The sequence below is a fragment of the Bos javanicus genome, chromosome 14 (genome assembly GCF_032452875.1).
Source record: "Bos javanicus breed banteng chromosome 14, ARS-OSU_banteng_1.0, whole genome shotgun sequence".
Lineage (NCBI taxonomy): Eukaryota > Metazoa > Chordata > Mammalia > Artiodactyla > Bovidae > Bos > Bos javanicus.
This window is the reverse complement of record NC_083881.1, coordinates 70,642,650-70,786,828: the sequence shown is the minus strand read 5'-3', so window position 1 is coordinate 70,786,828 and position 144,179 is coordinate 70,642,650. Positions and strand designations below refer to the sequence as shown.

At 40.1% G+C, this 144,179-nt stretch overlaps 2 protein-coding genes and 1 pseudogene across 3 annotated transcripts; 1 reads left to right on the top strand and 2 right to left on the bottom strand.

Moving 5' to 3' along the window:
- Positions 1 to 31,989: 31,989 nt before the first annotated feature.
- On the bottom strand, positions 31,990 to 105,809 carry LOC133260726 (bcl-2-like protein 1; annotated as a pseudogene).
- Positions 71,755 to 97,295, top strand: CIBAR1 (CBY1 interacting BAR domain containing 1). The gene is made up of 9 exons (XM_061439385.1): positions 71,755 to 71,961; positions 72,428 to 72,662; positions 75,209 to 75,277; positions 78,427 to 78,528; positions 80,640 to 80,645; positions 82,511 to 82,615; positions 91,474 to 91,587; positions 95,260 to 95,379; positions 97,044 to 97,295. Exons 1-9 carry the CDS (start codon positions 71,936 to 71,938, stop codon positions 97,131 to 97,133), a joined length of 867 nt encoding a protein of 288 aa, XP_061295369.1. The 5' UTR covers positions 71,755 to 71,935; the 3' UTR covers positions 97,134 to 97,295.
- On the bottom strand, positions 95,958 to 109,339 carry RBM12B (RNA binding motif protein 12B). 2 transcript variants are annotated; one of them, XM_061439383.1, is made up of 3 exons: positions 109,251 to 109,339; positions 105,760 to 105,804; positions 95,958 to 105,186 (listed from the first exon to the last, which is right to left on the bottom strand). In XM_061439383.1, exon 3 carries the CDS (start codon positions 105,156 to 105,158, stop codon positions 102,204 to 102,206), a length of 2,955 nt encoding a protein of 984 aa, XP_061295367.1. In that variant the 5' UTR covers positions 105,159 to 105,186; positions 105,760 to 105,804; positions 109,251 to 109,339; the 3' UTR covers positions 95,958 to 102,203. The 2 variants fall into 2 exon arrangements, with proteins under 2 accessions (XP_061295367.1, XP_061295368.1); XM_061439384.1 differs by having other exon boundaries at positions 95,958 to 105,804.
- Between the last annotated feature and the right edge of the window lie 34,840 nt (positions 109,340 to 144,179).

The window sequence follows — 144,179 nt, the reverse complement described above, 5'->3', positions numbered from 1 at the left end:
GATAATATTCTCACTTTCAGAGACCACAGTGCTGTGTGCTATCCAGGAAGCCCATGGAAGCAATAAGTTCAGTTCAGTTCAGTTCAGTCACTCAGTTGTGTCTGACTCTTTGCAACCCCATGAACTGCAGCATGCCAGGCTTCCCTGTCCAGCACCAACTCCCAGAGTTTACTCAAACTCATGTCCATTGAGTCAGTGATGCCATCCAGCCATCTCATCCTCTGTCATCCCCTTCTCCTCTTACCTTCAATCTTTCCCAGGATCAGGGTCTTTTCCAGTGAGTCCATTCTTCATATCAGGTGGCCAAAGTACTGGAGTTTCAGTTTCAGCATCAGTCCTTCCAATGAACATTCAGGACTGATTTCCTTTAGGAAGGACTGGTTGGATCTCCTTGCACTCCAAGGGACTCTCAAGAGTCTTCTCCAACGCCACAGTTCAAAAGGATCAATTCTTCGGTGCTCAGCTTTCTTTATAGTCCAACTCTCACATCCATACATGACCATGGGAAAAACCATAGCCTTGACTAGATGGACCTTTGTTGGCAAACAATATGGGACTGTATTTGTATTCTATCATCATTATAACTGATCATCACAAATTTAGCAGCTTAAAACTGCATATTTATTTTCCAATGAGCTCCATGAGTCAGGAGTCCAGACACAGAAAAGCTCAGTTGGTTCTCTCTAGGTGTCTCACAAGGCTGAGATCAAGATACTGCTTTCCTCTCTGGAAGGGCTAGGGGTGAAGTCAGGTCCCTGAGGTTGTGGGACTAAGATCCCCATTTCCTTGCCAACTCTTTACCAGGGATTGATCTCAGCTTCTAGAGGCTGCTCATCTTCCCAGGCTTGGGGCCATTCACCTTCAAAGCCAGAGATGGTAGGCTGAATCTTTCCCAGACTTCAAATCTCTCTGATTTCCCTTCTGCCTCATCCCTCTGACAAGTCATCTCTCTGACAAGTCAGATCAGTCACTGAGACTCAATTTTTTCAACAGAAAAATAAGGAAAATAGCATCTACCTCAGATGACTGATTTGAGGATTAAATGCAATAATAGATATGAAATTATTTTGAATACTGTGAAGCAATAGATGTGAGGAGAGGTGGGACTTGGGGAGAATTAAAAGGAAAAAGAAGGACAAGGAAGCTTTTCTCTGCACTTAAGATGATCAGTAGGACTCTGATTATAGAAGAGTAAGTGTCCAAAGAACACTAAAAGTAAGGGAGATATTATGTTTAAAATATTTTGTAAGTGCTATAGTGATACATAAAAGTTGGAAGTTTTTATAAAATATCATACACCAAATTAAACACAAATTAACTTTTTACACAAAGTAAACTTTAGGGTTTACTAAGATTTACTCTGTATCCCCAAAGGATCAGAATTTAAAATATAAACGAGGGAAAACCTGAATATGAGCCTGCACGAGACCAGAGAGCCTGGAGATATGCAAATACCATTTGGTGAGAACAAGTGTGTCTTGGGCTCCACAGATAGTGTCACGGGGTCTTAACTTCATGCTTCAAATGTAAAATGGGAATAATAATAATACTAATAGCACCTATCTTAGGGTTGTGAGAATTAAACACACATGTAGGACACTCAGCATGGTACCAGTCAATAAATATTATCTATTATTTTATCATTGGACTCGAAAGAATGAGACTACGATCAGTGAGTCATATAGCCCAAAGTATGGCAACCAATAATCTATTGCTGCCTCACAGCCCTTTTAAGGCAATAAAAAGACTCACACATCCTTCAAAAAATAAAAATATGCAATAAGAATAAAATTCTTTGAAGTTACTGCAGATAATGGGTGTTTTACCCACTGTGTACTCTACCCTGCTGCTGCTGCTGCTAAGTCACTTCAGTCGTGTCCGACTCTGTGCGACCCCATAGACGGCAGCCCACCAGGCTCCCCCGTCCCTGGGATTCTCCAGGCAAGAACACTGGAGTGGGCTGCCATTTCCTTCTCCGTACTCTACCCTGATGCTGTCTTTTTGTAGTTTGCAGGATTTGGAGCAATAATTCAGCTAAAAGCAAAGGGTTGTTTGAATTTGCAGTTCTGGAAGATGCTTCCAGCAGGTGCATCTTCATCCTGAGAAGATTTAGTCAGGGCTCGGTTGCCTAGATGGTTAACACCTGGTGGTTTTTATAGCACGTGCTCAACTAAGAGTAATGGCAAAGGAGAGGGCCGGGCGCAGACAGATGTATTACACTCTGGGCGTGAGTAAGCGCTGCGTTCTCCAGCTGCACTTCACACATGCATGGATTACACACACTGCAGCAACCGTGCCCCAGTCCTGGCAGAATTTCAAGACGCTCTGAGCTTGAATGCCCCCCGAGAGACCTGTTGAGGAACCAAAAGAAAGTAAAAAGAGAGATTTAAAATATCAAATGCCTTACTGCCTGATGTGTTACTGTTTAACGGATGTAATTTAAAATGAAAATCAAAGGACTTTTCCTTTCAATGTGACAGGCCCAGGGGAAACTCTTAAAGTGGAAAATACGAAGCAAATCCAAGTAAAGATTCCATGAGAAATGAAAGAAAGACAACACTGAAGGGAAAGTCAGTGAAAAAACTATAAAAGGATAACTTATAAAGGAGACTTTAGAATGGCCAGATATTTGGAGACTATCTGAAAAAATTTACTTCTTCATTGTTGTTGTTAGGTCGCTAAGTCGTGTCTGACTCTGCGACCCCATGGACTGCAGCATGCCAGGCTTCCCTGTCCTTCCCTATCTCCCGGCATTTGCCCAAACTCATATCCACACAACAGGCATTAACTAGCCACCTACAGTGTATCAAGCACTATGGTAGGAGCCTCAGAGAGCTAACCTACACGGGCAGTCCTTAAACAGAGATGGACACTTCGTGGCTGCTGCTGCTGCTAAGTCGCTTCAGTCGTGTCCGACTCTGTGCGACCCCATAGACGGCAGCCCACCAGGCTCCGCCATCCCTGGGATTCTCCAGGCAAGAACACTGGAGTGGGTTGCCATTTTCTTCTCCAATGCATGAAAGTGAAAAGTGAAACTGAAGTCACTCAGTCGTGTCCGACCCTCAGCGACCCCATGGACTGCAGCCTTCCAGGCTTCCCAGTCCATGGGATTTTCCAGGCAAGAGTACTGGAGTGGGGTGCCATTGCTTTCGTGGCAGAAGGAAGTAAAAACAGAATGACCGTGAAAGGACAGAGAAGGGGCACCTAGCTCTGCAGCATCAGGGAAGCAGGAAGAAGACAAGCACACGGAGGCGATGGGGAACAGAAGAGGGAGGTAGAGTTGCCCCGACCAGAGGGACGACTCTCTGGACCTCAGTTGTCCCAGGCTTCAGAGAAGTGTCTTGGGTTGTGTAATTAGCTCGGGAATCCTGGGAATCCTGTAAGCAGAGGGGCGTCTTTAACTCCTCTCATTCTTCACACTCCACCTTCAAAATGCTGGAATGCCTATCATTCAAAATAGACATCCAGACTCTGACCTCCTCTCGCTCTCCCCACCCACAGCTATCCCTGGGGCTGAGTCAACGTCCCCTCTTGTCTGCCTTGATGCTACAGCCTCCTCACCAGGCTGCTTCTTACACTGCAGCCTCAAGAGAAACAGGAGTGAGTCCATGATCCGGGAGCATGGCCGTCCTCTGTCCAGAATGCTGTGGTGCCTCCCCACTGCCCTCGGGCTCACAGACGCCACACGGCCTCTGCCCCACGTCGCCTCCACTACCCTTATGCCTCCTCACATGCTCCTCTCCAGCACTTCTGGCCTATCTGCCATTCTTCCAACTCTCTTGCCTGGATACCCTCTCTCTTCTCCAGCAGTTCCCTCTGCCAGAAAGGCCCTTGCCCTGGTTTCATTCTGGTGATATTCTTGACTCCCTCAAGGTTTTTCTCAAATTTTGTCACTGAGCAGGAACTTACAGGGCCTTCCTGGGACAGACCCCTCCTCCATATCCTCTGCTTTAGCTCCTCTCTGAAGGACCTAGACAATAGCATCTGATGCATGTTTTCTGAGTTGATTCAAAAACTTTCACCAAATGGAAAATGTTAACCACTTGATGACCATGAGCACATAGCCCCCAGGCTTCGTGGAGCCTCAGTTCAGTTCAGTTGAGCTGCTCAGTCGTGTCCAACTCTTTGGGACCCCATGAACTGCAGTACACCAGGCCTCCCTGCCCATCACCAACTTCCAGAGTTTGCTCAAACTCACGTCCATTGAGTAGGTGGTGCCATCCAACCATCTCATCCTCTGTCGTCCCCTTCTCCTCCGGCCTTCAGTCTTTCCCAACATCAGGGTCTTTTCAAATGAGTCAGCTCTTCGCAGCAGGTGGCCATAGTATTGGAGTTTCAGCTTCAACATCAGTCCCTCCAGTGAATATTCAGGACTGATTTCTTTTAGGATGGACTGGTTGGACCTCCTTGCTGGAAATCCTGGAGCCTGAGGACTGATAATGTCACTTTCGTTGTTACTTCACCTTCAACCAACTGGAGAACTGTGCATGAGCTGGTTGGGATGCCCCTCCCCATCCTGCCTTTAAAAATTCACTACTGAAACCCAGCAAGGAGTTTAGGTGTTTGGGGCACCAGCTGCCTGGGCTCCTTGCAGGTCCTTGCCTTGGACCTGCAATAAACGCTGCAGTTTCCTCCACCACAATGTAGTGTCCGTAAATTGGCTTTACTGTGTGCAGGGGAGAAGATCCAAGTTTGATTTGGTAAGAATTTCACCTTCTCTGTAAGGTCTACTCTAACCAACCAGGAAGCCCTACAGTCTACCCCTACATTCCCGATCCTCATCACCTAATTACTTATCTGTGGTGTGTATTGTTTACTGTCTCCCTAGAATGGAAGCTCTAAGAGGGCAGGGATCTTTTTTTTTTTTTTTCCAATTTGAGGAAAACTGCTTTACAATGCTGTGTTAGTTTCTGCCATACAACTGCATGAATCAGCCATCCAACATACATTCCCTCCCTCATGAGCCTCCCTCCCAAACCCCCATCCTTCCCCTCTAGATCATTGCAGAACACCAAGCTAAGCTCCCTGTGTTATACAGCAGCTTTGCTCTAGGGATCAATTTCACACATGGTTTGTGGTGGTTTAGTTGTTAAGTTGTGTCTGACTCTTGCGACCCCATGGACAGTAGCCTGCCAGGCTCCTCTGTCCGTGGGATTCTCCAGGCAAGAATACTGGACTGGGTTGCCATTTCCTTCTCCAATTTTACACACGGTAGTGTTTATATATCAATGCCACTCTCTCAGTTCATCCCACCTTCCCCTTCCCTCGCTGTGTCCACAAGTCTGCTCTCTATGTCTGTGTCTCTATTTGAGGGCAGGGATCTTTGCCTGCTTTGCTAACTACTTATCTAGGACAGAATAAACACTTGATAAATTATTTGTTGAGTGAGTGAATACACCAATCTGAAAACAGATACAAAAGCTAGTAAATCATAGGATCTGTTGGTAAGGCTCCTGGTTATCTTCTTCATCCAGCTCTCTGTGCTTAATAGAAGATAGGAGGGAAGAAGACAGGGCCCTTACAGAGCCAGTGCACCAGAGAGCATGGCAGAGTGGAAGAGTACAGCTTTGCTTCATTCAGTCGCTCAGTTGCCTCCAACTCTGCGACCCTATGGACTGCAGCATGCCAGGCCTCCCTGTCCATCACCAACTCCTGGAGCTTACTCAAATTCACATTCATTGAGTTGGTGATGCCACCCAACCATCTCATCCTCTATCATCCCCTTCTCCTCCCATCTTCAATCTTTCCCAGCATCAGGGTCTTTTCCAATGAGTCAGTTCTTTGCATCAGGTGGCCAAAGTATTGGAATTTCAGCTTCAGCATCAGTCCTTCCAATGAACATTCAGGACTGATTTCCTTTAGGATGGACTGGTTGGATCTCCTTGCAGTCCAAGGGACTCTCGAGAGTCTTCTCCAACACCACAGTTCAAAAGGATCAATTCTTTGGTGCTCAGCTTTCTTTATAGTCCAACTCTCACATCCATACATGACTACTGGAAAAACCATAGCCTTGACTAGACGGACCTTTGTTGGCAAAGTAATGTCTCAGCTTTGTTGGCAAAGTAATGTCTCAGAGTACAGTTTAGGTTGTCTGAAACAGGATTCTAGTTTTGATTTGGCCACTTCTGTGTGACCTGGGCTTCGATTTTCTTGTTTATAAAAGGAGAGGTTAGATTAGACCAGGAAGAGGCAAATCTCTGCCCTGAGGCCAGATCCAGCCCACTTCCTGTTCTTAGCGTATTGTCTAGGGCTGCTTAGTGTTGCAACTGCAGAGCTGAGCCGTAATGGAGACAGTACAGTCTTCAGAGCCTAAAACGTTTACATTCCCAACCCTTTTCAGAAAAAATCTGCCAACCCCTGGGCTAGACCACCTGAGTATAAGAGCCAGTAAAGCAGACTTTGCTTAGTTCACCACTCTCCCTCCAGTACTTAGACCTGGCCACAAGGCAGGTGTCCAATATATATTTGAAGAACTCAAAGTTTTCAGGCTGTTTCACCAAGGCTTGAGCAGTTTACATAACAATAACAGTAGCTGATAGTATTAATACCACTTGTAAGACATGGCCTGGGGTCCTCTCTCATAGCTCAGTTGGTAAAGAATTCGCCTGCAATGCTGGAGATCCCAGTTCGATTCCTGGGTGGGGAAGATCCACTGGAGAAAAGATAGGCTACCCACTCCAGTATTCTTGGGTTTCCCTGGTGGCTCAGCTGGTAAAGAATCTGCCTGCAATGAGGAAGACCTGGGTTCAATCCCTGAGTTGGAAAGATCCCCTGGAAAAGGCTACCCACTCCAGTATTCTGGCCTGGAGAATTCCATGGACTGTATAGTCCATGGGGTCGCAAAGAGTCAGACACGACTGAGTGACTTTCATTTTCAAGGCATGGCCTAAAAATGTAACTTATATCAACAATCCCATAAGAGAAGTTTTATTCTTATCTTCCCCATTTTATAGATGGAGAAATTGAGACACAAGAAGATTAAATAACTTGTCCTTCTAAGTAAGTGTGACGAGCCAGGACCTGAACTCAAGTCGTCCAATGCCACAGTTCATACTTGAACCGCTGTACACACTGCCTGTCACCTGGCCAAAGGGACAAAGGCAGTTGCTCATTTATCTGTTTTATCTTTTGGTATCTACACCTGCTTTTCTTTAAAGAGGGGGTCTCTAAGTTTTTTAAAGTTTGAAAATCATGGAACTAGATCTAATTAAGTCACTTCAACAGTCTAAAATATAGCTTTAGCAGAGCTACTCTAAAGGAGAAAGTAAAATTGCATCCCTCATCTTCCCTCTTCTCTTTACACATGGAGCCCTAAAGACATCTCTGCAAATTCCACAGCAGGACACCATCTGTCCAACTGCAGAGAATGAAGAAGACTCTCTGCTTCTCAAAGAAAGAATAACTAAGAAAGCAATGGCAACTTTTATGCCCATTGCACTCTCCAAAATATATAGGAAAGAACAGACTCAAAGGGACTTAGAACCTAATTCAAATTTCAATTGATTCACTTGTTGTAGAAGCTTAGAGGATGAGCTTGAAAGGTGCACAACCTATGAAGAATTCCAAATACTGAATCTGCAGCTGGGATAAGCATAGAGTGGCGTGAAATTTCACTCCAAATGTCAAGGCTACTGCTCGTGGTCCTGAGCTGCTCTTATTTTTCAGCATGTGAGCACATGTTTTCCAACACAGAGACATCAATAAGTCAAGCCAAGGATAATCTCTAGGTCATTAATTAAAGCCTGTGTACAGGCATGCACACGATATCATCATACATAGCATACGGAGCCATAAACACTACATGGAACCAGCAGCTATAAATTATGAGCATATAATTCCCTTGAGCTTCATAAACCATAAAAATGAAGCTCAAGTGGTTTGTGTAGTCATTTGAATCCCAGAAGGAAATACAGCACCGTGATTCAAAAGTTGCTTATTGTTTATTTTTATATAATGGATGGATCCTACTTGTCAATTCACGCGTGCCCTCCTCCCACTGGGGCCGTCCATCCTCACACTGACTCTCTGTCAGCCATCCCCTCCCAGCCTGGCTTCCCCCAAGGTCTCCCCTCTTCACAGAAAAGGCCCCCCTCCATGGCAGAAGCAGAAGCAGCAGCCTGGTGGGAGTTTGGGGCTTCTCATCCCACTAGCAGACATTAATAATTCACGAGAGCAGTGTAACTCTGTGAATCATCAATGACTTTTTTTCATGGGATGCAGCATTTGAAACACTGCATTCCATGTATTATGACTTACTTTCAGATTTGGAAAAACAACAGCTATTGAGCACTAACGTCTTCATGAAAGTATTGTTTTAAATGATGTCTTCCCAATCCCCTGTCCTCAAATGCCTCGTCTCCATTCAAAAATGTGATGTCTGTGGGAGAGGGAGAGGGTGGGGAGATTTGGGAGAATGGCATTGAGACATGTGTAGTATCGTGTGTGGGGCGAGTCGCCGGTCCAGGTTCGATGCGCGATGCTGGATGCTTGGGGCTGGTGCACTGGGACGACCCAGAGGGAGGGTGGGGGGGGGGGGGCGGGGAGGGAGGAAGGTTCAGGATGGGGAACTCGAGTGTACCTGTGGCAGATTTGTTTCGATGTTTGGCGAGACTGATGCAATGTTGGGGAGTTTAAAAATAAAATAAAATTAAAAAAAGAAAAGAAAAGAAAATTAAATTAAAAAAAAAAAATGTGATGTCCTTTCCTTAAATCCCGTGCATTCATCCACTCATTAACCTAACAATGAGAAATCAAATATTTAGTGATCACTGATTATATACTTGGAAATGTGTCATACTTAGGATGTTTTCCTCTCTCGAGAATGTGCAATCTGGTTTTAAAGTAAAATAAAAATACACTGCAGAGCATGAGAATTGGAGTCAGGTAAAAGAAAGTGAAAGTGAAAGTCGCTCAGTCGTGTCCGACTCTTTGCAACCCCATGGACCATACAGTCCCTGGAATTCTCTAGGCCAAAATACTGGAATGGGTAGCCTTTCCCTTCTTCAGGAGATCTTCCCAACCCAGGGAACCCAGGAGTCAAGTAAACCAGGGTTATGTTTGAACTCTGCTGCTTCTTAACCGTGTGGTATTAGGTATGACACTTAATTTCTCAGAACAATCATCTTCTCATCTGAATAAGTGAAGATGATAATATGTGCCTTTCTGAGTAGCTGAGAGTTAGTAACATATACCTTTTACTTGCTATATGCCCTTGGGTAAATTACATAACCACTCAGTGTCTCCATTTCCTCAGTCTGCAAAATGGGGATTGTAAGTGTTCTTCTCATGTTATTCTGAAGATTAAATGTGTTATTAGGTGTAAAACATACAGAAGAGTGCTTGATACATCATAAGAGCCCAACTGATGTTAGTGGCTCAGGTTGTTTCTCTACATAAAGTGCCTATATCATACCATTTAGTAGATATTCAAAGTAGTATAAAATAATATCAGTAATAAATAAGAAACTATTTCATATCAAATTATGTTACATAGTCTAAAATAATTTTTTTAAAGAAACACTCCCAAAGGACGGAACACAGGGACTCAAACCTGTACATCTATGTTAATAGCAGCATTATTCACAATAGTCAAAAGATAGAAGGAACCCAGGTGTCCATCTACAGGTGCATAGATAAACAAAGGTGGTACATACATATAATGGAGTATTACTCAGCCTGAAAAAGAAAGGAAATTCTGACACATGGTACAACATGGATGAAAGCTGAAGACTTTATGCTATGTGAAAGAAGCCATTTACAGAGGGGCAAAATATTGTATATACCTCACTTACATGAGGTATCGAGAGAAGTAATATTTACAGAAACAGAAAGTAATTAAGTGGCTTCCAGAAGCTGAAGGGATGCGGTATAGAGTCTCTGGGGAAGGTGAAAAAGTTCTGGAGATGGATGGTGGTGATAGACACAACGCAAATGTACTTAATGTCACACTGTACATTGAAAAGTAGTTAAAATGGTAAATTTCATAGCCTGTAATTTTACCACACAAAAAAGTTTAGAAACAGACGGCATGTAAAGAGGGTTAAAGAAGTCTACGATGTCTCCTTAGAACAGGTGGCACAATAATTGCATCTTAGAAGACAGGAAGATCTGGGGAAATGGCGTGTTCCGAGTGAGGGGAGCACCCGAGTTAGGGCCTGGGTGGGGGGCCTGGGTGGGGAAAGGACCAAAAGGGCATGAGACGGCCCATTCAGAGTCCAGGCTGTCTGCTGGGGAGAGCAGGACCACCGTGATGAGGCCTGGCTGCAGCCCCTGTCTCCGCCCTACCCCTCCAGGCTCACCACCCTCAGGCCGTCCAGAGCTAACTTCAGAATTCATGCCACCTCGCAAATTGGTGCCCTTTCATCTCTCTTCGCAGTTCCTCTTCCTTGGAAATCCCTTTTGTGTGATGAATTCCATTCCCTCAAGACCAGGTTCCAAGATCACCTCCTTGGCAAAGCCTTCCCTGACTCCGGAACTTCCCCCACACTTTCTCTCCTTGACGAGAACCACTGTTCCTCAACAGTAAGGCTTTTATCTTTTCCTTATGCCCAGGTCCTAGCACTTGCCTAGTGCATTGTTGGTGTTCAATAAATGCATGTGGAGCAGGTGAATCCTGGAGAAATTCAGGCAGTAGAGCTGAGACTGGATGCACTGGGTGGAGATGATGGTCTGAGTGGGGGTAAAGGAAAGATAAGTCCTCAAACAGGCACAGAGAACAGACCGGAAGGGCTAAGAGACAGAGTTCAAGGAAGCAGAGAGGAGGACCATGTCGAAGTCCAGGCAGGAACGTGGGAGCCCTGGATTAAGTAATTACAATGAGGAGGGAGAGAACTATTTAGGGAAAAAATTACCCTCCCCCTAGCAACTGATTGAATATGAAAAGTCAAGAGCATTGATAAAGTTTTTTAATGGGCTAAAATTTTTACTGTGGATGGCTGCAGTTAAATGGTTTCATTGATTGAGACCTCTAGAGAATGGCGGAATGAAGACTCTTCATGGGCAGAGTTCCGGTTTCCACAAGACGTCCCACCGAGATGAGAGTCATTCACACATCACTATCCAGGCTACCACCTCTTCACCCTATCCCAGGCCCCTTTCTTTGCTATACCATCTAGAGGGCTGTGTCTTCACAAAACAGAAAGGCTCATCTTCAAAGCTACTTCATTACCAGAACTTAAAAAATAAAAAAGCTGTTACATACAACATTCAGTAGAGGACGAGTAGACCAGGTTCCTCTTTTCCGAACCTGTTCTAAACACCAGAGGAATTTCTTTGAAGGCCCCTGAGTGACTCTAAACAAGGGAGACACATCCTCTACTTACTCTTTCCGACTTTAGTGGCTTCTGGGCCAATGCTGCTTTGGTCTCCTGCCTGACAAGAGGACTGATCAGAAAGCTGCCAAAGCTTAGAGGTCTTACATGCTCTAATAGAAATACTCCAAAGTGCTTTCCATTAACAGTGTCCTCTTAAGGGACACTGATTATTTGCCAGTATATATACTGCAGCTTCGCATGGAGGAATTTGGGCTATAGGTAGTGGGAAGCTCCTAGTCTAAAGATACATGGATGTCGAGGGCAGTTACATCAGGAAATCACGACAGGTGGATGGATGGATGCTGTTATCTCTGCCTCCAGGAGATGACAGTCTCACTATTACCATCCCCCAACACAGAGGGGGAAACCAGGTCCCCTGAAAACAGGTTTTCCTATCAAGTGTAGACTGATGCATGCAGACAGCACCATTGCAGTGCTAGGAGCACCCTCAGAACACCAAAAAGCTACACATGACCAAAAGGCTATGGAAAGATAAGCAGAATTGTGTAATAATTAAGACTGTTTGCCGATGCTGGACTTTCTTGGGGGAAAATTATTTCTCAGACAATCAACAAATAATTTTAGATGGGTGGACTACCCACTGACTGATAATGGAGATTTTCACAAAATTCAAGTCATAAAACTCCAGGAAATGAAATAAAAAAGCAAGGTAAATCACCATCAGTTTATTTATGTTATTCGTACCATGCTAATTGTAAAACTCGATCTTAAAGATGATCATCCCAGCAGGGTTTCCAAGGTTCCGTCTCAGCACTCCCCACTGTTTCCAAATGCATGCACACTCCTGCAAGCCCTCCCCACACACACAGCAGCTCACTGGTCCCCTAAGAAGATGACAAAGAGTTGGTCTTCCCTCCAAGCCCTGCATCACGAGCACCACTAAACAGAGGCTCTGGGGACTTTGAGCCTAGGAGAGCACTCATTTATTAGCTCTCTTCCAGAAAAAAAAAAAAAAAGAATCATAGAATGAATTCTGGAAAGACTGATTTCTAAATGCCATTCCTAGGACCTGTGACCCTTTCTTACCAGTCCAATGAAAAATGAGGAAAATAGGGCCCATAGGATAAGTTTTCCAAAAGACAAATTTGTTAAAGAAAAGGGTTTTTTTCTCATATGCTTCCTGTATTTTACAGATATGAATGTCATTTTATTTATAAAATGAAGGTAACACATCATATTAGATTTTTTAACATCCTTACAAAATATAATGGTCAATCTCCAAACATTGTCTTTGAAATATTCCTGGCTGATGAGATTAAATAGATTGGGAACTGCCCTCTGATCCAGCTTCCTTTCTTTGCTTTAATCTTTCGGGCCATGGGTGACCCCTCAGCCCATGGAGTACTGGCATCATCAATCCACATGAGGAGCCTCTCCTCATCCCTGTTTATATTCCTCCTCCACTCCTCCAGCTAAGCCCACTTCAAAATAGTTAGCAAAAAAGATAAGCAACAGTCAATGTGCATTAAAAGAGTATTTACACGCAAGCATTATCATGTATTTCATAAGTATCTATACACTTCCAAGAACCTACAGCAGTTCTCTCATCTTATGAATGAAGTCATTGAGGACCAGAAAAGCATAGTTACTTCCCCACGGTCACAAGAATGTATAAGCCATCTTGTACTCTCTATTTTTCAATAAGGTTTTTGGCCATTTCCCTAATATAAAATACTCATGTGCACACTTTTAAAACCTGGCTCATTAAATATCAAAATCAAAATCAAAATCAAAACTCCCCATGAATCTAGCTATTTCTCTAAGGTTATGTTGATCACTTGAAAGATCATGTGGACTTGATTCACCTAGGATATCACAAATTGAAGAACAACTTAATAGGCAAATTTTTAATGTGATGTACATTACATTTAGGGATCCCCTTAGGGGTCCTCAGAGGAGTTTTTGTTAAAAATAATAATAATCCACAGAACATTTTAAGCAAACAATGTTGAAAATTATCCAGGATGCCTCTTAGCTCACACCATTTTTCCAAGGCTTGGTTTCTATCTTCTCTGGCATTTCCTTCCCAGATCCCAAGAGAAAGTATTTTTCTCAAGTCCCACCACCACTTGCATTTTGCTTTCTGTTCTCAAGGTTGGCTTTAGAAAATGTCTCCTTTAGATACCTCAGTGACACTGACGGTGTCTGTCAGTTTCCCCCATTGGATTTGTCCACAGCCGAAGCCACAGGTTAGAGCACAACTCTTTGTTCACACTCTGATTCGTGAAGTAACCAATTCCAGTATATGCACCCAAAATGTTTATAATTTGTTACTTCCAAATACAAGTCATAGGATAATTTCACCTGTTTAAAAATATTGTAGAGTAGTGTCCTAGAGTTACCTGTCCTTAATCCATAAGAAACAAAGCCTTCACTGACTTCACCCTGTCCCATATGTCCTGTGACATGGCTTAATCAAAGACTTATTTTATAATGACTAGCAGGAAAAGCATCCCACTCTTGACTTGGAGATTTCAAACTTAAACTGAAATCCCTTTGAAAGCCGGTAACCAATTCTATGACCTAACAGAGCTCAGCTATATATCACTGCGAGTCTGTAAAGCCAAGGGCAACCTTGAACATCTGCACTATCTCAAAAGCTTTAGTACTCCTTGGTTGAGAAGTGTCACAAGAATTAGGTTCTCCAATCACCAGCCTGAGACTGACACTGTGCAGTTTATTTCAGCAGAAGGGAAGCTATTTCATAGGAAGAATGGCTTTCACTGCTGTATGAAGGCAGACTTCCTTGTTTAACCATTGGCATCCAGCACTAATTATAGTCATCTGACTTCTTTCTACAAACCACTCTCTGTTCCCAGCAGGACTATCCATCTATTAAAATGCTTGTTGGTTAGATTCCTTCTTCTTTGACTTTTCTTAGACCTCACTCTGAAGGAGGGAGGCTTGAATTTCTTACACATATTGCTTCCACTGTGTTTGTACACAATAAATCTTCAGATGCAGTACTTGATGTTTTAAAAGACAAAACAGTGTCAAAATGAACAGATTTCTCATGGAATTTGATCCATTGACAATAGCCACATAATCACTAATCTGATCTTTACACCAATTATAAAAGAATGTCTTTGTTTGTGTCCATCTGCTTTGATTATTTGTTCTATTTGGAAGGAAGGAAGGCCTGGTGCTCACCTGGCCTTGACGGCAGGATGTGTATCCCCTACCTGTGTACCTTGGCTTACATCCCCTCTGGGTAGGAGTCCCAAGTCATGCACACACATGGATCATCTTTTTTCCAATCCAATTTCCCACCATTCTGAACAACCTTAAACTAGGATACTCACTGGACAACAAACAGGGGTACCTGGCAATCCAGCGTTATGGCTCCTGACCTGACCTCTGCGTCCACAGCTTTTCTCACATTTACTGACCACATGCGTCAAAACCTACCTTACCAACCACAGACAAAGCTGCAGCGTGAGCAGGAGCTGCCTCTGTCTTCCAGGCTGCTGCCAGCTTCAAGAAGGTGTGAGTAGAAGGATGGAACGGAATCGAGTTAAATCGAATCGCTCTTCATCCTTCCAGGGGATATAAGCCTCTTTGATTAAGTAGAAACAAAATGTATGAAAACAGGACCTCATATAATCTTATCTCGTTGTTGTTTTTTTTCCCCTTGTCATTCATGTCATAAGCAGCATGGCTACCTAAAATGACATGTGACTTGAGAGTAGGTAAAATGGCACACAATTCTCCCCAAGAAAAGATAAACGATGGTGAAAAAAGACAGGCGTGGATACAGAGGAATGTAATTTTCATCCTTTAAAAAGAAAGAGGGAGAGCGAGTGAGAAACAAAGAAACGTTGCCAGCGTCCTCGGTGACCGGCACAGATCAAATTATACAGGATGGGGTAATATGATTGCCCATTCTCAAATCAGCCCGCAGATGCGCCGCTGCTACTGCGTGAGCTGCGAGTGACGGCACAGCCCTGCTGGAAGTCCTACTAAAAGGGAATTACAATAATCAAGCCAGAGCTCCGTCAGGGCGTGTGTTACTGCAGCAAAATTAAGTACAGAAGCACAACCTGCCTGAGGCCTCAAAATCACAAAACCATTGTCTTAACCTTCCAAACACTGTTCATTGAAAGAAGGGGTATCATTAAAAAAAAAAAAATTAAGATTGAGCACAGCAGTCTTAGGTTGATTTTTTTTTTTTTGTATGCATTTAAATCATTGAGTCCATTCATCTTTGCTGTTTCTTCCTCCTGATGGCCTCATCCCTTGTTTATGCTACCCGCTCAATCTTGACTTTCAATCATGAGATTTCAATCATAAGATTGAAAGTCAAGGGTTTAGAAATTATTTCCTCCACAGAACATTTTAAATAAAACATGTGTGGTAAACAGTTTTTATACACCTCAATAAATACACTTCCATCATCAAAAGCCATCTTGGAGCTTTTGAATAAAACGAACTAGAAAAGAACTAAAACTTCAACCACTAGGGAATCTGGTCGGTTCAGTCAAATCATTTTTATGTTCATGAAAACGTCAGTCAAATTCATCTTCACACTGTATGGATTAGTGATTTTCAAGCTGTGTTCTCAGAGCCGCAGAACTCCAGAGGACGAGCAGAGATCTCTCACCCTCAGCCCGGCCCACTCTACCTACCTATCTTCCCCATCCCACCCATCACCTCTGTCACCACGGGTACAGCACTGTCCTTTCACCCAGACCAGTGCACAAGCCCCTTACAGATGCCCTTGCTTCTTCCCCTGCCCACTTCCATCTGTTTTTCACATGGAAGCCCCAGAATTCCTTTTAAAACATAGACTAGCTCATATTTCTTCCCTGTCTAAGCCCTTTCAAGGACTTCACATTTTATTTCAAAGAAAAATGAAGCTCCTTGCCTTGAAAAACTCTGCCAAACCCATTCTCCTGTTTGTGCCCCTCTCTCTGACTCACAAAAGCTGCAGCTGGAAAGAAAATACCTGCCCTTCTGTGCCTTGAAAACACCAGCTCCTTCTTACCACAAGGAGTGCAAACCTCAGGGCTTTTGCACATGCAACTCACTGACTTTGCAGAGCTGGCCCTTTATCATCTTAAATTTGAGCCTCCATGCCCCCTCCTCAAAAACCTGTCCCTGACCACCCTACCAAGTAGTTTTTTCCCCCAGCATTGTTCGCTGTCACTGTATCCTGTTCATCTCTTTCACAGCAGCCATCACAAAGTGCTTTATTCCACTTACTGATTTTACTGACTGTACCCCAACTAGACTGAGCTCCATGAGCAGTGATGCTAATGCCTGTTCACAGGCTCCTTGTGGACCATGAACCTGCCTTATTTCACCATTAGGTTTCAGCAAAATGATAACACAATTAATGGTTGTAGCTAAATGACGGAAGGAAGAAATCTATGGCTGATTCATACGGATATTTGGTAGAAACAAACACAATACTATAAGGCAATTACCCCTCAATTTAAAAAAAGATAAGCAAATGAAGAAAGGAAGAAATGAGAGATTAAATAAGCTCATCAGTCCATTTGTAACAAGGCATAAAAGGAGAACATGTACAATAAGTAGGCTTCACCACTGGACTCAGGACATTACAGCCTGAAATTTAAATTGAAGGGAATTCTGCATAATCTGAAGTTTCTTTACATGCCCTTTCCTCCTACATTTTAGGGGAAGAGGACAATGAAAGGGATTAGAACCAAGTCTTGGATCTGGTTCTCCCCACCCCAGCCAGCCTTGCTTCCTGTTTGATGGGGACAAAACAAGACAAGCACCTGATTAAGCCCTTCCCCCACCAGCTTTTGGGGTCCTGGTTTGGGCACAGCCTTTCCTTACTGGCCCATGGTCCTCCTTGCGTGTCACTCAGGCAGCAAGGTCCATGCTTCCTAGCCAATTCTGTGAGGTCTCTTGGCGCACATACAACATCTGGCAGAACCCTGAAATCACAGGTCTGGATACTGCAAAGTTATCTCCATATATTACCCTCCCACTCTGCAGGGAAAAAAGTTATTTTTTATTGAAATCACTTTTTCAGTTATGCCAGGTCAGAGGAAGTTCATCATCCCTGTTGTTCAATTTTCCTCTGAGTCAATTTTTTTTTTATTTTGTCTCGTTGTAAAATTAAATATTTTTAAATGTACTATTTTACATAGATATATGGCTAAAAGCAAAGCCATGTGATTGAGACTAATTTACAAGAATGACTATGTATACATGCATATATATATATATGAATAAATTAAGTCATTTTAAATTCTGATCCACCATACAATGTCAGTGGTTTCTACACAACCATTTATCACACAGTTTATCAATACAGCTTACCATTTTTTTCCATTTCAAAGGGACTGTTAATTCAAATCTGTCTTCATACTGGGAAGAAGATCAGCTACTAGAAAGTTTTAACTCAATACCACAAAGAGAGAAGAAATTTATTGTCATAATTTTAAAAGAAAGTGACATAATAACATTCACAAATGACATTCGTTTTATTTTGATGTTCATTTTAAAATGGAATGTCCACACTCAGATTTTGCAGACAAAATTGCTGAGCATTCTGTCACCTCTACATGCTAACGAAGTTATAAAGCAATGTTCACACTATTTGGAAGAAATCCATGTTTTTCCATTTCTGTTTCAATAATTTGGTCAAATGTTAAGAAAATGGGACCTCAAAAGAATCATAAACTGTGAAAAAAGAATGATGATTGCAGGTCTTTTAAATACTGAAGTTAAAAATCAAGCCAAATGGATTTTCTTGAAAAATAATTTGTGGCAGATATAATTTAAGTTCCCAAAAGAAAGAAATAATTTATCTGAGGATAATGATATTTACATAGAAAACTATCTGATGACCAACCCCAGCGCTGATATATTTTATTTCTTAACCCTTTCTCTTTATTTCTTTACCACTTAATAGTTTTCTCTTTTTCCTTTAATTTCTTTCTCCTCTTGTTCATTGCTTTGTGAAAAATAAGGAGGAAGAAGGGAACAAGAAGAAAAGGAAAGAAAGACTTAGGAGCGAGGGAAGGATTCCTCTATCCATAGCTTTTCCTGGGTCATGTGATAAGGCGTAAGCACCAAAGCATTTCCTGTCAAGAACAGTCACTTGAAAAATGGGGACCTGGGCACACTGTGTCTTTGGCAGACCTCCCCACCTTTCCACATCCTCCTTCCGGATGTCAGAGGCTTGCCTTCTCCCCGTAGAGACACCCACTCTCCCATTCTAACTTTGCTTTGACTATTATTACAGTGCTTACCCTCCCAAAGCAGTGTCTGATGGTTGCCTCCTCTCTACTGCCTTATTTTCATAATTTACTGACCTTGTGTCTCATTTTTCCAGAAATTGCCTTTCTGGAAGGCACTGCGACTCAGTAGAAAAGTAGACTCTGGAGTTAACACCTCTGAGTTTGAATCCTAGCTGTGCAACTTATAGCTGTGTGACTTTGGGCAACTTACTTACCCTCTTTGAGACCCAGTTTCCCTGGATGTAAAAGTGGGGATAATAATTTCTTATGCATCTTTTGTTAGGATGCTTTAGTATAATAAACTTACTGTGAAGGGATATTTTATAGAGGCTGGCATTCAGTAAGTGAGTGAATTGAAGTCGCTCAGTTGTGTCCGACTCTTTGTGACCCCATGGACTGTAGCCTACCAGGCTCCTCCATCCATGGGATGATTCAGGCAAGAATACTGGAGTGGGTTGCCATTTCCTTCTCCAGGAGATCTTCCCAACCCAGAGACTGAGCCCAGGTCTCCCACACTGTAGGCAGACACTTTACCATCTGAGCCACCAGAGAAGTCCCCTGCATACAGTAAGCACTTGGTAAATAAAGGTGGTAGCTATAATAATACTTAGCATTTTTAATCTAACTTTCACTTTGGAAAATTACCAACAAATAAATGTAAACATATGAAGAGTTAATACAGAATAATGTTTTAGAAACTTTACTTTGCATTTTTCATCCTAAGGTCAGACTTGAGTCATTCACAAAAACACTATGGAAAAAAAATGTTTATACTCATAAAGTTCTAGAAAAACTTGGTTGTAAATCAGAGCAACAATATTGAGATGAACAAGTGTTTAGAAAAAGGCACAAAAAAAGAGCAGAAGTGTTCCAATATCCAAGAAATGTAGCCATGTATTCAGCAAAATTCACTTCAGGTCAGCCAACTTTCATAAAGAATCTGCCAAACACCGGGAATAGAGAGAGAATTAAAACACCCTCTCTGTCCTCGAGGAATCTGCACACCAGTGAAGGACACATACCTAACTGCTTCAGAAAATGAAAGAATGAGCGACATGCTTCAGGGAGCAAAGGGGAGGGACCCTTCCCCTAATCTGTGGTCAAGGAAAGGCTTTCCAGAAAAGTCGACACCTGAACTGTCTTTAAAAATGAATCGAAGTGACTTGTGTGAAAAAGGATAGGAGGGCAACCACTGCAGGCAGAGCAAACTGCTGAAGGGAGGCAGGAAGCGTTAGAGCACGTGTGGAGAAGCATCCAGCAAGGTGTTGGAACATCCGAGGGGTGGGAGACAGTGAGGAAGCAGGGCCCGCGGAGCAGTCCGCCCTTGGCTCTCCCTGGGACAGAGGCACGTCGCAGGGGCCCGCCCGACTGGGTTTGGTCTTGAGGGATCATGCTGGCTTCGGGGTGAAGACACAGGCTTGAGGATGGGGTGACAGGGAAAGAGCCCGCAAGGGGAGCAGAAATACAAGCCGGGTATGGACAACGAAATTCCAAGAGTGAGTCCCAGTTCTTCACCTGAGAGATGTTACAAGTGGGTTCCCGGAATATTTAGAAAGCAAAACCGACAAGGTACACGTAAAGCCTTGAAGAAATAATAAAGGTAAAAGCAAATATCAAAATGTCAGACTGTGTGTGTGTGTGTGGGTGCATGCTGAGTCGCTTCTGTCGTGTCTGACTCTTTGTGACCCTATGCACTATAGACATCGAGGCTCCTCTGTCCGTGGTGATTCTCCAGGCAAGAGTACTGCAGTGGGTTGCCATGCCCTCCTCCAGGGGATCTTTCTGGCCCAGGGATTGGACCCATGCCTCTTGTGTCTCCTGTACTGGCGAGTGGGTTCTTTACCACTAGCACCACCTGGGAACACTCAGACTTTGCCTACCATTTTCTAAATACTGGAAATGGCCACAAGGACACAAGGTACCCATAGTAATTGTAGCTCCTGATATGTGATCTACAAATCAATGCAGTTATTACTCTCTACACCAGGAACATCTGTTGAATAAAATATTTTAAATTTCTATTGTCAAGTTTTAACAAGCACATGGGGCTTTGGAACTAGACACATAGCTAGATTCCAAAGTGGTGCTCCATTGAAATTCTTTTTGCATTAGGTCTTATTCCTTTCCCACCCATTTTTAGATTAATTAATGTAAATATAAGACTATCCACACACTCAAATTATTTGACAAACTTGAATAAAATAACAAATGTTCTTGATCAAATAATCGCTTTTAACAGTGTTGGAAAAACTAAATTGACTCATCAATTCAATCAAGATGAATGAATTAGTTGTTCCGTTGACACAGTTTCTTTCAAAATAAAAAATGATCTGCCATTGCACAAAAGCCAAATGTTCTTTTGCATTGGAGTTCGATGCACCAAAAAACAAACAAAAATTTCAAATGAGTGCCTAATCAAGGATCTTTAATCATAAGTGAGTGCCAGGAAAATGTATTTTTTTAATCCATTAAAAATTAGTTGATAACTTTTCCTCAATAATAACCACACTGTTGAATAGAGATGTCCTAATGCATTCAGTATTTTAAAACACTGGTGGGTTAAATGCCAAGCAATAGTGGAGTGGCTGAAAATGGTACATCGTTTCTTTTGGAGGTGATGAAAATATTCTAAAGTTAGATGGTGGTGGAAGTTACATAACTCTGTAGGTATACGAAAATTTATGGATTTGTACCGAAGAATTGATGCTTTTGGACTGTGGTGTTGGAGAAGACTCTTGAGAGTCCCTTGGACTGCAAGGAGATCCAACCAGTCCATTCTGAAGGAGATCAGCCCTGGGATTTCTTTGGAAGGAATGATGCTAAAGCTGAAACTCCAGTACTTTGGCCACCTCATGCGAAGAGTTGACTCATTGGAAAAGACTCTGATGCTGGGAGGGATTGGGGGCAGGAGGAGAAGGGGACGACAGAGGATGAGATGGCTGGATGGCACCACTGACTCGATGGACGTGAGTCTGAGTGAACTCCGGGAGTTGGTGATGGACAGGGAGGCCTGGCGTGCTGCGATTCATGGGGTCGAAAAGAGTCAGACACGACTGAGTGACTGATCTGATCTGATCTGATCTGATACTTAAAACAGGTGCACTTTATAGTATGCAAATTATATATAAATAAAACTGTTTTATTTTAAAGCCAAAAGAGGAAGCAGCATTTGAAATTACACACCAGTCCTCTCTGAAGAAATGAGAGATTGCCAAATGAATAACAACCGTAGTTTCAGGGGCAAAGATCACTTGGAGGAGCAGTCATCAGAATCCTGAGGGAGAGAACAAATGCAATTGTCAACAACAACAACAAAGAACATATGGTGGATAATTTGACAAAAATTATAATATTCTCAGCCTCAGGAATCTGAAATATTCTTGGGACATTGCAGTGGTCACATGAGGCTGTAGTAAGAACACAAGGAAAGTCATGGGCTATCCATTAGAAATGCCAGCAAAAAAAACTTGCAGGAGGGAGGGGGCCACAGGGGTGCTCTTTGGGGTAGCAGTGCAGCTTTCCTGGGATTTGTTCCACACTTTGAATAAAGAATATGCTGAATTTGAGTAGCAAAACAAAGCTGGATCAAAGAAGGCACGAAGAAGAGCAAGAGGCGAAATGATGAAGGAAAGGATTGCAGAGGCAGCAACAAGTGCTGCCATTGTGGGGTTGGTAACAAGGATCACGCCAGTAAGGCGGCATCTGTTATAATCTACCAGCAAAGCCTGTCTTTGCTCTCACCAGCATGCGTGTGCATGCTATGTTGCTTCAGTCGTGTCTGACTCTTTGTGACCCTATGGACTGTAACCCGCCAGGCTCCTCTGTCCATGGGATTCTCCAGGCAAGAATACTGGAGTGGGTTGCCATGCCCTCCTCCAGGGGATCTTCCAGTCCCAAGGATCAAACCCACATCCCACATGGCTCCTGCATTGGCAGGTGGGTTCTTTACCACTAGCACCCCCTGGGAAGCAGAGTCTAAACTCTTAAGTTCTGGGGAAGATGAGAGAGAAATGTAAAAATCAATGTTGCAAATAGGCTAATTTGAATTTTGACCCATCAAATCCAGATGTGATGAGGAGAGAATGAAAATATTTCAATAATTGAGAAGAGGAAATGTTTCAGAGAAAGAACCCAGCGACCACAAGAATTTAGAAGAGAAACAAGAAAGAGGGAGAAGATTTCAATGGCCCGTGGTTTCTGACCCTGAAGAAAGAGACAAAAACAAGGGGTTAAAAATACTACCATTTGGAAGAGAGAAAGGTTGGTTGGAATATTGAACTTGAGCACAGACCACATGAGTGAAGTTATTTTATCAAATCAGGACAGGTTAGGAGACATGAGGAGAGGAAGGAGCAAGAAGCAGTGGGCCCTGCCTTTACCGTTCATTTTTTCATTCGTACCTATAAAAAGACTGGGATTGGGTCCCAGAAAACTGTCTGAGTCCTCAAAACTTCAGCTTTTAAAGATATCCGGCTTTCTCAAGTATGTGTAGTTATGAAACAAAGTATGAATTAACAAGAATTCCAATGTCTTGAACATATAATTCAACAGCAATATATTATTGCTAGTTAAAGCAGTTTTCAAGGCATGAACCATATTAGTTCTACAAGAACATTTGCTTCGTGTGTTTTTCTTCTAGAAAATTAATAATTTTGGCAACGTGTTTTGTGATGTCCTTTCTAACATGTGTTGTAGAAGGATATTGTTGCAACTGCTGCTTCGTGTATTCTGGCTCGCAAAGATGATTTCACACTTACTAAGTTTGAAATTTAAATTGTGGGTTTGGCCGTGGCTATTGCCAGACAGCAGTATCACAGAGTTACAATAAAGTTAAGAAATTTTTGTTGTCATTTTAGATTTTTAACTTTATTCGGAAAAAAAAATAAACTACATAATTTCAGAATTACAGACGTGAGGTATCGACTAATATTTTGCTTTAGGCAAACTGTTTTTGCTGGTTCAGAGAGATCTACAGGGCATGTGCTGTTGAAACAGCTTTCCCAAACTAAGCAATAAATCTAGAATTGACAGCTACACAAAGCCACCATCAAGTCGGGAAGGACTGCGTCCACAGTGTAGGCATTCAGGTAATGGGATAGTTAAGAGGGGAACTGTGAAATGACAGAACTCCACTGTTGCAAAAGATATCAGAGATCATTTTTAAATTATAATCTGCTAAAAAATCCTATTTGAGAATACATAAAAGATCTTTAATTATTTTTAATGCTAATCGGGGGGCTCATCAAAAATGTAATTCAACTCCTAAAATATTTAGGTTGTGTGTGCATGTATGCTCAGCTATGTTCAATTCATTGCAACTCCATGGACTGTAGCTCGCCAGGCTCCTCTGTCCATGGAATTTTCTAGGCAAGAATACTGCAGAGGGTTGCCATTTCCTACTCCAGGGGATCTTCCCACCCCAGGGATTGAACCCAAGTCTCTTGTGTCTCCTGCATTGGCAGGTGGATTCTTTAACACTGGCACCACTTGGAAGCCCTAAAAATATTTAGGTTACCTTCTTAAACAAAAGCACCAAGAACTGATTAATTTTTTAATTAAAAAGACATTTTGAAAAAAATCTATATGAATCAAGATTTTGCAGAAAAACTGAATTTTAGAGATCTTTTCGTTGGAAATTAAAATTATTTTATTTTATACATTTACAGTTTTGGTCTTATGTGGCATCTGGTCAAATACCAAGAAGAAAAGAAAGAAAGAATTTAAATTTTTAAATATCCATTCAATGAAATAAATAGAATTGTATGCTGGTAACATTAATCACCAGAGTTACAAAAATTATAAAGTTATTAATTAATAGATAAATTTTATTCAGATTCTCCAAACTTTGTTTTCCATGGAAATTCTTAAGGCATCTCTCATGAAGTCATTTTTGCAATTTTTCCAAATGATAGGCATATCCTCCTGAAGACCGTAAGTATATTTTAGATGTCTGTCATGATGATGTGTGTATCCGCTCTATACTGTTCCCTTTAGCTTATTGGCACAGCATTGAGAGAAAAATGACAATCTGTCTCCAGAAAACTGATTCTGAACTGCATCTTTTAAGACTAAATGTCTTTGGCTTAAAGAAAAAGACATATACAAAAGGCATAAAAATCAAATGGGTGATACAATTTGAAAAGTTTTTTGTTTTTTTTTTTTTTCATTAGAAATAGAACTTCAAACATTTAGCTGGAAGATATTGTCAACTACACAAGATTTTTTTTTATGTTTTTTCCAAAAGGCAACATCTCAACACCTCATGGAAGATGGCATGCTTTCATGAGATCTCTAAGATACGAAGCTGGTTTTCCCCATCCTCCAGCATCACAATGAGAAAATAACTCTTCTATAGAAATATCCAAAATGAGGAAGCACTGTTTGCGAATTTTACATAAATGTATAAAATTACTGCCTAGAAGATATGATTACAAACAAGTGAAAATAAAATATTTCTTACTCTAAGGTAGTTAAACACATAACTTGATATAGAAGACCTGGGAACACCGATGACAACGGGCTGAGACCGCCACAGTGGTGAACCAGTGCCATCTAGTGCCTGAAAATGGAAATAGCAACAGAAGCTATTTTATACGCGATTTGCAGAAGGCTGCGGGAAAAAGTGATGAGGCTGTCACAGGTGCAGCTGATTCTGGAAACCAGGATGTGAGGGTGAGTATTCTGCAGAGACTGAGGAGGGAGAAGAAAAACAAAGAGAGGGGTTGTTTTGGCATAGGTGGTGACCCTGTAAAAATTCATGGCCAGGATGAGGTGAGGAAAAATGCAAGATCCTGGGTGTTACCAGCAAACAGAACTTTTACCCTGAGCACTCAGCCCTTTTCAGGGAAGCTCTCTCTCCTGTGCCTTTTACTGTATATATCTTCCTTTCTTCTTTCTTACCCTTTTCCCTAATCGCACCTTCTACAAATCTTTTCAGTCAGTTCAGTTGAGTCGCTCAGTCGTGTCCGACTCTTTGCGATCCCATGGACAAATCTTTTAGGACTGGAAATCTGTTGATGATACAAGATTTTTTAAATTGCCTCATAAATTAAGGAATTTCTGGCTTTAAGACAATACAACAAACTTTTAAAACTACGCTTGTCCTTTATGGACCATCTAGTCTGTATTTAAGGAATGCAAGAAACTGAGGCTAGGAAAATTTAGGTGTCCTTGGAGTCACCCAGGTGGTGAGTGACAGAACTCAGACTGAATACAAGCTTTCCTCATAGACCGGGCCCAATGGGAAGGAATTTTCCTGCCAGGTGGGCACACTATAAAATGTCCCTCAAAAGTTTTCCCACCTCTAGCCTATTTTTATTTGTTTTGCATATGTTTGGAATTTCAGAGGCTTAATAAAATTATGTATTTTCCGCATTTTCTTTGAGATACCTTGAAGAAAATCAGAATTTAATATAAATGCATAGCTACAAGAAAAAATAAAATGGGCAGTTATCTCTAAGTTCATGTATCCAATCTGTTTCAGTAAAGAATGAACTGATTTAAATATAAATTCTGTGTTTCTATGGTCTTTTTTAACATGGTACAACAAATGAAACACAACTTTTTTTTATCTTTAATTCCTTCTATTTGTATGCAACTTTTTGCCATAATGTCATCCACTGTAGAATGAAACTTCCTAGAGGGTCAGGAAGTAGTCTTTAAATTTTTGTAAAGGAAATAGCTTAGGGTGACCTAGATGTTTACCTTTATGGTAAAGTTTTTAAATATTAAGTTTGATTAATCAATATTTTAAAGATTTATATCTCCTACAATTCTCATTTTCAACAGTTAAATATGCAATGCCTCTGTAAGTCAACTGTCATATAAACCAGGAAATCACATCCTTTAATACATATTACTATATCTGCAAGTAAAAAGCTTCAAAAACACCTTTTTCTTTTTTAACGAGATATTTTACGTATTCACATCCCACCCCCAAGAACATCTTGGAGAGGGACTCTCAAATGTTAAAATTAGTAACCATCAGTTACTTCTCACCAACGAAAAATTCATTGTAATCTTTTTATAAAGAAAATAAAGCCAGAATATTGTCCAAAATCATTGAAGGAAAGAAGCCAATGATGTTGAATTTGAACTGAGCCCTGTGCTCCTGGCAAACAGAGAAGGTTACAGGAGTTCTCCCATTCTTTGTGTTCTGGAAAACAGCTTCCTGTGAAGAACTAGCCTTCCCAAATGACTCAACATAGATGAGACTCGTAGATGCTCCTGTGTTTACCTATGGCAAGGTCAGCCTTGGCTTCATAAATGATCAGCCCAATCCCCTGTCCCCACTGACCAAGCAGAACAAAATGTCTGGTAACTGAACACTGGTTAAACCCCTCTCCTTTTCTCAGGTCCCTGGCCTTGTGCCTTCTCTCAGCCTGAGACAGCGTACAGCCTCTATTTGTGGGTCCTTCCTGGATGGTGTCAAGACAAACCATTCTCTCATCTGCTGTCCTATATGCCATCCTTTAAATCCACTTCCCCCCAGCAGGCTCTTTCTAGCTTTGACTACATCTCTCATAAAAGCCCTTTTGCCTAATTCTTAAGACACTGCAGATGGTTGGACGGCATCGCTGGCTCAATGGATATGCATTTGAACAAGCTCAGGGAGACAGGGAAGGACAGGGAAGCCTGGTGTGCTGCAGTTCATGCGGTCACCAAGAGTCGTACACAACTTAGCAACTGAACAATGACTCCTCTTATAAGAGCCCTTTTGCCTAACTCAAAGACACTTCAAGTCCCATGGTCACTATTCTCTCTACAGCAATAGCCCCCTTACAACACTGTAACAGCCCCTTCCCCCTTTTGCAATTAAAGTCTCTCCTTATTAAGTCCATTTTTTGTTTGATAAAATCAAGAATTCTAATTAAAGCTGAGGGACATTGACTACTAAATAAAGCAAACCAGGATGATAAAGTCTTTCGGCTCTAGAAGCAAAATCATACAATGTTCATGAGGGTAAACATATTTCTCATATTTTTTTCTTTGCTCAGATAAAGTTTCATAACTTTTCAAGGGCAGTGCTTTCTGGAAAATATCTGCATTCACAAGAATAGTGAAATCTTTTCACAAATTATACTAAAAGTCCCAATATTTTCCAAGTTCATTCTGGAATATCAAGGTGTCCCAATTTGCCCAGATCCAAGCTTACATTTAATAAGTGGAAAAAAAAATTACTTACTCAGTATTAGCTCACTAAATCTTGCAATTCAGTATTGTATAGTGGGATGAAAAATCTAAATAGCTTTATTCAAAATTCCTGTCAAATTGCTCAGTACTCATTTTGTTTACCAGAGTAAAAATCTAATTTTTCAATGACAAAACCATACACTGTGAGGCCCAGTGCCACCGCAAATCTTCAGGACATTTCTATGGTCAGAACTGACCAATACCATATGCCATATTATGTAAACAAACATGTACCAATAGGCTCAATTGTACAAACCACAGGAGGAAACAAAAATGATGAGGTGAACAGATGTCTTAGAAGCATAATGACGTCTCTGACAATCCAGAGACAAAGATCTATGTTTCCCTTTGGTCTGTAAAAATCAGTTGGAAATCTTTATAGATTCCCACTCTTTATTTTTTAATTTCATGTATATACACACACATATATGAAACAGTGAAATGACTAGTTGGCATTTCACAAACTTAGCAGATCCAGGTAACTGAATTAATTTAGCTAGTGCCCTTCTACACATGTTGGGGAAAAAAATCATTCATTTCCCTTGACATCAGTTCTAGGCTCAGATCCAAGGCCTGAGTACTCTGATTCATTTCTACTGCATTTATTTAATGCTGCTATTTATTCATTCCTTTATGAGTTACTACTAATTAAACACCTACTGTGTGCTAGCACTGAGGATACAATTCTGAACAAAATAGACCAAAGTCTCTGTCCTCCTGGAACATGTAATTTAGACAGAAAACAAACCACATTAATGAGTAAAATATAATCTCTAGAAGACTAGGTGTATTTTGTACTCAGTAGAAAAACAAAGCAGGAAAGGGAGCTACAGAATGCCATGGGGCAGGGAGGAGGATTTCAGGCACTGACCGGTATATTTAAGTTGAGTCTCAAGGAAGTGAAAGTGAAAGTGAAGTCGCTAAGTCGTGTCCGACTCTTTGTGACCCCATGGACTGTAGCCTACCAGACTCCTCTGTCCATGGGATTTTCCAGGCAATAATACTGGAGTGGATTGCCATTTCCTTCTCCAGGGGATCTCCCCAACCCAGGGATCGAACCTGGGTCTCCCACATTGTAGAGTCAAGTGACTATCTGGGGGAAGAATGCTCCTCGAAAAGGGGTGGCAAGTGCAAAGGCCTGGAAGCAGGAACACTGACACATGTACTGCAGTGCTGAGCACTACAGACCTTGTGAAGATGCGGAAATCATGTAAGGAAGCAGGTGATACAGATGTACTAAAGCTAATAGCAAATCAACTGTTTAAAAACTGGAAAGTGAAAAGTGAAAGTGAAAGGTGCTCAGTCGTGTCCGACTCTTTGCAACCCCATGGTCTATACAGTCCACGGAATTCTCCAGGCCAGAATACCAGACTGGGCAGCCATTCCATTCTCCAGGGCATCTTCCCAACCCAGGAATCAAACCCAGGTCTCCCACTTTGCAGGCGGATTCTTTACCAGCTGAGCCACCAGAGAAGAGCTGGAAGAGAGATGCAAACATGATCCACAGCAGTTTAGATTCCATAAAAACAATATAGTCGGGAAGAAAGCTCAGCAGGCAGGGGGAGGAGGGGCTGGAGTTGGTGGACAAGGTGTCCCTAAATGAGTTCAAATCTGAGAGGAGTTCTGTTAAAAAAATGTGGGCCAGTGACGCAGCACGCATGATGCCAACTAGAGTTAGGACCATAGCAAGGGGAAATATAAATATTATGTAGATATGTAAGTGATATATCATGAATATCATGATCATCATATATCATGAATATGATATAAATTTATAAAAGTTACACAATGTTTATATTATATGCAAACTACGTTTGGACACAACACTAAAAACATAATGTTTCCCTGTGCATAGAACTTCCCGCGATTCCTCAGATGTATATATCAAAAGGGCCTCTTCTTATGTTTGTTGTTTGAGACAAAGAAGTAGAAAATTCTTTGTCAAATGCAAAGCCTTATTAATGGAGGTGGGATACAGCATTAATTTAGAACCCAGAGGAGTTCAGATGATTATTTTCTCTCACCTCTGCAAAGGACAACCATTCAGCAGTGCTATCATGAAATGTACACATTTCCTCGCCCTGCCTCCAGCTGCAGGCCTCAGCCACTCCGTCCTCCTTCCGGGGGTCTAAGCCCTGCCTGCTGGCCACAGGCCCTCTCTGGGAACATCTTCCTCCGGACATGCCCATGCCCACTCCTCTCTCTTCTAGGCTCAGTCTATGCCAGGGTCAGAAGGAGTCAAGCAAGAGCAAGACATGTCCCTGTACACACTGCTGCATTTAAAATGGATAAGCAACAAGGTCCTACCAAGGAGCACAGGGAACTCTGCTCGATGCTACGTGGTAGCCTGACTGGGAGGGGAGTTTAGGGAACATGTACATGGATACATGTATATGTATAGGATACATGTACATGTGTGGCTGAGTTGCTCTGCTGTGAAATCATCACAACGTTGTCAATCAGTTATACGCCAATGTACAATACAAAGTTTAAAAAAAATCTTTAAAAAGGCAAGTCGCTGGCTTCCATGTGGGGAGATTAGAGCAGGCACCAGGAGGAAGGGTTTACAAAACAAGACCAGGAGGCTGAGCCCTGGGGGAAAGGCTGAATCCTGCTCCCTATCCTAAAGGAAACTAGCCAAGGAAATCAGTCATCCAAAAGCACTAGTAATTTCTGGTAGTATAATGTGTTTTCCCTCAAGCACACCTACTATTTTTAAGAGGCTGCTTTGAATAAAAGGAATGGACCTCGGGTGATGGCTTGCTGAGCAGAGGCTCTTGGAGAGAGGTCTTTGGAGCCCTTCCCAGCAGTAAGCCTGGGGGGTTAGGCCTCAGGCGGGCAAGCCAGTCCAAGGAGGAGCTGAAGCAAGACCCAGCAGTCTAGGGAGCAAAATTCACCTGAGTCCTGCCCCGACCCCTGCTGGGCACGGGCCACCTGCCTCTGCCGTCTCTTCTCACCCCACAGTCATTCCAAAGGGAACGCTTGCATTCCTCATTTTGGATTGGTATCTGCCTGATGGTAAATAAATTAAATATGAATTCCCCTCAGTTTTAGAACTCATGTCCATCAGAATGTTAAGAATCCTGCATCCCAATTCCAGTTCCTTCTATGGATTTGGAGAAACAACATTTAAGTATCAGTTTTCCCATTAGATTATCAAAGATTATTGAGTTGTTATTTATTAGTAAATGTCCCATTCTGCTATTCTCTGTATTATCCCTTTAAAAAGATCTAAAAGCACCCTCAAATCTTCATTTACAGCATCTAACAATTGTACCTTTTTACAACACGGAAAACCTAAGTTAATATTTCAGTTGATGCTCATGTTTCCCTATCACTTTCCTCCTTTTTGAATCTTTAAAAAATATCTTGTATACATAAATTGAAATTCCATTTCTAATTTTATTTCACTCTCTTATGAAAATAGCAATTACAATATTTGTAATGAATAGACATATTCTGGCATTTAAAATATAAAATCAAAGTGGAAAAATATTAGAGATACTGATATTTAGATCAAGATTCAGATCAAGATGATGATAGTCTTTGTATAAATTTATGACCTCAAAGTAATATTTTTAAATATTCCTTTAACATGAAAGTAACTTTTTCTAAAAGCATAAAGAAAAGCCCAGGCAAGACTTTCATTTTCTTATTTTGGGGCTTATTAACTACAGTTAAGCAGTTTAAAAATCTATCTGCATTTTTTCACTTGCCCTACACATGGTTCAAAAGCAATCATTTGCTGCCCCCTGGCTGTAAAGAGATTCCTTATCTTTGAATAAAATTATTTTCTTTAAAAGAAAAAATTATTGTATGTTGAAAAGGAGAGGATATATAAAATCTGGAATGTCTCTGGAAGTCCAGGAGTTAAGACCCCACTCTTCCAATGCACAGGGTGTGGGTTCAATCCCTGGTTGGAGAAATAAGATCCCATACATGACTGAAGTGACTTAGCAGCAGCAGCAGCATACTGCACAGCACAGCCAAAAGATTTAAAAAAGAAATAAAATTTATGACCTCCCAAATATATCAAGGTACTAATTAATACTGATAAAGAACCTACATTTTTAGATCAGACTGCCTACCATGTACTAGCTGTGTGATCTTAGTCAAACCTCTCTCTGAACTGTCCTAATCCATGTTAAAGAAGCTAATGAGAATAACAATGCCTACCTGATACGACTGCTAACTGCAATTAGAGATATCCTGGCATGCACACAATGAAGACCCAGAGCAGCCAAAAATAAAAGCAAATAATTTATTTAAAAACAGTAAATAAATAAATTGACATTGCCAAATTGCCCTCCAATCTTGCACTCCACCAACAGCATCAGCCAAAACATCTGATTGACATAGAGGCAAAGTTGGGACCCGGCTTTGTTATTTTACAGTTCTACAGATGTGTGCTCAGTTATCTCAAGATCATGTATTAAGTCCATTTAGCTTTACCCACTAATTTGAAATATTATCTCCTACAAAGGTTTCTGTCTCTAACAATAGCAAAGAAAAATGTTCACTATCAACATATAAAATAAAGAATTTAAAATCTGAGTGTCAAATTTTCATCAAAGCTACCTTGTTTTCCTCCCCTCAAATCTAGGAGTAAGCAATTTTATCTTGATGCTGTGATGTATCAATCTATAAAAGGAACATGGAGAACAATTTAGATAAACACATTACTCGTGGTCTAATTCTGAGAGCATCACAACTAGCTGCTGCTCCCATAAGCACGAGAAACAAACGGTCCTGTGAGTGTTTTTATCAAAGTCCTGCCATACTGCGTTGTCCCTTCCTAAAATTCTGCAGTTCTATGAAAGAACTATATAAAGATCTGTACTCACAATCCTGAGAGTACGTCACAGTCAGGTCTAGTGGGAGAAGAAACCCTTAACTGGGACATTTGTCCTTTGGCATCTGTCATTAAGCAATGCGAAGCATAAAGTGGATTACCAAAGGTCATGTTTTAGATCTGCATTGTCCAACACGCACTCCATACCGTTGGTATTGGACTGTACAGAAATCACTAGCCACACGTGGCTCTCAAGCACCTGAAATGTAGACAGTCCAAAACAAGATTGGGGTGGAAAATATACACTGCTTTTCTAAGAAACTATAAAGAAAGAATGTAAGATATCTCAATAATTTTTATATTATTTACACATCAAAATGTTAAACTTTGTGTATATTCATTAAATAAAATATATTATGAAAATTTACTTTATTCTCTCTTTTACTTCTTTAATGTAGCTACTGCAAGACTCATAATTACAAACATGTCTCATTTTGTATTGCTATTAGACCATCGTATCAGTTCACAGCAATAGAACTTGTAACTTTAGGACATGACCTGAAGGATTAGCTGTGACTCTTGGAGACCACACATAAAAGCTGCAATCATAGGGATTCATAAAAGTTCAGTATGAACAGTAGATTACGCAATACACTGGGAAGAAAGAATTATTCATTCTGCAAATATGGATTAAGCACCAATTATTGCCAGGAACATGCCTGGCATTAGATCTGGACTATACAGAGCCTTGATAACTGTACAACTTTAACCTTGTCAAAGCATTAAATTTCTCTGAGCACCATGGCTTCATGTGTATAATTGACCTTGCCTCAAGAGAAGAGATCGGAATGAATGCACTCTTGAAATTCTTTTCTGCATCAAGATCTGTGATTCTGTACATATTTCAAGTTTGTAATCAAAGTCTCTAACTGGCTATAAAACTATACTAGAAAAACTTATATCGTAAATTTATAAACCACATTTTTTACACATTATTTACTATGAACATTTTCTCTCAGCATGTAAATAAATTTATTCAGTGTGTAAAACATTCAATTCTATAATGGATAGTGAACTACAAAGAGAAATAAAATCATATTTTGCACCATATGCTGACAGTTTTATTTTGAGGTACATAGATTTTTTCCATTAACTTATTCAACATTTATATAATGAGTTTAAGGAAAGGTGCTATCGAGGAAACAAACATTCATTGGGATAGTTCCTGTTCTTAAGTAACTCATCTCTGTGAAGCTTCCCTGGCCAGAGTTATTCCTAAAGGTAGATTTAATTACTCCATTGTTCATGTCTCTATTACATTCAACACATTTTTTCTGTTTATATTTCTGCTTCCTGCCTAGACTGTAATCTCCTTGGCAAAGGGATTATCTTATTCATCTTTGAATCCAGTACTTAACAAACAAGGGATGCATGTTGAACACTTGACATGTGGCTATTATCATAACCAATAAGGAAGAGATGGACAAGCCATGCCCTAGACGTGATACCCTGAGAAGAGCACAGCATCAGCTATGCAGTATTTTTGCCAAGAATGCATAACCTCAGTCTGTTATTAGGAAACATCTGACAAGCACAAAGTGGTGAACATTCTACTAAGAAAGTGGGGCACAGGGGCTTACATTCTTACAAAATATTAATGTCATGAAAGACAAAGAAAGGTTGTGGAAATGTTCTATATCAAAGAAAGCTAAAGAAACATGACAATTAAATGCCATACCTTATCCTGGACTGGATCTTTTACTGAAGTGGAAAGACTCCTATCAGGGATATTATTAGGTCAATGGACAAAACTGGAATATGAATGATAGATTAAGGTATTGTATTAATGCTAATTTATGAATTTGATAACTTCATTATAGTTATGTAAAAAAGTATTCCTATTTTTAGGATATACATGGAGATACCTTAAAGTATTATAATATATGTAACATTTAAATAGGTCAGCAAAAAAATTATGTCCACACACATACATGAACATACACGCACCACACATGTAAATACCCATGTAAACATACATGGAGAGAGCAAATAATAAAGCAAAATGAACCTGGTAAAGAGTGTGTGCATACATTCCTTGTACTGTTTTTGTGTTTGCAGTTTTGAAATTACTTCCAAATGAAATGTTTTTAAAAGTACAAATGTATATATATATGATGCTCAGCTTCACTGCTGTTCACAGAAATGCAAATTAAACCAATGAGAAAACACTATTCACTATTAGCAAAAATTTAAAGGATGGATAGTATTCAGTAAAGGCAAAGGTGCAGAGAAAGTAATATTGTTTTCACATAATGTTCAAAGGAACAAAAATTGACAAATCCTTTTAGAGGATAATTTAGCACTTTAATCTATTAACCCTTTAACCTTTTAAACCCAGAAGTTCACTTCTAGGAATTTTCCTTTAAAATTACATACAGTATGCATATTGACAAGGAAATATAAGGTGGTCACTTCAGTATTGTTTGTGATAGCAAAAAATGGTAGAAAACCTAAAGAAGAAGAAGTGGCAAGAATACACAGATAGTGAAAGTGAAAGTGAAGTCAGTCAGTCGTGTCAGACTCTTTGTGACCCCGTGGGCTGTAGCCTACCAGGCTCCTCTGTCCATGGGATTTACCAGGCAATAGTACTGGGATGGATTGCCATTTCCTTTTCCAGGGAAGAATACACAGAAGAACTGTACAAAAAAGATCTTCATGACCCAGATAATCACGATGGTGTGATCACTCACCTAGAGCCAGAAATCCTGGAATGTGAAGTCAAGTGAGCCTTAGGAAGCATCATTACAAACAAAGCTAGTGGAGGTGATGGAATTCCAGTTGAGCTATTTCAAATCCTAAAAGATGATGCTGTGAAAACGTTGCACTCAATATGCCAGTAAATGTGGAAAACTCAGCAGTGGCCACAGGACTGGAAAAGGTCAGTGTTCATTCCAGTCCCAAAGAAATGCCCAAAGCAATGCCAAAGAATGCTCAAACTACCACACAATTGCACTCATATCACAGGCTAGTAAAGTAATGCTCAAAATTCTCCAAGCCAGGCTTTAATAATACATGAACCTTGAACTATCAGATATTCAAGCTGGTTTTAGAAAAGGCAGAGGAACCCGAGACCAAATTGCCAACACCCGCTGGACCATCAAAAAAGCAAGAGTTCCAAAAAAACATCTACTTCTGCTTTATTGACTATGCCAAAGCCTTTGACTGTGTGGATCACAATAAACTGTGGAAAATGCTGAAAGAGATGAGAATACCAGACCATCTGACCTGCCTCTTGAGAAATCCGTAGGCAGGTCAAGAAGTAACAGTTAGAACCGGACATGGAACAACAGACTGGTTCCATATAGGAAAAGGAGTATGTCAAGGCTGTATATTGTCACCCTGCCTATTTAACTGATATGCAGAGTACATCATGAGAAATGCTGGGCTGGATAAGCACAAGCTGGAATCAAGATTGCCAGAAGTATCAATAACCTCAGATATGCAGATGACACCACCCTTATGGCAGAAAGTGAAGAACTAAAGAGCCTCTTGATGTAAGTGAAAGAGGAGACTGAAAAAGTTGGCTTAAAGCTCAACATTCAGAAAACTAAGATCAAGGCATATGGTCCCATCACTTTATGGAAAACAGATGGGGAAACAGTGGAAACAGTGGCAGACTTTATTTTTGGGGGCTCCAAAATCACTGCAGATGGTGACTGCAGCCATGAAATTAAAAGACCCTTACTCCTTGGAAGAAAAGTTATGACCAACCTCGACAGCATATTAAAAAGCAGAAGCATTACTTTGCCAACAAAAGTCTGTCTAGTCAAGGCTATGGTTTTTCCAGTGGTCATTTTCCAGGCAAGAGTACTGGAGTGGGGTGCCATCGCCTTCTCCGATGGATGTGACAGTTGAACTACAAAAAAGCTGAGCACCGAAGAATTGATGCTTTTGAACTATGGTGTTGGAGAAGATTCTTGAGAGTCCCTTGGACTGCAAGGAGATCCTACCAGTCCATCCTAAAGGAAATAAGTCCTGAATATTCACTGGAAGGACTGATGTTGAAGCTGGAACTCCAATACTTTGGCCACTGTTATGGTATTCTTGACATACCGGGACCTGGGGACAGGAGTCAATGAAAAGAAAGCAAAGAAAAGAAGTATGCGGGGGACCCAAGTCTCTAGTGGAAAAGGGTACTTTATTCATGGCAGTGTGCGCTTATATATTGTTATACAAGGAAGCTTTAGGCAGAAAAATCAAGTTGAGTAAAAAACACTGAAACCAGATGCATAACAACAGTAACTAGGGGAATAACAATAGTCACAGGGACAGAAGACAATCCATGTAGTGCGAATAGGAACATGACTAAGTAGTTTTACAGAAAAGTAAAATGTTACTAAAAGGAATCCATGTATGCATTCTGCCTCATGACCTCAGTCCTGAGAACTGCGGGCAGCTCTGCTTGTTCCAGTTTTCCAGGAACTGATAAGGAACAGAGGGCCCTTAAGAAACAGAAAACAACATATAGGATTCCTTAAAATTAAACGTTCCCTGAAAATCCCCCCTTTTTTATTATTTTTGTCAAAAAGGCCCTGACCAATTGAGTTTGTTTAGTTTGAACAATTTTTGTTGAAAGGCATCGGTATACAACAAATATAATTACCAGGACAATTACCAATGTTACAGCACCAGACCCAATACTATGAGTAATACTTTGGAACCATCCTCGAGGGTCTAGCCCAGATAATTAATTGGTCAGCTAGCTGTTCAGCTAAAGTTTCCAAATTATTCGAAGAGGGCAGACTTTTAGAGAAGGTTTCAAAGATTTCTATCGTGTGTGTCTTGCAAATGAAATTTGATTTGTTCCCAGTTGTAGGCACTATAGTTGAATTGAACAGGGGTAATACAAAATTGAGCAGAATTCCAATCACATTTTAGTATTATTTGCTTCTGCAAATCTATTAATTGATCTCCGACCCCTTTGATGGCTGTTTTTAGTTCCTATAGTTCATCTTCAACTTCCTCATCTAGCTGAGCCTGAGTGGCCCACATAGTATGAGCATCTTTGGTCTAATTTTGAATAAAATTATGTGTTTGAACTGAGGTTTGTAAAGCAATGTCTGCGATAGCAGCAGTGGTGCAAATGGCTATTAATCCCAAAATGCCAAGAATTAACCATCCAATGAATCGTTTAGATCACTGGAGTCATTTAGTGAGTAGCCAGGAGGCAAGTCCTGCCATGGGACCCTCTTTCCAGGGATTCATTTTTCAAAGAAACAGAGGAATTAAGACAAGTACATAATTTGTAATCTATATAAGTCACAAAACGTAGAGTCTTATTAAATTGTAAGTTCTCTATAGCTATAACAAAAGGAAGAGGAACGTAAGCTTGTATAAAATATGAATGACTATAACGAAAGGAATAGTTACTATGAGCTGAAGAGCAAGCCCAGCAGAACCATACCAGCCACAGTCATCCCCGTCAGGGACCAGCGGTTGAAGCACTCTTGGCCCTTGCGGCTCTGGGTTGCTGTATTGTTTCCATAGAGTTCCACAAAAGTGTCCCAGCTGTTATCCTGGATCCAAGGCTCTAGGTGGTCATTTAGGTAAGTGGCCATCCAAGTTGTGATCTGACTCACCAATACCTGCATCTCCTTGTCTATGCTTTCCATGCATAGTGTCGCACCGAAGGGAAAAGAAGGCCACAATGCCACCCCAGTTCACCCCATCCCAGAAGAGCTCATACACTACCTGTTCAAAGCTCTGATATGCTGTCCCTGGGGTGATATGGAGCTGGGACATCAGGTCGCTGAATGTCTGATGGTACCTCAGTTCAAACTCATTGCCTGCCTCCCTCAGGGCTTGCTTTACTGTTGCCATGGGGATCACTTCCCAGCGTCCAAGCTTCTGCTGTGGCCAGGAGCTCCATTCACCGCAGGGCTATCCTCCAGGTGCCAGGATGGGTTGCCATTGATGGCATTGCTGTATCCTTTCTGGAAAAGCTTGTAAGAGAGAAAGTCAACCACTAGTTCGCAGTTGCTCTGAGACATGTTTATAATAAGGATGGGTTCCACCAGTCTTTTGTCTAAAATACCTGTAGTGAAAAAGGGGGTTAGGTATATAGGTCCAATAAGTATGATTAATTAATTCAGCTTGAGTGGGGAAAGCAGAAGCAAGCAAAGCAAGCATAGCAACAAAAATATTTTCCAGATTCAGAGGTATTCTCTGTTGAGAAACCAGATTTTTAGCTTGATTAGTAAGGGTTTTTGTTTGTCCCTAGGTAGGAGAAGGCAATGGCAACCCACTCCAGTACTCTTGCCTGGAAAATCCCATGGGCAGAAGAGCCTGGTAGGCTGCAGTCCATGGGGTCACTAAGAGTCGAACACGACTGAGAGACTTCACTTTCACTTTTCACTTTCATGCATCGGAGAAGGAAATGGCAACCCACTCCAGTGTCCTTGCCTGGAGAATCCCAGGAACTGGGGAGCCTGGTGGGCTTCGGTCTATGGGGTCGCACAGAGTCGGACACGACTGAAGCGACTTAGCAGCAGCAGCAGCAAGGAGATCATAAGGTCGATGACATTAAGGGCGTTGTTTCTTGGAGATTTTTAGAGTCACCATGGCTTGTGTTGGAATTTTTTCTTCCCGGGAATTTTGTCATTTCTTTTTTATTTTGAATGCCGGAGGATCTTCTGAGGCGGATCTTCCAAAGAGGGAGCCAACTGATTTTCATTGGATCTATCTGGATAAATATAAGCATATCCTTTTCCCTGTAAGATTAATTTCCCAGATTTCCATTGTTTAGTTAGCCCATCTTGATACCAAATGAGCAGAGGAAGAGAAGTATCTTTCAATTCCTAGAAATGTTTCTGTGCTTATGTCAAGATAACTCCTTGTGGTAAGTTTAAAAATTTTAAAACAAATAAAGCTGTATTAACAATAGTTATAGGATTAAAGAATATCTTACGTTGGAATCTAGTAAAGTCTGCTCTGGATAGGGAAGATAGAATTGTTCTTGTGTATTCCTCCTTTTTTAATTTTTTTATTTGTAGTTTCAGTGTGTGAAATGGGGGAAGTGTGGTCCCTAATAATAGACTGTAATTCAAGAAAAAGTTGTTGAATAATAGACTGATAAGACTTTATGGTAGAAGTTTCTATATTTTTTAATACAAAAACTGAATATGAGTAGTCAGAAATTATATTAATAGGGTAAGGATGTAGGTGAATAACCTGAATAAGAGCATATAATTCATTTTGTTGAGCAGAATGAAATTTAGTATAAAAGACTTTATATTCTTTGAGAGACCAAAATGAGACTTTAGCATTTTTATCCTATCTATATAGAAAACATCAGCTTGAGGTATAGGTTGTGATATAACAATGCGAGAGATAATAAATTTAGTATTTTTGAAGAAATTTCAAAGTTTATTAGAAGGATAATGAAATGAAATCTCTCCAAAATAGTCTAAGAAGGCCTTTTGAAAATTGGTAGAAGTTTCTAATGCATTTTCAAATTGAGCTTTATTAATAGGTAATATAATTTCGTGAGGATCAGAGCCAATTAAAGTCTTAGTTCTATTTCTGATAAGAGAGCTATGATACATATACACAATGGAGTATTACTCAGCCATTAAAAAGAATACATTTGAATCAGTTCTAATGAGGTGGATGAAACTGGATTATAGAGAGTGAAGTAAGCCAGAAAGAAAAACACCAATACAGTATACTGATACATATATATGGAATTTAGAAAGATGGTAACAATAACCCTGTATGCAAGACAGCAAAAGAGACACAGATGTATAAAACAGTCTTTTGGACTCTGTGGAAGAGGGAGAGGGTGGGATGATTTGGGAGAATGGCATTGAAACATGTATAATATCATATATGAAATGAATCACTAGTCCAGGTTAGATGCAGGATACAGGATGCTTGGGGCTGGTGCACTGGGATGACCCAGAGGGATAGTATGTGGAGGGAGGTGGGAGCAGGATTCAGGATGGGGAATACGTGTACACCCATGGTGGATTCATGTTGATGTATGGCAAAACCAACACAATATTGTAAAGTAATTAGTCTCCAATTAAAATAAATAAATTTATATTTAAAAAAAAATAAAGTCTTCGTTCTATTTCTCCCATTGATAGTTATTAGAGCAATCAAATCAAGATGGGGTGTAAGTGACTTTGTCTCTCCTAAATGGGTATAGATCCATTCAATTGGGTGTTCTTGTTGGGCAAGAAGTCCTGTGGGGGAATGGAGACAAGGAAGTACAAACAACTCTAGAGGTAATTCAAGTCTAATACAAGTAAAAACTGTTTTTGTAATTTATTTTGTACTAAACAGAGTTCCTCCTGTGCCTATTGTGAAAGTGAACGAGGGCTATTTAAATCAGGATCTCCTTTCAAAGTATTAAATAGTCAGTTGATAATTTGTAATGCCTAAAGAGAGTCTAATCCAGTTTACAACACCTAAAAGTTTTTGAAAATCATTCAAGGTTGATAATTTATCAACACGAATTTGTGTTAGTTAGGGAGTAATATGCTGTCTATTAACAATAGATCCTAAGTAATGGTAAGGTAATGGCACCCCACTCCAGTACTCTTGCCTGCAAAGTCCATGGACAGAGGAGCCTGGTGGGCTGCAGTCCATGGGGTCGATAAGAGTTGAACACGACTGAGCGACTTCACTTTCACTTTCACTTTTCTCTTTCATGCATTGGAGAAGGAAATGGCAGCCCACTCCAGTATTCTTGCCTGGAGAATCCCAGGGACAGCGGAGCCTGGTGGGCTGTCGTCTATGGGGTCGCACAGAGTCGGACACAACTGAAGCGACTTAGCATTAGCATTAGCATTAGCAATGGTAAGGTGTAGAGGTTTGAATTTTTTCAGGGGCAATAATTAATCCAGAGTCTTTTAAACATCGTTGAGCTATGTCAAACATATGTTGAGTTTCTAAAACAGATGGAGCTGAAAACAATATATCATCCATATAATGAATAACAAGAAAGTCAGGAAATTGTTTTCTCACAGGTTCAAGGGCTTTGGCTACATAATATTGACACATGGTGGGAGAATTCATCATTCCTTGAGGTAATACAGTCCATTGATATCGTTTATCAGGTCCAATATGATTAGGAAAAGGAAAAGAAAAGGAAAATCTTTTTCAGTCTAGAGGGTGTAAAGGTATAGTAAAAAAGCAATCCTGTAAATCTATAATAATATGCCAGTTTTGAGGGATAGTGGTAGGAACTGGAATTCCTGGTTACAATGTACACATAGGTTTCATAGATGCATTAACTTTTTGAAGGTCTGTTCAGTTCACTGCAGTTCAGTTCAGTTGCTCAGTCGTGTCCGACTCTTTTCGACCCCATGAATCGCAGCGTGCCAGGCCTCCCTGTCCATCACCATCTCCCGGAGTTCACTCAAACTCATGTCTATCGAGTCGGTGATGCCATCCAGCCATCTCATCCTCTGTCGTCCCCTTTTCCTCCTGCCCCCAATCCCTCCCAGCATCAGAGTCTTTTCCAATGAGTCAACTCTTCACATGAGGTGGCCAAAGTACTGGAGTTTCAGCTTTAGCATCATTCCTTCCAAAGAACACCCAGGGCTGATCTCCTTTAGAATGGACTGGTTGGATCTCCTTGCAGTCCAAGGGACTCTCAAGAGTCTTCTCCAACACCACAGTTCAAAAGCATCAATTCTTCGGAGGTCTATTAAGAGATGCCATTTGTCAGATTTTTTTTTATTACAAAAATGGGAGAATTCCAAGGGGAATAAGATTCCTCAATATGTTTTCATTTCAATTGTGTATCGACAAGTTCCTTAGTAGCCTCTAGTTTGTCTTTTGTAAGGGGCCATTTCTCTGTCCAAATAGGCTCGTCACTTTTCCAAATTATTTTAATAATTGCACCATTTGTTAAGTGAGCAGTGGCCCCTAGGAAAAATGTGGAATACATATTTGGGCTTGCCATTGCATAAGTAAATCTCTTCCTATTAAACTAAGGGGTGCATCTGTCACATAAGATCATAATGTTGCATGCTGGCCTTCTGGTCCCTCACATGGATATATTTGGACACTTTGATAAACCTCTTGTACTTTGGTTTGAGAAACTCCTGCAATTTGGCAAGAAATTCTCTGTATAGGCCAAGATTTGGGCCATAAATGTTTGTGGATAATAGTAATGTCGGATCCAGTATAAAGAAGACCAGAAAATTTTTTGCCATTAATTTTGATATTTCTATTTGGTCGTGCATATTCAGATACTACTGATGTCCATAAGGATTGTTTTTTATCTGTATTGTCAAATCCACCTGTCTGTATGTTATCAGAGGAGTTAATAGAAATGTAAGGTAAAAGAAGTAATTGAGCAATTTTGTTCCCCTTTTTGAATTGCCATAGTATCTGAGATGACATCATAATTTGAATGTTTTCCCTTATAATCTGAATCAATTACTCCAGGGTGAACAGTAATTCCTTTAGAAGTCAAACTAGATCAGTAAAAGTAAAAGACTGAAGGTTTGTGGAGGTAGAGGTCCAAAAAGTCCGGTAGGTATTCTAGAAGGGACTACTTGAGGAAAAAGGAGAAAATCATTTAAGGCTGGTATATCGACGGCAGCACTGCCAGATGTTGAGGGTTTGAGGGAAAAGATGGAATTTGCCCCTGGTTTTTGTTGATGGGGACCTGGGGAGTCCTCAGCTTGGAGTTTCCCAAAATAGGCTTCCCTTCAATATCATATTTAGATTGACATTCTCTGGCCCAATGTATCCCCTTATGGCAACGAGGGCAAATTCCTGGAGGTTTTTTAATAGTTTTAATTTTTTCTGTGTGTGTTTTTAGGACAATCTCTTTTTCAAATGGGTCTTATCCCCACATGCAAAACACCCTTCATTTCCTTTTTTAAAGGCAGCAACCATTGTTTCAGCTAACATTTGCATTTTTTGAAGCTCTGATCCTAAATTGCTACAAACCTTCAAATAATCAATAATAGTCTCAGTCTCATGAATTGGAGTGACAGCTCTTTATCATTTTTGGTTTTCATTTTTATAAGCAAGCAGTTTTTCTAGCTGCATTTTGGCCTCTTCTCCTATAACATTACAGGAAATAGCAACTTCCAATCTAGCTAAAAAATCAGCATAGGCTTCATTAGGTCCTTGAAATATTTTTGTGTACTTGTCTTCAGGTTTTATTGACTTCTTACTTTCCAGGGGGAAATACGATGTTGGGGTTTATCCACATCCATAGATTCGGCTCAAAATATGGACCATCTTTGTCAGAGTTGGGTGGCTCAATTATTAGGAGTTTATATTTGGCAAGGTTTTGTTCAGCTAAGGGCAGGTTTGACGTGGTGAAGGCTAGAAAGAGCTCGTTTTCCATGTCCCAGTCTAGTAACCCATAAAGCTTTTGTTGTAAAGGAGAATGAGTAGAAAGTTTTTTCTTACAAATGTGTGTGTTAAAGGCTTATCATTGTCATTTTAAAAAGTATTGTCAGCTTTAGTGTCAAAAAAGACCTCAGAAAAGTCATTGTCAGAGTCATTTTGTCCTTGAGTTAAGAGGACTTTCAGCTTGGCATCCATTGCAAGAGGAGGAGGAGCACTTGGAGCAGCTGGAGCAGAGCTGGTGGGATAATTTTGAAATATTTTACATTGTTTTAATTGGGCCTTTTGTAAAGGTTTATCATCTAATTCATATTCATGTAACAAGTGTTCTGCCTGTTGTCGAATATCAGGGGGCTAGAATTTCCTTGAAAAGGCAAAATCACGGCTTTCATGAGGGCCCATAAGGGCCAGAAATCTATTGGAATACTTTTTCCCCTTTTTGTGGCTCATTTAACATTCTCTCTAACCTGGTTCCAAATCTTTAAATCAAAATTGCTTTCATCAGGGAACCAGGGATTATGTTCAACTACTGTTTGGAGACAAGCCTCTATTTGCTGATGTGAAACCAAAAGTCCTTGAACTTTAAATAAATATGGAAGCAAAGCAGAAAAGTGGTGGGGCTTTCCAGCTGTTTGTCCCATAACCCCGCACTTACCAACCTCAGTAGGTCCACAGTCACTCCGTCCGCTTGCCAAGGGCATACTCCAGGTCCCTGTTCGGGTGCCACTTATAATGGTCTTCTTGATAGACCAGGACCTGGGGACAGGAGTCGATGAAAAGAAGGCAAAGAAAAAAAGGATGCGGAGGACCCAAGTCTCTAGTGGGACAAGGGTACTTTATTCATGGCAGTGTGTGCTTATATATTGTTATACAAGGAAGCTCTAGGCGAAAAATCAAGTTGAGTAAAAAACACCGAAACCAGATACATAACAACAGTGACTAAGGGAATAACAACAGTCATTAGGCCATAACAACAGTAACTAGGGGAATAACAATCATCGCAGGGCCAGAAGACAATCTATGTATTACAAATAGGAACATGACTAAGTAGTTTTACAGAAAAGTAAAAGGTTACTGAAAGGAATCCATGTATGCATTCTGCCTCATGACCTCAGTCCTGAGAATTGCAGGCACCTCTGCTGGTTCCTGTTTTCCAGGAACTGATAAGGTACAGAGGGCCCTTAAGAAACAGAAAACAACATATAGGATTCCTTAAAATTAAACATTCCCTGACAGGCCACCTGATGCAAAGAGCTGACTCATTTGAAAAGACCCTGATGCTGGGAAAGGTTTAAGGTGGGAGGAGAAGAGGATGACAGAGGATGAGATAGTTGGATGGCATCACCGACTCAATGGACATGAGTTTGAGTAAACTCTGGGAGTTGGTGATGAACAGGGAGGCCTGGCATGCTGCAATTCATGGGGTCACAAAGAGCTGGACACGACTGAGCAACTGAACTGAACTGAACTGAACCTAAATATCCAACAATAGGTTAATAGTTAATGCATAATGAAACATTCATACCATGGAGTACTATAAAACCACTAGATAGGATGAGCTAGGTGTATATTCTGTTATAAAAAAACTTTTTCAAGTACATTGTCAATATTTTTTAAACAATTTACAAAATAACCTATATAGTACAATCCCATTAAAATGGACTTATCGTATTTTTATAGTAATAGAAATAAATATATATTTCTTTCTTATTGGCTGGAGTTTTATATAAAATAATTACCATAAACACACACATTCACACACACACACACACACATATATATATATACCATCTAACACTCTATGGCACCCCACTCCAGTACTTTTGCCTGGAAAATCCCATGGATGGAGGAGCCTGGTAGGCTGCAGTCCATGGGGTTGCTAAGAGTCGGACATGACTGAGCGACTTCGCTTTCACTTTTCACTTTCATGCGTTGGAGAAGGAAATGAAAACACACTCCAGTGTTCTTGCCTGGAGAATCCCAGGGACTGGGGAGCCTGGTGGCTGCCGTCTATGGGGTCACACAGAGTCGGACACGACTGAAGCGACTTAGCATAGCATAGCATTTTCCCAAAGAAAGAGATCAAGCTAGCAGATCAGGATAATGCTGGACTCACCTTCCCTCATGAACACATCAAAACCACTACTATATATAGAATTACTCTTGCTGAAATTGACCTGAAAACTAGCAGAACAACTCTTCTACAACCAAGGTTATAAAGAAAGACCCACATGTAGTCTGGTAGGAAGGGAGGAGAAGCAATCTGGTCAGAACCTGCACCCCTAGCAGGGGACAGAGAGGAGAGGATATTCCAGACTCAGGGATCCTCCCTGGGGGAATAAGGGGTTTGAGCTACATGTTAGCAGAGAAGGCAATGGCACCCCACTCCAGTACTCTTGCCTGGAAAATCCCATGGATGGAGGAGCCTGGTAGGCTGCAGACCATGGGGTCCCTAAGAGTTGGACATGACTGAGCGACTTCACTTTGACTTTTCACTTTCGTGCATTGGTGAAGGAAATGGCAACCCACTCCAGTATTCTTGTCTGGAGAATCCCAGGTATGGGGGAGCCTGGTGGGCTGCCGTCTATGGAGTCGCACAGAGTCAGACACGACTGAAGCGACTTAGCAGCAGCAGCAGTTGACATGTTAGACATGCCAACCCTGGGGTCTGACGCCATGAAGGTGAAGCCCCTTAGCTGGTCTAAAAACCACTGGAGCTTATCAGAGGGCTGTAAGAAACTGAAACTCCACTCTTAAAGAGCATGCCTACAGACTTGCTTACTCGCAATCACAGTGCTGAGGCAGCAGATTGAAAATTGCCTGGGGCTCTCCCCATGCAAGGCCGCCCCAGAGCACTCCCCCTACCCGCACTGGGCTCCTGCTGCAGCCCCTCTTGTCCAACACTGCTCCCTACTAAGAGGGAGACGGCCATAGCCAACAAAAGTGCGCAAACTTGGAGGAAATGGAGCCAACTTGCACACTGGCCCTGCCTCTAATCAGCATGGAGACAGCCATTGCAGCACGTACCTTCTGATCACATGCTACTGAAAGGGAATGAGGCTAACTCCAGAGCAGAGACCACCATCACCATAGCACACATCCCTGTGTACACTTGGGGTAGGATAAGTCTAGCTCAGTGTTGACACCAACCCCTCCAGCTCACACAGAGAAACTAACCAGGGCTCTCACACCAAAAAGAAAAGTGAAATCAACACAGAAGTGCACCCCAAGTTCTCAGGCTCAGACCACATCCCAAATCAAAGACTACTATCACATCTGAGAGAAATCCAGCTCCTTCAAAACTCCTACTGCAGCCCTGTGGGCCCTGCCCCAAGCCCTGATATGGCAGTGACAGCCATATCAGGTTGAAGTGCCTGCACCTGGCTCTAACCACTCCATCTCCAGTCCTACTTCCCACCAGAGTGGTGGCTGCCAGCACATCCTGGGGAAGACATGACTCCTGCTTACTCCAGTTCCAGTTCTCTGACCAAAGCTACTGGACACAGATGGACTGCATAGGCATGTTCCCATACAAGGACATGCCTTCAAGATCAAGGAAGGTAACTAAGTCACCTAATTTCATAGAGATAAAGTTAACAAAATAAGAAGACAGAGGAATGCGTTTAAAATGAAAGAAAATGACAAAAAAAAAACCTGAAAAAAATCCTGATGAAACAGAAATAATTTACTACAACAACAACAAAAAAAGAGCTCAAAGTAATAATAAGCTGAAATGGAGAAAATAACAGATGAACACAGAGAGAATTTGAACAAAGAACTAGAAGAAAAAAAATTGTTAAGAACCAGTCAGAACTAAAGAATGCAATAACTGAAATGAAAAATACAGCTAAAGGGAATTAACAGCAGATTAGGTGATAGAGAAGAACACATAAACAATCTGAAAGACAAAATAAAGAAATCACCCAATCAGAGCACAAGAAGAAAAACACATTTTCAAAAATGAAGATAGTTTAAGGGACCTCTGAGAAAATATCAACCATACTAACAGTCACACCATAGGAACCCCAGAAAAAGAGAAGAGAGAGAGAAATGGTTTAAAAAGGTATTGGATGAAATTATGGCTTAAAACTTCCTGAACCTGAAGGAGGAAACAGATATCCAGGTCCAGTAAGCACAGAGTCCCAAACAAGATGAACAAAAAGAGAATCATACCAAGACATATCATAATTGAAACGGCAAAACTAAAAATTAAAAAAAGAAGTACAAAGGCAGCAAAAGGAAAAAGAAAAGAGTTATATACAAGGGAACCCCAAAGGCTATCAGCTAACTTTTTCAGGAGAATCTTTGCAGGACAGAAGGGGGTGGCATTATATAAGTGCTTAAAAGCAGAAGTAAACCTGAAACCTAGGATACTCTATCCAGCAAGGTCATCATTCAGAATTAAAGAGGAGATAAAGAACTTCTCAAAGAAGCAAAAACTAAGAAAGTCCATCAATAGTACACAAGTCTTAAAAGAAGTGTTAAGGGTTGTTCTTTTAAGAGGAAAGAAAAGGCTACAACAAGGTATAAGAAATTATAGAAAAGGGAAAATCCTGCTGATAAAGACTGTGGATCAACCATTTAAATTAGCTAGTACAAAGGTTCAAAGACAAAAGCTGTCAAATCAACTATAACAGCAATAAACAGTTAAGGGATAGACATGAAGATGTAAAATATGACATCAGAAACATAAAACATTGTGTGGGAACTGAAATGTAGAGCTTTTAGAATGTGTTTGAACTTAAATGACCACCAGTATTAAATAGAAATAGTTATAGATCAACATGTAAACACAAATCATAAAACCTACAATAGATATACAAAACTAGAAAGAAAGGAATACAAATGTAACATAAAGAAAAGCACTAAATCACAAAACAAGGGACTAAAAGAAGAAAAAAGAAAGGAGAAAAACTATTAACAATCAGAACACACATAGCAAAATGGCAATAAGTGCATCAGATCAGATCAGATCAGTCGCTCAGTCGTGTCCGACTCTTTGTGACCCCATGAATCGCAGCACGCCAGGCCCCCTGTCCATCACCAACTCCCGGAGTTCACTCAGACTCACGTCCATTGAGTCAGTGATGCCATCCAGCCATCTCATCCTCTGTCCTCCCCTTCTCCTCTTGCCCCCAATCCCTCCCAGCATCAGAGTCTTTTCCAATGAGTCAACTCTTCGCATGAGGTGGCCAAAGTACTGGAGTTTCAGCTTTAGCATCATTCCTTCCAAAGAAATCCCAGGGCTGATCTCCTTCAGAATGGACTGGTTGGATCTCCTTGCCGTCCAGGGGACTCTCAAGAGTCTTCTCCAACACCACAGTTCAAAAGCATCAATTCTTTGGCACTCAGCCTTCTTCATAGTCCAACTCTCACATCCATACATGACCACTGGAAAAACCATAGCCTTCACTAGACGAACCAACAAATTGGCAAAGTAATGTCTCTGCTTTTGAATATGCTATCTAGGTTGGTCATAACTTTCCTTCCAAGGAGTAAGCATCTTTTAATTTCATGGCTGCAGTCACCATCTGTAGTGATTTTGGAGCCCAAAAAAATAAAGTCTGACACTGTTTCCACTGTTTCCCCATCTATTTTCCATGAAGTGATGGGACTGGATGCCATGATCTTCGTTTTCTCAATGTTGAGCTTTAAGCCAACTTTTTCACTCTCCTCTTTCACTTACATCAAGAGGCTTTTGAGTTCCTCTTCACTTTCTGCCATAAGGGTTGTGTCATCTGCATATCTGAGGTTATTGATATTTCTCCTGGCAATCTTGACTCCAGCTTGTGCTTCCTCCAGTTCAGCGTTTCTCATGATGTACTCTGCATGTAAGTTAAATAAGCAGGGTGACAATATACAGCCTTGACGAACTCCTTTTCCTATTTGGAACCAGTCTGTGCATACCTATCAATAATCACTTTAAGTGTCAGTGGACTAAATGCCTAATGAAAGGAAATGGGGTGGCTGACTGGATGAAAATCTAGGATTCATCTATACATCACATACAAGATACACACAGATCAAAAGTGAGGGAATGGAAAAAAATATTCCACCCAAATGGAAACAAAGAGAAAGCTGAATGGCAATACTCATATCAAACAAAACAGATTTTAAAACAAAGTCTATAATAAAAGACAAAGGGCATTATATAATGATAAATAGAACAATACAAGAAGAGGACATAATGTTTATAAACATATGCACAAATATTAATAGACATGAAGGGAGAAATTAACAATAACACAATAATAATAGGGGACTTTAACACCTTACTTATATCAATGGACACATTATCTGAAAGAAAATCAATTAAAAAAAAAAAAAAAACCACTGCCCTTAAAAGACATATTATACCAGTTAGACTTAGTAGATATCTACAGGACTGCTAGGGTCCTTTAATGGACCAGAACCTGGTCTTCCGGAGTCAACAATAAGAAAGTGAAAGAGAGAAAGAGGCTGATATTCCCTGGTTTACGCAGAGAACCAATAAAGCCCTTGACATAGGGCTTGCATTGTTCATGAAGGCACAGGGCACCTTCTTGAGGGGGTCTTAGAAGCCCGGGCAGGAGAGTGAGCACAACGGGTTTCTAAGCTCGAGAGAATTAGCCGGAGGGGGCGGGGGAGAGAGAGAAACAAAAAAGACACAGGGACCTAAGCTCTGATGGAGCAAAGGTATTTTATTAGCAGAAATGCAGGCTTATATATCTTTAGTAAGATGATTACTCAGCTGTTACACAGGATGAAATTTTATCAATAGTCACAATATGGATAGTCTAATACATACAAGGTCGCTGACACTGAAAAGAGTCACTGAAGGGAGTTACTGAAAGGAATCCAAGCAGATACCATTTCTCATGATCTCAGTCCTAAGAGCTGCATGCAGCACTACTCATTCTAAGAACTGATAAGGAACAGAGAATTTATGAGAAACAGCACATAGGAATCCTCCTGTTAAACATTCCCTAACACAGGACATTCCATCTAATATGAGCAGAATACATATTTTTTTCAAATGCACATGGAATGTTTCAAAACAAGTCTCAACAAATTTAAGAGGGAAATTATTTAAGGCATCTTTTTGACCACAATGGTGTGAAGTTAGAAATAAATTACAGGAAGAAAAATGGGAATAAATAACATACTAACAAAAAACTGATGAAGTCAATAAAAGTCAATAAAAAACCAATAGGTCAATGATGAAATCAAAAATAAATCAATAAATACCTTGAGACCAATTAGAATAAAGCCATAACCTTCAAAAAAATCTATGGGAGGCAGCAAAATGAATTCTAAGAGAGTTTATACCAATACAGGCTATCTCATGGAACAAGAAATATTTCAAATAAACCATTTAACCTATCACTTAAAGGAATTAGAAAAAGAAGAACAAGAAAATACCAAAGTCAGCAGAAGGAAGGAAATAATAAAGATCAAAGAGAAAATAAAATAGAGACAAGAAAATGATATAGAACAGATCAATGAAACCAAGAACTGGTTTTTTGAAAAGATAAAAAAAATTGATAAGCCATTACCCAAACTCATTTAAAAAGGAGGGAGGAGAAGGAACAAAATGAACAAAATAAGAAATGAAAAAGGAGGGGTTACAAATGTATCAAGGAAACACAAATAATCATAAGAGAACTGTAAACAAACTGGACAAAATATGTCAACAAACTGGACACTCTAGAAGAAATGGATAAATTCCTAGAAACATGCAATCTTCTGAGACTGAATCAGGAAGAAATAGCTAATCTGAAAAGATCAATTACTAGTATTGGAATTGAGTCAGTGATCAAAAACTCCCAACAATTAAAAGTCCAAGACCATTCAGGGGAATTCTACCAAACATAAAAGGAATAGTTATTATATACATCTCTCAAACTATTCCAGAAAAATGAATAGGCGAGAAAATTCCTAAATTTCTTCTGATACTAAAATCAGATACTATAAAAAAAGAAAGAAAATTACAGGCCAATATCCCTGATGAATGCAAATATAAACACTCTCAACAAAATAAAAGCAAATCAAAATCAACAACATATAAATAGGTCCATACACCATGATCAAGTTTGATTTCTTCCACGGATATAAGAATGATTCAATATCTGCAAATAAATTGCTGTGATACTTCACATTAACAAAAGGAGGGATAAGAAAATGCATGATCATCTCAATAGATACAGAAAAGGCATTTGACAAAACTCAACACCCATTCATGATAAAAATGCTCAAGAAAATAAGGTGTAAAGGGAACATACCTCAACACAATAAAGGCTATATATGACTAGACCACAGCTAACACCGTATTCAAGGGAGAAAAGCAGAAAGAATTTCCTTGAAGTTCAGGAAATAAGACAAGGATGGCCACTCTCACCACTTTTACTCAACATAGTACTGAAACTCCTAGTCACGGTAATAATCAAGAAAAATAAACAAAATGCATCCGAACTGGAAGGGAAGAAGCAAAACTGTCACTATTTGCAAATGACACGATATTGCATATAGGAAACTCTAAAGTATCCACCAAGAAACTATTAGAACCAATAAACAAATTCAATGAAGTTGCAGAATACAAGGTTAATGTACAGAAATCTGTTGCTTAAAAAAAAAAAAAATCTGGCTGTGCCACATACCTTGCAGGATCTTAGATCCCTGACTAGGAATCAAGCCCAGGCACAAACAGTGAAAGTGCTGAAAGCAAGGATTTCATTCAGATTTGATGGAGAAATCAGAAGCTTTATAGACAAGCAAAAGCTAAGAGAATTCAACATCTCCAAACCAGCATTATAACAAATGCTAAAAGAACTGCTCTAGACAGGAAACACTGGAGAAGGCAATGGCAAGCCACTCCAGTACTCTTGCCTAGAAAATCCCATGGACGGAGGAGCCTGGTGGGCTACAGTCCATGGGGTCGCCACGAGTCAGTCGCGACTGAGTGACTTCACTTTCACTTTTCACTTTCACGCAATGGAGAAGGAAATGGCAACCCACTCCAGTGTTCTTGCCTGGAGAATCCCAGGGATGGCAGAGCCTGGTGGGCTGCTGTCTATGGGGTCGCACAGAGTCGGACATGACTGAAGTGACTTAGCAGCAGTAGCAGTAGCAGACAGGAAACACAAAGAGAAAAACCAACAAAAACAAACTCAAAACAATTAAGAAAACTACCAGTTAAGAAAATGGTAACATAAATATATGTTAAGTCACTTCTGTTGTGTCCAACTTTTTTGTGACCCCTGAGATTGTAGCCCACCATGCTCCTCTCTCCATGGGATTCTCCAGGCAAGAATACTGGAGTGGGTTGCCCTGCCCTCCTCCAGGCGATTGTCCCGAACCAGGGAAGGAACCTGCATCATTTATGTCTCCTGCATTGGCAGGCAGGATCTTCACCACTAGCCCCACCTGGGAGGCCCCTCATAGGAACATACGTATCAACAATTATCTTAAATGTAAATGGATTAAATGCCCCAACCAAAACACAGACTGACTGAATGGATACAAAAATAAGATCCATGTATATGCTCCCTACAAGAAATGCACTTCAACGCTAGAGACATATACAGACTGAAAGTGAGGGAATGGAAAAAGTTATACCATGAAAATGGAAATTAAAAAAAAAAAGCTGGAGTAGGAGTACTCATATCAGACAAAATAGACCTTAAAATAAAAACTGTCACAAGAGATAAGAAAGGATATTACATAATAATAAAGGTATTAATCCAAGAAGAAGATATAACAATTATAAATATTTATGCACTCAACATAGGAGCACCTCAATACATAAGACAAATGCTAATGACCAAGGAGAAATTTACAGTAACATAATAACAGCAAGGGACTTTAACACCTCACTTACACCAATGGACAGATCATCTGAAAGAAAACCAATATGGAAACACAAGCTTTAGATGACACAATAGACCAGATAGATTTAATTGATATTCTTAGGACAATGGCACCCCACTCCAGTACTCTTGCCTGGAAAACCCCATGGACAGAGGAGCCTGGTGGGCTGCAGTCTATGGGTTCGCTAAGAGTCAGACACGACTGAGCGACTTCACTTTCACTTTTCACTTTCATGCATTAGAGAAGGAAATGGCAACCCACTCCAGTGTTCTTGCCTGGAGAATCCCAGGGACGGGGGAACCTGGTGGGCTGCCGTCTATGGGGTCGCACAGAGTCGGACACGACTGAAGTGATTTAGCAGCAGCAGGACATTCCACCCAAAAGCAGCAGAATACATTCTTCTCAAGTGCACAAAGAACATTCTCCAGGACAGATGACATCTTGGGACACAAATCAAGCCTTGAAAATTTTAAGAAAATGAAATTGTATTGAGCATCTTTTCCAACCACAATGCTATGATATTAGAAATAAATTACAGGATTAAAAATGGTAAAAACCACAAATACATGGAGGCTAAATAGTGCACTGCTAAATAACCAAGAGATCACGGCAGAAATTGAGGAAGAAATTTAAAAATACATAGAAACAAATGACAATGAATACTTGATAACCAAAACCTACGGAATGCAGAAAAAGTAGTTCAAAGAGGGAAGTTTATAGCAATTCAGTCTCATCTTAAGAAACAAGAAAAATCTCACATAAACAATCTAACCGTACACCTAAAGCAACCAGAGAAAGAAGAACGAACAAAACCCAAAGTCAGTAGAAGGAAAGAAATCACTAAGATCAGAGAAGAAATAAGTGAAATAGAAATGAAGAAAACAATAGCAAAGATCAATAAAATAAAAGTTGGTTCTTTGAGAAGATAAAGAAAATTCATAAACTTTTAGCCAGACTTCTCAAGAAAAAACAGGGAGAGGACTCAAATTAATAAAACTAGAAATAAAAAAGGAGACATCACAACTGACACCATAGGCATATTAAGGATCGTGAGAGACTACCACAGCAACTATATGCCAATAAAACCAGCAACCTGGAAGAAATGAACACATTCTCAGAAATGAACAAATTCTTCCAAGACCAAACCAGGAAGAATTAGAAAATATAAACATACCAATCAGAGGTAAAGAAATTGAAACTGTGAATAAAAATCTTCCAACAAACAAAAGTCCAGGACCATATACCTCACGTACTATTCTATCAAACATTTAGGGAAAAACTAACACCTATCCTTCTCAAACACTTTCAAAAAATTGCAGAGGGTGGAACACTCTCAAATTCTTTCTATAAGGTCACCATCACCCTGATACCAAAACAAAAGCCATCATAAAAAAGAAAATCACAGACCAATATCATTGATGAATATAGATGTGAAAATCCTCAACAAAAAACTAGCATTCAGACTAACAACACATTAGAAGGATCATACACCATGATCAAGTCATGTTTATCTCAGGAATGCAAAGATTCTTCAACACATGCAAATCAATCAATGTGATACACCATATTAACAAATTAAAGAATAAAAACCATATGATCCTCTCAATAGATGCAGAAAAATCTTTTTGACAAAATTCAATATCCATTTATGACAAAGACTCTCCAGAAAATGGGCATAAAGGGAACCTACTTCAACATAATAAATATCATATATGACAAACCTACATCAAACATCATACTCAATGATGAAAAACTGAAATCATTTCCCCTGAGAACAGGAACAAGACAAGGATGTTCACTCTCACCATTCTTACTCAACATAGTTTTCAAAGTCCTCACTACAGCAATCAGACAAGAAAAAAAGTAAAAGAAATACAAGTTGGAAAAGAAGTCAAACTGTCACTGTTTACAGATGACATGTTGCTACGCATAGAAAATCCTAAAGAGGACACCAGAAAATTACTAGACCTAATCAATGAATTTGGCAAAGTTGTCAGATACAAAATTAATGACAGAAATGTCTTGCATTCCTATACACTAATAATGAAAAAAAGCAGAAAGAGAAATTAAGAAAATAATTCCATGTACAACTGCAACAAAAAGAATAAAATACCCAGGAATAAACCTACCTAAGGAAGTAAAGGACCTGTACTCAGAAAACTATAAAACACTGATGAAATAAATCAAAAAGGATATAGGCAAATGGAGAAATATACCATGTTCTTGGATTAGAAAAATATACTACCCAACGCAATCTTCTGCAATTTCTATCAAATTACAATGATATTCTTCACAGAAGCAGAACTAAAAATTTTACAATTTGTATGGAAACACAGAAGACTCCAAATAGCCAAAGTAATCTTGAGAAAGGAAAACAGACCTGGAGGAGCACGCCCTCAACTTGAAACTATACTACAAAGCTACAGTAAACAAGACAGCATGATTCTCACACAAAAGCAGAAATATGGACCAATGGTACAAGACAGCAAGCCCAGAGATGAGTCCACGCACCTGTGGTCACCTAATCTATGACAAAGGATCAAGAATATGCAGTGTAAAAAAGACAATCTCTTCAATAAGAGGTGCTAGGAAAACCGGACAGTACATGTAACAGAATGAAATTAGAACACTACCTAACATCACACACAAAAATAAATTCAAAATGGATTAAAGACCTAAATGTAAGATCAGACACTACAAAACTCTTGGAGTAAAACATAGGAAAAACATTGAAATAAACCACAGCAAGATCTTTTTGGATCTTGCTAGAGTAATGAAAATTAAAACAAAACTAAACAAATGGGATGTCATTAAACTTAAAAGCCCCTGCATAACAAAGGAAACTGTAAACAAGAGGAAAAGATAACCCTCAAAATGAGAGAAAATATCTGCAAACAAAGCAACAAAGGATTAATCTCCAAAATATACAAACAGCTCATGCAACTCAATATCAAAAAAACAAACAATCCAATCAAAAACTGGGCAGAAGACTTAAATAAATATGGCCAAGAGGCACATGAAAATATCCTCAACTTCACTATTAGAGAAATGCAAATAAAAATTACAATGAAGTATCACCTCACACCAGTCAGAACGACCATCATAAAAAAATGTGCAAACAGTAAATGCTGGAGAGGGTGTGAAGAAAAGGGTACCCTCTTACACTGTTGGTGGGACTGTAAATGGGTTTAGCCACTGTGGAGAACAATATGGAGGTTCCTCAAAAAACTAAAGGTAGAACTACCAAACAACCCAGAAATCCCACTACTGGGCATATACCCTGAGAAAACCATAACTCAAAAGACACATGCACCCCAGTGTTCATTGCAGCACTATTTACAATAGCCAGGACATGTAAATAACTTAGATGTCTACCAACAGATGAATAGATAAAGAAGATGTAGTATATATATACAATGGAATATTATTACTCAGCCATAAAAAAAAGGAATGAATTGAATCAGTGTAGTGATGTGGATGAACCTAGAGCCTGTCATACAGAGTGGAGTAAGTCAGAAAGAGAAAAACAAATATCATATATTAAAGCACATATATGAAATCTAGAAAAATGGTACTAATGAGCCTATTTGTAGGGCAAGAACAGAGGTACAGATGTAGAGAATGGACTTGTAGAACAGAGAGGGAAGAAGAGGGTGGGACAAATCGAGAGCATTAACATATAAACACTACCACGTGTAAAGTAGATAGCTAGCAGGAAGCTGCTATATAGCACAGGCAGCTCAGCTTGCTGCTTTCTAGAGGGGTGGAATAAGGGGGTGGGAGGGAGGCTCAAAAAGGAGAGGATATATGTATACCTATGTCTGATTTGTGTTGTTGTACAGCAGAAACTAACAAAATATTGTAAAGCAATTCCAATTTTTTTAAATGAGAATACCTGAGTACACTTTTTCAAAAGAAGACATATAGATATGCATATATATGACCATATCAACAGACGCAGAAAGGGCTTTTGGTAAAGTTCAACTCCATCATTTATTATTTTTAAAAAATCTCCAGAGAGTGGGCATAGAGAGAATGTTGTTGTTGATGATGTTGTTATTATTGTTTAGTTGCTAAGTAACATCTGATTCTTTGTGACCCCATGACAGGTAGCCCACCAGGTTCCTTTGTCCATGGGATTTCCCAGCAAGAATAATGAAATGGGTTGTCATTTCCTTCTCCAGGGGATCTTCCCAACCCAAAAATCAAACCCATGTCTCCTGCATTGGCAGGCAGAATCTTCACTGCTGAGCCACCAGAGAGCCCACAGGGAACATACCTCAAATAAAGACCATATATGACAAACCCATATCTCAGTGGTGAAAAGCTGAAAATATCTCTTCTAAGATCAGGAGCAAGACAAGAAGGCCAATTCTCACCACTTCTCTTCAACATAGTTTTGGAAGTTCTAGCTACAGAAAACAGAAAAGAAAAAGAAATACAAGAAGCTCAAATTGGAAAGGAAGATGTAAAAACTGTATCTGTTGGCAGATGACATGACACTGCTGCTGCTAAGTCACTTCAGTCGTGTCCGACTCTGTGCGACCCCATAGACGGCAGCCCACCAGGCTCCCCCATCCCTGGGATTCTCCAGGCAAGAACACTGGAGTGGGTTGCCATTTCCTTCTCCAATGCATGAAAGTGAAAAGTGAAAGTGAAGTCGCTCAGTCATGTCTGACTCTTAGCGACCCCATGGACCGCAGCCCACGAGGCTCCTCCGTCCATGGGATTTTCCATGCAAGAGTACTGGAGTGGGGTGCCATTGCCTTCTCTGACATGACACTACACATAGAAAATTCTAAAGACACCACCAGAAAACTACTAGAGCTCGTCAATGAACTCATTAAAGCATCAAGATACAAAATTAATATATAGAAATATGTTGCACTTCTATGAACCAACAACAAATTATCAGAAAGAGAAATTAAGGAACAATCCTATTAAGGAACCATCACATCATAAAGAATAAAATACCTATGAACAAACCTACTTATGGAGGTAAAAGACCTGTACTTTGAAAACTATACGACATTGATTGTGAATTCCCTGGTGGTCCAGTGGTTAAGATTTCACACTTCCCAGGCAGGGGGCACAGGTTTGATTCCTGGTCAGAGAACTGACATCCTGCATGCCATGGAGCACAGCCAAAAAACAGACATCAATGAAAGAAATTGAAGATGACACAGAAAGATGGAAAGATATATCATAATCATGGATTGGAAGAATTAATATGGCTAAAATGAGCATAATACTCAAGGCAATCAACAAATTCAATGCCATCCCTATCAAAATACCAATGGCATTCTTCACAGAAATAGAACAAACAATTTTAAATTTTGTATGGAAAAACAAGACTCCTGGTAGTCAAAACAAGACTCCTGGTAGCCAAAACAATTTGAAGAAAGAAGAACAGGGCTGGAGAAATTATGCTCCCTGACTTCAAGCTATTCTACAAAGCTACAGTAATCAAAACAGTACAGTACTGGCACAAAAACAGACACAAAGATCAAGAGAACATAATAGAGAGTCCAGAGATAAAGAATCTACCTGCCGGCGCAGGGGACACAGTCTTGATCCGTGATCTGGGAAGATCCCACATGCCATGGAGCAACTAAGCCTGCGTGCCACAACTACCGAGCCTGTGCTCTAGAGCCCAGAAGCTGTGACTGTTAAGCCCACCCGGTCCAACTACTGAAGCCTGTGCCCCCTAGAGCCCATGCTCAGAAACAAGAGAAGCCACCACAACGAGAAGCCTGCACATTACAGGAGCCTCCACTCATTGCAGAAGGCCCACACAGCAACAAAACCCAGCACAGCCAAAATTAAAATAAATAAATAAGATTAATTATAAAAAAAGAATAGAGAGCCCAGACAAAATCCAACACTCTCATGGTCAATTAATCTGTGACAAAGGAGGCAAGAATATACAAAGGAGAAAAGACAGTCTCTTCAATAAGTGGTGCTGGGGAAACTGGACAGCTACATGTAAAAGAATGAAATCAGAACATTCTCTAATGCCATAAACAAAAATAAACTAAAATTAATTAAAGATCTAAATGTAAGATCAGATACTATAAAACTCCTAGAGGGAAAAAACATAAGCAGAACACTTTGGCATAACTTCAGCATAGTAGTTTTTCTTTTTCTTTTGTTTTATTTTTTGGATTTGTCTCCTAAAGCAAAGGAAATGAGCAAAAATAAACAAATGAGACCTAATTGAACTTAAAAGTTTTACACAGCAAAGAAAACCACTGACAAAACAAAAAGAAAATCTACTCAATGAGAGAAGATATTTGCAAGTGATATGACCAATAGGAATTAATACCCAGCATATATAAACAGTTCATACAACTTAACATCAAAAAACACAACAACCAATTTTAAAAATGGGCAGAATTGAATAGACATTTTTCCAGAAAGAAAATACAGATAGCCAACAGGCACTGTGCTGAAAAGATGCTCAACATTGCTATCATCAGGGAAATGCAAATCAAAACCACAAAAAGATTTCACTCCATACTTATCAGAATGGCCTATAATCGAAAAGAACACACATGACAAACACTGGTGAGAATGTGGAGAAAAGGGAAGCCTTGTTCACTGTTGGTGAGAATACAAATTAGTGCAGTCACATTGGAAAACAGTATGGAGAGTTCTCAAAACACTAAAAATAGAGCGGCCATATGACCCGGCAATCCCACTGTTGGGCATACATACATAACAAAAACACTAAATCAAAAGGCACACTTACTCCAGCGTTCATTGCTTTTGTTGTTGTTGTTCAGTCGCTAAGTTGTGTCTGACTCTTCGTGACCCCATGGACTGCAGCATGCCAGGCTTCCCTGTCCTTCACTATCTCTCACAGTTTGCTCAAATAAATGTATATTGAGTCAGAGATGGCATCCAACCATCTCATCCTCTGTCACCCCTTCTCCCCCTGCCGTCAATCTTTCCCAGCAGCAGGGTCTTTTCCAATGAGTCGGCTCTTCACACCAGGTAGCCAAAGTATTGGAGCTTCAGCTTTAGCATCAGATCTTCCAATGAATACTCAGGGCTGATTTTCTTTAGTATTGATTGGTTAGATCTCCTTGCAGTCCAAGGGACTCTCAAGAGTCTTCTCCAGCACCACGGTTCAAAAGCATCAATTCTGCAGCCCTCAGCCTTCCTTATGGTTCAACTCTCACATCCATACATGACTACTGGAAAAACTATAGCTTTTGACTAGACAGACCTTTGTCAGCAAAGTCATATCTCTGTTTTTTAATGTTCATAGCAGTATTATTTACAACTGTCAATGTATGAAAGCAACCTAAGTGTCCATCAACAGATGAATGAAGATGTGAGGTATATATATATACACACATATACACACACACACAATAGAATACCATGCAGCCATTAAAAATGAAAATATTGCCATTTGTAACAACATGGATGAACTTGGAAGTTATTATGCTAAATGAAATAAATCAGACAGAGACAGACAAATACTGTTTGATATCACTTATGTGTGGAATACAAAAAATATAACAAACTAGTGATTATAACAAAAAGGAGCAAACACAGATATAGAGAACAAGCTTTTCAATAGCATTGGGGAGAGGGGAAATACAATTTGGTGATTAAGAAATAGAGTATTATACATAAGCTACAAGGATAGATTGTACAACACAAGGAATGTAGCCAATATTTTATAATAACTATAAATGGAGTATAACCTTTACAAGTTGTAAACCACTGCATGATACACCTACAACTTATACAATAGAATACATCAACCATAACTCAATAAAGAAAGAAAATATTACACCCAACTTTGAACCTATAGTCAACAATCTAGATAACATGGACTGGTAGGGAGTACTGAGTTGATGTAAATGTATAACCAAGACCACACCACTGTATGGGTTATAGTTTTAAATATATTGCTTGTAACATTGATAACATGATATAAAAATATTATTAGTAAAAATAAAATGTGAGAAAAGGGAAGTGATAGGAATTATGAAGATGCTAATTTGCTTATTTTTTAAAGCAGAGTTAGTCATAGAATCTGAAATATAACTACATGTTTTCAAAATATCAAAATTCCCATTCTTGATGACTTTTAAGTCTTAGCTATTTTAGGAATTGACAACTTATGCAACAAGAATATTTTCTAAATTTCAAGAATCCTTATATTGTATTTTATTTCTTTTTCTGTTATTAAATTTAATAAAGTTAATAGTTTAAAACAATGACTTTTAAAATATCTTCTCTTTCCCCCAATTTCAAAAGTACAAGACGGTATAGTGCTGACTTCCCAGGCGGCACTAGTGGGAAAGAACCCACCTGCCAATGCAGGAGACACAAGAGACATGGTTTTCGTCTCTAGGTCGGGAAGATCCCCTGGAGGAGGGCATGGCAACCCACTCCAGTATTCTTGCCTAGAGAATCCCATGGACACAGGAGTCTGGCAGGCTACAGTCCATAGGGTTGCAAAGATCGGACAAGGCTGAAGCAACTTAGCACACATAGTCCTGGCATAAGGATCAACATATAAGGCAATGGCAGGAAGTTAAGGTCCAGAAATTAACCCTTACATTAACAATCAATTATTTTCAACAAGGATCCCAAGACAATTCAGGGAGGGAAAACATAGTCTCTTCTATGAATGCTCTGGAACAACTGAATAGTCACATGCAAAAGAATGAAATTTGACGCTTCCTCACGCCGTACACAAAATTTAGCTCAAATTAGACCATCAATAAATGTAAGTGCCCAAACTTTAAAACTCTTAGAAGAAAATATGGGAGTGATTCTTCATGACCTTAGAAAGCTTTGCCTAACTTAAGCACCAAAAGCACTAGAAACAAAAGAAAAATTAGACAAACTGAACTTCATCAAAATTAAAATCTTTTGTGCTTCAAAAAATACTATCAAATGAAAAAGACAATCCATATACTAGGAGAAAATATTTGCAAATCCATATGTCTGATAAGAGACTTACAATTAGAATCCATAAAGAACATACAATTTAGTAATAAAAGGGACAAATAACCCATTTTAAAAATAGACAAAAGAGCTAAATAGTTACTTCTCCACAGAAGATATACAAATGACCGATAAGAACATGAAAAGATATTCAACATTACTAGCCATTAGGAATATGAAAATCAAAACCATCATGAAATATCACTTCATACTCACTGCTGCTGCTGCTGCTAAGTCACGTCAGTCGTGTCTGACTCTGTGCGACCCCATAGACAGAAGCCCATCAGGCTCTTCCGTCCCTGGGATTCTCCAGGCAAGAACACTGGAGTGGGCTGCCATTTCCTTCTCCAATGCATGAAAGTGAAAAGTAAAAGCACTAGAACAGGCTAAAATCAATAAAGTCAGATAATAACAAATGTTGGTGAGGATGTGGAGAAACTGGAACTCTCACACACTGCTAGTGAGAATGTATTAATAAAATGGTGCAGCCGTTTTTCAAAACTGCCTGGAAATTCCCTAAAATGTTAAACACAGTATTATCAAATGATCCAGTAATTCCACTCCTAGGTATATACCCAACAGAAATGGAAACGTGAGCCCATACAAAAACTTGTATACAAGCATTCATAGCAGCATTATTTGTAATAGCCAAAAAGTGAAAATAACCCAAATGTCTATAACAGATGAATGGATAATTCAAGTTGGTATATCCATAGGATGGAATATTAATCAGCAGTAAAAAAACAAAAAAAAACAAAGTTCTAATACATATCTTAAGATGAAGGACCCTTGAAAACAGTATCCTAAGTGAAAAAGGTCAGTCACAAGACAACATACTGTATGATTTCATTTATGTGACATGTTCCAAAGAAGTAAGTCTATAGAGGCTAGAAGTAGATTGCTGATTGCCTGGGACTGAGAGGATTGAGGAGAAATAGAGAGTGAACACTAATGTGTGTGTAATTTCTTTGGGGGGATGATAAAAATGTTCTAAAATTGATTGTGGTAATAATGTACAAATCCGCATGCTAAGTTGCTTCAGTCGTGTCCAGCTCTTTATGACCCCATAGCCAGACAGGCTCCTCTGTCCATGGGATTTTCCAGGCAAGAATACTGAAATGGGTTGCCATGCCCTCCTCCAGGGATTGAACCCAAGACTCCCACATTGCAGGTGGATTCTTTACCATCTGAGTCAGCAGGGAAACCCAAGAACACTAGAGTGGGCAGCCTTTCCCTTCTTTAGGGGATCTTCCTGACCCTGGAATCAAACCAGGGTCTCCTGCATTACAGGCAGATTCTTTACCAACTGAGCTACCAGGGAAGCCCTAAATATGCGGTAGGGGTCAGTTAGTTATTTTATGTATGTTTGATATACTTCATAATGTAAAAGAATCAAATTGTGCTTAAAATAAAATTTTAAAACACATACAAAGATTCTGCTTTTATAAGATTGCTTGTCTGCATGCCTACTATATATGTGTGTATGTATGTATGTGCGTGTGTCTGAGTGTACATATGTGTGCGTGTTATGTGTGTGTGTGTATATATAAACATATATATGCTCTACCTCTGTAGATATATCAACCTAGAAAAATGTTCACCTAAAATTAACATAACATTTTATCATACAGTATTGGCATTTATTTTCTTTACTATGCTTCTAAAGTTTGGATGGCACTTCTAATAACAAATACATACCTTTTTTTTCCCCCTAAAAGTCAGAGTTTTGCCTTACTCTTTTCCATGCCTTATTCATATTTCCTTGGTTTTTACCTAACTCCATTCCCTGTTCTAGGACACGCCCTATGCACTAGACCACATTACATTTAGTTGTCGTGTCTCCTTCCTCTGGGCTGCGCCAGTTTCTCAGACTTTCCTTATTTTGTGTGACCTTGACAAATTTTAGGAACAATGGTCACATATATTGCAAAGTGTCCCTGAATTGGGATTTATCCGATGGGTTTCTCATGATTACACTGGGGTTACAGGTTTTGAGGAGGAAGCCCACAAGGGTAAGGTACACCACATAAAGAGCACGTACTAATCACGTGACTTACCACTGTTGACATCGACCTTAATCACCGGGCTGAGGTGGTGTTTGTCGTGTCTCTCCTCTGAAAAGTTACCTTTTTTTCCCTCTTTGGAAGAAAGTCACCATGTGCTCCTTACACTTAAGACGTAGGTAGCTATCCTCCACATCTTTGAAGGCAGAATATCTGCAAAAAAAATATTTGGAATCCTCAGCATGGGAGATTTGTCTCTTCTCCATTTATTTATTTATTCCTTCCTTCCTCCAAGCATTTATTTATCTCAGCATGAACTCAGGGATATTTACTTTTTAACATGAATTATAATCACTTTATTGCTCAAATTACCCCAACTTTGGCCATTGGAATCTCTTTCAGTTGGCCCCTGTGTCCCTTTGACATAGCCCCTTCACCGTGTGGTTTTTGCTTTGTACCAATTTTTTCAGAGCAATATGCATAAAGATTAGTGTACATTAATGGTGCTATAGATATATTAATAATGCATAGTACATTGTCAAGCACACGTAAGTAAAATTACTGATATAACTTAGCTTCCCTGATAGCTCAGTTGATAAAGAATCTGCCTGCAATGCAGGAGACCCTGGTTTGGCCACCTGATGTGAAGAACTGACTCACTGGAAAAGACTCTGATGCTGGAAACGATTGAAGGCAGGAAGAGAAGTGGACGACAGAGGATGAGATGGTTGGATGGCATCGCCGACTCGATGGACATGAGTTTCAACAATCTCTGGGGGCTGGTGATGGACAGGGAGGCCTGGCATGCTGCAGTCCATGGAGCTGCAAAGGGTCGGACAGGACTGAGAGACTGAACTGAACTTAGCTAACAATAATAGCTCAACAACAACAATATTCTTTTTTAAAATTCCAGCTTATTTTTTTAATTTTTCACGTTGGAAAACACTGACAGATTACTAAGAGCTAACCTCTGTGGAGTACTTACTATGTCAGCACTTCATCTACTGTTCCATTTAATCCTCACAATAACTCTATGGCTAAACCTTGAGGAATATTTAATATAAGATTAGTATTAACCTTATTTAATACAAGGCTTAGATTCACACTCTAGGAGTCAAGCACAGCACTTCTCAAAGTGGGGTTCCTGTACCAGCAGCATCAGTAACACCTGAGAATTTGTTATGAATGCATATTCTTGGCTGTCATTCCAGACCTCCTGAATCAGAAACTCTGGGGTAGGGTTTAGAAGGTTGTGTTTTAACATACCCTCTGGACAGACGATCCTCGTGGGCTACAGTCCATAGGTCGAAAAGAGTCGAACTAGATTGAAGCAACTTGGCACATCCTGCACGCTAAGTGATTGTGAGTCAATTCTTGAGGAAATGATGGAGTCAGAATTTAATTCCAGGTGTTAGATTCCATTAAAGTCTGTGTGCTTTATCACTTAATAATATTTCCCCCTTAATTGCTAAGAAGAAAATCAGTTATAGTGATTTCTATTTAAAAACTGGTGTTAAATGAGGTAGGATTCTGGGGTAGTTTCATTCTGTACTCTGGGCTTCTACTGCATGACCAAATAATTTTAAGTACTCAGTTCCCCACTAGAGAGAGCCCCTATACCCCTCAAGTGTGAGCGTGTCTAGTCCCTCAGTTGTGTCCAACTCTGCGACACCACAGATTGTATCCTTCCAAGCTCCTCTGTCCATGGGATTCTCCAGGCAAGAATGCTGGAGTGGGCTGCCATCTTTACCTCCAGGGCATCTTCCCCACCCACGGATTGAACTCACATCTCCTATGTCTCCTTGCATGGGCAGACAGGTTCTTTACCACTGAGCCGCCTGGGAGGCATAAGTACTGAATCTTTAAAACAAAAAAATCACACACACACAAAAAACAAAATTTTACTAGAGAGAGATTTTATCTCTCTGCATCATCATTAAAACAATTTGCTTAAGCTTCTTAACATGGGACAGCTGCATTTTAAGTTATATTGCTTAGTCACTCAGTTGTGTCTGACTTTTTGCAACCCCACAGACTGGTTCCTCTGTCCACCAAGTTCCTCTGTCCATGGGATTCTCCAGACAAGAATACTGGAGTGGGTTGCCATTTCCTTCTCCAGAGGATCTTCCTGATCCAGGGATTGAACCCAGGTCTCCCGCATTGTAGGCAGATTCTTTACTGTCTGAGCTACAGGGAAGCCCATTTATTTAGGCATAAATACTAGCAAATAAATATATCATGGTTGGTCACTTAACATCTTTCTTCATTTCTAAAATGGGGCAAAAGCTTAGTGGAAGAGAATAACAAAATAATAACATAATTTAAATAAAATGATCTAATTCAAGCATCATCACCTCTAAAGTTCCATAGAAATGAGAATAGAAAAAAAATTGAATGATTCAGTTATGTGCATAGCTTTCCCTTTCCACATTATGCACAGAACTTAGGTTAAAGATTGGTAAATATAGCATCTGGTACATGGTGAGTTCTCAGTACGTAGGTCTGAATAAATGAGTAAATGGAGTTAATGTAACTCGTTGCCTTCACTGGACCTTTCTTAAGCCATCCCACGTTGGAATTCATTCAACTTTACACAAAAAAAGATTGTGCTATTTTCACAATAAATATACAAATATCACATAGTAGTTTATGAGAAGTCAGGTTATACTGCTTGTAACCTGGAACAATAATACTGAGAGATTTTGGAATGCTATACCCAATGATGGATCCACACTCTGCTTATTCCAAACAAGAAAAGACATTCATTGACTATTTAGTAATTTATGTTTGTTTGTTTAGCAACTTAGCAAAAAAAAAAAAAAAAGCATAATGAGAGGAGTGGGTCCTGGTACAGTGGAAAGAGAGGGAAGACAAAGGATTTAATTCCAACTTTCCTACTATCTTATCATGTGACTTTGGCTATGGCACTTGGCCTCCCCAGGTCCCCAGCTCCTCTTCTATGAAATGTGTCCTGGGATAAAATATAGCCTATAAGAAAAAAAGTGCCTCCAAACAGTGAAAGAGACTTGAGAACAATTGTGCTGATGCATGTTTCGAAATGTCTGTTGACAGAAGAGTAAGATCAAAGAGTCCAGATCTCAGGGGAAGAGTTCCTAGAACACATATGTTGGGTAGAGACTGAGAAAGTGTAGTTCAGTATATATTTGTTCAACAATTACTATACTATGTATGTGGCCTCTACCAAAAGATTTGAGTTACATGATGAATAAGATAGTCCCTGCTGCCATCAATATCTTCACACAGATACCAAGATAAGGACTATGATGATCAATCTGTGTCACTATGACTAAATTACAGGATGCCCACACATTTGGCCAAACATTATGCTGGGTGAGTTTGTAGGGGTGTTCCTGGACGGGCTTAACATTTGAATTGGTAGACTGAGTAAAATGAATTGTCTTCCTTAACATGAGTGGGTCTCATCCAACCACTTAAAGGCCTGACTAGAACAAAAAGGCTGAAGAAGAGGGAATTCCTCCTGCCTGACTGTATGGGCTGAGATTCGGGGTTTTTTTCCCCAGTCTTCAGACCCAGCCAGAAAATTGGCTCTTCTTGGGTCTTGAGCCTAACAGCATTCATACTGGAATTCATGCCATCAGCTCTCCTGGGTCTCCAACTTATTGACTATGTATCTTGGGACATGGTATCCATAAATATATGACCCAATTCTTTATAATAGAGCCATATATATGGCTTTCTCTGGAGAAGCCTAATACAAGGACCAACCTCCTTAGCATGGCCAAATGCCCTACAAGACCTGGTCATACCTAGTCTCCCACCATTAGGCACATCACCCACTTCCTCCGCTCTAGCCTCACTAGTTTTCTCCCACATCCTCACATGCATCATGCTTCCTCTGTCATGGGGTTTTCAATCACCCCTTTATTCATTAACAAGCTCAACTAATTATTGAGTTCCTACTATGAGCCAAAGGCTGTGGTGGCATAGGGAACATAATATAAACATGATAGCAAAGTGCTTGGTTTCATGGAGAATATATTCTAGTCATGGCAAATAACATACAAATAGGTTAACTTCAGAGAGTAGCACACACCTCAAAGGAAACAAACAAAAAAGGAGTATATGGAAATAAGTAGGTGACCAGAGAGTCTCACTCTGTAGGTGCCTTTTAAGTAGAATTTTATATGATGAAAAGGGCTAGTCATATGGAGATGTAAGAAAGGAGTGTTCTAGGCAAAGAAAACAAAAACAACACTGACTCTGAAATGAGTTTGATATATGCTAGGGATAGCACAGTGGGGTGGTGAGAGGAGGGAGATGGGTAAGAGCAAGATACAGCCTTCATAGCCACAGTAAGAATTCAAAATTTTATTTTAAGCATACTGGGAGTGAGTCTTAGTCCACTGAGCTGCTATAGCAAAAATGCCACAAACTGGGTAGGATATAAAAAAACATAAATTTAAGTTCTGGAGGCTATGAAATACAAGCACTGGCCTAGTCGGTGCCTGCTAAGAGCCTCTCCCTCATGGATGCTGTCTTCTCAGTGCACAGAAGGAGACAAGGAAGCTCTCCAGAGTCTCTTTTATCAGAGCACTAACCCCATTCATAAGGCCTCTGCCCTCATGACCTAAGCACCTTCCAAAGACCCTACATCCTTACATCATTACCTTAGAGGGTAGGATTTCAACAAATGAATTTTGAGGAGACACAAACACTCGGACCCATCCAGTATAGGCTTTGAAAGCTTGGCACAACCCGACCCACACTTTTTATTTTGCATTGCCGTGTGTGACTGTAGACACAGAGAGATCAGTGGGGATGGTTTGCAATAAAGGTGGATGATGACAGGAACTTGGATAATGGTGATGTAGAAATGAAGAAGGAGTGGTTCAGGATACGATTTGGAGGTAGAACAGATGAGAACTGCCAGTGGGGAAAAGAAAGGATGACTGCTGGGTTTTTGACTTGAACAGTCAACTGGAGGGTGGTACCATTTTCTGAAACATGGAAGTTGAGGTCGAAATGGGAAGTGGGAAAGGGGGTGGAGGTGGGTATTTGCCTATATCCTCTCTCTGGACTGTCTTTCTCTCTTTCTTCAACTAGTTACCCCCTTTCCAATCTTTGGATCTCAGCTTGTCATTTTAGCAATGTAGTCCTTTTCCCCAATAGTTCAAAACAAACTTCTATATTCAGTATATGCTTGCTTGGTATCCTGTACTTTTTCTTAGTTCTTGTGTCACATTGCAAAAGTGGCCCCTAACACATTGTCTCTACTGCCCCTACTAACAGCCTTCCCATCAGAACACTTGGGCATGAGACCATCCTAGATCATCCAACCACGAGCAGACCCACCAGCTGACCAGAAAGGTATGAAAGAGCCCAGCTGAGCAGACTCAAAAGTAGAACCACCCAACCTACTCACAGTATTCTGAGTTAGCCAAAGGACTGCTATAAGCCGCTAGGTTTTGCAGTGAGTTGCTATGTACAAAAACTGCATACAACAGTTGCAGTCTTACATGTTGCAATGTTATGGTGCAATCTTAGTTGCAATCTCACATACATGCATCTGTTTGTTTGATTAGTCTGTCCCTTGGAGGAGACTGTGGGCTCTGTTATTCCGGTTTTCAGTTACCACGCCATACTCAGAGCCAGCATAATATCTGAAACACATCAGGTATTCAATGGACGACTTGCTGAATGAATGCAGGGGGAGAAGAGGCATACTTCCTAACAGGAGAGAAGAAAAGTTCTGTAAGAAAGGTAACAAAAGACTGGGGACATCCCTCTGCCCAAAACAAACTTTTATCAGCACATATTGCTGAGGATTACAAGACCAAGATTACCTTTCCTCTGCGTCCAAGAGCTCAAAGTCTAAACTGGGAGACAGTACAAAATCAATGGAATATACCGCCCTGGAAGGGGCTCTAACGCTGCCTGCAAGACGGACGTGTCCAAGTTGTCACAGGAGGGTTCTTGAAAGACAGAAAGCCGAGATTTAGTCTCCTAGTGTTTATTTGGAAGAGGAGCACAAGCGAAGGCCAAGGACATGGGGTTTTGTTTGTTCAGTTCAGTTCCATCACTCAGTTGTGTCCGACTCTGTGTGACCCCATGGACTGCAGCACGCCAGGCTTCCCTGTCCATCACCAAGTTTCGGAGCTTGCCCAAACTCATGTCCATCTGCCCGGTGATGCCATCCAACCATCTCACCCTCTGTCCTCCCCTTCTCCTCCCGCCTTCAATCTTTCCCAGCGTCAAGGGTCTTTCCTAATGAGTCAGTTCTTCGCATCAGGTGGCCAGAGTACTGGAGTTTCAGCATCAGCTGCAGCTTCAGCATCAGTCCTTCCAATGAATATTGAGGACGGATTTCCTTTAGGATGGACCAATTGGTTCTCCTTGCTGTCCAAGTAACTCTCAAAGAGTCTTCTCCAACACCACAGTTTGTTATCTCGGGGTATATCGCTAAGGTCTATCTGTCTCTTCATTAAACTCTAAGGCCCTTTAGGGCAGGTGGGGTGTGAGGGGCGGATTCTTATCTTTGTATTGATTATTATTCCCAGGGTGGAACATTCTCTTTTCCACAAAAGCAGCTCAGTAAACATTTGCTGAAGAAATGAACAAGGGCGGAAAGCGCTGCTCCTTGCAAGAGCCTACACTTTCGGACTTTCGGCCTCCACACGGAGACGTGGACAAGCGGAGCGCAGGTTCTACGACTCAGCCGAAACCCGCCCCACCGGCGTTCGGTTCATCTCCCTCCTCGTTACCGGGTTGTGCTCCCGGCCCAGAGTGCGGGGACAGAGGCGGAAGTTTGGTGGCGGGGCGCCTCAGGAGGGACAGAGGCCCGGCGCCACAAACCGTTCGCCAACGTTCCAGAGGCTTTCGCCCGCGGGGTACTCCCGGGCGGACGCGGGAGGGCGCGCCCCGCGCGTGCCCCCATCCGGGCCCTTCCCGCGCTTCCGGGCGCGAGTCGCGGGGGACGCCGGGGGTCAGTGGACGCGCGTGGGCGCGCCCGCGCGTGCCCGCATCCGGGCCCTTCCCGCGCTTCCGGACGCCGGCCGCGGGGGCGCGCGCCGCGTTGCCGTGGAAACTCCGAGGCCCTAGCGGCGGCGGCGGAGGCGGCGGTGGCGCACGGGGCGGGCTCTCGCGCCCCGGCGCACGTCCGGGCGCCGAGACCCTATCGTTGGGTCTCAGCCCGGGGTCTCCGGCCGTGAGCGAGGCAGCATGTTGAGGCGCAGCTTGGAAAACCGGTAACCGCCGCCGGGGCGCGCAGCGGCCCGGGGTCCCCCCACCATACACACACACACACACACACACACACACACACACACACGCGAGGGCTCGGGTCGGGGCGCGGAGCCTTCCTCCTTGAGCCACCGGACCGAGTTCGGGCCCTCACATCCGGCTCCAAGCAGCGCCCGCCACGCACTGGGCCGCGGCGGGCCCTGGCGGCGCCTCCCCAACACGGTCCCCGGGCGCCGGCCCAACTCTGCCGCTGATCCAGCGGGGCCGCTCGGGGCGCCTGCACTGCGGGATGTGCAGGCCAGGCCCGGGATGGGGGCCCGGAGGAGACGCAGGGGTTGCTTCAAGGTTTGCGCCCGCGAAGCTGCAAACTGCGCCCCCCGGGAATGTTGGCGTCATCACGTGTAACACGAAGATGAAGTCATCTCATCAGATGAGAATGATTTGCCTTTTTTGTGTCTCCTTTCTCTCTAGGGACGCTCAGACCAGACAACTGCAAGATGCTGTCACCAATGTGGAGAAACATTTCGGAGAGCTGTGCCAGATTTTTGCTGCTTACGTGCGGAAAACCGCCCGACTGCGAGACAAAGCGGACCTCCTGGTGAACGAAATCAACGTATATGCCTCTACCGAGACCCCGCACTTAAAGCAGGGCCTGAAAAACTTTGCTGACGAGTTTGCCAAACTTCAAGATTATCGACAAGCCGAGGTATGGAATGAGGTCACAGCGTCCTGTTAATGAGTGAGCCCTGAAGTGGTGGACGGAGCCGTGAAGACGTGTAATCTACCTAACTGCAGTGGCGATCACACATTTGATGATAAACGTGCATTGTCATGTCGGTAGCATTGTGTGAGTCTTAAGGGAAGCTTCCTGTAATTTTTACCGTTTTCAAACTAACCTCTAGGGTGTCTTGAAGTCCTGAATTTCCCCACCTCATTTGCCAGCTTTTAGCCAAAGGGGTGGCTGTTTACAGGGGATAGTAAACATAGTACCCGAGGCAATAAAAGGAGCATGGCTTGTGTCTTGTATGCAGGTAGGTGTATTTTAAAGTAGTATATCTGGAGATGGAAGATATTGGGAGTGGTACTGTGTATAGATAAGTAGTAACTGGAAAAGAGATCTTTGTTGCTGCTTCCGTGCACTGGAAAGTTGAGCTGTTTCATTGAGAGGAGGGGGAAAAAAAAGTGCACTGATTTCTTCTACAATCAACAGTGAAATTTTGTGAAGTTCCCCACTCCACCCAGAAAGGACAGGGGGGAAAAGATGGCGTTGTAATTGTTTAAACTGTTAAATCCCATTCACTTTTTAAAATTTTATTTATTTATTTTTGCCTGTGCTGGGTCTTCATTGCTCCCGGGGTTTTCTCTAGTTGGGGCCAGGAGGGCTACTCTTCCTTGGAGCCGGCAGGCTTATCACACGCAGTAGCTTCTCTTGTCGTGGAGATGGGGCTCTAGGCTCAAGAGCTTCAGTAGTTGTAGCAGGCGGCCTCAGAAGTTGGTGGCATGTGGGCTTAGTGGTTCCTCTGTGTGTGGGATCTTCCCACTCCAGGGATGGAACCCGTGTCCCCTGCATTGGCGCCTGGACCCCTATCTATCCCCTGTGCCACCAGGAAAGCCCAGCCCATGACTGTAACACCTCCTTAGCACTTTCACCTGTATTTATGTTAAGGTTCGAGACTCAGGTCAGAAGTTTTCACTTGAACTTTTAACTTGTCAGAAGCTGCCCGGTTTTTGAGCCGTATTCCTTCTTTTGTGCGTTTGGTCCTTTTTAAAAGCCTAAAACAAATTTCAGTTATCAAAAAAACACCTTGAAATCAAAAAGAAGATAATGAAGCTATAACTTGAAGCTATAACTGCCAATGATACAGAAATTTGAGTATTAATTACTTTGGGGAAACTTGTGGGTTCTTCTCATATGGTGTTTTGTGTGTAATAAACTTTCAGCTACGTGTAACTGGGAACTTGACTGTTTCCTAGGTAGTTTATGCTCACAGATAATCCTAAAATCCTACTTTAGCCAATAATTTCAGTGCCCCTTGCTAGAAAATCTTTATGCTATTTATCGAATAGCAAAGTAAATTGATTTACATGTGTTCTCCTTTTTATTTCCCTTGCTTACCAAATGGTGGAGGTGCTAAAGAACAATGAACAAAAAAGGTAGGCTACAAAAAGGAGAACAGAAAAAGATTTAGCTAATCTTTACACTGAATAACCAGTGTATGGATTATTTGAAATGGAATAAATAATCCTGAATATTCATGGATTTGTTTTTAGGATTCCTAATATTTAAATGCTTAGTGAGAACTTGATCTCTATTTTCCTAAAATCTTTTAAAATGAAGTATTCATATACATTCTGTTTATAGAAACTAAACAAAAGTCATTTTAAAGTGATATATATACTCACTGATTATAAAAACATGTATCAGCAAAATAAAGCTTTTTTTCTGCTAGAAAAGTAATACATGTTCATTTTAAACAATTAAATATATGTCATCTTGTATTACCTATCCTGAAAAAGAAAATTTTAATGTCCAGGACTTGTTTTTCTTATATTTATACAAATAGCTATATACTTCCCTTTTTAAAAAAAATCCATTTCTTTAGTGCCTTCCACTAGTGCTATTAGTAAAAGGAGAAATTACTCAAAATCATAAATATTGCAATGTTTAAGAAAACTGTTTAGTTCTACGTAAAAGAGAGATTGACCACATAGTTTGACAGCTCAGTAACACTGAGACCATTTATCTTGTTCTTTAAGCTTTGATAATTTACAAATGTCTTCCCAGAAAAAAAAAAAATTACAGTTAATACAGTGGTCTCTAGGCTTTTTTTCTTTTCAGGATTCAGTTGTTTTAAATGTTTCCGGTATGCTATATTTTTCAGCTTCGATTTCCTTATCTGGAAGGTTGGGCTGTTACGTTTCAGATATAATGTATGTAAAGTATCCATTCAAGTGGTAAACATACTGAACGTATAGCTGCAATAAAATCTGAGACACCTTAAAACTTAACAAAGCTCTGATTGCTGCTGCACACCTTCACAGTTTTTAATGTATTTGAGTTTAGATTCTGAATATTACCAATTTCCAGAGATTATTTTTTTACTTATAAATGTTACTGAAATTTTAAAAATTTCAAATAGTAATCAATATAGTGATTATGGTCCAGTTAGACAGCATAGGTTTTATTTCACAATTTAAATTTTGATATGTCTATGTTTCTTTCCAGTTATATTTTATAATAATTCTCAATAGGTTGAAAGACTTGAAGCCAAAGTAGTTGAACCTTTGAAAGCTTATGGAACCATTGTAAAAATGAAGCGAGTAAGTAAATTCATTTTTTTCAATTATTATTAGGTATTCTGGCAAAACATACAAGGTTTCCAATAACTGTCCTTTTAGCGGGGGCTTCCCTTGTAGCTCAGTTGGTAAAGAATCTGCCTGCAGTGCAGGAGAACCGGGTTCGATCCCTCGGTTGGGAAGATGCCCTGGAGAAGGAAATGGCAACCCACTCCAGAATCCTTGCCTGGAAAATCTCATGGACAGAGGAGCCTGGAGGGCTGCCGTCCATGGTGTCACAAAGACTCAGGCACAACTGAGCAACCAACACTTACTTCAGTTCAGTTCAGTTCAGTCGTTCAGTCGTGTCCAACTCTTTGCGACCCCATGAATTGCAGCACGCCAGGCCTCCTTGTCCATCACCAACTCCCAGAGTTCACTCAGACTCGCATCCATTGAGTCAGTGATGCCATCCAGGCATCTCATCCTCTGTTGTCCCCTTCTCCTCCTGCCCCCAATCCCTCCTAGCATCAGGGTCTTTTCCAATGAATCAACTCTTCACATGAGGTGGCCAAAGTACTGGAGTTTCAGCTTTAGCATCATTCCTTCCAAAGAACACCCAGGATTGATCTCCTTTAGAATGGACTGGTTGGATCTCCTTGCAGTCCAAGGGACTCTCAAGAGTCTTCTCCAACACCACAGTTCAAAAGCATCAATTCTTCGGCACTCAGCTTTCTTCACAGTCCAACTCTCACATCCATACATGACCACTGGAAAAACCATAGCCTTGACTAGACGGACCTTTGTTCGCAAAGTCATGTCTCTGCTTTTGAATATGCTATCTAGGTTGGTCATAACTTTCCTTCCAAGGAGTAAGCGTCTTTTAATTTCATGGCTGCAGTCACCATCTGCAGTGATTTTGGAGCCCAGAAAAATAAAGTCTGACACTGTTTCCACTGTTTCCCCATCTATTTCCTATGAAGTGATAGGACCAGATGCCATGATCTTTGTTTTCTGAATGTTGAGCTTTAAGCCAACTTTTTCACTCTTCTCTTTCACTTACATCAAGAGGCTTTTTAGTTCCTCTTCACATTCTGCCATAAGGGTGGTGTCATCTGCATATCTGCGGTTATTGATATTTCTCCCGGCAATCTTGATTCCAGCTTGTGCTTCTTCCAGCCCAGCATTTCTCAGTGATGTACTCTGCATAGAAGTTAAAGAAGCAGGGTGACAATATACAGCCTTGACGTACTCCTTTTCCTATTTGGAACCAGTCTGTTGTTCCATGTCCAGTTCTAACTATTGCTTTCTGACCTGCATATAGGTTTCTCAAGAGGCAGGTCAGGTGGTCTGGTATTCCCATCTCTTGAAGAATTTTCCAGTTTATTGTGATCCACACAGTCAAAGGCTTTGACATAGTCAATAAAGCAGAAATAGACGTTTTTCTGGAACTCTCTTGCTTTTTCAATGATCCAGTGGATGTTGGCAATTTGATCTCTGGTTCCTCTGCCTTTTCTAAAACCAGCTTGAACATCTGGAAGTTCACGATTCATGTATTGCTGAAGCCTAGCTTGGAGAATTTTGAGCATTACTTTACTAGCGTGTGAGATGAGTGCAATTGTGTGGTAGTTTGACCATTCTTTGGCATTGCCTTCCTTTGGGATTAGAATGAAAACAGACCTTTTCCAGTCCTGTGGCCACTGCTGAGTTTTCCAAATTTGCTGGCATATTGAATGCAGCACTTCCACAGCATCATCTTTCAGGATTTGAAATAGCTCAATTGGAATTCCATCACCTCTGCTAGCTTTGCTCATAGTGATGCTTTCTAAGGCCCGCTTGACTTCACATTCCAGGATGTCTGGCTCTAGTTGAGTGATCACACCATCGTGATTATCTGGGTCGTGAAGATCTTTTTTGTACAGTTCTTCTGTGTATTCTTGCCACCTCTTCTTAATATCTTCTGCTTCTGTTAGGTCCATACCATTTCTGTCCTTTATCGAGCCTATCTTTGCATGAAATGTTCCCTTGGTATCTCTGATTTTCTTGAAGAGATCTCTAGTCTTTCCCATTCTGTTGCTTTACTCTATTTCTTTGCATTGATCGCTGAGGAAGGCTTTCTTATCTCTTCTTGCTATTCTTTGGAACTCTCCATTCAGATGCTTATATCTTTCCTTTTCTCCTTTGCTTTTCACTTCTCTTGTTTTCACAGCTATTTGTAAGGCCTCCCCAGACAGCCATTTTGCTTTTTTGCATTTCTTTTCCATGGGGATGGTCTTGATTCCTGTCTCCTGTACAATGTCACGATCACAAACCTCAGTCCATAGTCTACTTACTTAGTAAAAGGTACAGAGTAGTGTTCAGTGATTCTTATTACACTGAAGCATTATTTCTTAGAACTTTGAGAATAATGAAGTATTTTTATATACTACTGTAGCATCATAGCATTATTTTGTTTATTGTGGAAACTTTAAAGTATTTAATATTTATAGTCATGAAGAATATATGGACAGAAATTGTTTTACTAAATATTCTTACATTTTTGTTTTAAAGCAAGCAGTAACATGCAAACTAAAAGTCAATGTGACAAAGCTTTTTTTAAAAATTTTTTCTTGAAGTACAACACAACGATTTGATGTTTGTATATATTGTGAAATGATTAAATAAGTCTAGTTCACATCTGTCACAATACATAGTTAAAAAATTTTTTTCCTTGTGATGAGAACTTTTAAGACCTAGTTTCCTAACAACTTTCAGAATGCAGTACAGTACTATTAATTCTGGTTACCATGGTAGATATTACATTCCAAAAGTTCTGTATTTAAAATCAATTTTATTGAGGTATAATTTACATGCAGTAAAATTCTCCTGTTTTAAATGTTTTAATAAATGTGTATATACATGTAACTACCACCACAATCAAAAATTTTTATGTGTGTATATACATATATATGTATGTGTGTGTGTGTGTATATATATATATAATTTTGCACTGCAATTCTGTCACTATTTAATAGGATATTAAATACATACATGCAGATAGTCTTACATACAAAGACACACACTGGTAATGTAGTAATAATTCCAGTGGTAATGATGCCTGGATCAAATAGGGAATGTTTTTGCACTCTTAAAGAAGTGTGTATTTTATTCTTAAGTCAGAGATATTTATTAACAAAAAAAATGTCTTTTTGCAGGATGATCTCAAAGCAACATTAACAGCAAGGAATCGAGAAGCTAAACAGTTAACTCAGTTAGAAAGAACACGTCAGAGAAACCCATCTGATCGACATGTTATTGTATCCTTTGAATTTTGGTCATTAAAAAAATATTTTGTAAGGTATGCTGTACAAAAGTAAATATATATGAAAATTATGCATTTATACTTTAAATGTGCAAAGAATATGAATATAAAGTTTGAAAAGAAACACAGACATTTAAAATGCTTACTATGGAAGTTAGTTAAAGAGAATATACAACCTAAATCAGTCCTCTTGTGTTGTTTTCCACAATAGATATTCAAAATTTAAAACACTCATACGTATAGACGTTTTATAAAGAGTACATACAAAATTCTAAGATCTTTTACATTAAAAATGATTGATGACTAAATATTAATTATAAAAGTAACTTAAAGATCTGTTATTAATCCTAATATATCAATGCCTTCTCAGCCCTGCATTTGAGAAAAGGAACAAACTATTTTTTTCCCAGTAAAATTCTCTTTGTCTTAAAAAAACAACTACTTTGTGAAACTGCAGTTATAACTTCCAGCCAAAGACCCTTAGGATATTCCAAGGTATTGAGATTCACAGCTTGACACAAGTCTTAATAGGCTTGTCTACTGTTACAGGGCTCTTCTGTTAAGAATGATTATTTCTGAAACTTAGAATGAGCCTATTCAAAACTAAACAAAAAAAGAAAAATAGCACCTGATTAATTATAAGCAACTGCGATAGGTACAACTGTATAGAAAGTACTTACTGTGGGGCTTCCCTGGTGGCTCAGCTGGTAAAGAATCCGCCTGCAATGTGGGAGACCTGGGTTTGATCCAGGGAACCTGGATTTGACCCCTGGGTGGGGAAGATCCCCTGGAGAAGGAAAGGCTACCCACTCCAGTATTCTGGCCTGGAGAATTCCGTGGACTGTATAGACCGTGGGGTCGCAAAGAGTCAGACACGACTGAGCGACTTTCATTTCACTTTCAGCTTACCCTGCTGCCTCCTTTCCCCATGCTTTCTTATGTCTCATGATTTTGACAACCTGATACTAGAAAATAAAGGACAGTCTACATATAAATGCATCCACTATAAATACAAAAATACTCAGTCATAGCATCAGAGAATATTTACCAGGATGACCCTTAAAATTACTCTGACTATTGAAACACATTAAAGTTCAGTATGTAAAATAAAGAGGTGTAAGAGGCTGGGGTGAAGAAGAATCCTAGTGCACTACCTGGACCCCTCCCAAGGCCCCTGGCAGCTTCTGAAAAGTTTCCTGCAGCACAGTTTGAAAAACACCAATCTGGCTCACTCTTTTATAGGCCATTTTGCACTCAGACCAATTTCATTAAATACAGTGATACCTTTATTCATAAAGCATTATAATATTTTAATCAAAACTATCTCCTACCCAAATTAGTACGTTATATGATTTTGAAGAATTTTCAACAAAAGGAAGGAATACAGATCTGTGTCCACTTTCCTAAAAATAGGTGTGTAACTTTGGGCAAGTAGTTATGTGGAGTGAAAGGATTTGAGACTTCAAGGAATGAAAAACCGTTGTGGAGGGTGGTAGGAGATTAAGATACAGATGTCGCCGCTGTGGCTTCTGCTTCCTACTCTTCCCTAGTTTAACCAGCTCAACCTACCCTTCCAAATTTTAAAATGAAACTCTCAAAAAACGGGGAAGGAAAACACATGTCAAAATTAAGTAGTCATGGTAAAGAATTTCATGAGTCACATGTATTGAACTGTATTAGAAAAATACTCTGCTTGAATATTTTCATTAGTAAAAGGTTAATACACATCATAACATCTAGAAAGTTTTTCATAATAATAAATCCTATGATAGTTATATTTTTAAAAATCCGAAGCCCAGTAATAAAGTGAACTGTTTTTGATTACTGGTTATGATTAAAAGTTTGCATGTAAAATTATGCAGGAAAACTTTACACCCTCTATAGCAAATGTACACACACACATATATATGAATATGTTTTAAAGCTTAGTTTCTTGAAATTGTATATCTGAATTAACCTAGTTTTAAGAGTATATAATCAATATAAGTTATGATTAATGTATAGTCTGATTGCAAGAGGATATAATTCTGTCAGAGCATATGATTTTAATTTATTGGAATAAATTGTTCTACTTGAAATGTGTTTTTCCTTTATGAAAAATTTCAGTCACAGGTGGGTAATAAAGTGATGTGTCAAGAGATGGATCCCCATAGTAAACCCTTTTACTTTATTTCCATTTATACATTTTCTTAAAAAAGAAAGCAAGAGTGTAAATGTTATAATATTATGTGTCACAAAACTTTACTTACAACTGCAGATTTTTTCTATGCAATAATTATTAAAATGATGATATGTGATACTTTTAAGTGAACATAATACTAACATAGGAAACAAAACATTCTTAGAACTTAATCAGAAAATTGGGCCATGTTTTTAAAACATGTTTTATTCAACAAAAAATTTTCAATATTTCTGGACAACTGTTCTCATTAAGAAAGAGATATTTTAAAGAGAAATACATGCCACTAGCTATATATATTGGAGAAGGAAATGGCAACCCACTCCAGTGTTCTTGCCTGGAGAATCCCAGGGACGGAGGAGCCTGGTGGGCTGCCGTCTGTGGGGTCACACAGAGTCGGACACGACTGAAGTGACTTAGCAGCTATATATATGGCTGTTGAGCTCATGAAATGGCAACTAGAATAACCAGCTTTTTAATTTTAATTAATTTAAACGTAAATAGCTACATGTTGCTAGTGGCTACCATACTGATTGTACAGTGTGAATCTAACCAGTATGAGTACTTTGGAGCAAAGCATTAGACTTTCCATCTAATTTATTAGTTACTGGTGTGTATGTATGTCTACATTTTGTAATTAGACTTTCCATCTAATTTATTAGTTATTGGTGTGTATGTATGTCTATATTTTGTAATAAGCATTAACTAAGTAGTAATAGTGCAATGTTACTAGCTTATAAGAATATTCATACTGAAATAAGCATTTGTAGTGTATGTTCTTTGCTGCTTTTGTTCAGTCACTCGGTCATGTCCGACTCTTCGTGACCCCATGGACTGCAGCACACCAGGCTTCCCTGTCCTTCACTGTCTGCTGAAGTCTGCTTAGACTCATGTCCATTGGGTCAATGATGCTATCTGACCATCTCATCCTCTGTCACCCCCTCTCCTCTTGCCCTTAATCTTTGCCAGCATTAGGGCCTTTTCCAATCAGGCTGTTCACATCAGGTAGCGAAAGGATTGGAGCTTCAGCATTAGTCCTTCCAATGAATATTCAGGTTGATTTCCTTTAGGATTGACTGGTTTGATCTCCTTGCAGTCCAAGGGACTCTCAAGGGTCTTCTCTAGCACCACAGTTCGAAAGCATCAATTCTTTGGTGCTCAACCTTCTTTACATGTATATTCTACTCTACCTGATTAGGGTATTATAGCAGTAGAAACATTTCATGCATTTGGGGAACTAGTATTAGTATTTGAATTAGAATTTGAAAATAGTATTTGAAAATTAGTATTTGAAATTATAATTTGAACTAGAATTAGTATTTGAAAATACTAAAGTCACAGGTCTTTTGGCAGGACAAAGGGTTAAAGGGGAGAGAGATAGTGAGAGGAAAACGAGAGGATAGTAAATGGCAGAGACTGGAAATATGGGAAAGCAGTAGAAAATATAGAAAATAGTTTTACAGTAAATCAAACAAGGGAGATAGCGGGAAAAAAAATGGTTTGTATAAAGAAAGGGAAGGAATTTTGAGATCATGAATCATATAATCTGATAAATTTAAAGTTTTTTATTCTGTGTTTATCATATAGATCGCTTTATTTTATGTAGTAATATGTATTTTTGAGTGATTTACACTGTTATGGCAAAAAGCCAGTCTTGCATTTACAAATGCATTTACAGTACTGCATTTACAAAAAGCCAACACTGTATTTACAAAGGTAGTATTTACAGAAAGACTCAATCAAAAGGATTCTGACGATTTTTGTTTTTTGTATCTTTGGTTGGGGAATACTTCTGTAGGCAGAAACTGAATTACAAAGAGCTACAATGGATGCTACCCGAACAACTCGTCATCTGGAGGAAACTATTGACAATTTTGAAAAGCAGAAAATAAAGGATATAAAGGTAACAAAATAACTATTAAGGTCCGAAATATGTATTCTAAATTAATTTTTTATTTAAATTTATGAAAAATTTAAATTACTGATTTTCTTTAGCACATAAGTCTGTGTGAGAAAGATATAAACAAAATATATCAAATGTTATTTTCTTATGGAAACAACCATATATAAAGGAACTACATTCCCAACCAGAGGCCAGATATTCAGATGTTATCAAAAATACTATTAACCACAGAAAAATAAAGTCTATTATGTTTTTATGTATCAGGTACTAGTCCAGGCACTTTACATAAATTACCTTTTAATCTTTATAGCAACCCCATAGTGTAGCATCTATGTATACTACGTACCAGTATCTATCTCATTCCTTTTAATGGTAGAATAATATTCCATTGTGTGGATATTACCATGAAAGTGAGGTGATTAAGCAAAGATATAAGGCAGTATCACAGCCCACAGTTCAAAGTCTGAACTATAAGCCAGTTACATATTTTAAAAACCTGTGCTTTCCATGACTATACAGTATTGTTGCAGGAAGAGGGACCCCTTCCAGGGCCTGAAACTGGGCTCTTGTCTAACTCTCGGAAAAGAACTGTCTGAGGAGACACATGTGCTGGGAAAGCAAGAAGTTTTATTGGAAGGGGCGCGCGGGTGGAGAGCAGCAGGGTAAGGGAACCCAGGAGAACAGCTCTGTGACATGGCTTGCAGTCTCACGTTTTATGGTGATGGGATTAGTGTCCAGGTCGTCTTTTTTATTCAGACTCAGAGTACTCCCTGGTGGTGCGTGCCTTGTTCAGCCAAGATGGGTGCTAGAGAGAAGGATTCTGGGAGGTGGTCAGACATGTGGTATCTCCTTTTGTCTTTTCCTGAACTCGTCCTATTGTGATGGCTTATTATTATTATTCCTTACCAGGACCTCCTGTCATAAAACAACTCATGCAAATAGTTACTATGGTGCCTGGCCAGAGTGGGCAGTTTCAGTCAGTGTGCTTCCCCTAACACTATTACTAATTTTTTTTGGCTTGTAGCTTTCTAATTCCTACATTATCTAATAAATAAGAGTAGCTAACCACATAAACTTGCATCCACCATAGTTGAGTGTCACAGGAAGAATAGCCTTATTTTATTGTAACACATCAGTAGACATTCAGGTTCCTGGACTGGAGATGGTATTTTTTTAATTGGAGGATAATTGCTTTACAATGTTGTATTGGTTTCTACCATACAACAATGCAAGTCAGTCATAATTATATATATATGCCCTTCCTCCAGAGCCTCCCTCCTAAATCCCCAAACCTAAAGATGGTCTTCAGTGACTTTTTCATCAATATTTTGGAAGGATTTGGAGGATTACTTAAGACCATGTTGTGTCCTTTAAAAAAGTCATCTAAGGATCCCTTTTCACTCACTGCAAGTTCTTCTGGAACAGCTTTTAAAGAGAAGTATTTTTTGTTATTTTTATAACTTACTAACAAGTTATCCTTCTTTCAAAAGTTATGCCCTTATCAATAAAATCAGCATTATCTGCCACTTAATTGCATCATTCCTCTCTGCAATCAATGAAATATTTATTTGTCCCTTTATATTTTTTAATTTCCTATCATAGTTTCATAGGATTCCAGAACTTTGATTTTTTCTGATAGCCAGTCTCAAAGATCTCTACTTTGGTCCTGAAGGTCAAAGAAAAAAAAAGTAAGCCTGTCAGTTCAGCACTCAGAGTGTAATGTAGATCGCTACTGAGGAAGAGCTCTGTAGGAGGCTGTCCTGAGACAGCCCTTTTGCTGACATTGGGGAGCACTGGCAGGGCATAACGTAACTGCCGGCATCCTCTCTTAAATTGAGGGAGAAGGGAAGGAAGGTTGAAATCATTAGCTTTAATCTGAAAAAGGAGATTGGAGACTTGTGAGATATGCCTGATTCATTGCCACCTAACGGCTTCTTTAGCGACCTGGGAGCCCGATTCCTCCCCCTACCGCTGTTCTTCATGCCTGCACACTTCTCTTTCACATATGGCAATCTTTGATCTTTGGGCTCACTTCCATGTTCTGCTTGCATGCTGGCCAACTCTACAGGGGGTTTATAATCCCATGAGCACCACTAGTTACAAAACTGGAGCAGAGACAGTGAATGTAGAATTCCCGACTGCAACCTGGGATTTCCTGACACAGCAGGACAGGGCGTAAGGCACTGCACGGTGGAGGGTGCACGGAGGAAAAACGTGCTTCTACGCTCTGCCTGCAGTCTCATGCTCCTAGAAGAGGGAGGTCTTGTGGCAGTCACAAAAAAAAAGAGAAAAAATAGGAGAAAACCAAAAAAAAAAGGAGAGATAATTCATATACCATACAATTCACCATACAGCTCAGCAGTTTCTAATATGTTCAGATACCTACAATCATCACCACTCAGTTTTGGAACATTCTTATCATCTCAGGGTGAGGCATAGGACACTTTAGCTTTTACCTCCCTGCTCCCACAGCCCCGCGGCCTAAGCAACTATCACTAATCTCATGTCTCTTTGGACTTGGCTGTTCTGAATGTACAATTCATATGAATGGAATCATAAGGTACATGGTTTTCATAACTGGTTCCTTTCACTTAGCGTGCTTTCAAGGTTTATCTATGGTATAACATGTATCAGTATCTATCTCATTCCTTTGTATGGTGGAATAATATTCCATTGTATGGATATTACCATATTCTACCTTTTCACTATCATTATTAATGATATAAACATTCATGTACAAGTTTTTGTTGAGACATATTTTCATTTCTCTTAGACATTTTTCACTTTAGTTCAACCGTATACCCTGTTGAATTGCTGGCTCATAAGGTGACTCTGTCTTTAATTGTGTGAGAAACTGCCAGACTGTTTGCCAAAATGGCTATGCCACTGTATTTTCCCACCACTATTATATGAGGCTTCCGATTTCTCTGCATGCTCCCCAATACTTGTTGCTCACCAAGCTTTTTCCTTATAGCCATACTAATGAGTGTAGAGTGGTATCTTATTGTGGTTTTGATTTGTATTTTCCTGCTGATGTTTATGGCCATTTGTATATCTTCCTTGAGAAAAAAATGTCTATTCAGGTTATTTTAATTGGATTTCTTTTTTATTTCATTTTTAAGAGTTCTTTTTATATTGTGTGCAAATCTTTTATCGAATGTTTTGCAGTTATTTCCTTCCGTTCTGTGAGTTCTTTTCACTATCTTGATGGTATCCCTTGAAGCACAAAGCTTTTTAATTTTGGTGAAGTCCGGTTTATCTTTGGGCTGCCCTGATAGCTCAGCTCGGAGAAGGCAATGGCACCCCACTCCAGTACTCTTCCCTGGAAAACCCCATGGATGGAGGAGCCTGGTAGGCTGCAGTCCATGGGGTCGCTAGGAGTCAGACACGACTGAGCGACTTCACTTTCACTTTTCACTTTCATGCATTGGAGAAGGAAATGGCAACCCACTCCAGTGTTCTTGCGTGGAGAATCCCAGGGACGGGGGAGCCTGGTGGGCTGCCATCTATGGGGTTGCACAGAGTCAGACACGACTGAAGCGACTTAGCAGTAGCAGTAGCAAATAGCTCAGCTGGCAAAGAATCTGCCTGTAATGTGGGAGACCGTGGTTCGATTCCTGGGTCTGGAAGTTCCTCTGGAGAAGGGAAAGGCTACCCACTCCAGTATTCTTGGGCTTCCTTGATGGCTCAGCTGGTAAAGAATCCACCTGCAATGTGGGAGACCTGTGTTCAATCCCTGGGTTGGGAAGATCCCCTGGAGAAGGGAAAGGCTACCCACTCCAGTATTCTGGCCTGGAGAATTCTGTGGACTGTGTCATTATCTAAGAATCCATTGCCAAAACTGAGATTATAAAGATTTATCCTGGTTTTCTTCTAACACTGTCATAGTTTTCACTATTAAGTCTTTGATCCGTTAATTTTTATGTTATCACGTGAACTGAAAGTTAAACCCCATTCTTTTCCATCTGTCAGCACAGTTGTTCCAGCATGATTTATTGAAGAGACTGTTTTTTAAGTCCTGGGACTCTTGTTGAAAGTTAGTTGATGTGTTTTGTTTCTGAACTTCCATTTTCTTTTATTTATGTATGGTGGTGGTTTAGTCACTAACATATCTGACTCTTGGAGCCCATGGCCTGTAGCCTGCCAAGCTCCTCTGTCCATGAGATTTCCCAGACAAGAATACTGGAGTAGTTTGCCATTTCCTTCTTCTTATTCCAGTACCATACTGTTTTAACAGTGCTTTGTAGTAAGTTTTAAAATCAGGATGTATAAATTCTCTATTTTGTTCCTTTTTAAGATTCTTTCGATTATTCTGAATCTGTTGTAGTTTGGTATGAATTTGGGAATCAACTTAGCAGTTTCTACAAGTCAGCTGGGATTCTGACAGCGTGCGCATGTGCATGCGTGGTCACTCAGTCATGTCCTGCTCTTTGTGACCCCATGGACTGTTGCCTGACAGACTCCCCTGTCCCTGGGATTCTCTAGGCAGGAATACTGGAGTACCTAGCCACTCCCTTCTCCAGAGGATTGAACCCAGATCTCCTCCATTGCAAGTAGATACCGTCTGAGCCACCAAATTCTGATAGGGATTGCGTCAACTCTGTGAATCAGTTCAGGGAGTACTGCCTTCTTAAGATGAACTCTTCTAATCCATGAACATGGGCTGTTTTTCCGTTTAGTTAAAGACTTTATTTTAATAATGTATGTTTTGTGCTTTTTAAGCTTTTTCCTCAGTATTTCATAATTATTGATGCTACTATAAATGGAATTGTTTACTTAATTTCATTTCAGTTGTTCATTGCAAATACACAGAATTTTAATTGATTTTTGTTTACTAACCTTATATCTTACAACCCTGTAGAAGTCTTCTATTAACTCTGATAGTTTTTTGCATATTCCTTTGGATTTTCTATATATAAGATCATGTCATCTGTGAAAATGTACACTTTTAATACAAACTCTATCAAAATCCCAGAATTACGAGTTCCAGAAATCCAGTCCAGTCTGTTAGGATTATGAATCTCTGTTCTCTATATCTTTCCTCCTTATCTGTCAAATTGTTCCTTTTCAAAGTTAAGCCTCATTTGAGATGTTTTATGATAAGGATGCACAAATCCTACACCCAAAAGCCTTAAAAATCAGATAAAAAGGGCTACTTTACCACACTCTTAGTTCTGATAAAAACAGTATTCAGGTACTGCTATGTTGATGTTAGCATCTATGACAAACACTTCTATTTATGAGACAAATTCTTGGAAAAAATCATTGGTGCCACTCATATTTTGGGAGAAACAGACACAGAACATTCTTTTTTTTAAAGAATGTTTTTATTGTTACCTGTTTTCAGGCAACTGTTTCAGATGGAAGCAGAACTTGTGGGTGCTTAAATCTCTCTGAGGGTAGAAATGATTGACAGTAGTGAACACTGCTCATAATGTATTAATTATGAGGTGGGGTTTATCAACAAGTCCATCTGAATTTTAGTAGCAACGTTAATTAGTAAGGTAGCACAATTCTTAGTAAAAGACTTCATACAAACCTTGCAAAGTGTTTGTCTTTCTGAGAGAAGTTGCTATGAACTTAGTTGTATAGAATGTGGAAGAAAACTCGGAGTTCTATTTGTTTCCCATGTAATAGGAAAAGTCATGAGTTATATATGTTGTCAAGGGAATTTTCTGACCTATGAAAAGGATCTTGATCAGGAGTCATTCCAGGGACAGATAGGGATAGCAGTTCAGTATTGGTAAAGTAGCTGATGTGAACAAGAAACATCTTCAAGATTTAGTTTTTATCAGCTTTATTTTTCTTATAAAATTACCATAAATTTTCATAAAATTGTGGAAGAAAACATAATTCCCTACTGAGAAATAATCAGCATCTTGGTTTATATCCTTCCAGACCTTTTTTCTATGAAACATACACAAGAAATATACTAAGGAGAATGACAACAACAGATATTTCTTAAGACATTAACTATGCCACACATTCTAAGCATTTTATGTGGATAAACTCATTTCTTCCTCACAGTGTCTTATGAAAAAGGCAATATTGTTACCCCTATACAGTTATATTTAAGTGGGACCACACTATATGTAGCATCTCTTTTTAAAATTTAATATATCGTGGATATGTTTGTGCTAAGAAAGATCCATATTGTCCTTTTTTGATATTCCCATATAGTATTTTGCTATACTATATGGAGAATAGTATAGCTATATGGATATATTCATATGTTTAACCATCACCTGTTGATGGACATCTAAGATTATTTTTGCTATTATAGATCTCATTGCATCATTAAACATCGGCCTTTTTGCTGGTTCAATTGTTTTGGGGTGGGGGGGATAAATTACCGGAAGTAGCATTCTGTTCAAAGAGCATACACACTTTCAATTTGGATAGCTATTTATAACTTCTGTCCACAAATCTTTTGACTAATTTACAATTCTGCAGAACATTACACGAGTGTAACAATGTTGAGTAGTAGTATTTTTAATAGTACCTAATCTGATAGTGAAAAATCAGTATCATCTTAATTTGCAGTTAGTACTGTTGAGGAAGAGTGTTTTTTCATATATTTAATGACACTAAATTACTCTCACTTGACCTTAGCTTATATTTTTAGTGTGTTGGCATTTTTGGTTAATTTTTAAAAACTCTTCAGACTGAGAAAATTAACCCATTATACCAAAGAGAAGATAATGTTGAAATATATTTTCCCATTTTGTTGTTTATGGTATGTTTTTGCCACCTTATGGTCTTATTTTTGCTGCCAGATCTATTAGTCTTCTCTTTCTGCCTTGGTGTCATGTTTAGAAAGAAGTATTCATCCCCAAGTTTATATAACTATTTGCTGTAATTTCTTCTAGTCTTTGTATGATTTTTTAGTATTTTAAATATTTAAATAGCTTATGCAGTTGTATTTTACATATGGTCTGAAGCAGCTATGTCTAAGTTTATTATTTTCAAATGAATAGAAAGTTCTCCTGAAATCATTCAATGAATAGCCTTTACTCTGGAGAGCTGTCATTGTACCTTTATTTGCAAAAATTGTTAACAAGACCTTTAATGACTTTTTTGTTAAATATTCTGCTTTCCAGTTAAACCAGGATGGAGGTTTTAATGTTACATAAGAAACAGTTTCTCATTTATCTGGCTTACTTGTTTAGCAATAAAATTAGCTAACTTGTGCTGAGCACTTACTCTAAGCCAGTAACCATACTATACTTTTACTTGGATTACATTTAATCCTTACGGCAAAACCTGTGATTTTGAAATTAAGGAAGAAGAACAGATAAAGTGCTTAATATTACACAGCTGATTTGTTTCAGTCTTGATATGAAGTTGTGCTAAGTCACTTTAGTCATGTTCGACTCTGCTTCCCCGTGGACCTAGCTCGCCAGGTTCCTGTCCATGGGACTCTTCGGGCAAGAATACTGGACTGGATTGTCATGACCTCCTCTATGGGATCTTCCCTACCCAGGAATTGAACCTGCATCTCTTATGTCTCCTGCATTGGCAGGCGAGTTCTTTACCACTAACGCCATCTGGGAACCCCTGATTTGAAATCAGGTTTATCTTAATCCAGAGCCCCTATTTTTAACTATTGTACTACCTGCTTTACAGAATACTTGCCAACGAGTAGAGAATTCCATTAACTTCCCCAACCCACACCAATAAAATTGAAGTACCCACCCAAATGGCCTTCTTGTCAAACAAAATAAAATTGAAAAGCGGAGAAACAAAACTCCTTGAATGCCCGTCTCTTACCATACTGACCCATTGCTGATTAGCAGATTACATGTGATCACTGAAAGGTGTATTTATTTGCAGAAAATTATTTCTAAATATGATACTACAAGATAGCTGTATGGCTATCTTCCAAGGTGCAGGACCACTCCTATCTGGGTGGTTAAGACAGGAGAGCAGAAATGAAGGAAATGAGTATTTGACTATTGCTTTTGAGCCTAACCCATTTCATCTGTACTGCCCCTTTAAGGACAATGCTTGCGTATTTTCTATCCTATTCTTATTCTGTCCACTTCTCCACGTTAATGCTCCAATTTTTTTATTTTGATAAGAGACAAGATGATAGAAGGATGAGATCCTATTTTTTTGAAAACGTATCTGGCTTACATACTTTCCCTGCCTACCAGTTCTCTCACCCCTGCTTAGATCAGTGTGCACATCCTCATTCATTCTCTTTTCTCATAGCCTTCCCGACCAAAAGTTGTCAACATCTTGCTGATAAGAGTTTACCTGCAGTGTATTTGCCAAGGAAATAATTGAGTCCAGGGAAAACAGCACAGTACAATGAGCAGGAGCTATGGCCTTGAAGAATCAGACCCAAGTCTTAACATTGTAGCTATGAGCAATACTGAGCACGTCATATATTTGTAAACTGGAAAGCTCTATGCAAATGTATCGTGCTGTTTTCGGGAGTAGGAATTGTGGCTGGAGAATACAAGCAACATATAAATATGTTAGGATGGAATTCTTGCCTAAAAACATTCTTTTAAACACCAGTTGGAGTTGCTAAAAAAACAGGTTCAGAACTGAACTTCTTTAGCTAATAGTGACATTTAGTGATGTAGTGACAAACATCTTTTTTAAACGTAAATATCTAATAGAAGAACATACTTAAAAATGGAAGTAAATAATAAGATACTAAATATTTTGTGTAATTTTAAAGTTTTGCTGCAAAAGATATTTGCAACTATTTTTATTCCAATTATCGTTTGTACTTCATTTTCCCTGTTGAAAAACCTCTATTTAATAAAATGTCAAGACTATAGTAGAGAATAACTCTACTAAATTCACGAAGCAATTTGTTTACATTCAAATCCTTGTTTTTACAGACTATATTTTCAGAATTCATCACTATTGAAATGTTATTTCACGGCAAAGCTTTAGAGGTCTACACTGCTGCCTACCAAAATATACAAAAGATTGATGAAGAAGAAGATTTAGAGGTAGGACTATGTCTATCTAAGCTCAGTTCTTCTATTGATATGGAAATATTTAAAAGAAACCATTTTAGTGTGGGTAAAAATGTCTTAAATTACACTTTGTGGTTTAGATGTCATTTTATGCAGTTCCAAATAGCTGAACCTTTATGACTTTCTAGTTAACTTTTCTAATTAACCATAGTTAAGTTCGAAGAATTAATATCTAGTAAAACATAGAAACAAAGCCATAATGTGAAATAAGGTATCGTTTTGACTAATGGTGTAAGTCACTTATGTGTGTTAAAAACACTCTTTATTGATTTAAGCCAAAATTTGAGTGTTTATGCCACGCACAACACCGAAAGCTTTGCATGGATTTTCTCACTCACTCCTGTAACTCAAGTGCTGTGAGCATTCATTCATTTACAACTAAAGAAGCAGGTGTAGAGGCTTTAGGTAACAACTTGCCCTTGACCACTTAGCTAGTCAGAAAGCAGAATCTGGCTTCTAACTAGTTTTGTGAGACTTAATCTGTAACCTATGAAATGTGTAGATCTGTATATAGGTGGAGGGGAGGTGGTGTCTGTGTGTGGCTGTGTGTGTGTAGGCAGGGGGTGGGTGTGTTTCACTCAGTCGTGTCCAACTCTTTGTGACCCTATGGACTGTAGCCTGCCAGGCTCCAATGTTTGGGATTCTCCAGGCAATACTGGTTCTCCAGGCTTCCTTTGTATTGATAGTTAAATGCAAATATTAACTCTTAAATATTCAAGATGTACTTTGTCCATATATCTCTACAGTAGAAGTGAGAACAGCCATGTATTCTCAAGATACAGCCAAATTTTTTTAATTATATAAGTTAATTCCATAATTTTCAAGGATCCATTTATTTTTTAAGTAATTCTATCTATCGAGATCCCCCAAGGCTTCACTTCCCACTACTCCACTGGTTTCAAGAAACGTGAATTCAGTAAAACCAGACTATACAGCTTGGCCAAAATGAAGTACATGTTTTAGTATATGTTTTCCAATGCCAAAATCTGATCTCACTTTTACCTCAGTAAAGCATACACAATCATATTTCTATTTGTTAATAGAATGGTTTCTATTCCCTACTAAATCTTTCTTAATTTTCACTTTTTACATCCTATTTTTTTTAAAAAATTATCATCAAGCTTTTAACTGTTAATTTATAAAATAGCAAATGTTTATAGTGATTACTTTAACCAGCTACTGACCTGTGCATTTTCACTGTATTATTTTAATCCTACCATGAATTTTAATAAAAGTACTTATGTCCTCATTTCTACGGATGAAAAAACTGAGGCAGTGAGGCTAAGGAACTTTCCAGAGGATCCCATAGCTAGTAAAATAGCTGGAAGCCAAACAGTAGTCTGACTACAGACACTGTTTTTATCCTATCTGTGCTGCCAGAAGCATGGTTCTTGGTGAGTGAGATGAACTATTTCCTGTAAGAAACACTGCATTGAGTGGCAGGTTTAAAATTGATCCCCCACTTTCCCTATAAGGTTAAAGTTCCCATTACAAGTATTTTCATTCTCCACTTTCTAACACCCTTGACTTAATGCAGTTTCAAGTTCCTCAAGCCCTCTGGACCCAAAGATTTTCTTTCTCGTTCCATAGGTCTTAGGTATCTTTTTTTGTCACAGCATTTCCTTTACCACTTCTCTTAACACTATTCTTCATCAGCTAGCTAGGTAGCTTGTAGGAGAGATCCATAAACACTCAAAATCTCAGTGTTGTCTAGATGTGTTTTTGAGTATCAACTTCCCCACTTTTTCCAATGGGGCACTACTGAGCAAGTTAATTTCTTCACACTTCATTGCTTATCTCTAAAATGGAGACACTTATGTACATTCGTCAACTGTTTACTGAGCATCTGTTATATGCCAGACACTGTTCTGAGTGCTGAGGCTTCAGCACTATAGAGTTGGTCCAAGTTGTCAAAAAGCAGAAACTTAAAAAAGGAGTTCAGGCATTAAAAAAAGATGTTTCATAATATGAAGGAAAAAATGAGAGATAACATACTGTTGTGCAAATGAGTGTATGTGATGGAGGATCCTATCTGGAGAATCAAAGAATGATCTCTTAATCAGAAGTTTGAGGGACAGTTTGAGGGATATGTCGAATCCCTGTCTACAATTTCAGGCAGAGTACAGATAGTTATACAAAGGTCCCGAGGTATAATGCATTATGATACCGTAACTTGTGGAAAGGAGAGGAAAGCAGTCTGGGGAAGAGTTGTGTGGGATAAGCCAAAGTAAAATTACATCAGCTACTAAGGAGAGGAAGGACCCTTTAAATACAAAGTCTCTTGGAAACAAGTAGAGAAAAGATGCAGAGAGGGACAGAGAAATAATTTCCTATTCTTAGGTAGTAGTCCTTACTACATGAGAATTGCTGATTTATTCAGATAGCAGCTAGTATTTTACATCCAGTTATATCAGAAACCATCTTAACTGATTTGTTCTTCACATTAAAAGTACTATCATATTCCCCTTCAAAAGATCACCTCTGTACATTCAGTTCAGAGCATATTCAGATCTTGAGACTCACTCCTAGAAGAGATCTTGGACCACATATTGGAAAATGCAGTATTGCCAATAAATATTCCTGTAAATATGTTCTTTTGCAATAGATTAATATTTAACTGGTTTAGACTTTTATCCCAAGGGTGGTATATTATCTTCCATTTCCCACTTTTATCTTTGTTAGAAAATCCAAAGAATGTTGTTTTAACAAAAATGTATTTCTTCCAAATACCAGTGACTTCAGTCATCCACTTTTGATTATCATACCAGGATGGCAGGGTCCACGTCTAGCACCAAAATATAATTGGGTCTTCAGTAAAACTGTTAAATAACCGAATTATCAATATGCCTGAATTGCCCTAAAACACAAGTCTTAACCTCTTTTGTTAAGTTTCATCCCTTGATTGCTTTTATATGCTGTACTTCTTTAATGTTTAAAAAAAAGGCAGAAAAAAGAGCAAGCTTTTGTTTGTTGAAGTTTTAGCTAAGGGGAAAATGCACTGTTGGAGAGTCATAATCACATTTGCTTTAAAAAAGCAAAATGATAGCATAAAGAGTTGAGGGGAAAATGAGGGAATATGAAGAAATTCACATTTGATAGACTTGCCTGTTTTACGTTACAAAGTGGTATAAAAGATAAGGAAGCTTAAGAGTGCAGTAATAGTTGGACCTACTTTCAGGAAAAAGAACTGACAAGCAATGGCATTCCAGATGCTACTGAGATTGGAATTTCATAGAATGGCTCCATTTACTCTTCTGTGATATACTGGGACAGCACTGTAGTGAATTTAAACTGTTGAGTTGAGGATAGGCAGAACAGAAAGAATCAAAGGTGTGACTTACTGTCTCACTGGCTTGCATGCTCTTTGAAGGCAGGAACTTTTCACGTTTCACAAGTAAAAGCTCTTAAGTGACTGTTTCAGGACCCATCATTTTACGTGGTTCAGTAGAATTTTCTAGCTTACATCTTTTCAATGTAAAATATTTTTTTAATATTTGTTTTAAATTTACAATAAATTAAATAATGTCCCCAGGGCAGGATTGGGGAGGGGAGTTGCTTAAACAAATTCTGAACTAAAGGGAATGTGACTTTCTAGATTTCCAGTTTAGTTATCTAATGTATAACATTGTTTTATCATTGCAACAGGTTTTCCGACATTCTCTGTATCCGCAAGATTATTCATCCCGTTTAGATATTGTAAGAGCAAATTCGAAGTCACCTCTTCAAAGATCATTGTCTGCTAAGTGTGTATCTGGAACAGGACAGGTGAGCTAGAAACAGTAATTTTAAGGAATGTAAGCTACTGCCTTTTGAATTGTTCAGTATTAAAAATGTTTCCCTTAAATCATAGGATCTTGAATAACCTGCTCTTCCCCTCTTCTATATAAAATGATGTAAAACTGCATTAGGTTCTGCTCTATTATTGATATTTCTTTTATTATCTGAAAGATAATGACTCTCTGAAGCAGAACATTTGGGAGCAGAGGTAGAAGGGACAGGAGAATGCTAATTTACATTTGTTCTGTGCTATAATGTGAAGATCACAGATTGTGAAATCAAGCTGCCTAGGATTTGAATCCCACTAGCATGGCTTACTGGAAATTATACCTAAAAAGGACCTTTCCTGAATGTTATCATAGATCCAGAAGCACGTATCCTTAGGTAAAGCATCAATTTTCTCTTTTCTTCTATATCCAGAAAACCTGAGGTACCTGATATCTAGAGTAGGATAGATAGTAGGCCCTTTTTTCTCAGGGGCCACAGAGAAAATACCAGGTTATGTGGACCACATAGTCTCTGCCCCAACCAAGAGCAGCCACAAATAATACATTAACAAATCAACATGTTGTAATAAAACTTTATTTATAGCAACAAGACAAACTGGGCTTTAGCTTGCCAACTTCTGATTTAGAAAGCTATGATCTTTTGCATATCTAGTCTTCAGAATTTAAAATTGAGCATTCAGTTGTAATGTGACCCAGCACGTTGTTTTATCTTCTAAGCACTTATTTACTGCTTTTAACTTACACTTCTCTCCCCCTAACCAAATTATACTTTTATTATTCCAGTACTAAGTGCCTTGCACATAAATTCCATAAATCTATAGTATATAGTACATAGAGAATTTTGACTATTTAGAGCTAACAGTATCACCTAGGTTAGCCAAGATCTGTGTAACACTTTAGACTACATAATGCCAAGGTTTCTCAACCTCAGCACTGTTAACTTTGAGCCAGATGATTTGGGGCGGAGGGGGCCGGGGCGCGGTGAGGGATCTTGTCCTGTGCATTGTACAGATGCTGAGCAGCATTCCCAGCTTCTACCCACAGTTCAGTAATGCCCTTACCCTCCCCCAGTCGTGACGATCAGGTGTCTCCAGACACTGCAGATGTCCCCTGGGAGGCATAGTCACCCTCTGAAAAGTGCGAAGCAGGATGACCCAAGTGGCAACAATCAGAAATGAAAGCCATGTCATGAATTCAGATTCTCATCTCATTAATTTTAAATCACACTAGGTTCAAAGTTTAATATTTTTGCCTAGTTGAAATATCCTTGTGTTCTGCCATCCCTTTGAGGACTCTCATGTTTTTGTGACCTAAGAATTATTTAACTTAAAATATTTTTAATATTTATAATGTACTTTTCTCTGGAAGTATGTTATCAAAGTACTGATATCCAACTGGAGTTCAAATAGCTAATTTCACACTTTTCTTCAAAAAAATAACATGAATGAAAAAATTTTGTGATTGTTTTTAAACCTTTAAGGACAATTCATAATTTAGAATTTTCATTACTAAAGATTATTATTTATGGACATTTTTCTGATATTTGTTCTATGTACTCTTATCTATCAGGGCATTAAAAAAGATACCAGGCATGTAAAAATATTTTTAAGTCAGTGATTTTTAAAACATGTTAACTTTTAACAGGTATTGACCTGTCGACTAAGAAAGGATCACCAAACAGAAGATGATGATGAAGAGGATGAAGACTTAGATGTTACAGAAGAAGAAAATTAAATTACTTAAGTAAATTTTGCATTTCCATTTTCATCTTAAATGACCTGGAATCCAGAATTACTAAAATTGCAAAACATAATACTGGCTTGATACGTTAAACCTCAAAATTAAATCCTATTGGAAATGTAGAAATTATTAAAGGAAATTTATGCCAACCAAAAATGGAAGTTTTAAAAAACATCAGTCATTTCAACATTTCTATCTAGCATCATACTATCTTTTTTATAGGTTCCATTGTTTTTAAAAAACAATGTATTTTGGAAGTATTTCACATACACTAACCTAGTTAAATCACAAAAAGAGATTTAACGATTCCACTTCCTTTAGATTAAGACGCCATGCTTTCAACATCAGAAAAGGGTCCTAGGTAGTCATTCTGATTAAATACAAATTTTATTCCATAAAGCTTTCATCAAAAAGACAAGTGTTCTTTTTCCTTTCTTTTTCACTTTTACTATAACCTAAAGTTTCATTATTCAGTATATAAATTTACTCTTCAACAAGAGTATTACAGTCACTCTCAAATAATAGGGCACCATCAGTGTTTTACAACTATACATAAGCATAAATTTTAGCTTTAAAAAGCTACATTCAGCTTAATTCTGGTTTTAAAACAAAACCACTGTCAAACTAAACCACTATATATGGCACCACAACTTTTGGAAAGCTAGAATTTGGTGGAATGTTTCCCTTAAAGAATATAGCCAATCATAAATCGGTAAAAAATTATATATTTTATCAGCCTACCATATAATCAGTAAGAGTACACAGTCACTCTCTTTCCTGAAAATAGAAAACAATTTAATCAGAGCCTTTCAGTATATCTGATGCTTTTATTTCTTTGGATGGAGAACTGTACTTCTCATTATTTCATAGATCCAAGTCTGGCATATAAAAATCAGGAAATTGATATTATCTGGGATTACCACAAAAAGCAGTTGTTCATAACAGAAAATACTTTCCTAGAATGCTTTTCTGACTTTTGTTATTCATGGCCTGTTCTTAACAAAGCATTGCTTCCTGAAAATAGCCCTAAGTGATATAGTTACTTAATAAAATACTCAAAACATTTTAAAACTGTAAATAAATATCCCAGGTGGTACTAGTGGTAAAGAACCCACCTGCCAATGCAGGAGATCTAAGAGAGGTTGGTTTGATCCCTGAGTTGGGAAGATGTCCTGGAGAAGGGAATGGCAACCCACTCCAGTATTCCTGCCTGGAGAACCCCATGGACAGAGAAGCCTGAAGGGCTACAGTCCACAGCATCACAGAGTCGGACACAACTAAAGTGACTTAGCACACAGCATGCACAAGTAATTTACATTCATAAAAAACTGAGGATGTCATTGCATTTTCTGTATTTAATCTTGGTATTGTAACTAGGCAAAAAAAACAAGGTTGTAGTATTTCTCTTGCAGATTATGATCGCAACTCACTTGAGCATCAGTTGCCCTATTTGTAAAATTAAAATAGTGTCTGATATTTAAAGCAATCAAATTATGATATAAAATGTATGCTCTATTGAAAAAAATATTCTAAGAACAAAAGGACTATTACATGTAATACTTTAACTGTATAATTAATTTTTAGGCCAGCAATAGGTTGGCCAACCTGAAAGCGTTGCTGTTTGGTCGCTATGTTGTGTCCAGTGTTTGTGACTCATGGACTGTAGCCCACCAGGGCTCTCTGTCCATGGGATTTCCCAGGCAAGAATACTGGAACGGATTGCCATTTCCTTCTCCAAGGAATCTGCGTGGCCCAGGGATCAAACCCATATCTCCTCCATTCACAGGTGCATTCACAGGGGGGTTCTTTACCACTAAAGCCACAAGGGAAAGTCTTAAAAGGGTTATAAAGTAACTATTTCTACAATTTGTGAGCTGGGACAGAATCAAGGCTATTACATAGATACTTAGGTAACCATATTTTAAAATATAAAAACCTCTTTTTAGCTTCTTTATAAAAAGACAGGCAACCAGTCTGACTAGTTAGTTGGTTATAGGCTTCCATTTGTCTCCAAAATAGATATATTAGGGTTACTGGAACTATAGTTAATTCATATATAAAGATCATGTAGTACCTATTACAGTTCACTAAATATTAGCTAACATTTATGCGGAGATGGAGGTGATAGGGTCACTGCTTAATAGGTGATATATGGACCAAGAGCCAATGCTCATGACAGTATTGTCAGTAAGTGTGTAAGTGTGCACTCCTAAGGAGTCTTACTATCTCTTGGTTATGAGATTAAGCTTACTTTCTAGGCATGATCTATATTTTTCAGATGCCTCAAATCAAAAATGTTTGGCTTTAAGATAATTAAAATGCCACTGGGTATTAAACTTGATAACCAATATGCCACTATAATACCTAATAAATCTAGGAGAGGAAACACAACTGGCTATGAGATAATTATTGAAGCTGGGCAATGGGTTTATGAGGATGTAGTGCACTGTTCTCTTTTATGTGTTTGAAATTGGTGGTGTGTTGGTAAACTGGCTCACTGCGGTGGAAAACACCCTAATATTCTGCACTTACCAGTTTCCATAGTGTAAATACTCCTACCATGGCCCATTTAAGTTACCAACATGTTGCTGAAGGCAAAGTTATGAACAGATGTGGAGAAATGGCTCCCAAGCAGTAGAAGCCAGTTTTGTGTAGCAAACTTAAAGTTAAAAAATATACTAAACTGAAGATCATGGAGTAGAATTCTTATCAATCCAGTAATTTTACAATCAAAATACAAAGCCTGTGCTTATTGTTAGCCTTTTAATTATCACCACCATTCCACCCTAGCCTAGACTGAGAAGCAGTTCCATATTAAGTTATACTTCACCTTAAGTTTCATCATAGCTTTCATTTATTTATATGTATTTGAGAAGCATTTTTAGGTCTTCCAACACACTTCAGTAAGATTGATCAAATCAACCATACAATCTGAGCACTTAAAAAATCTTTTCTTCCTAGTGTCATTTTCCTAGCTTGTGAGCTTACTAGTTTCAAGTGCCATAGTGATGTGCTTTTTTGAACCAAATTTACCAGTTAATTCATTTTACTGCCAAGTAGAATGTTCAACATAATTAAAAACACAGAAACTTCAGTTGGTTTTTCTTAGACTTCTTTAAATCACTAAAGATGAGTATTGCGGTACTAAATGGCTAAATACTAAAAAGTGTTCTACAATACCCTCCAAAGTACTGTATATAAATTCAAATTTTATTATTTGCTCAGTGTGGGGAAGTATCTATCACAAAATTGAGGGAAATCAACTGTTTTATGTAAATTATAAAAGACCAATCAAAATCAAATCATGTTTGATAAAATGAACAATTTTAAATTAGAAGCCAATATATATTGTCTGTCTCATAAAGAATCCCTGGATATATAGTAACTTCTAGTTACTTTGTCTTTTATTCACAATGTTTGGGCATATTAATTTTATCTTTTTCTTAATGCTATTTTTAAAGCAACAATGGAGGTAAAAAAATATTCTTTACTCTTGAATTATATTTTTAGCATGGTCTTCTTTAGTCGGTAAGTCGTGTCAGACTCTTTTGTGATCCCATGGACATAGCCTGCCAGGTTCCTCTGTCTGTGGCATTTCCCAGGCAAGAATCCTGGAGTAGGTTGCCATTTCCTTCTGGACCCATGGATTGAACCCATGTCTCCTGCACTGGCAGGCGGGTTCTTTACCACTGAGCCACCAAGAAAGCCCAGCATGGTCTTACTAAAATTAAAAACTACCATTTAACAAAGTTGGTAGGCCAAAGTATTAACAGCATGAACTGGAGTGAGTAAGTCTGTCAGGGTTGAAATTGGCTTCATGATTTTTAACTATGACTTTAGGCAAGTTACTTAAACTCCAAATTTATCTCATTTGTGAAATAAATACTTGTAAGCCTCTTAAGGCATATTAAGATGACATTATGCATGTAAAGCACTTAAACTGCCTAGCGTATAGAAAGTACCCAATGTTAGCATTATTATTATGGTATGAAAAATCAAATCCAGTATTTGCAAAATCTCTACAGTGTCAAATATCAAAGAAGTAAAAATTTAATCTCACAGAATTCTTGTTATATTTAGTCATTGAATCTCCAGATAAAAAAAGTTTTGAAATTATGAATAAACAACCACAAGTTATATAAATCATAAGTAAATTCTTCCTATAAACACAAACTATGTCCATTTATCAGATTCTTCCCAACAAGAACCTGAAGGTCCCCTTGTACCTATAATTACTTTTTTCTCTTTTAAGTATTGAGTAAATCTTATCAGTCTGGTTGATGAGATGTTGGAATAAACCACAGAACTACACAAAGAACTCATATACTATTATAGAATGTCTGGTCCCTCCTGTCATATTATTTAATATAGCTGTTGAAAACCTTCACAAAAGAAGCTGTAATTCTTTTTTCTATATATACAAATACAAGTTAATTAGTTCATCTATTCAGTTGCAATTTTTTTATTTTTATAAAAACTTTGAAAGTTAATTTCCTAAGCCTTTTACATAAGTAAACTTCAAGTTCACAGTCTGTCAATTTTGAGCTACTTATGATTAAGGGGAGGCTTAACACAGTAATATCTCAGACAAAGAAGAGGGCATTAATTCTGCAGGCAGTTAGCAATAAAAATGCTAACCCTGAACAATCAGTCACTGACCATTTCCTTATACAATTGGAGTAGAAATGTAGACTACAGAATGGAAACAAAAGTAAACATAAAACTTGTCTTCCCCAAACACAGTTTTCTACTTTATACAAGTCTTGACATTTACCCATGACATCAACAAAAATTACTGCACTCAGGGAATTAGTTCTCCCCCCAACCCAACCCACCCCACCCCCATCAAAAAAAAAAAAGCATATATATTTTTAAGTTAGAAAAAGTGAATGGCAATTTGCAAGCAAAAGAAAACCAGATTCACATTCTACTATTTACATTTCTTCTGTTCACAGGTCAAAATTAAAATGTTTCTTTTCATTAGATAATTAAAAATAAACACTTAAAAATGCATTTTACTGCATCAATACTGTGGGGAGATAATTATCAATTTAGAAATGCTCTCTAGAGCAAAATTAACTTAACCTTGCGGGGGCCAACTGGTCTATCATTCAGGTCTTTAATAGCAGCCATAGCTTCATTGTAGTTTATCATGGCAACAATGGCTTCCCCTGTGGGTAATCCTTGCTCATTATACTGTATTGAAACTGAATCAGGTATGATTCTATAACCATGGAAGAAATCTAAAATCTCATTAACATTAGCTTTAAATGGAAGATTCATTATCTTAATAGGTGTTACTCTACCTGAATTACAATTTAATTTTGGATCAGGCATAAATCTCCCTTCAGGAAAACTTCCCATATTACGCTTTCCAAAATCAAATTTGCCACCTTCTGGGCGACCAAAATTCACAAAAGGACGATGACTTCTAAAACCAGGGGGGCTCCTAAACTCCTCACCAGGAAGTCTAAATCTGTCAGGAACTCTGGAGTCCTCCTCTGGAGCTTCCCTGAGGTCTTCCTCCGGGAGCCGCCTGAAGTCCTCATCAGAAGGGCTTCTAAAATCTTCCTCCTGAGAACTCCTGAAGTCTTCTTCAGAAGGGTGCCTAAAGTCTTCATCCGGAGGGCCCCTGAAATCTTCATCCTGTGGGTGCCTAAAATCTTCCTCTCGGGGGCGCCTGAAATGTTCCTGGGGTGGCCGCCTGAAAAGTTCCTGAGGCGGTCGTCTAAAATGCTCCTGGGATGGCCGCCTGAAGTGCTCCTGCGGTGGCCGCCGGAAATGCTCCTGAGGTGGTCGCCGGAAGTGCTCCGGGGGCAGCCGACGGAAGTGATCTGGGGGCGGCCGTCGGAAGTGCTCTGGGGGCGGCCGCCGGAAGTGTTCCGGGGGTGGCCGTCTGAAGTCCTCGGGAGAACCTCGAAAATCCTCCTCAGGAGACCGCCTGAAGTCCTCCTGGTGGGGTCGCCGGAAGTCCTCCTCAGGAGGGCGCCTGAAATCCTCCTCCGGGGGCCGCCTGAAGTCTTCCTCAGGTTGTCGCCTCCATTCCCCTGGGGGAAGCCGCCTGAAGTCTTCCTCAGGAGGCCGCCTCCAATCCTCCTCAGGTGGCCTCCTTAAGTCTCCCTCTGGGGGGTGCCTCCAGTCCTCCTCCTGGGGTCTCCTGAAGTCTTCCTTGGGAGGTCGCCTGAAATCCTCCTCAGGTGGCCGCCTCCAGTCCTCCTCCCTTGGGTACCGGAAATCCTCCTCCCGAGAGCGCCTGAAGTCCTCCTCAGGAGGCCGCCTGAAGTGTTCCTCCTGAAGGCGCCTGAAGTTTTCCGGGGACCGCCTGAAATCCTCTGGGGAATGCCTAAAGTCTTCTGGAGGGCGTCTTTCAGGTGGTCGGAAATCCCCCTGAGGATGCTTGAAATTGTCCAGTTGCCTCAAGTCCTCTTGCTGATGCCTAAAGTTTTCCAAAGGGCCACCTGAGTATACTGGTGGATCATTTGAGTCAAACGAATGGGAATGATCATCTCTATCACAAGACTGTGAATGGTCATGCATTCTTTCACTAGACATTGAAGAAAAATTTACACCAAACTCCTGCATTTGTGCCTCAGATATGAGCCTTAGCAACACCTCTGTCCCCAAGAATCTCCGTCGGTTTAAACGTTCAGCTTTCACGGCCTGTTCTTCTGATGTGAATTTCACCAACGCTTCTCCTAGACCAACTCCTTTGTCATCATAAAGCAAGCAAATGTCATCCTCAGCAAGAGAAAAGTCAGCAAAGAACTTCTGCACTTCAACTTTTGTAACATCAAATGGGAAATTTCTTATATATATGCACAATTTCTGGCCAGAGTAGCCTTCTTGAGAGTGTTTTTGTGAGACCTGTCCAAGTCTCTCTTTCTCTGTTGATGCTGGTCTTTTCTTTTCATAACATTCAATGAACTTCAGCATCTGTTCCCTAGAAACTGGATCAATATAAACTGGACGATATTGTAAAACAGTCTTATGTAAACCCAGAGCAGTGTTATAGTCTTTCAGAGTCTTGAACATCACAAAGGCATATCTTGTTCTTCTTTCATCTTTATATAAAAACCTAATCTGTTCATTTGTCAGATCTGTATCTCTAAAAAAATTTCTTAAATCTCTTTTGTTAATACTTACAGACAGATTTTTTAAGTGAACATAAAATCCCAGAGGAGAACGGGAACATGTTCTTCTGGGAGATTTTGAATGAGATCGTTTCCGAAAATGTCTATCATTAATTCCTCTTGGTGGTGTATGTTCTTCAGTCCTCATAGAAATGTCACCTTCCTTAATTAAATTACCTCCAAAATCAATCCACTGTTTTTCTGAGCCTTGCATTACTTCAATAAATCTTGAACCCATAAAACTTCTATGACATTTAAGACCTCCTGAAGCATCAATACATGAGGCAAATTTTACTATGGCATCACCATTATTTCGGCCATCATGATGCTTTAAAAAAATTACTCCATCCACACATAAACCAGAGAAAAAGACACGTACATCATCTTCATTTACTAAGTACGGCAAGCCTCGTAGAAACAAGTAAGGATTCTCAGCTGTCAATGGCCGTGTCTTTCTTGGCCTTAAATCACCATGTCCTGTACCGTTAGTATGAAACCCAGCATCTTGATTAATCGGAGAACCATATCCAGAATTACTTCCTTCTTCTTTAATAGCCTCAACAAAATTAGATAAGCTGCCAACCCCTGATGCCCCAGATCCTGGTCTCTCTCTTCCCATGCGGTCAGTTCTTTTCATTTCTATAGTCTTCTGCATTTCTGCTTTACTACTAAGAAAGAGCTCTACAGATGAATCCTTGATAAACCCTCCTGAACGACTTACGGCACGTCTTGCATCTTCATCTGTTGCAAAAATAATAAAAGCCTCCCCAATTTCCCCTCCAATTATATGCACTCCTCCATCAGGAATAGTCAATCCCGTGAAGAAGTGACGGATATCCACAGGCCCCGCAATAAAAGGAAGCCCCAGTAAACGGATGACTACAGCCATGCTGAGCGCAAACCACAGCAATAATGACCTGCAGACAGAAAGGTACACATAATAGCAAGTCTTATTTTTGAAGTACCTAATCCAAAACTAAACTTAATAATTACTGGTCCCTACCTTCTTCAGCATTTATAAATGAAAACAAGATATGCGTTCACAACGATACTGACTGTATCTAATTCTTTAAACAAATGGAATAAATTTTCTCCCAACTAAACATACAAATAAACCAGCTACTTTGAAGAAACATTTCCTATCACCTATCCTATACAGTGTTGAGTAGAAAAAAAGGTCACATCTCTGTACATCTGCCAAGTGCTACTTCACAACAAGACCAAACTATTTTCAGACATATCTGCTAGTGAAACATGAGAGAGAGCTTTGTAGATTAAAGAATTTTACCAACCACAACAAATTTTACATACTTATAAAAGCCATCTATGGACAGTATATAATTTCTGCTCATGATAATAAACTGCCTACCACTAGTGCATTACTGGCCAGACATACAGTACAGAAGCCATGCATACCCAGGTGTACTATTCTACTTTTTTTTTTTTTTTGTCAAGCCTCTGTGAAAAGCCTTAAGCTCTGGATATCTTACCTTTTTATTTCTTGCAGACCTGTTAATTCTGTAAAAGCAACTTAACTGTGGAAAGAAAATGAAATATAATTAATCCTTGGACCCTGTAATTGACCTTAAACAACGCCAGATTAGGATATTCACTTCACAATTACCTATTAGAAGTGAAGCAATATAAAAAGGCACAGCTAAGAGTATTACAAAATGGTTGTCTTTGTTCCAAGGGGAAAATAATCATCTTTTAGCAAAAAGGTAGAAATTCCAAGGAGACCTCTGCAAATTATTTAGAAACAAAAAACCTGAAAACTTAACAACTGGTCCTTAATTGAAAGTGGCCCCAGAAAAAGGTGACAGAAATGTTATATATTCTGATTGGACTATTGGTTACCTGGGAGTATAAATTTATCAAGGCTAAATGAACCTATCCTTAAGTAAGGTCTGTGCATTTGACTGTATGTGAATTTTACAACCAATTTTTAAAAATCTTTTCTACAAGTAAAAATGACAATTTAACACCAAAAATTCCCAAAACCCTATCTTCCACTTGAAAAAACCAATATCTAATTCATCATTTCCAACTCTCCTGTAAATCTTTCAAATCATAAGAGCAAATCAAATTAATAAATGATACAATAAATGAAGAAAACCATTTTTAAAGCAATAAATCCAAACCAATGGCTACCATCTGGACACAATTTTAAGTTCTACATAAACACCTCACACTTCCAAACATGGAACCCAATTTCCTGACTCCACTAAAACAAATAGTAAAATATCCCTAAAATCTAAAATCTCAATTACTTATACTCAACTATTGCTACTCTGTATCTTAAACTCAAATTTTATTACGCTAATAAGTTTACCCCATTTTGAATAACTGTCCTGCCTTCTGGGGAAACCCAAATGACTATACAGAAAGGTAGAAACATAGTAATACATTAATTTGGAATATTTGGGGATATCAGTATTAACTATTGAAAAATCTCAAAATTCCTTACATCAAATACTTTCAGAGATACCCAAACTAAGTATTCTTACCAAATATGTTTTTTAAGACCTGTTAATGATTATAAATTATGTCTTTAATGAACAAATGTTTTAATTCAGTACTTACATTTAAATAACACTCATCCACAAAGTGCTGTCTGAAAACATGGTCTTTGAGGTCTGCAAGGTCTATTTTCCTTTGAAAAAGGTCCACTGACTACTTTTCAAACTACAACGATGATATCAAGAAACTAACTGGCATTTTTTACGCATTTGAATTATCAATGCCAAATTGATATTAAAAGTATTAGTGAGATTTGTTGCTAAGTCGCTTCAGTCGTGTCCAACTCTGTGTGACCCCACAGACACCAGCCCAGCAGGCTCCCCGTCCCTGGGATTCTCCAGGCAAGAACACTGGAGTGGGTTGCCATTTCCTTCTCCAATGCATGAAAGTGAAAAGTGAAAGTGAAGTCGCTTAGTCCTGTCTGACTCCTAGCGACCCCATAGACTGCAGCCTACCAGGCTCCTCTGTCCATGGGATGTTCCAGGCAAGAGTACTGGAGTAGGGTGCCATCACCTTCTCCAATTAGTGAGGTTTACTATATAATATTAATGCATGAAAATGGTGGGGCGGACATAGGACATATAAAAAAATCTTTGTACTTTCCACTCAATATTACTGTGAACATAAAAAATAGTTCTAAAACTTAGTCTATTAGACAGTATCTGCCTGGTACCCCCCAACCACCCCAAAAATGAGTATAAGCTTAACTTCTTCAACAAACCCACACCATCATTTTAATAAAAACTACAAATGGCTTCTGGATGTTCACATTAATATTCCAAGACTCTTTCCTATGCAAAATGACTTAGCTCCTGTTACTTTTAGAAAGTAGTGTAAAACATTTTATCCCTGCTGAACTTTTAAAAATGTGAAACATATCTACAAAAATAGTCGAGAACATTTCACAAAATAATTACCATCAAATTTTAAGAAGTCTTATAATTTATCCTAATTTGAAAACAATATTTTAACTAAGTAGTTTCATGAGTACAAATTCATGAATTCCAATTCAAGAATATAAAAAAAATTTTCTTCTAATTTGCCACAGAGAAACATAACTATTGCTTAAACTTTTTTGCCCTTGAAACAGAAGGGCAATGTACTATTTATCCCTCTACAGAAATACACTTAGGAGATCACCTGTAAGAAACCAGATATCAAAATGAGCAACTTTCCTGTGGTTTCCACGTGATTTGCCTAAGCAAATACCCCAGAAATTCTATTCTTAGAACGCTACACAAAAAGCAAAAAACCCTACTCTACACTTAAAATATTTCTTACGAATGCAACAAAACCATCGTTATAGCTGTGTTGATTTAAAGACTGAGCTATTAGAACTTCTAACTTATTTAAAAAAAAAAGGGAACTGAATCCTTAAAAGCTCATTTACGGGTAAGTGGCTGAAATTAACAAGCTCATTTTAAATAACTTGGCTGATTTTATCCAAGGACTCATCCCACTTAATCATTATCACAAAAACCCCATGAAATGCTTATTTTCTAATCAAGCCTTAGAGGGAAAAGGGAGGAAAGCTAACTTGAAATGGTATTATCTCCGATCCATTCATCTTAACTAGAGAATAGCAAGTCATTTGCCAGACATGGTGAGAGAGAGATAACTGCTACTTCTTAAAACCTAAAGTTATGATGAAGTGCATTTAAAATGCAAGAGTGAACCCTGCAGAAAATAATCTACCCCACTCCGTAAGGATTCTTTATGACGATTTGCCTCTTTATCCTTTTATAACGTAGATGATTAAAATCAAAAGCCAAAGGCATGACGACACAGAGCCAAGTCCCCAGTAGAAACTGGAAATGAAGGCGAATCCACACGGCACAGGAATTCCCATTAACATCCATCCTCCTCAAATGGGGATCATCCGAAGGCATTGCTTCTATAGCTCAAAAAGCCTTTGTCCAGACTCCCAGGGGTCAGAGCTTCCTTCTTTTGCTCCAGGCCAAAGTTCCTACGTGGGATCCGATGCTCTTGCCAGACCTTCAGCCAAATCAGCCTTCAAATCAACCTGGACCACCCAACCTCCGTGCCTTTCCGTTACACCGGCTCAAGGGCAAACATTCCACCCCGACTCGCCCAAGGATGAGCTGTCCCTACATCTAAACGCTTGGGCTCCCCTCAAGCCTAAAACTAGCAGGGCCTCCAAGCGCTTTTCCTGCCACCACTGACTACGATGACATAGCAAAGAAAAACAAGTACCTATGGAATCCTTCCAGATCTCCACTCTCTCAAGCCGACTGACAAGGGCACGCACAACACCACATGGAGGCTGCCGGGGAAGTTGGGTGCGTTTAGCAGGGGAAAAGAGGGTGCCCTGACGGCAGAAGCTAAGCTCGCTGCTGGCGCGGCCCCGCCTTTCCCTGTGCTTCGGTCCGGGCCGCCAAGCCCTCCCCACGCCCGACGCCCCTGCGGTAACTGCTTCGCACTAGGGCGATCAAACACACACCGCTGCCGCCGAGTCGGAACCCCAAGGCTGGGGGCGGGGAGCACTCCTCGTCCGCAGCAGCCTCCCCAGAGCCGGGAGAGCCCTCAGCGAACCCAGAAGAAGATGGCGCCCACTCTCTCCCCTCCGATCCGGACAAACGGACGTACGGTGGCTCTGCCCATGCGCTCTGCAGGCGTCCCCACCCACCCCCACCCCCACCCCCTCTCCCGCCGCCCCGGCCCCGTCTGCGCACGCGCCCTAACGTTCGCAGACTTCCCGTTGTCAAGCGGGAGGGAGGAGGCGCCAGGGCGCGCGCTTGCCCGGGGCCAACGGGATCGAGCTCTTGCGCATGGTCAAAGCCCGCGCTGCGTGGGACTCCACAGTGCCGGCGGAGAGCTTCCGTTAACAGGAGTTTGCGGTCAGCACACGGCTGTGATGGGAAACGTGTGTAACAGCCGAAGTACACTGGACGAACGTTCGTGATTCCCAAGGGCTACGAAAAGAGTCGCAAAAGCAGAGCAAACACTTTTGGATGCTGACCAGCGCCCCATGGGACTTCTGGGCGCGGAGGCCTTTTTGTCCCCTTTTTATTTGGCTTCCCTGGTGGCTCAGACGGTAAAGCGTCTGCCCGCAATGTGGGAGACTCGGGTTCGATCCCTGGGTCGGGAAGATCCCCTGGGGAAAGAAATGCCAACCCACCCCAGTGCTCTTGCCTGGAGAATCCCATGGACAGAGGAGCCTGGCAGGCTACATATGGTCCGTGGGGTCGCAAAGGGTCAGACATGACTGAGCGACTTCCCTTTGTTTCTTATAGGCAAGACTCCAGCCTCCATGATCTCTCACTTCCAAAAGGCAGCCGTCAACATCAACAATTAAGAGTCGTGTCTGACTCTGCAACCCAATGGACTGCAGCCTACCAAGCTCCTCTGTCCATGGGATTCTCCAGGCAAGAGTACTGGAGTGAGTTGCCATTTCCTTCTCCAGAGGATCTTCCCAAGCCAGTGATGGAACCCAGGTCTCCTGCATTGCAGGCAGATTGCTTTCTCCTGCACTGTATAAGGCAGGAACAGTTCCTAATCAAAGGAGGAACAGCAACGAAATCACCACAGGCAGGATTTAAGGACCAGAGAAGCTCACCAAGATTAGGAGACTGGAATATTTTGGCTCGGACCTGTGCCTCCTGCGTCCTTCATTGGCAGGCAGATTCTTTGCCGCTGACCACCAGGGAAGCCCCGCGTCACTCCTGATCATGCACAAAGCTGTTTTCTTGGGGTCTGCTTTCCTCAAAACGGTTCACCACTTTCTGTACAACAACTTTATTTTTTCCAATCAGTCAGCTACTGTAAGTCAGACCGATTTCCTTTTCCCTCGATAAAATTCAACTCCATTCCACATGCCATCTTTACTGATAACTTACACCCTGCTTTCCTATTGTTTGCTGAAAATTTTTTATTTCTGTTAGCTTTAATCACATACCTAAACTAGAATCCTCATCTCTTAAAACCTTCATTTCCTGTGGAAACTAAGCAGTAAGCAATTAATGTCCTCTGCATTAGTATTTTGGAGACTAGTAACAAATACCGTGATAATTTCTAAAAAAAAGCAAAATACTTTCAGATTGAGAACATCGCAGGGCAGCACCAAACACATTCATTAATAGTTTTAAATATCTTTAGTTTCTCTGTAAAAGTAAGTCAATGTTCAGTAATTAATGTTTCAGTATCTTATTTGAGAATGACCCAGCTATTCAATAAACTTTCCTCACTTAATTTAATGCAATTCCAGAATTTTAAGTTAGCAAAATTGCAAAGACTATTTTAGAGACTTCTAAAGCATATTCATTCTTAACAGTTTATCTAAACGTTCTAATCTCATTTACATTTTCTATCCCTAAAAGTTTCTTTATATTGAATAAGGTGATGGCACCCCACTCCAGTACTCTTGCCTAGAAAATCCCATGGACAGAGGAGCCTGGTAGGCTGAAGTCCACGGGGTCGTTAAGAGTCTGACATGACTGAGCAACTTCACTTTCACTTTTCACTTTCATGCATTGGAGAAGGAAATGGCAACCCACTCCAGTGTTCTTGCCTGGAGAATCCCAGGAACGAGGGAGCCTGGTGGGCTGCCATCTATGGGGTCACACAGAGTCGGACACGACTGAAGCGACTTAGCAGCAGCAGCAGAGCCACCACCAGCTGATGGGTATCTAACCTAGATAGCATATTCAAAAGCAGAGACATTACTTTGCCAACTAAGGTCCATCTAGTCAAGGCTATGGTTTTTCCTGTGGTCATGTATGGATGTGAGAGTTGGACTGTGAAGAAGGCTGAGCGCCAAAGAATTGATGCTTTTGAACTGTGGTGTTGGAGAAGACTCTTGAGAGTCCCTTGGACTGCAAGGAGATCCAACCAGTCCATTCTGAAAGAGATCAGCCCTGGGATTTCTTTGGAAGGAATGATGCTAAAGCTGAAACTCCAGTACTTTGGCCACCTGATGCGAAGAGTTGACTCATTGGAAAAGACTCTGATGCTGGGAGGGATTGGGGGCAGGAGGAGAAGGGGACGACAGAGGATGAGATGGCTGGATGGCATCACTGACTCGATGGATGTGAGTCTGAGTGAACTCCTGGAGTTGGTGATGGACAGGGAGGCCTGGCGTGCTGCAATGGGGTCACAAAGAGTCGGACACGACTAAGCAGCTGAACTGAACTGAGCTGATGGGTGTGTCGCTTATTTTGCTGATCTGTTACAAAGAGCATACACTGAGGCTCTAGAACTACTCAACCATCTTGGATCTATTTGCTTCTTGGTCCTTGGGTGATGTCTTTCTTTCAAAAATTGTGCCCTGCCCCCTCCCCTCCTGTTTTATTTCCCACTCTCAGATATTTTACTCCCACATTCTTATGGGAAGCAGAGGGGTGATGGAAACCTCTCCTAGCCATCATTGTGATGTGGAAATGTTGTGACTGCTTCCTTAGCCCTCTTTTGAATCTCCTTAGTAATGAATCCCTTTTTGTAACAGCATCAGAGTACAAAAGTGTATGTAAATAACAAAAGATATGGTAAACATCTGATAGATAAAGAAACTTTGTTACAGTAACCAGAATTATGAATCATTACATTTAACCTACAAAATAATTCTAGTTAAATATTTCTCTGTAAGAGACCTTTGGGGCACTCCAAAGTATCCCAAAGTTAGCTGGAACTCAAAAGAAATTTAATTACAATTTGATATTTGGGAAGCTTGTCAATAAGTTTTAAAACAGTTGGTCAAGCTAAATCATTTTAAGACAATACTCATTGCTTAGCCAAAGTAACCAGAGATCTCAAAAGCAAATATTAATACAAATACCATAAAGGCAAAGATATTTACATAGTCTGTAGTAAAAAGCAGTGTTTCAACAATACTGGAGGAAAAAACCAAAACTGTTTTACAGAAGAAGCCAATTCTGACTCTATGTTTCTTTGACTTGCTTTTCCTTGCTTTTGTTATTATGATCATACCTAAGGGCCTGCTTCAGAGGACTCTGTCTCTCGCCTGAGGGTAAACTGAAGTGACTTTGTTCAGTTCTCAGATGATCTGACCCTGCCCACCCGTGAATGAAAAGAGATTAACACTTCCGAAGGCTGGTCATTCCCTAGGAGATGTTTTGCTAGACTGAAGACCCTTTCACTTTACTTCCCCACTGCCTCTCCCTCTCTATTCTGTCTTTTGACTTTAGTTCCTCCTGGCTTCTTTCTCTTTCACTCTATGAAAAGAACTTCTCATCCAGACCCCAATAAGATGGTTATTTTGAGGCAATAACCTGCCATCTTCTTGGTCAGCTGGCTCCTTTGTCTTAACCCCTCATCTCTCAAACTTATTGGCCTATCGTGCGGCAAGCAGAGCAAGCTTGAACTCAGTAACAGAATGACAGAACCAGGGATTCAGGGTTGATGGCGTTCTCAAAGGAGAAAAGTTAGAAAAGTAGGCAGCTTCATCATGAGTAGAGGGACCATGGTATCTCACACTTTATCTTTTCCCAGGTGGAAGTGGGGCCAGGCAGGGATAGTGAGATGTCCCATACATCAGGTGACTTGAGAGGGAAATTGGGGAGCATCCTTGTTAGCAGGAAAGATCACTGAAGCCAAGACTGAATGAATGACATGGTGGCTTCAAACCCAGCTGGGATCCTGGCCTTACTGGAAGGAAATGCTACAAGGGCTTATGAGCAGATAAAGAAGACCAGAAAGAGGAAACAGCATTATATTTGGAGTCTCACCCAGTGGAGAGGACATTTTTTAATACTGAGGGCCAATAACCAGAGAAAAATAATCAATTGATATAAGTTATATAAGAAAAATTTCCTCATAATTTGGCAAGTTTTAAGATAATTATATAATCAGATCAGATCAGTCGCTCAGTCGTGTCCAACTCTTTGCGACCCCATGAATCGCAGCACGCCAGGCCTCCCTGTCCATCAACTCCCGGAGTTCACTGAGACTCATGTCCATCGGGTCAGTGATGCCATCCAGCCATCTCATCCTCTGTCGTCCCCTTCTCCTCCTGCCCCCAATCCCTCCCAGCATCAGAGTCTTTTCCAGTGAGTCAACTCTTCGCATCACGTGGCCAAAGTACTGGAGTTTCAGCTTTAGCATCATTCCTTCTGTCACAGTAGTGTATGTTCCTCGGTTCTTTGTCTCGTCACAACAAAGATTTGGAGCGACGGACATTAAAGCCCTCGGCGTGTCACAGCTCTTGGGTCTTGGACAAACAGTGCTACAGCTCTTAGGCAAATCAGTGTTACAGCTCTATTTTATTTAGAAGATGGCAGGAGAATCCAAGACTTGAAGAGAAGAGAGTGGAGGAGTGCGTGGGGGAAGGTGGGGAGAGAGAGTCGGGGGGGCGGGGAGAGAGAGAGAGAGAGAGAGGGGGAGAGAGAGAGGGAGAGAGAGAGGGAGAGCATGCGCTCATGCACGTGGGGGAGAGAGTCTGAGAGAAAGCGCTTTGGCTCCTCCTTTTATATGTTATTTTCCTCCACCTGGGCCTGCCCTATGCAAATTGGGCTTAGCCAGGAGTGCTGTTTGTTCTGCCTGAAGTCTTCACTCTGGTCCTCGGACCTTCCTTGTCTTTTAGTCACCGCCATTTTGGACTCCTTTTCCCTCTTCTACCTACCTAACACTTGCAAAGAAATCCCAGGGCTGATCTCCTTCAGAATGGACTGGTTGGATCTCCTACCAGTGGTTTGTAATATTAGTAAAATATGTACTGCAGTTTGACTCTAATGCTAAAAAAGATACAGAGACAGAGCAAATGTATAGAAAGACAGAAAGTCAAAAGACAGAGATAAAAACAGGGACTAGGAGAAAGAGAGAAACAAGCTTGAACTTAGTAACAAAACCAGTCTTGTTCCAGCCCATTTTTAACAAAATCCACTTAACCAACTAAACTCAAGCCAGTCTTAGAGAATCCTGATCATGCATAATTCGGTATCTTTTATTCCTTATACCTTCCACTGAAAATATTAAGGAATCCAAGCTTGATCTGCTCACCACACAACAGGCCAATGAATCCGAAAGACAAGGTGTTGAGGCAAGGAAGACACTTTAATTGAGAGTCAGCAGACCGAGAAGATGGCCAGCTAGCACCTCAAAATAACTATTTTATCGGGGTGTGGATGCCAAGTTCTTTTATCAATCAGAGAGAAAGAAGCAATGAGGAAATAAAGACAAAAGGCAGAACAGAGAGGGAGATGCAGTGGGCAACTAAAGTGAAAGGGTCTTTGTTCTACAAAACAACTCCAAGGGAATGGCAAGCCTTCAGAAGGGGTGTGTTAATTTCTTCTATTCACACATGGGCAAGGACAGACTATCTATCCATCAGCTGGACAAAGGCACTTTAGCTTACAGTCAAGCAGAGGGTTAGCATCTTCCAGGCAAGTCACTAAGTATCATTATAATAATAAAAGCAACTCAAAGGAACAGTTTCCAACATGGAGTCAGAACTGGCTTCCTCCCTACAACAAAAACTCACCTAGAGCCAGACATTCTGGAATATGAAGTCAAGTGGGCCTTAGGAAGCATCACTATGAACAAAGCTAGTGGAGGTGATGGAATTCCAGTTGAACTATTTCAAATCCTAAAAGATGATGCTGTGAAAGTGCTGCACTCAATATGCCAGCAAATTTGGAAAACTGAGCAGTGGCCACAGGGCTAGAAAAGGTCCATTTTCATTCCAAACACAAAGGCAATGTCAAAGAATGTTCAAACTACCGCACAATTGTACTCATCTCACATGCTAGCAAAATAATGCTCAAAATTCCCCAAGCCAGGCTTCAGCAATACATGAACCATGAAATTCCAGATGTTCAAGCTGAATTTAGAAAAGGCAGAGGAACCAGAGATCAAATTGCCAACATCCACTGGATCATCGAACAAGCAAGAGAGTTCCAGACAAACATCTACTTCTGTTTTATTGACTATGTCAAAGCCTTTGACTATGTGGATCACAACAAACTGTGGGAAATTCTGCAAGAGATGGAACTACCAGGCCACCTGACCTGCCTCTTGAGAAACCTGTATGCAGGTCAGGAAGCAACAGTTAGAACTGGATATGGAACAACAGACTGGTTCCAAATAGGAAAAGGAATACATCAAGGCTGTATATTGTCACTGCTTATTTAACTTGTATGCAGAGTACATCATGAGAAACGCTGGGCTGGAAGAAGCACCAGCTGGAATCAAGATTGCCGGGAGAACTATCAATAACCTCAGATAAGACACCACACTTATGGCAGAAAGTGAAGAACTAAAGAACCTCTTGATGAAAGAGGGGAGAGAAAAAGCTGGCTTAAAACTCAACATTCAGAAAACTAAAATCATGGCATCTGGTCCGATCACTTCATGGCAAATAGATGGGCAAACAATGGAAACAGTGACAGACTTTATTTTGGGGGGCTTCAAAATCACTGCAGATGGTAACTGCAGCAATGAAATTAAAAGACGCTTGCTCCTTAGAAGAAAACCTATTACAAACCTAGACAGCATATTAAAAAGCAGAGACATTACTTTGCCAACAAAGGTCCATCTAGTTAAAGCTATGATCTTTCCAGTAGTCATGTGTGGATGTGAGAGTTGGTCTATAAAGAAAGCTGAGTGCCAAAGAATTGATGCTTTTGAACTGTGGTGTTGGAGAAGACTCTTGAGAGTCCCTTAGACTGTCAGGAGATCCAATCAGTCCATTCTAAAGGAAATCAGTCCAGAAAAGTCATTGGAAGGACTGATGCTGAAGCTGAAACTCCAGTACCTTGGCCACCTGATGTGAAGAGCTGACTCGTTGGAAAAGACCCTGATGCTGGGAAAGATTGAGGGCAGGATGAGAAGGGGACGACAGAGGATGAGATGGTTGGATGGCATCATCGACTCAAGGGACATGAGTTTGGGTGAACTCCAGGAGTTGGTGATGGACAGGGAGGCCTGGTGTGCTGCGGTCCAAAGAGTCAGACAGGACTGAGCAACTGAACTGACTGCAACAAAAACACATATCTTGCTTTCCTTAAGTTTTGTGGATATTTTTATGTTGAGATACTTTTCTTGTTGACAAATCTGTAACAGATGGAATAAGGTCTTACTTGACATCTAGAAATCAGATTGATTATATTCTTTGCAGCCAAAGATGGAGAAGCTCTATACAGTCAGCAAAAACAAGACTAGGAGCTGACTGTGGCTCAGACCATGAACTCCTTATTGCCAAATTCAGACTGAAATTGAAGAAAGTAGGGAAAACCACTAGACCATTCAGGTATGACCTAAATCAAATCCCTTATGATTATACAGTGGAAGTGAGAAATAGATATAAGGGCCTAGATCTGTTAGATAGAGTGCCTGATGAGCTATGGAATGAGGTTCATGACATTGTACAGGAGACAGGGATCAAGACCATCCCCATGGAAAAGAAATGCAAAAAAGCAAAATGGCTGTCTGGGGAGGCCTTACAAATAGCTGTGAAAAGAAGAGAAGCAAAAAGCAAAGGAGAAAAGGAAAGATATAAACATTCCAAAGAATAGCAAGAAGAGATAAGAAAGCCTTCTTCAGCGATCAATGCAAAGAAATAGAGGAAAACAACAGAATGGGAAATACTAGAGATCTCTTTAAGAAGATCAGATATACCAAAGGAACATTTCGTGCAAAGATGGGCTTGATAAAGGACAGAAATGGTATAGACCTAACAGAAGCAGAAGATATTAAGAAGAGATGGCAAGAATACACAGAAGAACTGTACAAAAAAGATCTTCACGACCCAGATAATCAGGATGGTGTGATCACTGACCTAGAGCCAGACATCCTGGAATGTGAAGTCAAGTGGCCTTAGAAAGCATCACTATGAACAAAGCTAGCGGAGGTGATAGAATTCTAATTGAGCTATTCCAAATCCTGAAAGATGATGTTGTGAAAGTGCTACACTCAATATGTCAGCAAATTTGGAAAACTCAGCAGTGGCCACAGGACTGGAAAAGGTCAGTTATTATTCCAATCCCAAAGAAAGGCAATGCCAAAGAATGCTCAAACTACCACACAATTGCACTCATCTCACACGCTAGTAAAGTAATGCTCAAAATTCTCCAAGCCAGGCTTCAGCAATATGTGAACCGTGAACTTCCTGATGTTCAAGCTGGTTTTAAAAAAGGCAGAGGAACCAGAAATCAAATTGCCAACATCCACCGGATCATCGAAAAAGCAAGAGAGTTCCAGAAAAACATCTATTTCTGCTTTATAGACTATGCCAAAGCCTTTGACTGTGTGGTTCACAATAAACTGTGGAAAATTCTCTTTGATTTCTTTCACCAGTGTTTTATAGTTTTCTATATATAGGTCTTTAGTTTCTTTAGGTAGATATATTCCTAAGTATTTTATTTTTTCCATTGCAATGGTGAATGGAATTGTTTCCTTAATTTCTCTTTCTGTTTTCTCATTATTAGTGTATAGGAATGCAAGGGATTTCTGTGTGTTGATTTTGTATCCTGCAACTTTACTATAATCGTTGATTAGTTCTAGTAATTTTCTGGTGGAGTCTTTAGGGTTTTCTATGTAAAGGATCATGTCATCCGCAAATAGTGAGAGTTTTACTTCTTCTTTTCCAATTTGGATTCCTTTTATTTCTTTTTCTGCTCTGATTGCTGTGCTCCACTAATAGATGGAGAAATATACCATGTTCGTGGATTGGAAGAATCAATATAGTGAAAATGAATATACTACCCAAAGCAATTTATAGATTCAATGCAATCCCTATCAAGCTACCAACAGTATTCTTCACAGAGCTAGAACAAATAATTTCACAATTTGTATGGAAATACAAAAAACCTCGAATAGCCAAAGCTATCTTGAGAAAGAAGAATGGAACTGGGGGAATCAACCTACCTAACTTCAGGCTCTATTACAAAGCCACAGTTATCAAGACAGTATGGTACTGGCACAAAGACAGAAATATTGATCAATGGAACAAAATAGAAAGCCCAGAGATAAATCCACGCACATATGGACACCTTATCTTTGACAAAGGAGGCAAGAATATACAATGGATTAAAGACAATCTCTTTAACAAATGGTGCTGGGAAAACTGGTCAACCACTTGTAAAAGAATGAAACTAGAACACTTTCTAACACCACACACAAAAATAAACTCAAAATGGATTAAAGATCTCAACGTAAGACCAGAAACTATAAAACTGCTAGAGGAGAACATAGGCAAAACACTCTCCGACATACATCACAGCAGGATTCTCCATGACCCACCTCCCAGAATATTGGAAATAAAAGCAAAAATAAGCAAATGGGACCTAATTAAACTTAAAAGCTTCTGCACAACAAAGGAAACTATTAGCAAGGTGAAAAGGCAGCCTTCAGAATGGGAGAAAATAATAGCAAATGAAGCAACTGACAAACAACTAATCTTAAAAATATACAAGCAACTCCCACAGCTCAACTCCAGAAAAATAAATGACCCAATCAAAAAATGGGCCAAAGAACTAAATAGACATTTCTCCAAAGAAGACATACAGACGGCTAACAAACACATGAAAAGATGCTCAACATCACTCATTATCAGAGAAATGCAAATCAAAACCACTATGAGGTACCATTTCACACCAGTCAGAATGGCTGCGATCCAAAAGTCTACAAGCAATAAATGCTGGAGAGGGTGTGGAGAAAAGGGAACCCTCTTACACTGTTGGTGGGAATGCAAACTAGTACAGCCACTATGGAGAACAGTGTGGAGATTCCTTAAAAAACTGGAAATAGAACTGCCTTATGATCCAGCAATCCCACTGCTGGGCATACACACCGAGGAAACCAGAAGGGAAAGAGACATGTGTACCCCAATGTTCATCACAGCACTGTTTACAATACCCAGGACATGGAAGCAACCTAGATGCCCATCAGCAGATGAATGGATAAGAAAGCTGTGGTACATATACACAATGGAGTATTACTCAGCCATTAAAAAGAATACATTTGAATCAGTTCTAATGAGGTGGATGAAACTGGAACCTATTATACAGAGTGAAGTAAGCCAGAAAGAACAATACCAATACAGTATACTAACACATATATATGGAATTTAGAAAGATGGTAACAATAACCCAGTGTACGAGACAGCAAAAGAGACACTGATGTATAGATCAGTCTTATGGACTCTGTGGGAGAGGGAGAGGGTGGGGAGATTTGGGAGAATGGCATTGAAACATGTGTAATATCATGTATGAAACGAGTCACCAGTCCAGGTTCAATGCACGATGCTGGATGCTTGGGGCTGGTGCACTGGGATGGCCCAGAGGGAAGGTATGGGGAGGGAGGAGGGAGGAGAGTTCAGGGTGGGGAGCACGGGTATACCTGTGGCGGATTCATTTTGATGTTGGGCAAAACTAATACAATATTGTAAAGTTTAAAAATAAAATAAAATTTAAAAACAAACAAAAAAAAAAAATACTGTGGAAAATTCTGAAAGAGATGGGAATACCAGACCAACTGACCTGCCTCTTGAGAAACCTGTATGCAGGTCAGGAAGCAACAGTTAGAACTGGACATGGAACAACAGACTGGTTCCAAATAGGAAAAGGAGTACGTCAAGGCTGTATATTGTCACCCTGCTTATTTAACTTGTATACAGAGTACATCATGAGAAACGCTGGACTGGAAGAAACACAAGCTGGAATCAAGATTGCTGGGAGAAACATCAGTAACCTCAGATATGCAGACGACACCACCCTTATGGCAGAAAGTGAAGAGGAACTAAAAAGCCTCTTGATGAAGGTGAAAGAGGAGAGTGAACAAGTTGGCTTAAAGCTCAACATTCAGAAAATGAAGATCATGGCATCTGGTCCCATCACTTCATGGGAAATATATGGGGAAACAGTGGAAACAGTGTCAGACTTAATTTTTCTGGCCTCCAAAATCACTACAGATGGTGACTGCAGCCATGAAATCAAAAGACGCTTACTCCTTGGAAGGAAAGTTATGACCAACCTAGATAGCATATTCAAAAGCAGATACATTACTTTGCCAACAAAGGTTTGTCTAGTCAAGGCTATGGTTTTTTCTGTGGTCATGTATGGATGTGAGAGTTGGACTGTGAAGAAGGCTGAGCGCTGAAGAATTGATGCTTTTGAACTGTGGTGTTGGAGAAGACTCTTAAGAGTCCCTTGGACTGCAAGGAGATCCAACCAGTCCATGCTGAAGGAGATCAGCCCTGGGATTTCTTTGGATGGAATGATGCTAAAGCTGAAACTCCAGTACTTTGGCCACCTGATGCGAAGAGTTGACTCATTGGAAAAGACTCTGATGCTGGGAGGGATTGGGGGCAAGAGGAGAAGGGGATGACAGAGGATGAGATGGCTGGATGGCATCACTGACTCGATGGACGTGAGTCTGAGTGAACTCTGGGAGTTGGTGATGGACAGGGAGGCCTGGCCTGCGGGGGTTCATGGGGTCACAAAGAGTTGGACACGACTGAGCGACTGATCTGATCTGATCTGAAACTTAGGTACAACAGAATTAAACTTAACATAGATAACTCTAAGGACATGTCTATGTTAATCATACCAACAAGCTTCAGCCACCTTCAATAGCAGATATCAATTTAGTACTGAATATTTCCCAGAATATAGGTCCTAATATTTATCTTGGCCAATTTTCTATATATTTAGATTTAATTTCTCAGTGCTTGCTTTCAAGTATCAAAATTCAGAACTTAGAGATACCAAGGAAATATTTAATGAAAACATGAGCAAAATAAAGACAGAAATGGAAAAGACCTAACAGACTCAGTAGAGATTAAGAATGGTAAGAATACACAGAAGAGCAGTACAAAAAATGTCTTTATGACCTGGATAGCCAGGATGGTGTAGTCACTCACCTGGAGCCAGACATCTTATGGTGCGAAGTTAAGTGGGCAAAAAAGTTAACAAAGTTAGTGGAGGTGATGAAATTCCAGCTGAACTATTTAAAAAGCTAAAAGATGATGCTGTTAAAGTGCTGCACTCAATATGCCAGCAAACTGGAAAACTTAGCAGTGGCAATGGGACTGGGAAAAAGTCATTTTTTATTCCAATCTCAAAGAAGGCAATGCCAAAGAATATTCCAACTAGTGCACAATTGCACTTATTTCACATGGTAGCAAGGTCATGCTCAAAATCCTCCAAGCTAGGCTTCAACAGTATGTAAGCTAAGAACTTCCAGATGTACAAGCTAGATTTAGAAAAGTCAGAGGAGCCAGAAGAACCAATCCAATTACCAGCATCCATTGGATCATAGAAAAAGCTAGAGAATTTCAGAAAAACCTGCTTCATTGACTACGCTAAAGCCTTTGACTCTGTGGATCAAAACAAACCGGAAAATGTTTAAGGAGATGGGTGACCACCTTATCTGCCTCCTGAGAAATCTGTATGAGGGTTAAGAAGCACCAGTTAGAAACACACATGGAACAACTGACTGGTTCAAAACTGGAAAAGGAGTATGACAAGGCTGTATATCGTCACCTTGCTTATTTAACTTTGATGCAGAGTGCATTGTGCACAATGCCAGGCTGGATGAAGCACAAGCTGGAATCAAGATTGCTGGGAGAAATATTGACAACCTCAGATATGGAGATGATACCACTGTCAACTAAAAATATATATAACTTGAGATTTGTGAGTTAAGTTTTATTTGGGGTGAAATGAGGACCGCAGCCCAGGAGGCAACACCTCAGATAGCTCTGAGAGATTACTCCAAAGAAGGAGTCAGGGAAGGTCAATATATAAGATTTCAGTGAAGGGGAGCTGAGTGCAATCAAGGGCTTAGTTTACAAAAGTTTTGTCACAAGGAGCTGATCTGGAAGGGATTAAGTGATTTTCTAGATTTGAAGAGGTGCAAACATTGGGATCATGAAATCAGTTCCTAAAAATATCTAAAGACCTGTTCCACCAGATTCCCTGGAGCACAGAGGGCCTCACTCCACCCTGAACTCCTTCAGAGGGTGTTGAAGGTCAACAGCTGCAGCAACACAGGGTTCAGTCTCCACAGAGGCAGATGGCAAATGCCCTTGTTGTTGTCAGTCTTAAAGGAAATCAGCCCTGAATATTCGTTGGAAGGACTGATGCTGAAGTTCCAATACTTTGGCTACCTGAAGCAAAGAGCCAGCTCATTGGAAAAGAACCTGATGCTGGGAAAGATTGAAAGCAGGAGAAGTGGGCAACAGACGATGAGATGGTTGGATGGCATCCCCCAATCAATGGACATGAGTTTGAGCAAACTTCAGGAGATAGTGAAGGACAGGGAAGCCTGTCATGCTGCAGTCCATGCGGTCGCAAAGAGTTGGACATGACTGAGCAACTGAACAACTTTCAAGTCAATTAGAATAGTTCATTTACAAAGTAAATTTTACATAAAGGCCAAACCAGAAATCTCAGTTTTTTATGCTTGAGTTCTAAACGCTTTTTCCTGCTTCCCACTTTTTCCCCAAAGGGCCTGGGCACAAGGGGAGAGAAACTTCAGTCCAATTTCACATCCTGTGCCAGTAAAGGTCTAATTGTTAGTTTTAGACCAATTTTTTGGCTTTGAGTGAGTGTCTGACTCTTTGCGACCTCATGAATTCTAGCCTGCCAGGCTCCTCTGTCCATGGAATTCTCTAGGCCAGAATATTGGAATGGGTAGCCATTCCATTCTCCAGGGGATCTTCCCAACCCAGAGACCTCACTTCTTCAAGGAATCTTCCCAACCCAGGGATCGGACCCAGGTCTCCCACATTGCTGACAGATTTCTCTACTGTCTGAGCCACCAGGGAAGCCTATAGGTTGACCAGTCATTTAAAACTTTTCCAAAAGAGTTCCCTGGTAAGGGGGTGGGTAGAATCTTAGAGGAAGCGCTTCCTATTTTAGCTCAAGCAGTTTGTACCAGATGCCTGCACACTCAAACCAATCGGCAGGCTCAAACCAAAGCAACCAAACAAAAGTGAAACCTCACCAGCTGGAAGTCATACTCAAAATAAATGGCAAAGAGATACCCAGAAATCAAAAAGCCAAATGGTAAAAATGCCCCAAGAGGACAGCAAAGAGATGCTCAGAAGTCAAAGCCAAATGGCGTGAATGCCCCAAACATGATTTACCATTCCCTCTAGACCTGTGACCTTGTCCAAGGTGTGCCTTACAAAAGGAGTTCCCCTTCACAGGAAGAACTCCCCCAGTTGAAATCAAAGTTCTCCAGATTGCCACCAAAATTCCCCAGAAGAGGCAAGGTCAAAAAGGTCCTGGTGTACACTCCGAGACTTACCAAATTGCTGGCAGGTGTGTTGCAATGTACCAAAGGCATGCTTTCTAATCCTCCAAAAGTTAATGTCTTCTCAGAGTAGAAGTCTTCAAAGAAAGGCAAAGAAAGCCTGGGCAGCTGCTAGGGCGACCTCTCCCCTGTTCTCTGCAGCAAACTTGGAGTTCTGTAGCCCAAAAGGAAGAGGGGATGTGATCCCAGCACAGCCCTACAGCAGGGGAACCCTGAGGGCCTAACCTCAGAGAAATCTTCCAACTCTCCTAGAGGAGAGAGGCTGGGGTGGGGAGAGATCCAAAAGTGTCCAATCAAGCTGAGTGGCCCTTCGGGGCCACCTGCCCACGATCAGATCCCGGACGAGTCCACAAATTTGTAGTCAGAATCTTAGCTCTTTGTGCACCAATGCCAAGCAGAAATACAGAGATAGAATTATGGAGGAGATAGAGTGGCTTTGTTACTTTGCCAGGCAAAGGAGGAACACAGTAGGTTAGCTAGTGCCTGGAGTCAGGAACTTCTCCATGGTGAGTAAGAAAAGTTTATATACTCAGGCAGGAGTATGGGATAAGGATCAAGGCAGTAACACTCTTATATTCTTTCCAGTTTCAAAAGGGTGGGGCTGTTGACAAGATTAGGGTGTGTGCAAGTTCCTAGGGGACCTCTCCTCTGTTCTCTGCAGCAAACTTGGAGTTCTATAGCCCAGACAGGGTGTGACCCTGGCACAGCCCTACAGCAGGGGAACCCTGAGGGCCTGACCTCACAGAAATCTTCCAACCTTCCAATTCATGTGTTTGAGTAAGCTCCGGGAGTTGGTAATGGACAGGGAGGCCTGGTGTGCTGCAGTCCATGGGGTCGCAAAGAGTCAGACATGACTGAGCGACTGAACTTAAGTGAACTGAGGGTCCTAGGGGGTCCATCTCCTAATCCTTTTGTTTTAGTTTATGTATTTGGCTATGTCAGGTCTTGTAGCATGTGGGATCTTCATTGCTTCATGTGGGATCTTTCATTGTTTGAACTCAAGTGGAAAAAAACTGAGATTTCTGGATTGGTCTTTATGTAAAAGTTAACTTGTAAATGAACTATTTTAACTGACTTGAAAGTAAGTGCTTATAAATTAAATCTATAGAGAACTGGCCAAGATAAGTTTTAGAACCCATGATCTGGGAAATATTCTGTACTGAACTGATATCTGCTATTGAAGGTGGCTTAGGCTTGTTGGTTTGATTAATATAGACATGTCATTAGAGTATTGAGTGTTAAGTATAGTGTTTCTGTTGAATTTAGATTTGCTAGAGGTTAAATAAGACCTTACTCCATCTGTTACATATTTGTTAACAATAAAGGCAACTCAATGTAAGAAACCAAATTTTTAGGAAAATAATATATGTGTTTTCAGTAGAAAATGCAAGGAATAAAAGATTGAATTATGCTTTATCAGAATTTGTAAGATTGGACTGTTTAGTTAGGTAAATGGATTTTATTAGAAATGGGCAAGAACAAGACTGGTTTTGGTTTCTTCCTCTAGTATTCTTGAGATGTTAACTACATCTGTATGAGATGAGTTTCTTTGCCTTTAAGGAATTTGTATTAATATTTGCTTTTGAGATCCCTGGTTACTTTGGTTAAGGAATGGGTATTGTTACACAATGACTGATCTTGATCAAGTGTTTTAAAACTTTTTGACAAACTTCCCAAATATCAAATTTTAATTAAGTTCTTTTGAGTTCCCTCTATCTTTGGGATACTTTAGAGGGCCCCCTAGAATTATTATAGAGCTAGCTCTTTGCATCAGATGGCCAAAGTATTGGAGTTTCAGCTTCAGCATCAGTCCTTCCAATAAATATTCAAGAATGATTTCTTTTAGGATTGACTGGTTCGATTTCCTTGTAGTCCAGGTGACTCTCAAGAGCCTTCTCCAACACCACAGTTTGAAAGCATCTGTTCTTCAGTGCTCAGCCTTCTTTATGGTCCAACTCTCACATCCATACTTGACTATTGGAAAAAACCATAGCTTGGACATTTGTCAGCAAAGTGATGTACTTTTTAATATGCTGGCAAGGTTCATCATAGCTTTCCTTCCAAGAAGCAATCATCTTTTAATTTCATGACTACAGTTACCATTCTTAGTGATTTGGGAGCCCAAGAAAATAAAATCTGTCACTACTTCTTTTTTCAGTTCAGTCGCTCCATCATGTCCAGCTCTTTGCGACCCCATGGACTGAAGCACACCAGGCTTCCCTGTCCATCACCAACTCCCAGAGCTTGCTCAAACTCATGTCCATCGAGTCGGTGTTGCCATCCAACCATCTCATCCTCTGTCGTCCCCTTCTCCTCTCGCCTTCAATCTTTCCCAGCATCAGGGTCTTCTCCAGGAGTCAGTTCTTTGCATCAGCTTTCTTTATGGTCCAACTCTCACATTCATACATGACTATTGGAAAAACCATAGCTTTGACTAGACAGACCTTTGTCAGCAAAGTATTGTCTCTGCTTTTTAATATGCTGTCTAGTTTTGTCATTGCTTTTCTTCCAAGGAGCAAGAGTCTTTTAATTCCATGGCTGCAGTCACCATCTGCAGTGATTTTGGAGCCCAGGAATATAAAGTCTCTGTTCCCAGTGCTTCCTCATCTATTTGCTGGGAAGTGATGGGACCGGATGCCATGATCTTCAAGAGCTGTCTTGTGCCTCAGGCTCCTAAATCAGGTATCCAGAGATTTTTATTCCCTGACAGGCAGCATCGATGCCTCTACTCAGCCTTGCAACAGTTACAGAAGGTGGATATCACCCCTCTGCTTCCCATAGGAATATGGGGGTCAAATATCTTCAGAGGGAAATGAAGCAAGAGAGAGGGGGAAGGCACAAACTTTGAAGAAATGACATAGCCTAAGGACATGACATAGACTGATTAGAAGCAAGTAGGTCCAAAATAGTTTACTAGTCCTTGCTCTTTGTAACAGATCAGCAGATCAGCAAGCTAAGTAACCTGCTGCCAGTGAGTGGTGACGTAAAGAAACTTTTAAGGATAAAGTGAGTAATGTGAAGTCACCCAGTTGTGTCCAACTCTTTGTGACCCCATGGACGGTAGCCCACCAGGCTCCTCCGTCCATAGAATTTTCCAGGCAAGAGTACTGGAATGAGTTGCCATTTCCTTCTCCAAGGGATCTTCCCGACCCAGGGATCGAACCTGGGTCTTCTGTGTTGCAGGCAGACACTTTACCATCTGAGCTACCAGGGAATCCCTAAATGCGATAAGAGCTTATAGATAAACTGTTAAGAATACTTATGTTTTGGAAATGTCTGTCTCTCCAGATATTAGTAACTTGAAATTTTAGAGTTGCAAATCAAGTTGAAGGAAATTTATTGAAAAGCCAGGTCATTCTCAAAGAAAATAAGATACTGAAACATAAATGACTGTACATTGGCTTCCTCTTACAGAGAAACTATAGATTATTATTAAATAGAATTATTAATGTTTGGTGCCATTCTGAGATGTTCTCAGTCAGAAAGCAAGTTGTTGTGTTTTTGTTGTTGTTGTTGTTTTTTAGAAATAATCACTGGTATTTGCCTACCAATCTACAACATACTAATATAGACGATAGTTCATAATTGCTTACTTCTTAGTTTTCACAAGAATTTAAGGTTTTAAGAGATGAAGATTCTAATTTAAGCATATGATTAAAGCTAACAGAAATAGTAAAAAACATTCAGGATAAAGAAGAGAAACCTTTCTAACATGGGAAGTACAATTAAGCAGCGTATTCCAACAAATTGGACAATTGTTAACCACTATGCATGAGTTTGTGTTCCATGGGTCTCTCCCTTTCCTGGATGCTCCCTAACATCCCTTCAAAGCAGGAGACTGGGAACTGCAGAAATTATGGAAAAGAACAATGTGTAAGCAGCAACTTGAAGAAAAAGGGAAAAGATTCTATGCTCCTCAAGACTGAGGAGTATCAAACAGGTAGGTAGAATAGGGAAAAGGAGTCCAAAATGGCGGTGGCTAACTTTATTTTTCTGGGCTCCAAAATCACTACAGATGGTGACTGCAGCCATGAAATTAAAAGACGCTTACTCCTTGGAAGGAAAGTTATGACCAACCTAGATAGCATATTCAAAAGCAGAGACATTACTTTGCCAACAAAGGTTCGTCTAGTCAAGGCTATGGTTTTTCCTGTGGTCATGTATGGATGTGAGAGTCAGACTGTGAAGAAGGCTGAGGGTCGAAGAATTGATGCCTTTGAACTGTGGTGTTGGAGAAGACTCTTGAGAGTCCCTTGGATTGCAAGGAGATCCAACCAGTCCATTCTGAAGGAGATCAGCCCTGGGATTTCTTTGGAAGGAATGATACTAAAGCTGAAACTCCAGTACTTTGGCCACCTCATGTGAAGAGTTGACTCATTGGAAAAGACTCTGATGCTGGGAGGGATTGGGGGCAGGAGGAGAAGGGGACGACAGAGGATGAGATGGCTGGATGGCTTCACTGACTCGATGGACGTGAGTCTCAGTGAACTCTGGGAGTTGGTGATGAACAGGGAGGCCTGGCGTGCTGCGATTCATGGGGTCGCAAAGAGTCGGATACAACTGAGCGACTGATGTGATCTGATCTGAAAAGACAAGGAAGGTGAAAGGAAGGTCGGAGGACCAGAGTGAAGACTTCAGGCAGAACAAACAGCACTCCTTGCTAAGCCCAGTTTGCATAGGGCAGGCCCAGGTGGAGGAAAAAACATATAAAAGGAGGAGCCAAAGCGGGCTCTCTCTCTCTCTCCCTCTCTCCCTCTCTCCCTCTCCCTCCCCCGCGTGCTCCTCCACTCTCTTCTCTTCCAGTGGTGCACCCTTTCTCTCTCTCTCCCTCCCCTGCGCGCTCCTCCACTCTCTTCTCTTCGAGTCTTGGATTCTCCTGCTATCTTCTAAATAAAATAGAGCTGTAACATTGATTTGCTAAGAGCTATAACACGCTTTGTCCAAGACTCGAGAGCTGCAACACGCCAAGGGCTTTAATGTCCGTCGCTCCAAATCTTTGTTGTGACGAGACAAAGAACTGAGGAACATACACTTGCGTGACAAAACAAAAGGTGGGGTTGACGCTGAGCAGGGCCCTGTGGAACTCCTGGACATGGAAGCCTTTTTGTCCTTCATTTCTTATAGGCAGGGGCTTCCCTGGTGTCTCAGCTGGTAAGAATCTGCCTGCAGTTCGGGAGACCTGGGTTCAGTCCCTGGGTTGGGAAGATCCCCTGGAGGAGGTAAAGGCTACCCACTCCAGTACCTGGCCTAGAGAATTCCAAGGACTGTATAGTCCATAGGGGTCGTAGTCATAGTTGCTACTGAGCAACTGAACTGACTGACTGATATGGGACTCTGGTTATTGAACAGTTCCATGAGCCTTTAGTGTATCAACATGAAAATGTAATCATTTTTGAGAACAGAGAGGACGGTTCTGGAACAACAAAATGAAAGTAATTATCCCCTGAAACATAGGAAGCACACAGAGGCATGGCCATTCTGGGGCTCTGCCTGGCCAACTAGTCAGCTTTGCTAAGCATGTTGCCACCATGATAGCTCTCCCTACCCTCCTGCATGGTTTTTTTTTTTTTTTTTTTTTTTAGGCAAATCAGTGTTACAGCTCTATTTTATTTATAAGATAGGAGGAGAATCCAAGACTTGAAGAGAAGAGAGTGGAGAAGTGCGTGGGGAGGGAAAAAGAGAGACAGAGAAAGACAGAGAGAGAGCGCGCATGCACGCGGGAGAGAGAGTCCTCCTGCATGGTTTTAGTATCATACAGTTTTCAGTTGTCCCTCCTAGCTCTCAACATCCACAAGAACAGCCTTGCATCACTTGGTCTCCAGAGTTCCTCCATCTTCTACACTCCACGGACCCTCTTGCAAATCCTGACTTCCATGTAATTCAACCGACATTTATTGAGCATGGACTGTGTGTCAAGAATCCTGCCACAGTTCCTGAAAGACAAAGCTGAATAAATCATAGTCCTCTTTTCTCAAGAAGCTCTTACTGTAGCAGGAGAGGGAAGCCCACATGGGCAGCCTGTCATCAGGAGGACGTGGAGAGCATAAGACTATCAAGGCCATGGCTCTTGGATGATGCAGATCCAAGTCAAAATCTCAGCTCTGCTGCTTCAAGACTGTGGACAAATTCCTTATTCTTCAGCTTCTCCATTTGTAGAGGACGCTAATAGTACTGACCATGCAAGGCCATTATGAAATAATGAATGAAATAATCCCTGTACAGCACTTAGAACAGTCCTGCTGCTGCTGCTGCTAAGTTGCATAAGTCATGTCCGACTCTGTGTGACTCCATAGACAGTGGCCCACCAGGCTCCCCCATCCCTGGGATTCTCCAGGCAAGAACACTGGAGTGGGTTGCCATTTCCTTCTCCAATGCATGAAAGTGAAAAGTGAAAGTGAAGTCGCTCAGTCATGTCCAACTCTCAGCGACCCCATGGACCGCAGCCTACCAGGCTCCTCCATCCATGGGATTTTCCAGGCAAGAGTACTGGAGTGGGGTGCCATGGAGTGGGGTACCATTGCCTTCTCCGAGAACAGTCCCTAACACACAGTAAACTCTAGTACAGTTGTCCCTCAGTATCCTCAGGGGATTAGTTCCAGGCCCTAATACAGTGATATTAAGTCAAGTCCCTTATATGAAATGGCATAGTATTTGTGTATAACTTATGCACATCCTTCTGTATACTTTAAATCATCTGTTCAGTTCAGTCTCTCAGTTGTGTCTAACTCTTTGCAACCCCATGAACTGCAGCATGCCAAGCCTTCCTGTCCATCACCAACTTCCGGAGTTTACTCAAACTCATGTCCATTGAGTTGATGATTCCATCCAACCATCTCATCCTCCGTCTTCCCCTTCTCCTCCTGTCCCCAATCCCTCCCAGCATCAGAGTCTTTTCCAATGAGTCAACTCTTCACATGAGGTGGCCAAAGTACTGGAGTTTCAGCTTTAGCATCAGTCCTTCCAAAGAAATCCCAGGGCTGATCTCCTTCAGAATGGACTGGTTGGATCTCCTTGCAGTCCAAGGGACTCTCAAGAGTCTTCTCCAACACCACAGTTCAAAAGCATCAATTCTTCAGCGCTCAGCCTTCTTCACAGTCCAACTCTCACATCCATACCTGACCACTGGAAAAACTGTAGCCTTGACTAGATGGACCTTTGTTGGCAAAGTAATGTTTCTGCTTTTTAATATGCTGTCTAGGTTTGTAATAGGTTTTCTTCCAAGGAGCAAGTGTCTTTTATTTTCATGGCTGCAGTCACCATCTGCAGTGATTTTGGAGCCCCCAAAAATAAAGTTTCTCACTGTTTCCATTATTTGCCCATCTATTTGCCATGAAGTGGTGGGACCAAATGCCATGACCTTAGTTTTCTGAATATTGAGTTTTAAGCCAACTTTTTCACTCTCCTCTTTCACTTTCATCAAGAGGCTCTTTAGTTCTTCTTCACTTTCTGCCATAAGGGTGGTATCATCTGCATATCTGAGATTATTGATATTTCTTCCAAATACTTAGTATAGTATGAGTGCTATGCAAATAGTTGCCGTGCATGTGTATCAGTAGCTCAGTCATGTCCCACTCTTTGCGGCCCCATGTCACTGTAGCCCACTAGGCTCCTCTGTCCCTGGGATTCTCCAGGCAAGAATATTGGAGTTGCCATTTCCTCCTCCAGGGGATCTTCCCAACCCAGGCATCAAGTCCGAGTCTCCTGCATCTCCTGCCTTGCTGACAGATTCTTTACTGCTGAACCACCAGGGAAGCTGAATAGCTGCCAATATGTGGCAAATTAAAGTTTTGCTTTTGGGAACTTTCTGGAATTTCCCCCCAATTAATTCAGTCTGCAGTTGGTTGAATCAATGGATGTGAAACCCATGGATACAAAGGGCCAACTCTATAACTTACATATCAAGAAGGTAGGCTCAGAAATCAGAATACCACAGTTCAAAGCCTAAATCCAACACTTGCTAACTGTATTATTTAAGTTGATAAACCTCTCTAGTTTCTTCACCCATCAAATGAAGACGGCAATAAAAATGGGTAGAGTAGCTGTCTAAATAAAAGCACCAAGAAAAGCATATAACATGAAATCTTACATGTCGCTTTGGTGGCCTGCATGTTCCTTTCCAGTTTGTCCCCTGCTGTAGTTCTCAGAAGCACAACTACACAACCTCTAGGGATCACTGGAGCACTGTTTAGACACTACTGATTCAATGAAGGAAGTGGCTCAGTTGTGTGTGACCGAAGTCAGATCCGAAAGACTTAACAGAATCAACGGATGACGTGTGGTCAATCAGAATTGAGGAGAACCCCTGCATTCTAACTTGGATAAGCTCTTGCCTGATGTAAGTGAGAGTCTTGTCTCCACTGTAGAAATATGGAGGTGACTGAGTTCTAAATAGTCCGTAGATGCTATAGCTTAACTCTGCAAGGAGTCATGCAGAAAGGGTGCTGGATAAAATCTCTGGGTTTTACTGATGAAGCTTCAACCCTGAATCTCACTGTAGAACCTATTTCTAGTAAATAGGCAAAACCATGTGTGAAACAAGATGTCTCCTTCTCCTTAGGCTTCCTTCCCCTGGATTCCATCCAGACCTAAGAATGCGAAACAAAAGGAAGAAACAAGAGGAAGATCTAAGAGTCTATATTGAAATTCCAAAGGGAGGACATAAGGAGAAAACCAAAAAATAAAAGAGAGAGAGAGAATCCAGAAGAACTTTAAATGGAAAAGGCAGTCTCATGGAGCCCCCACTCAGCTGCATAAAATGAATCTTGGGTCTGGAACACTTCCTTATCAACTGCTAAAGAGCTCATACAGACTATGTCTGGTTTATTACCTGTGTGGGAAAATCTTTCTTTGTTTTAATCTCAATGAGTACTCTCATCTCTGCTTAAAACACATGTGTCGCATGATACCTGGCCAATCCTAACTGTTATGACGTCCTCTGAGGTGAGGGAACAGGGTTCCTTTCACTGGAGCATGAATGGGTGCAGTGCCTGGCTAATTGCCCTGTGTTGGCAGCTGGGAGAGACCCGCTAGCTGTGGGGTACAGATGCCCACTATTAAAGCTGATCTCATTCTGCCTCTTCTCTGTGTAACTAAAATGCTGTCCCATCTAGGGCTTGACTGCATTGTATCTTTTTTTGGAAAGTCCAGTCAATACCGAGATGCAAGGGGCTGAAGTGTTTGGAGATTTCCCCTAGGATTCATCACCAGGGCACCATGCTCTGCTTAACACCATGCCGTGTGGACACCAAAAATTCTATCCCTAAGGACTGTGACCAGAGGCTTGGTGGTCTAGGTCTAACCCACGTCCGTCCTCTGGCCCCTTCCCAGGGATGAAAGGAGAGGAGAGAGCACCGAGCTCCCCTTAGAGTTTGGAAGGTGACAATAAACCAGAGACTGAGGAAAAGAAGCGAGTTTTGATCTATTCTTTTTCAGTTCAACAAACGTGCTTTAAATGCTTATAATGTATGACACGCAATTCCACGAGACATGCATGCATGCATGGTAAGTGCTTCAGTCGTGTCCGACTCTGTGCGACCCTATGGACAGCAGCCCACCAGACTTCTCTGTCCACAGGATTCTCTAGGCAAGAATACTGGAGTGGGTTGCCATTTCCTTCTCCAATTTCATAAGACAATGGTGAACAAAAATGGACATGGTCATTGCTCTTGTGAAGTCTGTAAGTCCAGGAGAAGAGAGACAAACTAATGAAAGAATTACTCAGCTAAATGTAAATTTACAACAGGGATAAGAGTTACGAAAGGGAACTACATGTTCTTCTAAGAGCATTTCATAAGAAGGCCTGGCCTGGTGGTGGAAGGCAGGAAGAGAGGCAGTAGATGAGCTGGAAGAAAAGGATGAGTTAATACGGTAAAGGGAACTCGCTGGGAAGGGGAGAGGAGGAGGGGTGATGCAGGCAGAGAAGTGCACAGGCTCAGTGGCTGCAGAGAACTGAGAGACCAGTGTGCGCAGTGTCCAGGACAATGAGAGGCTGCAGGAAGAAGTCAGGCCCTGCTAGGGGTTGTGGTTCATGGTAAAGACTTTGAGCTTCCCACTGGAAAACCAGTGAACTATTTTCAGTAGAGAGGTGACACCGTTAGAGTTGCATTTCAAAAGATGACTCCCGCTGAGTTCCGGAGAATGGTTTAGACGGTGGCAAGAGTACGTACCTGTAAAGAGAGGTTAACAGGTTATTTTGACTTCCAGTTTAAGGTGACAGTTTGAACTGTATTTACTTTCACTCCTTTCAGAAGTCCTAATAAAACATCAGGAAAGGAAGTTTTACAGGATTTCTGACAAGAATGAAGAAGATAGGGTAGGAGACAGCAGCAATAAAACTTTGCAAGCTGGAAGCAGATGGATAGATTATCATTTCTTTTGTGAATCCAAGAGGAATCTGAATTGACAGTGGAGAAAGCTCAGATATGACCTGATATTCAGCAAATAAGTTCTCAGAGGCTTAAGAGGCTTCAATATCTTCCACTGGGGAAGGAGGTGAAGACAGCTGATTGAACATAATTTATAAAGCACTGAAGACACACTCTCAAGGCTCTTTGCTACAAGAAACCTGTCTCTCTCTCCAGACTATAGCAGAAGATCGAAGGTTTATTCTCTGGAGAGAGTACGACTAGGGGACAATGAGTATAGATGAGATCAGGGGCTCGATATAGAAAAGAGGATATCGTGTCAATGATGAAATTGAATGATGAAACACTCTATTTCCCCACTAAACCTGGCAGCCAGACATAAATCCTTCAGGGAGGAGATTATTTCTGGAGAATTCGATCAGCACACAGCGGGGAAATTACCAAGTGTGGGGGAAGAGTAAAGATGTTTTCACACATGCAAGTTCTCTAAAATTTACATGCTATGTACCCTCTCAGGAAGCTGCTGAAGTATGTACTTTGCCCAAACAAGGAAGTGGACCAAAAAAGAGAGGATATATATAATCCACTAAATTTGAGATCTCTCTTTTCCTCTTCCAGCCTAATAGATTGTGTATTCTTTTTAGTCTTGGTTTATTCCCTTGAGGAGGAATCACATAACACAGTGGTTAAGAACATGGGATGCCTGAGACACTGAAAGCAAAATAAACTCGTGAGACTAGATAAAACTAAAAAGTCTTCTGCACAACAAAGGGAACCATCAACAAAATAAAATGAAAAGGCAACCTACCAAATGGGAGAAAATATTTGCAAATCATATATCTAATAAGCTTGCTCCTTGAAAGAAAAGCTATGACAAACCTAGGCAGCATATTAAAAAGCAGAGACATTACTTTGCCAACAAAGGTCTGTCTAGTCAAAGCTATGGTTTTTCCAGTAGTCATGTATGGATGTGAGAGTTGGACTATAAAGTAGGCTGAGTGCTGAAGAACTGATGTTTTTGAGCTGTGGTGTTGACTCTTGGGAGTCTTGAGTCTTGAGTCCCTTGGACAGCAAGGAGATCAAACCAGTCAATCCTAAAAGAAATCAGACCTGAATATTCATTGGAAGGACTGATGCTGAAGTAGAAGCTCCAATACTTTGGCCATCTGAAGCAAAGAACTGACTCATTAGAAAAGACCTTGATGCTGGGAAAGACTGAAGGCAGGAGGAGAAGGGGATGACAGAGGATGAGATGGTTGGATAGCATCACCGACTAAATGGGCATGAGTTTGAGCAAGCTCCAGGAGACGGTGAAGGACAGGGAAGCCTGGCATGCTGCAGTCCGTGGGGTCTCAGGGTCAGACACGACTGAGCAACTGAACAACAAATATCTAATAAGAGTATCTAAAATATATAAACTACTCATACAATTCAATAGCAAAGCCCCCCAAATAATCTGATTTAAAAATGGGTATAAGATCTGAATAGACATTTTCCCAAAGAAGACATACAGGTGGCCAACAGGCACATGAAATGGAGCTCAGCATCACTAATTATTCAGGAAATCCAAGTCAAAATCACAATGGGATAACATCTAATATCTGTGAGAATGGTTATTATCAAAAAGACAAGAAGGAAGCATTAGCCAGCATATAGAGAAAAGAGAACCCTTGTGCACTGTTGGTGGAAATGTAAATTGGTGAGCCGTTATGGCAAGCGGCATGGAGGTTTCTAAAAAATTAAAAATAGAACTGTCGTATGATCCAGCAATTCTACTTCTGGGTATTTACCTGAAGAAAATGAAAATACTAGTTCAAAAAGATGTATGCACCTCTATGTTCATTGTAGAATTTACAATAGCTAAGATATAAAAAATGACCTAAGCATTCATCAAGAGATGAATGGATAAAGAAATTGGGAGATAGATATATATTTATTTATTCATAATGGAATATCACTCAGCCATCAAAAAGACTGAAATGTTGCCATCTGCAATAACATGAATGGATCTTGAAGGCATTATACTAAATGATAAGTCTGACAGAGAATACCATATAATCATATGATTTCACTTATATGTGGAATCTTAAGAAAAAACAGGGATCATAGATACAAAGAACAAATAGGTGGTTGCCAGAGGCAGGAGGTGAGAAAACTGGGTGAAAGGCTTCAAAAGGTACAAACTTTCAGTTGTAAAATAAGTCATGTGGATATAATATATAGCACTGTGTGTGTGTGTGTGAGTCACTCAGTTGTGTCCAACTCTTTGTGACCCCATGGACTGTAGCCCACCAAGCTCCTCTGTCCATGGGATTCTCCAGGTAAGAACACTGGAGTGCACTGCCATTCTCTTCTCCAATAGCATTGTGAACAGAATTAATAATACTGTATTGTACATTCGAAAGTTGCTAAAAGAGTAGATCTTAAAAGTTCTTATCACAAGAGAAAAATTGTACCTTTGTGTGGTGACAGATGTTAACTAAACTTATTATGGTGATCATTTTGTAATACATATAAATATTGAATCCTTATGTTGTACACCTGAAACTAATCTAAGCTATGTGTCAGTTATACCTCAATAAAAATAAATAAATAAAATAAATTTATTTTCCTAAAAAGAGAAAAAGAATATAGATGTCCAGATATTGCCTTGCTCTGTTCCTAAATTTCCTCATTTGTAAATTGGGGATAACAAGACCTGCTTCAAAGGGCTACTAATAAAGATCAAAACCACTGGAGGAGAATGTGGCACAGAGTAACAGTACTGAATATACTTAAAGGAGGATCATAGTCCTGAGGAAGAATTGAGGACTTTCTAATGAAGCAAAAGATCATTAAAGAAGCAAAGAAGACACTTATTCAAATAAGAGAATGATAAACATCATGGTATGGTGGGTGAGATAAAGTCGCTCAGTCGTATCCGACTCTTTGCGACCCCGTGGACTATAGCCCTCTAGACTCCTCTGTCCATGGGATTCTCCAGGCAAGAATACTGGAGTGGGTTGCCATTTCCTTCTCCAAAAGAAGCAAAGAAGACACTTATTCAAATAAGAGGACGATAAACATCATGGTATGGTGGGTGAGGTGAAGTCGCTCAGTCGTGTCCGACTCTTTGTGACCCTGTGGACTGTAGCCCACCAAGCTCCTCCGTCATGGGATTTTCCAGGCAAGAGTACTGGAGTGAGTTGCCATTTCCTTCTCCAGGGGATCTTCCTGACCCAGGGTTCGAACCTGGGTCCCTTGCATTGCAGACAGAGGCTTTCCTGTCTGAGCCACCAGGGAAGCCCTGGTATGGTACATGACTCAAATGTGAATAGCATTTAAGTAGTAACAGTAGTGTAAAAAGTGATTACTACTCCAACTGAAAATGTAAAATAAATAATATATATATTAGAAAGATGGAGAGGTTCAGAAAACGTGATAAAAAGCAAATCTTCATCTTTCATAGCAGGCAGACAATGGAGAATGCCTACAGCTGAAAAATTAAGTTTAAAATAGGCTGCTGCAGTAATTTAGAGGAGGGGAAGGTTGCACTTAGGGTGGCAGTGATGATCGAGATTAAGAAAAGTAAGATTCCAAAGGATATTTGAACAATAAATTCAAGAGATATTTAGAAGATAAAAACCAAGAAGTCTTGCCAGTGTGCCGATATGGTAAGTTGAAGAAAAGAAAAGCATCAAAAGCTACCCCTAGATTTGTGGCCTTTTTTATAGTTTGATGATTGCCATCAACTGAGATGGAGTACACTTAGAAGAGGGAAGGTTTGGGGGCTGGGGAACGGGGTGGAGATCACGAGCTGCTTTTGGACATCTGGGTTTAAAAATGCTTCATTCCAGCCAAATGGAGTTTTTCAAGAAAACAGTGGAAATACTGAATCAGAGCTCAGAAAAGTTATTTGTCCTGAATTTACATACATATGTGAGTCATCTGCAAAAAGTAGTCATTTAAATCTTGGACATAACTTTCCCCAGGAGGGGAAAATCAAAGAATGAGAGGAGTCAAAAGTCTATGGCTGCGATCCCAGGGATTCCATATCTAATGGCTAGGTAACGGAGTCAGAGAGCAGGAATAACCAGAAAGTTTGTTCTAGGAATAACCTGGAGGAAAACCAGAAGAGTGTTCTATCATGGAAGTCAAGTTCCATTTAGAACATACTGAATGCAAAGCAGCAGTTGTTTATATCTATTTGTTTATAAGTAAGAGTCTGGAGATTGGGAAAGAGTGCAGTACTCACCACACAAGATGCCCCAGCTGAAGGATCTTGACCTAATTCCTCTTTGGACCACAACCTCCACTTTTGCACTTTGAATTTGGTCTTCACATTCTTTGCAATATTTTAATTCATTAATCCTCTCATGGGCTCACTTGCTTTTTCCTTTTGTTTATTAATGCCCAGGAAAGCACAGCCAGGGATTCAGAAGCATGAGTAAAGAGTCAGAGTTAAAAGCATGGGCTCTGGTGTCAATTGCCAGGGTTAGAATCATGATGTGAGTGTGACCCTAGAAAATCACAGATCTTTCTATGCCTTGGTTTTCTCACTGTAAAGTAAAGGTGATGATAATGGTTCCAATTTAGTGTTAAATGAGATATTGCAGTGCCTGGCACATTGAAAGCAAGCGATTAATATCAATTATTTCGATTATTATCCATGGTCCTAACTCCCACCAACATACTAGAAAATTCCTGTAAATGGAATTTCTACTGTAATTTTTTTTTCATTTGGTGAAAAGCCTTTATCTGCCCCAAGTATTTTCGATGTTCCTTTAATGTCACCATCCACCCAGCCACCTAAATCAGGAAACCTGGAAATGATCCTTGTTCCTGTTTCTTTACTTCCTCCATCCAAGCCTAAAATTCTCACAATAATTCCTCCTAAAACAGCTCTTTCATTTATCTTCTCCTGCTTCTTCCTTCTTCCCCTGGCCTTAGACCCTAGATTTCTGCTTTAACCTTCCAAGGCATCTCTACCTCTAGAGGTTTCCATATGCTTTTTCTCTAGGATATTTTCTAAAATGCAAAGCTGATCAACAGTAGAAGACAAATAACAAGCCTTTAAGAACCTTCATTTTTATTTCTTCTTACCTTTCTAGCTTCATCTCCTGCCATTGACCACACACTCCCCACACCTCAGGCAGGCTGACATAATTGTCATCTGCCGGTGTGCCTGCTCACTGGTGCCTCTGGTTCTGCTCTGGTGGAGCCGCGACCTGTCCTGTCCTTTGTATCTTCACTGATCTCCCTCCTGCCCAGTAAGGCAGGGGTAATAACATCTGCCAGTTGCACAGTCTCAAAGACAGCATTTGTTTGAAAGTAATTGTTTCTGTGTCTGCTTCTCTACAAGATTATGAAGCCGCTGAGCGAAAGCACCAGGGATAGCTCTTGTCCCCAACAAGTATCTACTCATGTATGTGTACACTCAGTCACTTGGTTGTGTCCAGACTCTATGTGACCCTGTGGACTGTAGCCCACCAGGCTCCTCTGTCCATAGAATTTTTCTAGGCAAATATACTGCAGTTAGTAGCTATTTCCTCCTCCAGGAGATCTTCCTGACTCAGGGATCCGAGAAGTGCTCAACATATGTTTGGAAAATTCTCCACCAAAGAAGAGCTGCCTTCTGACTTCTCACCTCAGGCTCTCTTCCCTCGCGATTCTGCCTCTCTTAACTCTGTTTAAGGATTCAAATACACAGTAGTCTTTGGGATACTCAAAATGATTTTCATTTCTGGTTCCAAACTCTTCATCAAGCCCGAGACCATCACACGCATTTTTGTTATACCTCTGTACCTGAGTAGGCAACTTGCTCAACATAATCAAACTACACTCATCTTCTCCGTAAACTATTCATTTTGACCCTAGAACCTTCCTAACCTACCCTCTATCTGCTCCCACTCCTACATGATTCAGCTTTGTAGGTAAGATCTAGAGTTGCTGCCAACTTTCAACTCTAGATGATTTCCCTTCCAATTGTCTACTCTATCTTTTCAAAGAATTTCTTACTTTTACCTATGTTCTTTACTTAGAAAACTGATCTTACTCAACTTCTCTAATCCTTAGTCCCAGATTTCTGGATGGCTTCACTCACCTTTCTCTTTTCTTCTAGTCTGAGAAAGAATGACTCTCTTCCGATTACGTGATCCTTCTCCCAGTCTTACATCTAAGTCTTTGACCACTTCCCAGAAGCTCAAGAGAGTCAATTATTCCTTCTTTATTTTGAATCTCTCTTCTACTACTCCTTTACTTTCCTCTCCACTTATAGACATATTCTTATCCTAAGAAAAAATTTAAATTGTTTTAGCTCAGTCCCTTCTTTTGCTTTCCTTTCATTGTCAAAATAATCTACATCTGTTGGTTACTCTTAATACTGCTCTGTGACTTACTTCTACCCTTATCACTGTAATAAAGCTGTGCTGTAAAAGATAACTAATGATCCCCTAATTGCCAAATCCAAAGACTTTTTCTCCATCCTCAGCCCCTTGCCTTTCTGTAGCATTTATATTGTTAGGACACACAGCATTGTGATTAAGGAGCCCTGAGAGTTAAACTGCCATAATTTAAAGTTACCTCTGTAGATTGAAATCTTTGTATTTTGGTAAGTTTGAAAAATCTCCTTGTTGCTCCATTAATCTTCTATAAGAAGAGATGAGAATAACGGTATAGGTTTCATAAGGTTGTTGAGTGGATGATAATCTTGGTAAGGCATGTTGCAGTGCCTATCTCATTATAGATGTTCAGTGAGCAATTGCAAGTGTGTTTGAATTCACCCTTTCACTTTAGGGGGGTAAAGTTCTTCCTAAGCTTATTTAAACCATGTTCTTCTTCTCATCCACTTCTATCTATAACTCTTTAACTTCTTAGCTGGGTGATATTGGGCATGTCTTTAAGCCTGATAAATGGAGATTATTACTTATTCATAAAAGATTGAAATGATGCATGTAAGAAGTGTAACTTTAGCATAACATCTGGCATTCAGAAAACACTGGCTTTCCTGACTAAAGAGACAGAGAAAACATCTCTGATTCAGTAACTTTCCTTCTTCTTGTCTTAAATCTGAATGTTGATTTCTGGCATAAGGCAATCACATGGCAACTAGGAGAGAAAAACCAAGAGAACTGCAGAGATGACCATCTGATATCGTTGAATAAACATCAGCAGCCTCTATGTCAGAATTTTCATGTTTGCTTTTGTTAAGCCATTGTGAACTGGCTTAAACTATGTGATTTGCTATTACTTGCAGTGAAAATATTCCTAATGATACAGTCCCAATTTATGCTTCATGGTTTTAGCTAACAGTCTTTCTGTTATCCTTTTAGGCAGTTCATAAAGATGAACCCAGAGTATCCACAGTTATTTCAAATTTAACTACATCTATTTTGAATACTTCTGCTACAAATAAACTCTCTATTTAGCTCTTTGGGAAAGATGTTTTTTAGGTGAAATGCCCAAAGGTCTTAGACAACCATATTTCCCCTGCCTGTGGTGTAAAATGGTGGTATCATCTTGTTAACTAAAGACAACAGGTTTGTCCTACATATACAATATGCCAGATTTTTTTCTCTAACTATTCCACAAAGAAGCCACTTAGTAGATTGAAAAGATAACAGGTTTTGGAGTTGGACAGATGGAGATAAAGTTTGGTTTCACCACTTCCTAAAATGTAACTTTTTCAATCTTCAGTTTCTTTGATTATAAGGTATCCAAAAAAGGGGGGATAATATTCCTGCAAAAAGGTTATTATGAAGAGTTAATGTTAATGCTGCCAAGTGCCTAGCATAGTGCACAGTGTGGAACACAAATAACCTGCTCTTTTATTGCTTCAATTATATAGTAGACAGTGAGTAAATATCACCACCCTGAAGCCTCTCACAGAGCATTAAAAAAGACGAGTTAAAATTCACCCATAAGAAGCTTTTGTAGATTAATCTCAACTATTCTAACCATACCCTTTCTGAGCTCCTTTTAACATTTGTACAGTCATATGTTTTTCAAAAATTATTTCAGATAAGTAACTTCTACTTCAAATTATAGACTCTAACAACATGTTAATTACTCAAAAACATTGTTTATAATGCCTATTTAAGGAAGAGTTTTCAGAACATACACCTCTTTCTGTCCTAAATATTAGTGACAGAATGAATGTTGGTCTTTTGCAGATGGTAACATGACAAATACTAAGCCTAAATATGGTTAATAAATTTATCTAAATTTCTTAGACATATTTTCCCACAGGTACTGAGAATATTATGTGTGTGTGTGTGTATTCTCCTTAATAGTAATAAGTCATCATTTTCATTACAAAGTTTGTGGTTTTTTGGAAAATCTGAAAGTCATTTCAATACTGATGAATAAGGTGGTTTCAAAATATGTCAGTTTTATTGGGGAGGAAGGACAAAATAAAACAAACAGAATACAACAAAAGCAGAAATGAAATTTAAATATTGAGAAACAGCTTTTTCTTTTTATGACCCAGAAACTGGCTTTGAAGTTAATTCTAAAATTTTGGGGCCCAACAGCCTCTAAGAGTGCCCATTTTGAAAGACATCAATCATGTATGTGCATATTTGACTTAAAAAATAGATTCCTTCTTTATTTACAACTGGACTAAAGATCTCATTTTATAAACATGATTTCTATGCTCAAAACAAAGAACATAGAAACACAAAAAAAGGTCTGTCAGGAAAGATCTTTTTTCAGTGAAGTGAAAGTCACTCAGTTGTGTCCCACTCTGCGATCCCATGGAGTGTAGCCCACCAGACTCCTCTGTTCATGGGATTTTCCTGGCAAGAGTACTGGAGTGGGTTTCATTTCCTTCTATAGGGGATCTTCCTGATCCAGGGATTGAACCCCGGTCTCCTACATTGCACGCAGATTCTTTACCATCTAAGTCACCAGGGAAGCCCTCTTTTTCAGTGCTTGAGCCAATTGTCCAACATTCAGTTCAGTTCAGTTCAGTTCAGTCGCTCAGTCGTGTCCGACTCTTTGCGACCCCATGAATCACAGCACGACAGGCCTCCCTGTCCATCACCAGCTCCCAGAGTTCACCCAGACCCACGTCCATCGAGTCAGTGATGCCATCCAGCCATCTCATCCTCTGTCGTCCCCTTCTCCTCCTGCCCCCAATCACTCCCAGCATCAGAGTCTTTTCCAATGAGTCAACTCTTCACATGAGGTGGCCAAAGTACTGGAGTTTCAGCTTTAGCATCATTCCTTCCAAAGAAATCCCAGGGCTGATCTCCTTCAGAATGGACTAGTTGGATCTCCTTGCAGTCCAAGGGACTCTCAAGAGTCTTCTCCAACACCACAGTTCAAAAGCATCAATTCTTCGGCCCTCAGCCTTCTTCACAGTCCAACTCTCACATCCATACATGACCACAGGAAAAACCATAGCCTTGACTAGACAGACCTTTGTTGGCAAAGTAATGTCTCTGCTTTTGAATATGCTATCTAGGTTGGTCATAACTTTCCTTCCAAGGAGTAAGCATCTTCTAATTTCATGGCTGTAATCACCATCTGCAGTGATTTTGGAGTGCAGAAAAATAAAGTCTGACACTGTTTCCACTGTTTCCCCATCTATTTCCCATGAAGTGATGGGACTGGATGCCATGATCTTCATTTTCTGAATGTTGAGCTTTAAGCGCTTCAACTTTTTCAGTTTCCTCTTTCACTTTCATCAAGAGGCTTTTTAGTTCCTCTTCACTTTCTGCCATAAGGGTGGTGTCATCTGCATATCTGAGATGATTGATATTTCTCCCAGCAATCTTGATTCCAGCTTGTGTTTCTTCCAGTCCAGCGTTTCTCAT

Excerpts from the sequence above, each read along its gene's own strand:
- CIBAR1 (XM_061439385.1), top strand. The coding sequence starts at position 71,936 with ATGTTGAGGCGCAGCTTGGAAAACCG. Across the intron at positions 75,278-78,426 it reads CCATTGTAAAAATGAAGCGA|GATGATCTCAAAGCAACATT; the intron begins GTAAGTAAATTC and ends GTCTTTTTGCAG. Across the intron at positions 82,616-91,473 it reads AGAAAATAAAGGATATAAAG|ACTATATTTTCAGAATTCAT; the intron begins GTAACAAAATAA and ends TTGTTTTTACAG.
- RBM12B (XM_061439384.1), bottom strand. The coding sequence starts at position 105,158 with ATGGCTGTAGTCATCCGTTTACTGGGGCTTCCTTTTATTGCGGGGCCT.